Raw genomic sequence first — 144,179 nt, 5'->3', positions numbered from 1 at the left:
ATCCCATATGCTTTAACTTCAAGTGTCCTGATCCAAGATATGCTGGAATCTGCAGGTTTTCCTTTTAGAACTATGCTATTAAGTTTGACGTACTTGATTCCTTCTGGCAAAATTCAGCATCTCACCTGCCACTTTTTCTGAAACCTGTTACAAATCAACTGATTTACCACAATTAAATCACAGATTGTGTCAGACAAGTCTTCTGTTCACAAAGCACCATTAGGCATAAAAGTCCTGTTTTACCAAGTTTAGAAAGGTCAGCAAAAAAAAGCCACAAGCCTGTTTAACACTCTTCCTTTATTGTAATGACACTTGATGTATGTTTGACATTGGATTTTTGCAGCATTTTATTTTTTTTTACAAAAATTCACAAATTACTTTTTCCTGAAACTTTTTATCAAAGACAACATTTTTACTTTTCTTAAAAATCTAGAATCTCAAGTTTATTTGCACTTTACCACCCCCCATAATGCAGACATGTACACAGTTGCCCACCCTCCCCATTTAGAAGCTGCAGTGAACCAGTTGTCAAAGATACAATTTATCATACTGAAGAAAATTTCTTATGGAGCTGGTAAATAGCTGGAAAAAGCACCTCTTTTAGAAGCCATGGCTTAATGTACCCAATAGACCAGTACAATTAACCGAGAGGCTCAGTCTGCATTTAATCAATTTACCTCACTGAAGCTTATGCTGTGACCTGGGTCTTAAGGCAGACACAGCTCTTCAGAAGCACCATTGTCTTTTGTTCATGGAACAGGGTTTGAAAGACAAGGACAGATCAGGAAATATATTGTAGCCATTTAGTCACTACAGTATTAAACTTCTAGCAGAGACTGTGGCTTAAAACATGGGACAAAGTCAAAAGGGGAACTACACAGTCAACGTTGGGGACAAATGATCATTCCAACTGGATGATTTCTGAGCAAGATGGTTCTCTGCTGCCAGGTTAAGTTCAGAGTTGAAATCCATTCATTATGCCAAAAAGGAAGGTAGGTCAGTAACCCAAAAGGAAACAGCATTGAACCATCCACCCTCAAACTGGTTGAAAGCCCAGACTGAAAAAGGACTTCATAAATTCCAAAAATACAAGCCAGAAGTCTCCATCTGAACTCTGGACAGAGGGGGAAAAAAACCATACTTGAGGCACATTTGGAAATGGCAGCCCCGTGAAACAAGGATATATAATAGGGTGACTGAGAAACTTAAAATGCTACACAAATTGAGATGCAAGAGGAAATGCCCCTTTGCCACAAATTCTCATTGAGGTCCAGTCAGGCATGTAGTAAATCAGATGTTCTCTAGAACTCTCCATGTCCCTATATTAACACTGATCCTTCACAATGGATGGAGGTGGAGGAAACAGACTATGGTAAGCCCTGAAGGTTGCTGAGCAGATGGATCTTGTAATTCGGTCTGGAAACTAAGCTATGCCCCAGGGTAACAAGACATTTAGCCCTGGTTTGTACTTGTACTGGTCTACCAATGGGGAAAAACATTGTTGTACAGCACAACAGAATGGTCAACTCTCCTCTGATCCTGGAATCTAAACATTGGCAAGTCTAAGCTTGCCACTTCCACTCCTAAAGAATTTTGCCTTACAAAATTGGATTCCCCATAACCAGCAGACCTGTTGACCAGGAGCATAGGAGGGTCAAGAACAGAATGTTACTCATGCCAAAAGCAATGAATGGCCCATGGAGGTTAGAAACCCCCTTACTTTCAAAACAGCATAATTTCCATACTGTACTGCAAGAGTTATTTACAGTGCATAGCAACAAAAGGGTCATCTCTAAAAGATCCCCTCTTGTCTAACTTGGTCTAAATCGGGGGGGGGGGAGAGAAGAGAGGAGAAGAGAAAGTAAAGGGATGGGGGGGGGGGGGGTGGAAGTAGGGTATTGGAGGTATTAGCATCAACATACATTTATTCTGCATCTTTCCAGCATTAAGACCAGGTTACACAAGATAGGCACAAGAATTTATTCCCCTGAAGCAATAAAACTCATCTGGTACACATTTCTAAACATTGGAGGTCAAGCAATTAATGAATTGAACCAGTACTTTGACCATTTTTGTTGCAAGTAACAGCCTTAATTTCAAACTCAAATTTATACAAATGTCCTAACACCTCTGCCCCACCCAGAGGCCAGATTTTAGTATTTAATGTCACTAGAATTGTGTCTATAGCAGTCATCCTACCCCAAAACATCCAAGAGTGGAGACAATGGTAACTGTAGAGGGTAATGGTAAGTGCATGTCCTTGCCCAGTTACACAGCAGAACTGCATTTAATGTCTGAGTAACCCCAACTCCTGACCCACTCACCTTCTCCAAATGCAGCCTATTACAGGGAGCAGTTTCAAAACTACCATCATACAAACATGTACCAGCAGAGTTGAATATTTTTCAAGGATATGACTAGAGGAACAATGTGTTTTGGCATTCCTTGGAAGGAAAGACTTGGATCTGCCAACTCCCTCCCACAAGGATTTGTGCTCAAATGTAGATGGAAATTTGATATGAAATTGGGGGTGAGAAAGGAACAGAATATATAATCAATTTTTTTTGGAATTAAGGGGTTATTTCAGTGCAATGCCCACAGCTGGTAAGATCAACTTGAAGTCACCAATATGGAGAGATTTTCCACTAGTCCACAGTTAACAGAACAAGGGTTTACATACAGTTTACCATAATCATTTCCCAAAAGACATTTCACTGGCTGTACAGCACTATGAGATGTCCCAAGGTTAAGAAAGGCAATACATAAACCCAAGATGCTGCATGGTCAACTATGCTAGTAAACTGAAAATAGAAGTTGCATCCATTAGGATAGATGATGCCAATTGGTTTCAGGAAGTAGCCAGTTCACACCATCAGCAAGGGTGGGTAGGGAGTGATGTGGCAAATTTCCCTTCAGTGTCCAAGAACTGTCCACAGAAAAGATCATTTCATCTGTAATAGTGCTTCGCATTTACTCTATATTCCTTTCTCCCCCACCTTGGATTGAGCACCTACTCAAACAATGGGAATTTGACACATGAGGAATTGCTGAAGGCAATGCCACCATTTTGAACGTTGAAAATCCTCTTCAAACAGTTTGCCTTTCCCCTGCCCAGAGGTGCCTAAACCCAGCAAATGCAGTTATAACCCTAAAATGCTTTATTACATTCGTGAGCCTTATGAAGCAGACTGAAATAACAGCATGTCAATTTAAAACAACCAAAAAGGCAGTGCTCATCCCCTGTAGAATCTTCCACTGGCTTTGAAAAGAGGAGATGGTCAGGAAAGAGCCACCGATGAACGAAAAACAAATAGCAGCCAGAAACTGGCTTTGGAAGTCTTAGCTTGCACTGGATTGACGATTCTTGTGAAAGAGGTAAACAGGACGCTGGAACCCTGCCAAGATAAAAATCAGTTTTGTTGGCTTTTGGACAAAGATCAATAAAAACAATCTGAATCAGAAAACCATCTATACAGAGATAACACCTAAAATACTGGTTTCTCAGTACAATACAAAAACCATAAGTGATTGGTGTAGATTTGTCAATGCCTGGAACCATATGGGAAGTATAACAATGAAAAGCAAAATAATCTTTGCTCCCAATCTATTGGGAAATACACCCTTATTTCTTAAAAAAAACATCTTCAGTAACCTCTGCAACTTCCCACATACAACTTCAGATTACACCATGAATACACTTGGAGAAAAAGTTGGTTGTAAAGTGCTTTGGAAGTCAGCTACTGGTGAAAGACAGATCCAACAAGACCCACATCCAATAATTCAATGTCTGTACCCTCAGTTTCTAGTTTATAAAAACTGAAATCTATTGATTTTAGAACACGGGCAGTTGTTTTGAAATGAAAGTTCATGTTCAAATCACCCCACAGCAAGATATGATGATCAGAAATATGGAATTAAAACTTAACAGAAGGGCAACTGACTCCAAAATGCCATTTGTGTAAAGCACCCTGCATGCTGTCATGCAGAACTGGACTGGGTCATTCAATAAATGATATAAATCTGAATCTGGTTTATGTTGCTAATTTAACACCCATATTTTGGCATCTTCCAAGTTGTTGAGGTACTCTGTAGGACACCAAAGTGTAATATTGTGGAGGGATTTAAAAAAGGTAAATGTTCAGCTCCTTCATACACAGCCTTCAGTTTGCAATATGGCTTCCAGTTTCCAGGTCATTGCCAAGCAGAACATACCAAAATCCATATACTATTAACGCGTACCTTCGTAAGGCCTTGCACAGCCACACCATAGCCTAGTGGGGGAAAATCACAAGAGATTCAGATGAAGATCCTTTGCCCATTGGATTTCACTCTTGCAGGCACCAACTTTACCATCCAACCATCTAAAACAGTTCCTTTGATCACTTGAGGCAAATACTTAACCAATGAGGCTTGCACACAACTTCCAAGTCTCATTTCCTGGCATATCCAAAAATTCCATCCTCATTTATCTTTTGCACCCCACTAGGCATCATGTACTGTGAGGATACAAAACAAAAGCAACCCTTTACTTCACTGCTTTTAACCCTCCCCATATCCAAAATTTCACTGTAAAGTAATTGAATGCTAGAGAGGCCACAACTTGTGCATTTGCATTGTGCCCACTCCACCCCCTCAAACCTTACCAGCTGAGCAGGCAACAAAACAAAACTAACAGGATAGATGCTGTTTTTGCCTTCAAGCTCACCCCCTACCTTTAGATGTGCTTTGAGGCGTTCCCACCAGCTCGTAACTGGAAAATCCAACTTCTGGGGACAAAAGATAAGACGTAAACTGATCCGGTTTGAAGATGATCTTATAGTAGTTCCTGTAGATTGTCTCCTGTGGAAGAACAAGTTAAAATAATGTTAACCACCTGCAGCTGGAGCTCAGCATAGTACTACTAAAGACCAGCAGCAATGAAACATAGCAACACAACAAAAACAAGATTCAACTAGACAGATTCTGGACTGAGAAGATTTGGACCACCCAAACTCCCTGGCCACCCTGTAATATACATAAACCCACACAGATCTGTAGTTGTCTTAGGAGGCTAAGTATAACAAGGAAAAAAATCCATAAAGGGAACTGGATCAGACAACATCTCTGCATCCAAGCCCACTACATCTTGACCTCTAGATGGAGGTACCACAAATGGAAAACAGCCCTCAGAAGTAGAACTGGTGACTGCACAAATTGAAGTGCAATGTGTACACAAAAGTAGCTTACTTTTGTCAAAATCTGCACATTTCAGTTAATGTGTAGATTAAAACAACTTTAGCTAATTGTAATTAGGGCACTGACCTTCCCTCTGAAGATCACTACAAGGACAGTTTACTGCTCAATCAAGCATAAGGAAATTGAGTGCTGGTTATTTCAGTATTGCACATAACCAATCTTCTGGAGGAACTCAGCTGGTCAAACAACATCTGTGGGAGGAAAGGAATTGTTGACATTTTGGGTTCTGATGCAGCCAAAAGATCAACAATTCTTCTCCTCACAGATGCTGCTCAACCAGCTGAGTTTCTCCAGAAGATGGTTTATTTCAGCAGTTGGTTGTGTGCAATACAAATGAGTTGAATTTTCTCTAACTGTCTGTTACTCCAGATTCCAGCATCTGCAGACTCCCATGTCCCCACGACTGAAATGTTCAGTGACAAATCTCACATTGAAATCCAAGTGTAAGGCAATGCACCGATATGAAATAGCACAATTGTTTGGAATTCATCTAGGGGAAGCTTTCTGGATGAAATAAAAACCACCACATGTTTTGTTTACCATCTGGGAATTTAAGTAGTTTCCAACTTAAGAGTTTCAATGTGCTGGGTGGAGTCAGGCAAACAAGACGAATGTTTAAGTATTGCAAAATCATTTTAATTCTAATTAAATTTGTGGCTATTCTTTCACCTAAGGAATCCCAAAATTTCCATCATTAGCCAGCAAGACCAGGCATAGCTGCCAAGTCAAAAATGTGACAGTGATATACATCAGCTGAATTCCATTACCACCCATGGTCAGGATCAATTCAAGCTGGCCTCCTATGTACTTTCTCCCCTCCACATGACCCACCCCCCCACCAAAGTGTCAAATACTAGAAGACATTCATTTAAAGGAGAGGGGGCAAGTTTAAAGGAGATTTGCAGGATAAGTTTTTAAACTAATTGGTAGGTGCCTGGAATGGGCTGCCAGGGATAGTGAAAGCAGATATGATAGTGGCATTTAGATAGACACAAATATGCAGGGAGTGGAGGGATACAGATCACATGCAGGCAGAAGAGATTTAGTTTATCTGTCACTGTGTTTGGCACAGATTTTGTGGGCCAAAGGGCCTGTTACTGTGCTGTACTGTTTATTTTCTAAAGATGCTTCTAGAAACAGTAGCACCCATGTTTGCAGTTTAGCAAGAAATGTGCCACTATTAGCACAAACTGCTAGCTCCAGATTACACTGAAGTCTCATGGAAACCCCTGTGCTAGTTCCACAGGGCAAGGTAAAGGCCATGGACTCTGCAACACCAGACACTGTACAGTCCAACTTCTGTGGACAACCAGAGGGAGGGGGGGGGGGGGGGGGGGGGGGGGGGGGGGGGGGGGGAGATGAACTGGCATATTAGCACCATAAAGAATTATGGTTTTAATTTGCGATTCTACAATTTCTTGCTCCCTATATTTGCATCCAGATTGGGAGATGATTGCCACCTTTTGGTGATAAACTAATGCCCAGTACCAAATCTCTGAAGGAACTCTCCATTGCATAGTTCAGTGAAAGTAATGAAAAATAGATATTATTCAGAACTCTACTGGGCACAGATAGATATGCCACTGAACAAACAGTAGGCAAGTCCAGTTTTGTTTTTGCATCATTAGAGGAAAGTATCTAATGATAAAACTTTATTGTCCCTTTGCCTTGGATCAAAAAGTCCACTGCACCACCACCTGGAGTTGGTATCTCAACCTGAGAGGTCATTCGGAAAGAGAATCTAGCACCCCTGGTCAACACAACTCATTCACTAGAGGGTATATTTTAAGTTCCTGGATTTTGCATTCACTTCCAAAAGCAGACCAATCTGGTAAAATTTCTCATTCCAATCACCAAGACCTCAATTCTTCATCTCTTCCCCCTCCAGTCTTATCTATTCCATAGGCATAGGGGTTCAAATTTGCCACCACTCAAATACCTCAACTTGCAACAGCATTGAGCCTAATACTTTACCGTAAGTTTCCGTCGTTTCCCATAGGAAGACCAGGGCTGTGGTTCAAGGATGAAGATCCCACCTGGCCGCAGATGCCTGTAGATGCGTTTGAACATCCGTTTTAGCCCCTCGTCACCCCAGTTGAGATGAATCCATTTAGTCAGACTCAAGCACAGGATGACATCATACTCTGGTCTTTGCATCTCCAGCAACTCGTCCTTCTCCAACACATAGTTTCCCTATTGGAAGATAAAAAGCTTAGTGCAGTCTGCAACACAAAGTACAGCAGGTTAACAGCCAAGCAACCAACTACATGTTACAACAATCGGAAAGTTTAAGTGGTTCGTATGCAAAGTCTGGTGTAATAACAAGGAAATAAAGCGACCAGAAACAGAATCCATGACCACGAGCAGTCTGTGCAGCGCTAGTTTACTTTGACAATTGTAGGGATGTCTTCTCATTACCTTTGGGGAGGTGGTACAGGAGCCTGAAGACCCACACTTGATTCAAAAACAGCTCTGCTGTCAGATTTCTTAACAGTTGATGAACCCAACCCTTTTGCACTATTTATAATTTATAGTAATTTGTCTTTACACTGTACCACTGCTACGAAACAAATTTCACATCATACAAGTCAGTGATAAATCTGACTGACCTACTGCAGCCTAGAGTAGGGACAAGCACAAAGTTTACTTGTCTGACAATACCCATACAAGTAGTTATGAAGGGTAAATGATGACAATACAGCTCAATACAAAGAAGCTACTGCTTTAAGTTACTGCAAGTCCATTAAGTTGACTGAAGACTAGATAGATCCCATCAATTTGATTACACAAGCTGAACTAGCACCTGAACAATTCAAAACCAAGCCCCGGGAGAGAACATTAGCTATTGCTACATTGTCAACCAAAAACTCATCTGCCATCATGTTTGGCTGCTTTAAACAAACTTTTAAAACAAGTTTTAAAATGCAGCTTTGTTCAGAGAAGCAAAATCACTTCAACAGTTTACATACAACACTCACTGTCCAATTAAGTCAGATGTGGAATCCAAATCCAAGAGGCACACATGGCATTTGGGAACTATACTGCCTGTACAAAACAGATATCCATTCTCAAGAATAGCAGATGAAGATGGGATTTACTGGCTTCTGTAAAATTCAAAGTTAGAGGCAAGATTGAAAGCTTGGTATACAAATCAAGACCAGTTTAATCTGTTGGCAATCAAGCAGCTGACTACATAGATCAAACTGGGACACTAAGCCCAAATCAATGCCAAGGTCAATTTGTGGCAGGTTACTGAAAATGGGTCAGACAAGACAGAAGCCAGGATTTCTTCACCTAGTCAGCAGCCAGTACTGTTCCAAGATAGCACAGCAAGTAGAGCTCAAGCAACCCAGGTTCAATCCTGACCTCTGGTGCCATGTGAAATTTGCACGTTTGTCAGAAATGTGCATTAATTAGCTGCTGCAAATTTTCTCCTAATGTATATGTAGTGTAGGATCTGGGAGTTTGTTAGTGTAAACTAGTACTGACAGTGGGCCAAAGCATATTTCCCTGCAGTCCAACCATGACCATCACCAGCAGATAGATTTAATTCTTCTGCAATCCACCTTATCACCCCCTTCCCCCACCCACATTTAGAAACACTTCTAATTTATCTCAGATCACCCATTCTGCTAAAACCAGTAAAAAGCAGGTTCACAAGCCTGACAAGGCCACATTCAGCAATCTATAGAGCCTGTCACAATTTAGAAAGGCCACTTGTTCCCATGTACACTGAAGAGATAGGAGGACAGCTTTCAAACTTGGCCTCTATCCTCAATTTCCCAAGATTCATTCATTGGTTCATTTGGCACTGTTAATACTACATTCCCAGATGGAGATATTAAATCCTGAAGTCTCAAATCAAGAGCATTTTCCCTCTTGAGACTTTACAGTTCAGTACAATATTAAAAAAATCACCATTAAAAACTACACATTACAAGTGTTTGTTTTACCCAGATTTGCAGGAGAATCAAAACTGGGGTCTGAGCACATGTCCATCATTGACCACTTACAACCAGGCATCTCAATTCTACTGAAACCATGTCAAACTAACAGTGTGACACAAGAGAATCAGTGCCAAGCTCAAATTCATAGCATGGTAATTGAACTGCTTCATTTGGCTGGTGTGCTCTCTACAATTACAGCACCTTTACTTTGGATATCAACCATTGGGAATTTAGATCAATATTTGCAAGAGGCAGATCTTTTGCTTGGGAAATTCTAGCACAAATTTAATTGTTAGGGTGCTACTGTCAGCTTTCAAGTTGAAAATGTATGCCCACCTAGTCTAAAAAAATACTGACCATTTGACATGTAATAGGTCACAAGGGCTTTACATGCAAAGTTCATGGTCTGACAAAGGGCAAAAGACATGCTTTGTGTAATTAGATTGGATAGGACATCAGTTCAGTGGACCAAATGGACTTAATTTTCACAATTCTATTCTATTGTTTCTATTCTATTATTAGTTTCTATTTCACAAACTAATCTATGGCAAGAGTTATCAGAGTGCAGGATCTATTCACCCCAACATGAAACCTTTCACTATGTTTCTTCACAATACCCATGGCTCAGGGCAAGCTAGCCCACACTGACAGGAGGCCATTCAGCCCACAGGACCTAGCCAACTCCCAGGGTAGTGACCTCATTGCAGGGGCACAGAGAAGTGGGCTAAATTCTTCTCACAGGCCCAGAAACTCCTACTACTTTTTGCTGTTAAATGGGGGGTAATTTAGTGGCCAACTGGCAAGTCTTGGGATGACGGAGGAAACCGTACAGAGAGAATGCACATTTTTCTGTCAAAAACTGTCAGGATTGAACTAGTCCCAGAGCTGCAAGGCAGTGCTCGTTGCTGTGCCACCCTACAAATTTATTTCATTAAAAGTGCTGACCATCAGGATTTCATTGTATTGAAGTAACTATACAGAACTCAGCAGGAGCAAACTATACCAACTTCAATGCATTACACTTGACAAGTCACTTCCAATGTTTAATCTGAATGGAGTCATTGGTCTTGCAATAACTTTAAAGAAACCAAGTCCATGACCATTTTGAAAGCAAGTGCACATCATCCCAATTTCTTAACGTCCAGGCAGATAGGAATTCACGAATCAAAAAGCCTCCATATCCAGACAGATGAAACCAGCTTCTGAAAATTTAACAGGCTAATTGGGTCTCCTCTGGCCAATGATTTTTTAAGCTTATAATAGGCTGAAGTCCAAGATTATTCACAGCATCAAACAAAATTTAACACCAATCTACAGATTAGGACAGGTGACAAAAACAGTTAAAGTGCAGAGAACCAAGGCTCAACTACAAACAGAACTATGGTTTATATTCATCCAGGGCCTCAAGACAATTTTTGCCTCAGTGCCCAAAGGGGCATACTTGGCATAGAGGGCATGCAGCAAAGGTTCACAGGACAGATTGCTGGGTTGGCAGCATTGTGAACTCATTGGGCTGATATGCACTGCACAGATCAAGAGGAATTCTGAGTAAAATTCAGACAGCTAAACAGAAATGCTCCCCCAGGTTGGAGAGGAAGATGGGGGGGGAGGGAAGGAAAACAGGGCAAGAGACATTTAGGACAGATTAAATTTCATTCAGGGTACGAACCTGTGGGATTCCCTGCCAGACAAAAGATGCAAAGGTACTTAACTACACCAGGATTTCTAGATGATAAAAGGTATGGCGTATGGGGAGGGAACTGGAATGTTACTCAAATACATGAACAGCCAAGGTTGTGTTGAACTGTGCAGAACCCCCCACTTTGTGTTGGGTACTACAGAGGTTCCTCAAGTCTACAAAGAATGTGTATCCTCCAAATGCGAGCTTCAACCCCAACAGTGAGGAAACACCAGAGGACTTGAGCCCACCGTGCTGGGGCAGAGCTCCAGCCCCACTTACCCTCCCCCGACAAGCAGGTGGGTTGCAGGGGCCAGGACTAGGTCCATCCACCTGCTACCAGCCCCGTGCCCAGATCCCTCCCCATTCCCCCCCCCCCCCCCAGTACTCAGGACCCTCCCCATCCATCCACACATCCCCCCAAGCCCCCCGTGCCCAGATCCCTCCCCATTTCCCCCCCCCCCCAGTACTCAGGACCCTCCCCATCCATCCACACATCCCCCCAAGCCCCCCGTGCCCAGATCCCTCCCCATTTCCCCCCCCCCGTACTCAGGACCCTCCCCATCCATCCACACATCCCCCCAAGCCCCCCGTGCCCAGATCCCTCCCCATGCCCATCCCCACCCTCCCCAGATCCCTCCCCATCCCCCCAGTACTCAGGACTCCCCCCGTGCCCAGACAACCCCTCTCCCCCATGCCCATCCCCCCCCCCCCAGTGCCCAGATCCCTCCCCATCCCCCCCCCCCCCCCCCTACCTGGACGAAGGTGACGTTGTTGGGGAAGTCGGGCACCCGCCGCTCCGGGTCCAGGGCGACGGGCGGCGCGGCGATCGGCCCCTTGCAGCGGGCCAGCGACACGGGGAAGCGGGCGTGGGGCGCCGACGGCCGCACGTCCTCGGACAGGAAGCGGCGGATGTTCTGGCGGGCCGAGTGGACCAGGCCGCCATCGATGTCGACGCCGACGATGCGCGACGGCTTCAGGTCCTTGGCGATGCTGAGCGTCAGGTGGCCGGCGTTGCAGCCCAGGTCGAGGATGTCCTTGCCCCTGAACCAGTCGGCCTTGAAGACGCCGAGGCGCGGGTCCCGGCAGCGGCCCGGGTTGCGGTAGCCGTAGTACTTGCTGTAGTTGCCGTACTGGAAGCGCCGCTGCTTGCCCGAGAAGCTGGGCGGACCCTTGGCCTCCCGGCTCAGGCTGGCGTGGCCCGCCTTACCCCTCGGCTTCTCCGGCGTCGATTTCTTGCCCTCGCCTCCTTCCTCCTCCGCCGTTCCCCCACCCCCCGCACCCTTGCCCGGCTCCGACTTGCTGCAAGTCCGCCTCCTCTTGCGGTGCCGGGTCCCCCCTCCTCCTCCGCCGCCTCCCTCCGCTCCCCGCAGCACCGGCGACACGATCTCGTCCCTGCAGTTGATGGCCGTGTTGAGCTCGTAGGGCTGCGGCTCGGCCGGTGCGGGCGGCAGCTCCTCCTCGGCGGCGGCGGCGGGCGGCTCGGCGGCCTCGGCCGCCGGGTGGTGGCAGTGGCGGTGCCTCCGCTTGCGGCCGAGCTTGAGCGGCGACGGCAGCACCTCGGAGTCGCGGTTGAGGCTGAGCGGGTCAGTGATGTCCCGGGGCACCAGGATCTCCACCGGGTCCCGGTTGCGGCAGGGTAAGGGCGACGACTTGGGCGTCTCGGCGTTCAGCGCCCGGTTCACCTCCTCGTCCAGCAGGCTGTTGAGGTTGAGCGGGTCGAAGATGTTGCCGCCCAGCAAGAAGTTGCTGGGCAGCACCGGGTCGCAGTCGGACGCCGCCCGGCGCCGACGCTTGAAGCCCGGGTGCTTGAAGCCCGAGTTGAGGCTGTTCCTCCGCTTGCAGCCCCGGTGCTGCTGCAGGGCTTGCAGCCCGTTGCGAGGGCGGCTGAGCTCGGCCTCGGGAGCCAAGGCGGTCTCCTCAGCCGCCCGGTCCTCCTCCTCCTCCTCTCCCTCCTCCTCCTCCACCACCTTGGACAGGTACTCGGGCTTCAGCAGGGCGCCGGTCTCGTCCTTCACCGACACCTCCAGCGGTTGCTTCTTCTTCATCATCATGGCACAAGCATGGGTCGGGAGGGATAGATTGCAACCGGCCCCGGCTCATGCACGCTGCTGCCGGCCTCCGGCGACACTCCGGTCCATGCACGGCCCGTCCTCTGGTCCTCCTGCGCCGCCGCCGCCGCCAACAACAACAACTACAACACCACCTCGGCTCCCTCCCGCTCCGCCTGCGTCCGACTAACGGAATCCCACGTCGCCCGTGACGTCGCCACGTCTCATCAGCATAAATGAATTATTCATATTCCGCCACCCAGCGAACAATCAATTCAACCCCTCTCTCGCTTCTCCTCCTCCTCGGGTTTTTTTTGTTTATCGACTCCCTCTCTTTTCCTCCACTTGACAGTTTTTTCCAGCACCGAAAGGAAAAAAAAAATCCAAAATGGCAACTTTAAAGGTTCAATTGTCAAGTTTGTGGAACTTATGCGGTGCCGAAATAAATCCTGCACCAGCAGCTCGTGTTCGGATAATGTAACACGATTGCTGCTTTAAAAAGATAAAAATCACTTTGAAAGCATTTTTCCCCCCCTTTTAAAACCCCACTCCTCAGCCCAACCCTGCGGCCACTAACGCACACTCGCTCTGTCTCCTCACACTGCGCTTGCGTCTCTTTTTATACCAGGCTTGGACCTCGTTTCCCTTGATCGACGTGGCCTTCTGCCAATGGGCGGCCGCTCAGCCCAGCCGACCGTTCCAGGTGGGACGCCGCCTCCCGAGTTCAACCAATGGGCGTCGGCGCCGTGGGCGGGGCCAGCTCCTCGGGAAGATAGGCGTCCAGAAAGAAAATATTTTTTTATATCTATTTACTTCTGCGGTTACGTTTTTCTTTCCGCTTCGAGAAAAATATTTTTTTCCAGGACGGGGAGGAGAGGGCGGAGCAATTGGAAGGACACCAGTTTAAAAAAAAACTGTTTCGCGATTGTCGCCGCGTTGCAAACAGGCAGGGGCACGGCCACCTATCTTCTTCCACGCGACGACAGTCGGACGAAAACAAACCGACTCAGAGCGGGAGCCCAGCGACTAAATGTCACCTTCGCCTCAGGGAATAATCCTCCGGAGCCCGTCGGCTGCGACTGACCTTCGGTTGGCGACATTTATCTTGTTTATTTACTTTCACCGTGTTGGTTTGCGCCAATTCGACTTCCGGCGCGGGAGCTGCCGCGCCCCCCACGTGACCCGAGGGTGGCAGGGTGCATGCCGGGAGTTGTAGTCTTTTCCCGCCTCCCTGACCTCCCCCCAACACATTCACCATGACACCTGCATTCCTCAGCCCTCCACCCCCCCTCCCCAGCCCCTCCACCCCCCCCACCCCCCCTCCCCAGCCCCTCCACCCCCCCCCTCCCCAGCCCCTCCACCCCCCCTCCCCCGCCCCTCCACCCCCCCCACCCCCCCTCCCCAGCCCCTCCACCCCCCCCACCCCCCCTCCCCAGCCCCTCCACCCCCCCCCTCCCCAGCCCCTCCACCCCCCCTCCCCAGCCCCTCCACCCCCCCCACCCCCCCTCCCCAGCCCCTCCACCCCCCCCACCCCCCCTCCCCAGCCCCTCCACCCCCCCCACCCCCCCTCCCCAGCCCCTCCACCCCCCCTCCCCAGCCCCTCCACCCCCCCTCCCCAGCCCCTCCACCCCCCCCCTCCCCAGCCCCTCCACCCCCCCTCCCCAGCCCCTCCACCCCCCCCCTCCCCAGCCCCTCCACCCCCCCTCCACCCCCCCTCCCCAGCCCCTCCACCCCCCCTCCCCAGCCCCTCCACCCCCCCCTCCCCAGCCCCTCCACCCCCCCTCCCCAGCCCCTCCACCCCCCCCTCCCCAGCCCCTCCACCCCCCCCCTCCCCAGCCCCTCCACCCCCCCTCCCCAGCCCTCCACCCCCCCCCCTCCCCAGCCCCTCCACCCCCCCCTCCCCAGCCCCTCCACCCCCCCTCCCCAGCCCTCCACCCCCCCCCTCCCCAGCCCTCCACCCAGACCCAACAGTGGCCATTCCCCCCCAACACATTCACCATGACACCTGCATTCCTCAGCCCTTCCAGACCCCCCGCCCCAGCCCTCCACCCCCCCTCCCCAGCCCCTCCACCCCCCCCTCCCCAGCCCCTCCACCCCCCCCTCCCCAGCCCCTCCACCCCCCCCCCCCTCCCCAGCCCTCCACCCCCCCCTCCCCAGCCCTCCACCCAGACCCAACAGTGGCCATTCCCCCCCCCAACACATTCACCATGACACCTGCATTCCTCAGCCCTTCCACACCCCCCCTCCCCAGCCCTCCACCCAGACCCAACAGTGGCCATTCCCCCCCCAACACATTCACCATGACACCTGCATTCCTCAGCCCTTCCACCCCCCCCCAGCCCTCCACCCCCCCTCCCCAGCCCTCCACCCAGACCTAACAGTGGCCATTCCCCCCCAACACATTCACCATGACACCTGCATTCCTCAGCCCTTCCACCCCCAGCCCTCCACCCAGACCCAACAGTGGCCATTCCCCCCCCCACACACACACACACAACACATGGGGCCAAAGCAAACTCATCACCCTCCTGGCAAGTCAGTTGCTGGATATAATCCAGCTCAGTCTTGACAGGAAGCAACTGGTTCTGAAGTAATTGAAGCAGAGCAGCTGGTTGGAGATTAGTGTTGTCAGGGCTGGGGGTTTTGCCTCAGGAAACGAAAGGCAGCAGCTAATAATTTCTGCATTAACATTTTCCAATTCTCCCTGAAAGTATTTCAATGGTATTATTCATCAAGAGACTCCAAGCATACCACTTACCACTATTCAGCTGCATACATGACGTAAGGATACAAGCCCAATAATATTTCTCCCATGTTAAACAAAGGAATTCTGGAGATAAATCAGCAGGTCGGGTGGCATCTCCAGAGAGAGGGTTAACATTTCAGGCCAATGATTCTTCCTTTACATCCTGACGGACTGATGCGTCCAGGTCACAAGGTCATAAGACAAGGGAGCAGAAGTAGGCCGTTTGGCCCATTGAGTCTGCTCCAAGGAAAAGGGGAAAAAAAAAGAAATTAGAAATGTGGGGGAGTGAAAATAAACTATTCTAATCCCAATTTCTGGCCTTATCCCCATATCCCTTGATACCCCGACTATTTAGATATCTATTTATCTCTTCCTTAAATGCCTCCAATGATCTGGCCTCCACTGCTATACCTGGCAAGGAATTCCACAAATTAACCACCCTCTGGCTAAAGAAATTTCTCCTCATCTCTGTTTTGAAATTGTACCCTCTAATTCTAAGATTGTGCCCTCTGGTCCTGGACTCACCCACCAAGGGAAACAGCCTAGCCACATCTACTCTGTCCAGTCCTTTCAACATTTTAAATGTCTCTATGAGGTCCCCTCTCATTCTTCTGTACTCCAGTGAGTACAGTCCAAGAGCCGACAAACGCTCATCATACGTAAGGGGAAGGGTCTCGACCTGAAACGTCGACTGTCCATTTCCCTCCACAGTTGCTGCCTGACCCGCTGAGTTCCTCCAGTGCCTTGTGTGTCACTCCAGATTCCAGCATCTGCGGTCTCCTGTATCTCCAGCCTGAAATGTTGACTCCGTTTCTCTCTCCACGGAGTCATAGAGTAATACTGCATGGAATCAGATCCTTCGGCCCAGCTCGTCCTTGCCAGCCATGGTGCTAGTCCCAAGCTAGTCCCATTTGCCGTGTTTGGCCCATATCCCTCTAAACCCCTCCAATCCATGCACTTATCCAAATGTCTTTTAAATGTTGTTAGTCTACCTGCCTCAACCACTTCCTCGGGTAGATCATTTCACATACGGACACTCTCCAGGTGAAGAAGTTGCCCCTCAAGTCCCTTTTAAATCTTTCACCTCTCATCTTAATCCCATGCCCTCTCGTTTTTAGTTCCCCTTCCCTTGAGCCCTATTTCTCTCTCCACAGATGCTGCCTGACCTGCTCTCTGCCATTTTCTATTTTTAGTTCACATTTCCAGATTCTGCAGGATTTTTTAAAATATTTCTTTTGGTGACTTTTAATTGTAAGGAAATCTCCATTTAGAGTTGTGGTCTGCATTGTAGTACTTCAAGGTAGAAAATTCAGTTTCCACTCTGAAGAATCACCAGTGGAAGTTATCACTTCAATGTTGTACAGTAAGGTGTGCTATCTTTAAGGTGAGGCCTCTCCAAGATCCAGCTTGCTTATTGAAGAGCATGTAAGAGATAATAGTACTGGCCTGAAGACGACCAAGAGATCTCTTTCCTGGTACCCTGGCCAATATTCATCCCTCAACTGACAAATTAGCTGCTATATTACAACAGAAACAAACACATAGGTTAGGCCACCCTTGGAGTACTGTGTGCAGTTCTACTTCCTCAGGAGGCTAAAGAAATTTGATTTGCCCCCTTTGACTCTCACCAACTTTTACTGATGCACCATAGAAAGCATCCTATCAGGACGTATCACGGCTTGGTATGGCAACTGCTCTGCCAAGACCGCAAGAAGTTGCAGAGAGTTGTGGACACAGCCCAGTGCATCACGGACACCAGCCTCCCCTCCTTGGACTTGTCTTTACCACTCGTTGTCTTGGTGTAGCAGCCAGCGTAATCAAAGACCCCACCCACCCAGGACATTCTCTCTTTTCTACTCTTCCATCAGGTAGGAGATACAGGAGCCTGAGGGCACGTACCACCAGACAAGGACAGCTTCTACCCCACAGTGATAAGACTATTGAACGGTTCCCTTATACAATGAGATGGACTATGACCTATGACCTCATGACCTCACGATCTACCTTGTGACCTTGCACCTTATTGCACTAAACTTTCTCTGTAGCTGTGACACTTCACTCTGTGCTGTTATTGTTTTTACCCTGTACTACTTCAATGCACGCTGTACTAACTCAATGTAACTGCACTGTGTAATGAATTGACCTATACGATCGGTTTGTAAGACAAGTTTTTCACTGTACCTCGGTACAAGTGACAATAATAAACCAATACCAATACCACTATAGGAAGAACATGATTAAGTTAGAGAGGGTGCATAAAAGATTCACAAGGATATTACCTGGACATCCTTTCCTGGATGTTACCTGGGTCCAATGCATTGATGCAGTCACGAAGAAGGCACGCCAGCAGCTCTACTTCTTTGGGAGTTTGAGGAAATTTGGAATATCACCAAACACTCTTACAAATTTCTACAGGTGTACGGTGGAGAGCATTCTGACTGGTTGCATCACCGTCTGGTACAGAGGCTCCAAAGCGCAGGATCGCAAGAGGCTGCAGAGGATTGTAGACTCAGCCAGCTCCATCACGGGCACAACCCTCCCCACCATCGAGGACGTCTTCAAGAGGCGGTGCCTCAAGCAGGCGGCATCCATCACTAAGGTCTCTCACCATCCAGGACATGCCCTCTTCTTGTTACTACCATCGGGGATGAGGTACAGGAGCCTGAAGACCCACACTCAATGATTCAGAAACTGCTTCTTCCCCTCCACCATCAGATTTCTGAATGGTCCATGAACCCATGAACACTCCCTTTTTCCTTTTTGTACTATTTATTTACCTTTGTCATTAGTAGTGATTTTATATCTTTGCACCATACTGCTGCTGCAAAACAACACATTTCACTTCATTCCTGTCAGTGATAATAAATCTGATTCTGATTCTGATTGGAGGGTCTGAGTTACCAGGAGAGATTGGATAGGCTGGCTCTGTTTTCCCTGGAGCAAAGGAGGCTGAAGGGGTGACCTTATAGAGGTTTATAAAATTATGAGAGGCATCGATAGAGTGGGCAGCCAGTGTCTGTTTCCCATGGTATAGGCATCTAAAACTATAGATCATCGGTTTCAGTTGAGAAGGAGAATTTTTAAAGGGGATCTTAAAATTACCACTAATGGTAAAAAATTAAATATATAAATAGTACAAAAAGAAGGAAAAAGGTACTGTTCATGGAATCAGGAATCTGATGGTGGAGGAGAAGAAGCTGTTCCTGAATCATTGAGTGTGGGTCTTCAGGCTCCTGTATCTCCTCCCCGATGGTAGTATCGAGGAAAGGGCCTGTCCCGGGTGGTGAGAGGGGTAAATTTTTCATACAAAGAGTGGTTGGTATCTGGAACGAGCTGCCAGAGGAGGCGGTGGAGGCAGGAACAGTAACAACATTTAAGAGGCATCTGGACAGGCAATTGAATGAGCCGGGCACAGAGGGATGTGGAATTAATGCAGGCAAGCTGGATTAGTATAGATTGGCGTGATAGAACATAGAACAGTACAGCACAGAAACAGGCCCTTTGGCCCACAATGTTGTGCCAAACTAATTAAACACTTAACTAAAGGCACGGTAGTGTAGCGGTTAGTGTGACGCTACTACAGCGTTAGCAACCTGGGTTCCATTCCGGCCGCTCTCTGTAAGGAGTTCGTACGTTCTCCCCGTTTGTCTGCGTGGGTTTCCTCCGGGTGCTCTGGTTTCCTTCCACATTCCAAAGACGTACGGGTTAGGAAGTTGTGGGCATGCTATGTTGGCGCCGGAAGAGTGGTGACACTTGCGGGCTCTCCCCTAGCACATTCTCAGTAAAGCAAAAAAATGCATTTCACTGTGTGTTTTGATGTACATGTGACTGATAAATATAAATAAAAGATAAACTAATCCCTTCTGCCTGCACAAGGTCCATATCCCTCCATTCTCTGCATATTCATGTGCCTATCTAAGAGCCTCTGAAAACAGCTCTGTTATATTTGCCTCAACCACCACCCCTGGCAGCGCATTCCTGCACCCAACACTCTCTGTGTAAAAAAAACTTGCCCTGTGCATCTCCTTTGAACCTACCCCCTCTCACCTTAAAAGCATGCCCTCGAGTATTGGAGTATTAGCCCTCTAGTATGATGGTCAGTATAGATGCAATGGACCAAAGAACCTATTTCTATGCTGTACAACTCTGTGACTCTATAACAGTGGATGCATATACTCCAGTGACAACAATAAAGTAACTAATTGACCATAAAGTGTTTTGAAATGTCCTGAAGTCATGAAACGTGTTGTAGAAATGTGAAGGTTTCTTTATCTGATTGAACACACCATCGTTTTCACCTGAGTGGATCTTAAAGAATACCATTGATGTAGCACTTAACATCCCACAGTTCTTTACATTTACACATCAAACAAAATGGCACCAGTGTTGAAAGAGGTGAGATTTAGGATAAAGGAAGAAAGAGAGATAGATAAGCGGAGAGATTTAGGAGGGCAGCAGGTAGTTCCGGAGACCCTTGTTTGATCCGGGACATGCCCTCTTCTCGTTACCACCATCGGGGAGGAGGTACAGGAGCCTGAAGACCCACACTCAATGATTCAGGAACAGCTTCTTCCCCTCTGCCATCAGATTTCTGAATGGTCCATGAACCCATGGACACTGCCTCGTTATTCCTTTTCTTTGCACTATTTATTTATTTCGTAATATAGTGATTTTGTGCCTTTGCACTGTACTGCTGCCGCAAAACAACAAGTAAGACAGAGATAATGAAGCTGATTCTGATCTTGATCCTGACTTCTGGTGCCATCGGGGTGGAGGTTGCGGTGTTCTCCGCATAACCCTATGGGTTTCCTCCCACATCCCAAAGACGTGCTAATTGGCTACTGTAAGTTACTCTTCGAAGAGATGTCAGCCAGCGGAGGCCAGAACTGAAGGATCCATCAGCAATGACTGGGGAAGACCACCAAGAACCTGTGTTTCCACGGGAATTTTAACATGAAGTGTACCCGCCAGGTTGAATCCAGTGGACCATGAAGCTGGGGAAGGGCTGGTAACGGCCGGGTTAAAGGTGCTGTCCTTTGCTCAGTACCTTTGTACATAGCAGCATTGCCTCTTACGTGTTCCTCTGGGGTGATACACCCTTCTGTTGTCTGAGGGGCTTCCCTGTGGACTCAGCCCCTCCGTGTGCAGTAGCGGAAGGAGCCCTGACTGTGGTCCTTCCTCACAGAGCCTTTGCATTGGCTGCACCCAGCTTCAGTGCGTCCCTCAGCACGGACTCCTGCAGCCTGGAATGTGCCAGTGAGCAGCATTCCCTCTTGGATATCTCACTGTGCTGGAAGACCAATAACTTTCAGGCAGACCAGTCTTTCACTGAGTTGACCTTCCAGCAGCATTGGGATGGGAAAGGCTTTGTGGAATTAGAATTGGATAGGAAAGGCTCAGAGGGACATTGGTATTGGTTTATTATTGTCACTTGTACCAAGGTACAGTGAAAAACTTGTCTTGCATACTGTTCATACAGGTCAATTCATTACACAGTGCAGTTACACTGAGTTAGTACAGAGTGCATTGAGGTAGTACAGGTAAAAACAATAACAGTACAGACTAAAGTGTCACAGCTACAGAGAAAGTGCAGTGCAATAAGGTGCAAGGTCACAACAAGGTAGATCGTGAGGTCAGAGTCCATCTCATCGTATAAGGGAACCATTCAATAGTCTCACCTCAGTGGGACAGAAGCTGTCCTTAAGCCTGGTGGTACGTGCCCTCAGTCTCCTGTATCTTCAACCCGATGGAAGAGGAGAGAAGAGAGAATGACCCGGGTGGGTGGGGTCTTTGATTATTGGCCAAACGCTGGCAAATGGGACTAGCTTAGATGGGAATTTTGGTTGGCATGGACCAGTTGGGCCGAAGGGCCTGTTTCCCTGATGGATGGAGTGGGATCTGGGGGTAATTAACGGGCATGAGAGGGAGAATAAGTCAAAGGGGTACAGGAAATAAAGGGAGGGGGAATGGGATTTCTCTGTTGGCATGGACCCAATGGGTTGAATGGTCTCCTTCTCTCATGGAGAGCCATACACTGATACACCACAGAAACAGTAATTCAGTGCACCGGGTCCACACCGACCATCAACCACTCATTACACCGATCCCACTTCATTCTCCCCACCTTCCCATCAACTCCCCCAAGATTCTACCCCTCACCCACCCATCACAACCCTGGTACTGAACTGCCCCTCAGCGTATCTCAATCTTCCACCCACTGGTCTTGTCAAAGTCAAAGTTTATTGTTATATGCACAAGAACATGTATGCACAGGTGCAATGAAAAACTTATAGCAACATCACTGGCACAGAGCATCCCCAATCACATTGTCCATCCCCAAAGATACCAGGCTTCCCAATCCTTCCTACTCCTAACGTTGTTCCTGATCCTGACTCTACCGATCCTGGCCTCCAGGAGCCCCCACTGTCTCTGGCGTGACTAATGTCAACCTTGCCTGGCTCCAATGCTACCATCAACAACACAGCACCACCCTCCTCCTCCCCATCCCTACCCCGAGGCCTGACCAGGCCAAAGTCCTGACCCTGACCTCAAGACCTAGAATGCACGCAGTCTTTTTCCCAGGGAAAGGGAACCAACAACTAGACGGCATAGGGTTAAAGGTGAGAGGGGAAAGATCTAAAATGGACCCTTCTTCACCCAGAGGGTGGTCCATATATGGAACGAGCTGCCAGAGGAAGTGGTCGAGGCAGGTACATTAACAACATTTAAAAGACACCTGGACTGGAACATGGACAGGAAAGATTTAGAGGGATATGGGCCAAAATGAGGTAAATGGGACCAGCTTAGGTAGGCACCTTGGTTGGCAGGGACGAGTTGGGGCGAAGGGCCTTCTTCCGTGCTGTATGACTGACTCTATGATTCAAGAGAAATCATCAAGGTAGCATATTTCAAGTATAAAAAAGGCAATGCCCAATAACTTGTGTCAAAGGCCAGAAGGTTCCACTCTTTTTACACTATTCTAACACAAGTAAACTGGGATTGCTGAGCACTTTAAGATCTTATACTGCACAAGGAAGCTGGTTATTTAAGCGCGAACGTGCTTCCTCTTTGAAAGTGCTCTTTAACAGTTATAATTCTTTGCTCCTTCCCCATACGATGCAAAGTCTGTCTTTTCAAATACGTTCAAAGTCGAGTTTATTGTCATCTGCACAAGTCCATGTGTGCACAGGTGCAATGAAAAACTTACTTGCAGCAGCATCACAGGCACAGAGCATCAGAGACACAACATTCGCAAGAAAAACATCAATTAAACGAAATTATACAAAATTATACAAGGAAGAGCCCAATTAGAACAAAAAAAAACAAAGTCTATTGTTATGCAAAGTGGTCAAAGTGTTACTATACTGAGGTAGTGATTAGGGTTGTGCAGGTCGGTTCAAGAAGTGAATGGTTGAAGGGAAGTAGCTGTTCCTGAACCTGGTGGTGTGGGGACTTCAAGCTTTTGTACCTCCTGCCCGATGGGAGCTGCGAGAAGATGGCACGGCACAAGCCAGGAGTGTAATGGAATATCCTCCACTTGCAGCTCCAACAGCTCTCAAGACACCATTGAGGACAAAGCAGCCCGCTTGATTGACACTGCCTCAACCACACTAAACACTCACTCTGTCCACCTCTGACGCACTGTGGCTGTAGTGTTTACCATCTGCAAGGTGCACTGCAATTACTCATCCAGCCTACCCCAACAGCAGCTTGCAAACACACAACCTCTGCCAAAAGGAAGAAGGCAAGCTGAAGGTGCGGGGAAACACCAGCATCCGCAGCTTCCCCTCCACCCTGACTTGGAAATTTATCATCATCACTGGGTGGAAATATTGGTATTGGTTTATTATTGTCACTTGTACCGAGGTCCAGTGAAAAACTTGTCTTGCATACCGATCGTACAGATCAATTCATTTCACAGTGCAGTTACATTGAGTTAGTACAGAGTGCATTGAGGTAGTACAGGTAAAAACAATAACAGTACAGAGTAAAGTGTCACAGCTACAGAGAAAGTGCAGTGCAATAAGGTGCAAGGTCACAACAAGGTAGATTGTGAGGTCAGAGAGTCCATCTCATTGTATAAGGGAACCGTTCAATAGTCTTATCACAGTGGGGTAGAAGCTGTCCTTGAGTCTGGTGATACTTGCCTTCAGGCTCCTGTATCTTCTACCTGATGGAAGAGAGAATGTCCCGGGTGGGTGGGGTCTTCGATTATGCTGGCTGCTTCACCAAGGCAGCAAGAGGTAAAGACAGAGTCCAAGGAGGGGAGGATGGTGTCCGTGATGCGCTGGGTTGTGTCCACAACTCCCTGCAGTTTCTTGCGGTCCTGGGCAGAGCAGTTGCTGTACCAAGCTGTGATGCATCCAGATAGGATGCTTTCTGTGGTGCATCAATAAAAGTTGGTGAGTGTCAAAGGGGACAAACTGAATTTCTTTAGCCTCCTGAGGAAGTAGAGGCGCTGGTAGGCTTTCTTGGCTGTGGCATCTACGTGATTTGACCAGGACAGGCTGTTCGTGATGTTCACTCCCTCCCCAACTAGACAGTGAGAATCTTTTTCCCAGGGTAGAAGTGTCAGGTACTAGAGGACGTGCATTTAAGGTGAGAGGGGGAAAGTTTAAAGGAGATGTGCGGGGCAAGTTTTTTTACACAGAGAGTGGTGGGTGCGCGGCATGGGCTGCCAGAGGTGGTGATGGAGGAGATCCGAGAGTGCCATTTAAGAGGCTGTTAGATAGACACATGAATATGCAAGGAATGGAGGGAGATGGATCATGTGCAGGCAGAAGGGATTTAGTTTAATTTGGCATCGTGTTCGACACAGACACTGTGGGCCGAAGGGCCTGTTCCTGTGCTGGTCTGTTCTATGTTCTAACTGTGCTGTGGGAGAACCTTCACCAGCAGTTCAAGAAAGTGGCTTATCACCAATTTCTCGAGGGCACAAAGGGAAGGGAAATAATGATGGTCTTGCTGGCAACAACCAGATGATACCAAAAATGAATACTAAAAAAAGCTTTAGCAAATTCTATTTTTAAAGTTAGTGAATCTGCTTCCTCTGTCCCTTTCAGCCAGATTGTAACAACTTGCTGTACAAACATTTTCCAACATATTATGCTAATTTTTTCATACTTTATTTCACATTTTCTTGTGATGTAGCCATACAGTCCAAAGTCAAAGTCGAGTTTATTGTCATATTGTACATGTGTGCACAGGTGCAATGAAAAACTTACTTAAATTTTCTTAAAATTTTATTTACAGCGTGGTAACAGGCCCTTCCGGCCCGACGAGTCCGCGCCGCCCATTTTGAACCCCCAAATTAACCTACCCGTACGTCTTTAGAATGTGGGAAGAAACCGGAGCACCCGGAGGAAACCCACACAGACACAGGAGAACGTACAAGCTCCTTACAGACAGCGACGGGAATCGAACCCCTTACTTGCAGCAGCATCACAGGCACATAGCATCATATAAGCAGCATTCACAAGAAAAACATAAATTATACACAATTTTTACAAGGAAGAACACAATTAAAACAAAAAAAGTCCATCTTAGTGCAAAGTGGTCATTGTAATGCTAAACTGTAGTGATTAGGGTTGTGCTGGTTGGTTCAAGAACTGAATGGTTGAAGGGAAGTTGCTGTTCCTGATCCTGGTGGTGTGGGGTCTTCAGGCTTCTGTACCTCTTGCCCAATGGGAGCTGTGAGAAGATGGCACGGCCCGGATGGTGGGGATCTTTGATGATGGATGTTGCCTTCTGGAGGCAGCGCCTCCTGTAGATACTCCTGATGGTGGGGAGGGATGTGTCTTTGAAGTATTGGGCTGAGTCCACTACTCTCTGGACCCATCGAGTCTATGCCAACTGTCCTTCAAATTGGCCTGGGATTTCATCAGGTTCTGCAAATTTTTGAGGAAAGGTCACATGGTCACAGAGTTTGGGGAGGGGGGTTAGAGTGTCTGATGATGCAGGAAGTAAGTCATTGGGCAGAATTGGCTGGACGGAGATAATGATCTTATCCTACCTGTTGCTCACCTGTCTCTGTCCTCCCCTGATTCTGGCTTCTCATGGATAGTTTATTTTCACTGGTCCACCATTGGTTGTGTTCCTTCAGCTACCTGGGACCTAACCTGTCGAGCTTCCTCTTTAAACCTCTTACCATCTTCCCTTCTCTCCTCTCCTCTAGTAGGACAATCCTCATTAACTTTCAGTTTGGTCACTTCTTTTAAATTCCGACACAGGCTAGTTTCAAATTGTGTCAGTCAAATCTCCTGTGAAACACCATGGTTCAGAATAAGAATCAGATTTGTTATCGCTGACTTATATGACGTGAAACTTGTTGTTTTACGGTGGGAGTACAGTGCAAGACATAAAATTGCTATGAATGACAAAATAAATAAACAGTGCAAAAGAAAAGGAATAACGAGGGAGTGTTCATGGGTTCATGGACCGTTCAGAAATCTGATGGCGGAGGGGAAGAAGCTGTTCCTGAATCGTTGAGTGGGGGTCTTCAGGCTCCTGTACCTCCTCCCCGATGGTAGTAACGAGAAGAAGGCATGTCCCGGGTGGTGAGGGTCCTTAGTGATGGATGCCGCCTTCTTGAAGATGTCCTCGATGGTGGGGAGGGTTGTGCCCATGATGGAGCTGGCTGAGTCTACAACCCTCTGCAGTCTCTTGCGACCCTGTGGTTTGTAGCAGATGCTATACAAATTCAGTTTGCTTTATGTTCGTCAACCTCTCTGACTTTCCATCCCCCCCCCATTTCACTCTCCTTTGCATTTGTCACCCATCTGTTTTCCTCTATGGGGAAAGAGATAGTGTGTTAAAGTTTGGTTTGTTTTACAGCACTCCTGTGTTATGCTATGATAAGGGTGCTATATAATTAGAACTAGTTGTCAGGGAAACAGACAGGCGTTATGCCTAACCTTGGGTTTAAAGCAAACAATTAAAAGGTATCAGCCAAGTTTTTTTTGGTCTAAATCACAAGCCAGTACCCAACCCATCTAGAAGTTAAAGACAAGATCAGGCCTGACTGTGATGCACCAATAGTGCAATATCTCTGTCTAAACTCCAAAGTGAATGATCTCCAGTTTAGTGAGAACTTCCAATTCATCATTAGTTCCTTAATAAGAACAAAAATCAGCACAGATAAACAAATGGCACTGATTGAAGAGCTAAGCCATTAGATGAGATTGAGATGATGTTACTAGTAGAGATCAGAGAGCCGGTAGGTGACTTCAAAGTAAGCTGGAATGGCTGTGGTGCATACACCCTGATGATCGCACAGACATCAGCTCCAGATGTCCCAATGTGCTTCACACTGAATGAGTTACGTGTTGAACTAATCAAATGCAGCAGCCATTGTGAGCACAGCAAGGTTCCCCAAACCTCAGATGCATACCATGCTGCATTTAATCTGTTTTTGGCTGAGCGCGGAATTTGGAGAGCAGAACCCTCTGCTTCTTTTCAAAGTCACCGTCCCAGCTGGCAAATAGGCCCCGGGACCAATAGCGCCGTCTCCTATGGTATGGCGCTGGAGTGAAAATTAAACCTGTGACTGCGAGGCAAGGTCATTGTCAACACAGTGACCAAAGTTATTGCCTTGCCGTTGATTCACTTAGTCCCCCCCTCACTTCCCCCTCCCACAGCCCCCCTCACTTTCCCTCCCTCACACCCCCCTCACTTACCCCCTTCACATTCCCCTCAATTTACCTCTCACACCCCTTCCCCTTTCCCCCATTCTCCCATTTACTCCCCCCCTTCATTTACCCTCTCACTTTCCCCCCTCATTTCAACTCCCTCAACACTCCCCTCACTTAACCCTCCTCACTTCCCCCCACAACACCCCCTTAACACCATCTCTCCACACCCCCTCACAACCCCCTCTCGCTTCCCCCCTCACAACACTCCTTCACTTCCCCCCTCACTTTTCCCCTTCACCTTCTCCCACTCACCCCCCCCCCACTTTCCCAAAGTTATTGCCTATCCATGTAAAGGCTGCTGAAATGGGGGTAAATGTGTCAGAGAGCAAAAACAGGACCTTTGCGCCAACTCGTCCACACTGACCAAGGTGTCTACCCAAGCAAGTCCCATTTGCCTGTGTTTGGCCCATATCCCCCTAAACCTTTCCTATCCATGTACCCGTCAAAATGTACCTGGCTCATCCACTTCCTCTAGCCGCTCATTCCATATACACACCACCCTCTTGTGTGAAAAAGTTGCCCCTTGGGTCCCCCTTAAATCTTTCCCCTCTCAGTTTAAGCCTATAACCTCTAGTTTTCTGGACTTCAGGAAGGGGAAGGTGAGTGAACATAGGCCAATTTGGTGGAATGACAGTGGAGAGGGTCGGCAACTTTAAATTCTGGGGCGTTAACATCTCGGACGACCTGTCCTGGGCCCAGCACCAAGATGCAATCACAAGGAAGGCGCGCCAGCATCTTTACTTTCTTATAAGGTTAAGGAGTTGTGGCTTGTCACCGAACACACTAACAAACTTCTGCAGATGTACTGTTGAAAGTATCCTGACTGGTTGCGTCACGGTCTGGGACGGCAATCTGAGTGCACAGGAACATAAGAAGCTGCAGAGAGTAGTGGACTCAGCCAAATACATCACGGGTAAATCCCTCCCCACCATCGGGAGTATCTACAGGAGGTGCTGCCTCAAGAAGGCAACATCCAAAGATCCCCACCATCTGGGCCGTGCCATCTTCTCGCAGCTCCCATCGGGCAGGAGGTACAGAAGCCTGAAGTCCCCACACCACCAGGTTCAGGAACAGTGACCTCCCTTCAACCATTCGGTTTTTGAACCAACCGGCACAACCCTAATCACTACCTCAGTACAGCAACACTGGGACCACTTTGCACTGCAATGGACTTTGTTTTTTTTTGTTCTAATTGAGTTCTCTCTTGTATAATTTATGTTTAATTTATGTTTTCCTTGTGAATGTTGTGTCTCTGATGCTATGTGCCTTTGATGCTGCTGAAAGTAAGCTTTTCATTGCACCTGTGCACACATGGACTTGTGCAGATGATAATAAACTTGACTTTGACTTTTAGATTCCTCTACCCTGGGAAAAAGCTGTGACCATTCACCTTCTCTTATCCCCTCATGATTTTATATATCTTCTTCACTCTAGGGGTAACACCAAGGGGTTTTTTGACTGGTGTTGCCTCCACCCCTTTTGTTCTTTCCAGGGAAATTTTCCGATCCCTTGGATCCAGCTTGACCATCTTCTTGCCTTGAGACATATTGCAGAAGGGGTGAAGGATACAATTTTCTGTTTTTGTAACAATGTTTGGGCTTCCAAAGATCTTCAGCAAGCCTTCCCAAGTCTGTGATCTAGAAGTACAGAGATAAAACGTGACTGGGTACAACATCATCTACAGGTGTTAGATAATGCACCATCTCAACTTACGCAACATAAGAAATAGGGGCAGGAGTAGGCCATTCGGTCCCTCATCCCTGATCTGTCATTCAAAGGATCACGGTTGATCTTCAACTTCAGTGCCATTTTCCTGCACTATCCCAATATTGCTTGATTTTTTTAAATACTCAAATTGCAACCTATCAATCTTTGCTTTGAATGCAATCAATGAATGAGCCTTTGAAACTTTCTGGGTAAATTGGTATGTTGGTTTATTATTGCCACATGTACTGAGGTACAATGAAAAACTTTGTTTTGCATGCCATCCATACAGATCATTTCATTACAACAGTGTATTGAGGTAGTACAAGGGAAAACAATAACAGAATGCAGAATAAAGTGTTACAGTTACAGAGAAAGTGCAGTGCAGGCAGACAATCAGGTGCAAGGCCATAACAAGGTAGATTGTGAGGTCAAGAGTCCATCTTATTGTACTAGGGGACCATTCAATCATTTTATAACATCAGGATAGAAGCTGTCCTTGAGCTTGGTGGTACGTGCTTTCAGGCTTTTGTACCTTCTGCCTGATGGGAGGGGGGAGAAGAGAGAATGCCCGGGGTGGGTGGGGTCTTTGATTATCTTGGCTGCTTTACCAAGGCAGCGAGAAGTGTGGACAAGAGTCCGTTGAGGGGAGGCTGCTTTCCGTGATGTCCTGAGCTGTGTCCACAACCCTCTGCAGTTTCTTGTGGTCTTGCCGTACCAAGCTGTGATGCATCCAGATAGGATGCTTTTTATGGTGCATTGATAAAAATTGGTGAGGGTCAAAGGGAACATGCTGAATTTCTTTAGCCTACTAGAATTTTGAAGATTCACCACTCTCTGAATGAAGAAATTTCAGTCTTAAATAGCCTACTTCTTAACTTGACTTGGAAATTCATTGGCTATTCCTCACCCAATAGCTCTTTGCAACCACTCACAAAGATAAGTCGCCCCATCTCCTTATGACTTCAGTAGCTAAAATATTAATGATGGTCCTGACATGTCCCCAGAAAGGAAGAAGTAAGCAGTAATTTTAAGATGGTTGAGGGTACCATTATTGTAACGTACCCACTGAAAGGTGTGGCCTTGGGCTACTTGAACCAAATAAATTAACATCCATGTTAAAAGAAGGACAGAACAATGTGAAGTAAAGGTGTTACGCATTAGTCACCATTAGTAACTGAAGTGGACGCAGCCTAGTCTATCACGGGCACAGCCCTCGCCACCACTGACAGCATCTATGGGAGGTGCTGCCTCAAGAAGGTGGCATCTGTCATCAAGGATCCCCGCCATCTGGGTTATGCCCTCTTCTCGCAGCTACCATCGGGCAGGAGGTACAGAAGCCTGAAGTCCCACACCACCAGGTTCAGGAACAGCTAATTTTCAACAACCATTCGGTTCTTGAACCGACCTGCACAACCCTAACCCTACCTCAGCAACGGGACACTACGGACCACCTCTTGCGCTGCCGTGGACTTTCTGATTGTGTTTTTGTTTGCGCTGACGTATTGTTTTGCATGGTCATTTTCTTCACTGTCTTGTATACTTTATGTATAATTTATGTTTTGTGTGTTGTCTGAATCTACACGCCTGTGATGCTGCTGCAAGCAAGTTTTTCATTGTCACTGTAACTCACTGTACTTGTGCACATGACAATGAACTTGACTTGACTTGAAAACCATTGAAACCTGGAGTATTTTTTAAATAGTGGGAGACTGAAAAATCTTGGTGTTCAGAGGGATTTGAGTGTCCTTGCATGCGAACTCCTAAAAGTTCACATGGAGGCACAGTGAAGCAACAAGAAAGGCAACCGTTGTGTTGGAATTAGAATTAGTTTATTATTGTCACTTGTACTGAGCTACGGTGAAAAACGTGTCTTGCATACTGTTCATACAGATAAATTCATTACACAGTGCATTGAGGTAGTACAAGGTAAAACAATAATAGAATGCAGAATAAAGTGTAGTAATTCATAGAGACATATAATTTAGATTTAAAAGAGTAGAACAATTAAAATAGAAGTAATGTTGGACTGTATTGAAGTGGGTTTTGAGTACAAGAGTATAGACACCTTACTGGAATTATATACCACTTTGGTGTGCCAGCAACTGTCTTATTGTGTACATGTCTAGTCTTCCCACATTAGTCCCCAATTTTTATTCTCCCCACATTCCTCTCAGATTCTGCCCCTCACCCACACACTAGGGAGACAACTTACAGCGGCCAATTAACCCACTGACCCCGCACATCTTTGGGATGTGGGAGGAAACTGGAGCACACGCGTTCGCAGGGAGAACGTGCAAACTCCACACAGACACAGGCAGCGCTGGAGATCGGGATCGGATCTGGGGCTGTGAGGCAGCGGTTCTAATGCTGAGCCACTGTGGCACCCTGTCTTTGGAACTCTCTTCATCAAAGGGTGGTGGAAGCAGAGTCTTTGGCTATTTTTAAGGCAGAGATAGATCGAGAATTGATAAGCAAGGGGCAAAAGGTTAAGACAGGTGGAGGGGAATTTGCAGTTGAGATTGCAATCAGATCAGCCAAGATTCCGTTAAATGGTGCAGCAGTTGCTCCTGTTCTCAATTCATATGTCCATATGCATATATAATTTTCATTTCCAGAGTGCCTTACAAATTCTAGATTGAACTAACTTCATTTTTACAGCCAATTATTACTTTGCAGTTCCAATTCAAATTTGGAACCTCCTGGGGTGGGGGAAGGTTATTTATAGCAAGATCCTACGTGATAGTGACCAGATGACCTGTTGACTGTGTTGTTATTTCCACAGCAGCTTCAATAGGAAGGTGTTAACATTGCAGGTCTGTTTCAGTGGGAAGGGGGAGAGGGTTGCTGATAACAGGCACAAGAGATTTCGAATTTGGCAGTTCTCCCCCCCCCCCTCAAATGCCAAGGGGCTTGCCGTAGGGAATGGCGCGCGTGCGCAGTGGTGCAGCGGCGGGGAGGAGCGGAGGAAGGGGGCGGGGTCCGGCTGGCCGGCTGGCTCGCTGATTGGATGAGGCGGTGGGCGGGAAAGGCGCGGGAGGCGGGCCGCCGAGGCGCGTGCGCAGTGGTGCAGCGGCGGGGAGGAGGGGAGGAAGGGGGCGGGGTCCGGCTGGCCGGCTGGCTCGCTGATTGGATGAGGCGGTGGGCGGGAAAGGCGCGGGAGGCGGGCCGCCGAGGCGCGCGCCGAGAGAGGGAGGGAGGGCGAGCGGCGTCCGCGCTGGAAGACCGGCCCGAAACCGGCGAGATCAGCGTCGAAACAACGCCCAAAATCAGCCCGAATCCCCCCCCCCTTTAAAAAATATCCCCTCTAAAACAGACGAGCTAAACAAAATCGGCGACAAATAACCCAGTGTGCGTCAAAACCCCAACGAACAGCCTGGTAACCCACTCCATATTTTGTATTTTATGTAAAACCTGGGAGGAAAAAAAAGTGGGGATAATTTGTCAAAAGGTGCCACAAAGTGTGGGAAAACCATGGATGAAATGGTCAAAATATTGAAGAGGCAGCAGGGTAAATGTTAAATACTTCAACATCAGCTGAAAATCAAATGGATTTTCCTGATATAAAAAATATGATGTTTTAAAAAAACTGGACTCAAATGCCCGGACAGTGGGGATATCAGCCAAAACTTGGGGTAAAAGGCTGAGCAATGGTCAGAAATTGGGATCGTTTGATGATAGATGGTTTAATACCAGAGCTAATTGCCCTAAAAGTAAGGAGTTTGTCACTGCAATAATCAGAAAAAAACCTAAAAATAGGTAAAAGTTGTGGGTAAATACCTTGGGAAGGTGGTTAACGTCTAAACCACAGATCTGCTGAAATAGGGTGATAGATAAGTTATTTAAAATTGGGATGGTAACTATAAACGTCAAATTCATTGGAAATAATTGCATCAATAATGAGCTCAAAATCAGCAGGACTGATAGCTTAAAATAGATTGATCGATAATTGTAAAATTGTGGGTGCATTCCCCATAAAAGGAATAAACCTTTTCAGGCAGCAATTGTAAAGGAATGGGATGAGTACATCAAGATTAGATGGATAAAAAAAATGATATATGAAGGATAAGTAAGATCAGATCAGATTTCTTTATTAGTCACATGTACATGGAAACATGGTGAAATGCATCTTTTGCGTAGAGTGTTCTGGGGGCAGCCCGCAAGTATCGCCACGCTTCTGGCACCAACGTAGCATGCCCACAATTTCCTAACCCGTACATCTTTGAAATGTGGGAGGAAACCGGAGCACCCGGAGGAAACCCACGCAGACATGGGGAGCACGTACAAACTCCTTACAGACAGCGGCGGGAATTGAACCCAGGTCGCTTGTGCTGTAATAGCGTGACGCTAACCGCTACACTACCATGCCTGCCCTAAAATGCCAATACCCTAAATAGTTAGGAAATCTTTCTCCAAAACAGTAGATATTTACTTTAAAAAGCATACTAAGTACAAGAAGAATGGATAAAGAGTTCAGAAACTAGGTAAATATTGGCACACTAATCATTGGTATCTCAAACAATAGCAGTGTAAGACCATCAAAGATAATAGGATAAATACATCAAAACTATGAAATAAATAGGAATAACCTTCTAATTTAAACAGTTGAAAATTATTTCCAGAATTAGGTTTAAGAGACATTAGACAGGCACTTAAATAGGCAAGGCATAGAAGGATACGGACCTAACATGAGCAAATGGGATTAGTGTAGATGGACAAAAAGGCCAGCATGGATATGGTTGGCCAAAGGGCCTGTTTTTGTGCTGTACAGCTCTGTAACTAACTGGGATAAATCAAAATATCTGAAAATTGGATGAATGCTTCAAGGGTTAAATACACCATAATCAGTGTGAAGTACCTCTAAGACAAATGGATTGTTAGAAAACTGAAATTCTTCAAATATAGACAAATACCCTTCAAAACCTAGTGTGCATCAAACCCCCAATGAACAGCCTGGTAACCCACTCCATATTTTTGTATATTATATAAAACCTAAGAGAAAATGTGTTCAAATTGGTTAATGCTCCCAGGATAGGTATGGGTCAAAGCATGGGGATAAAATGTCAAAAAGTGTGGGAAAACCTTGGATAAAATGGTCAAAATATTGAAGAGGTAGCCTGGTAAATGTTAAATACAACATTAGCTGAAAATCAAATTGATAAAGAGTTTTCCAGATAAAATATGGTGCGTTCAAAAATGAGGTGCAACTGTGCAAAAACTGGACTGTGGGAATATTGTCCAAAACATGGGATAAAAGGCTCAGCAATGATCAGAAATTGGAAGAAATTGATGGATCATTTAATAATGGTAATTGCCTCAAAAGTGAAGGAGTTTGCAATAATCAGAATAAAGATCTAAAAATTGTAGGTAAATACTTTGGGAAGGGGTTTAACATCTAGACCACAGATCTGCTGAAGTAGTCAGGGTGATAGATAAATTATTTAAAATTTGGATGGAAACTATAAACGACAAATTCATTGGAGCTAATTGGATCAATAATGAGCTCAAAATCAGCAGGACTGATATCTTAAGCTAGTTCGATTGATAATTGTAAAACTGGGTAAATGGTCCATAAAAGGAATAAACTTTCCAGGCAGCAATAGTTGTAAAGGAATGGGTTGAGTACATCAACATTAGATGGATAAAAAATGATAAATGAAGGATAAATGAACCCCAAATAGTTGGGAAATTTTTCTCCAAAACAGTAGATATTTACTTTAAAAAGCGTACTAAGTACAAGAAGAATGGATAAAGAGTTCAAAAACAAGGAGATAAATTTTGTACACTCATGTGCATTAGTATCTCAAATAACAATAGTTGTGTGTCCCTTAAAGATAATAGGATAAATACATCAAAAGTATGAAATAAATAGGAATAACCTTCTAATTCAAACAGTTGAAAATTATTTCAAGAACTGAGTTTAAGAGACGTTAGACAGGCACTTAAATAGGCAAGGCATAGAAGGATGTGGACCTAGCGTGGGCAAATGGGATGAGTGTAGATGGGCAAAAAGATTGGCATAGACTTGGTGGGCTGATAGGCCTGTTTCTGTACCATATACAACTCTATATAACTGGGGTAAATCAAAATCTCTGAAGATTGGATGAATGCTTCAAGGGTTAAATACACCATAATCAGTGAGGAGTATCTCCAAATAAAATGGGTGCTTAACCACAAAACTGAGATTATGTTACAATATGTCCTCAAAGTAGAAATATGGATCAACAAGACAAGAATACTTTAGAAACTATGTCAGAAGAATAAATAAGTCAACAATGTTGGAAAAATGGTTTAAAAGATCACTCCAACACAATAGGATAATTACCTCAATTTTAAAACATAAGATAAGATAACTTTATTAGTCACGTGTACATCGAAACACACAGTGAAATGCATCTTTTGCATAGAGTGTTCTGGGGGCAGCCCGCAGGTCTTGCCACGCTTCCGGTGCCAACATAGCATGGCCACAACTTCCTAACCTGTATGTCTTTGGAATGTGGGAGGAAACCCACGCAAACACGGGGAGAATGCACAAACTCCTTACAGACAGCGGCCGGAATTGCACCTGGGTCGCTGGCACTGTAATAGCGTTACACTAACCACTACACTACCGTGAACACCCTGGAAAGTACCTTAAAGGAGTGATTAATTCTTAAGATTGGGGAATAAATACAAAAAAAGATGAATCATTCTTGAATATAGTGGAATAAGTGCCTCCAGTATTTTCAATATACCTTGGGACCGTTGTGATGAAAGACTCAAAAACTGAATAGTGGCCTAGGAATCCATTAGCACCCATTGTTCTTGGCTGTTTTGGCAATGAACTTGCCATGTGAAAATTCAGAAGCCCATGTTGTTAGGTTTACACATTTTTGTAAACTTGCTGTTACTGCATGCACAAAGGAAAATAGCAGGTAAGTCCACAAGTGGGTCCAAGTTTGTGGCTTGTCAGAGCCAGCAGTAGGGGAGCAGGGGATTGCGGGTAGGAAATGATTGAGTTAAGCAGTTAATTTGAAGGGTACCTCCTGATGCACTGCAGAGAAAACAATACTGTTTAAGCTTAGCTGTTTTGAGAATTACTATCAACAGACAGGCCTTAGAATCTCAAAAGCATGGAGAAATGACATAATTTAATGTTCATCTGAGCCTAATTTGTATCAATCTAGGTAAATATGATTTGCAACCAGAAGAGACTGATTAAATTTCCAGAGTGTCACAGTTTGACCTAGAAATTATTTTAATCACTTGAGAAAGAAATCAATTTTTATATGTGTAAGTACGTGATGGAAAAAATTGCTATCATTTGAAATTTGTGGCCAATATACCTTAAAAATACTGGGTTGATCTATCTGTTATGTATAACTTGATATTTATTTCAGTTGTCTGCAACAGAATTAAAATCAGGCATTGCGTATAACAGGCATCCTATCCAATACTGTCCATTTAGTATCACTGCCAGAGCTACACTTCTACCATTGATTGCATGATGACAAATTTCATTAGTACAATAGCTGGTGAAATGCATACCTGTGGGATGACACACAATGTAGATAATGGCTAGTAGCTTGTAGTGTTCGTTCATTGTAGAAAATGCCATGACGCTAGCAATATAACAGTTAGTGTAATGAAATCCTGGAGTGTGATAATCATTTTTGTTTTATAAAGTTAACAAGAGTTCAGGGCCAGCATGTTCCCGTAAGGGTGAAAGGCAAAGATGACAAGATTAAAGAACCTTGGATGACAAAGGTTATTGAAGGTTTGAACAAGAAAAAAAAACATATGTCAGTTATAGGCAACTACAATTACGTGAATCCTTTGAGGTATATAGAGACTAATTAAGAAAGAAATTAGGCAAAGAGAGGGAGGTAAGATTAAGGAGAACCCCGTTATTCTATAAGTATTAGGAGCAAGAGGGTAACTAGGGAAACAATTAGGAACCAAAGGGGAAGCCAGTGGATATGGGTGAGGTCCTAAATGAATACTTTTAATCTGTATTCGTCAAGGAGAAAGATGTGGAGGATAGTGAGTTCAGGGAGGAAAATTTTGATACACTGGAGGGTGTCAGTGCTAAGAAGGTGGAGGTGTTAGATGTCTTGAAACACTTAAGGGTGGATGAATCCCCAGGGCTGGATGAGATCTATACCAGAATTCTATGGGAAATGAGAGGAGATTGCTGGCGACCCTGATGGAGGTACCAGAAGACTGTAAGATAGCTGTTTGTTCCTTCATTTAAGAAGGCAGCTAGGATAAGCCAGGTAACTGCAGGCTGTTGAACCTTATTTCAGTGGTAGGAAAACTATTGGAGAAAATTCTAAGGTACAGGATTTATGTTCATTTGGAAAGGCAGGAGCTGATCGGGGATAGCATGGGTTTGCAGGGGAAATCCTGTCTCACTAATTTGATTGAGCTTTTTGAGGTTTCAAAAGAAACTGATGAAGGCAGAGCAGTAGGTGTTGTCTATATGGACTTCAGTCAGGCACTTGACAAGATCCTGCTTGGTGGCCTGGTTGAGAAGGTTAAGGCACATGGGATCGAAGGTGAGTTGGCTAATTGGATTCAAAATTATCTTGGTGATAGGAGGCAGAGGATAGTATGATTGGAAGTCTGTGACTAATGATATATCACAGGGATTGGTTTTGGGACCTTTGCCATTTGTGATATGTATCAATGACTTAGATGTGAATGTAGGACGTATGTTTAGTAAGTATGCGGATGACACAAAATTGGTGATGCTTTGGCTAGTGAAGAAGATTGTCTGAGGCTACAGCAGGATATAGATCAGATGGAAAGTTGAGTGGAGCACTGCTAGATGGAATTTAATCCTGACAAATGCAAGGTAATGCATTTTGGAAGGGCAAATAGGGATATGACATATACACCAAATAGTAGGGCACTGAGGAATGTTGATGTGCAGAGAGACATAAGGGTCCAAGTTCATAGTTCCCTGAATGTGGCACACAGATCGATAGGATAGTGAAGAAGGCATGTGGAATGCTTGCCTGCATAGGTCAGCACATAGAATATTAATTGGGACATTATGTTACAACTTTACAGAACACTGGTTAGGTCTCACTTAGTGCTGTACTTGTTGCCACATTATAGGAAGGATGTGATTGCACTGGTGAGGGTGCAGAGGAGATTCACCAGGATCTTGTCTGGTTTGGAGGACTTTATTGGATAGGCTGGGTTTGTTTTCCCTGGAGCAAAGGAGGCTGAGGGGTAATAGAAATATTTAAGATTATGACGGGGAATAGACAGGGTAAATAGGCAAAATCATTTTCACATGTTAGGGGTATCAAAAACACGTGGGCCTAGAATTAAAGTAAGAGGAAGGAGTTCAAAGGGGATCTGGGGGATACATTTTTTGCACAGAAGGAGATTGATATCTTGAACGTGCTGCCAGAGGAGGTGATGGAATCAGATACATTTACCACATTTATGCTGCATTTAGACAGGCACTTAAATAAGCAAGGCATAGAAAGGTACAGTTCTAATGCAGGCAAATGGGATTAATGTGATGGGCAAAAAGCTTGGCATACATGTAATGGTCTGAAAACCTGAGCACCAGGTTCCTGTGCTGTACGACTATGACTATCAAATGCTTTTAATTCCCTAACATTTATACTTTGTGAAAAATATCACTTTTTCAACATATTAGCACCTGTCATGAAACATGGCTGTACCATAATGCTTGGTTGATAAATACTTCAGATGTGCATTGTTATAATCCTGTGTAGATTTGTCTGATTGATATTGAGTGGTCATAGGGTAGGTATTGTGATGAATAAGTCATTAGTTTATCTGTTAAATATATCAATTATGGCATTATTAAGTATAGTAGAATAAATAGCACAAATAGTATTATAGCTGTTAATGTTATGGTTAGTAGTTGTATGAATTACAAAACCATAAAAATTCCTGCTATCCATGTACCTGATCCCAAAAACTACCATTCATTTTTGTCTTTTTTTGTTATCTCTCCTTGATTATGGCATTATTTAATAACAGGTAATAAATAGTAGTTCAAGTAAGTACAACATTTAAATTATTTTAAACTTTAGGGGTAGTCAGAGAAGCAAACTTAGTGTCATATGTGTCTCAATTATAGTCATTGTTGTTTGTAAATACTACTGTTGTAGTATATGCAGTAAAACTCTGATAATCCAGCACCCTTGTGACTCTGGTGGTGCTGGACCAGTAGATTTTATGGATCATTGGATATCACACCTATTAATACCCCAACATATTTTTACTTGACTTTTTTCAGATGTTAAATTGTAGAGTAATAAATTTTCCAGTGAACCAGGTGAGTTTAAATGGAGCTTGGGAAACAGAGCCTTGGTGAGTTTGTAGTGGAGTGTGGAAAATGGGGCCCTGGTGAGTCCAAAGGTAGCTTGTGAAGTGAAGCTCCAGTGATTTTAAAGGGAGTGCAGAAAACAGGGCCCTGTTGAACCAGATACCAATTTTAAAATCATTTGATAATGAATTATTGGAGTTATACTGTAGTTCTAATGATATTAATTTCCCTGAAAGTCCAAATCTTTCAATTCTCTCCCTGCTCTGGTGGCTGCTGTGGATAATGCAGGTGAGAGGGCAAATATTTAATGTTGTTTTAATATATAAACCACAAAGAACTTGTAACAAATTCTCCTGATTTCCTTTTGCCAACATTGTGAAGAAATACTTGGTCTAAGGCCTAAGCTTACATTTGACTTTGCAGTAGTCACTTTCATAATGCCTGAAAGTCTGGAACTGTGATGTATGGTTCTCATCCTTCTCACTGGCTCGGTGACAGTTGAGTGATATAAGGCTGCTGCTTTCACTTCATTGATCCCATCTTTGGCCACCCTACTTCTGCTGTGCAATTCTAACCTCTGGAATTCTGTCCTTTAAGATACTCCTCTAAACCGACACCTTTGACCAACCTTGTGGACGTCTGTCCAAATGGCTGCTTTTGTGGCGATTTCTGTGCTGGATTACATTTCAGAGAAACATCCTAGGATGGTTTACTACATCAGAGGCAGAACAAAATATATGTTTGTTGTTGATTATCCATCTCAGCTGTTTTGAAAAAGAGGGTGATGGGTTTTAACAATTGACTTCAGGGTCTGTAACCTTTGGGAAAAGGAAATTAACCAGGATTCCAGTCTTAATCCCTTTCCAGCAAACCTGTTGAAGGCATGTAGTTACGGATGTTAGAATACAAGTGGATTAGATCTGCTATGAATCCCACAATGACCAAATACCCTTACAGACACTCATACATGTGATTCAGGTGTTAAATGAGTTCAAGAGTGCTTGTCAACATTTTAGGGAGAGACTGGACTGAGAAAATTGAAAACCTATTATTTCACAGCGATGCTGATTACCTCAGTGTCACCAAATTTGCTATTTAGGAGATTATCTGAACGGTCTAATTATATGTATTAAGGAACACAGAAATTTATATTAATAATTGTGAAATTGTTGCAGTCATATGTTTCTGTGTGATTTCAGTTCCTTAACCTCTGGCCATGTCAGTATTAATAATGGAAAAGTGCCAAAGAAACATGTTGCCATTAGTAATAGGAAATTTCTTATTTGTAAACCTTAGTCTCTCACCAAAGCCTAAGCTGGGACTGGACCATTTTTACCCAGAATCTGGCAGTAATGGTAGCCTGCAGTCTGAATACATCTAGTGTGTCAGTGGTGTATCAGCAGTCTTTCCTTTGTCCTATTGGCTAGAGTGGTTTACAGCTGCTGTGCTTTTCAAGGGTAAATTGAGGTGGAATGCCAGTATTGGAACCTTGGAGGAATCTCCAGGGCAGGTGCAAATTCAGATATGCCTCATTCACCGAGCCTAGGAATATTGGGACCATGGAATCTAACTTCAAATGGAACATCGTGTTAATGTGCCTGATGACTTCCTGGACCCAGCACCCAATTATGTCCTTATTCATGTAGCACACATTTTGACCTGCACCAGCTGTAGAATAGTCTCAGTAGCACATCATGCTTTGTTGTTTTTTACACTTTAAATGTTCAAATCCCTTGATGTGCAGTTTCTTGTCAAATCGAATTTATCGTCGGGCACAAGTACGGTGAGGTACAGGTTCAATGAAAAACTTGCTTGCAGAAGCATCATAGGCACATAGGTACAGACAGCACACAGAATATAAATTATACATGACAATGAAGAGAGAGAAAAAAAAGACTGTGCAAAGACAAGACCTTAGTGCAAAAAAAAAGACACAATCAAAGACAAGTCCGTGGTAGTGCAAGAGGTGGCCCATAGTGTTCCTTTGCTGAAGTAGGATTAGGGTTGTGCAGGCCAGTTCAAGAACCTGATCACAGGAAGAATTTTCAATTGGCAGATGCCCAAGTTTCAGGGAAGTGCACATGACTCTTATCTGAGGGAGGTATTCTCAGTAGCTGGCACTGTCTGAGGGGATGGATCCATGGGACTAAAGACTACTCTCTACTTCCTTCACTATTCACATTGATACACTGTCTAAACACAGAAGCCAAGTACAGATAGAACAGGATCCAGGGTCTTAGTGGAAAACGCCATATGTCTCCTGAAGATAAGATTTTGCCACGTGAGAATCCTGGGATGCCTTGCAGTATAGGCCAAACAATTAGAATTCCATACTGCACAACCTTGCCAAACAAAGGCAGCATTTGGTACCAGGAGAAAAAGGTCAAAGAGTCCCAGAGTATGAGGGCCACGAGGCAGAGAGCACCAGGAGCAGGAGGGGTATCACAGGGACATTTGTAGCCTTATCGTCAGCTGAACAGAGGAAGTTGGTATTGCCACTTGGGAGATAGAGAATTCCATAATAAAGACACAAATTTTATAAGTGACCTGCAAAATAGAAATTGCCAATGTAAACCAAGTAACCCTCTCCATTACAATCCTTAACACCAACATAGTACAGCAATAATCAGCTGAGATGGAACATAGAACACCCCCAGATCCTGCTTGTAGGCCCATTTGTATTGAACATTGCACATGAATGAATAAACCCTTAGTCCAGATACTTTAATGGCTCGCTATTATATTTCTGTATTTCCTTATGAGTGACAATTCAATTAACTAACTCAGACCCCCTCAAAAAATATGTTTCCTGAGAGGATTTCTACTTTGCAAATGTACACAGTGGTGTGAAGATCACCTTGACGTTGTGAGATGGTGAATCTTTTTCAGAGTCTTACTGCTGGAGGAGAACACTATAGCCAGCTCCTGCCAAGTTCTTCTTATGCTAGGCCTAGCAGGTCTTCTGGTCCCTGGCTTACAGGACCTTTTTCTGGCATGTATCTTGTTGACCAGGACTTGCGTGTCTTTTGAGTTTGAAGTCAAAGTGTTTGTTGCTGTGAAGTGGCTGTCATTAGGAGTGTGTCTTTAAGGGCCAATACCTTACTCTGAATGCTGTACCACAGTATCAGGATGTGTGAAATTGGGTGAGGGCCCATAGGGAATCAGATCCTACTTTATTGTTTGTTGGTGTAAGCACTAAATGATTGTTGTTAGCACTAAATGCAATCATGTTTAAGTTTACTTAAGATAAATGCAATCCAAATTTTAGACAGCATCTGTGGGAGAAAAGAAATTGTCAACATCGACAATTTCTATCCTGCCACAGATACTGCTCGACCGGCTGAGTTCCTTCAGCAGATGGTTTGTTGCCCCAGATTCCAGCATCTGCAGTCTCTTGTGTCTCCAAATTTTAGACACGTATGCCCAGATATTCATCTTCAGCCAGTGGTACTGAATGTCTTTTGTGTCTACGGGCTGTAAGTGCTTCAGAAAATTTATTCCAATCCAACTCATTAGCGTATTTATATTAGCGTAAATAGCTTCATCAGCCAGGTATGAAATTCTAGAAAATTGTTTTACAATGTTGAAGGCATATAAATGCAAGTTGTTGTTATGAAATCACTGAACAAGAAAATGAAAGACTAATTTATACAGTAAAGTTGAAAAAAGAAAACAGACAATATAGGTACAAAAAGTTAGATCAAGAGCTCTGCATCATCATTTTAATAATATGAACATTTAAGTATCAAATTAGTTTTAAATTGTGTAAAATACATTATTTTTGACTTTTATTTCTCTTTACCCCCAGGGACAGTGATGAGAGAAGACTGATTTTACTATATATGAACTGCGAGCTTCACATGAACCACATTAAGTTGTTCAGAGAACTGACTTACAGAGAAAGGACCATGAAAGATTTTGAAGGTGCAATTTTGCTCAGAACTTAAGATTTTGTATATTAATATTTTGTGTGTGATGTATTGAATGAAGCTCATGGTTTAATAAAGAAACAAGAATCGGGTGGTGCCACAGTAGAGTAATTCAGATTCATTTTCTCACACCACTAAATTCCTTATTAAAAGAATGCTACTGTAGGAGAATCTGAGTGATGATCACTTGTAGAAAGAGAGAATAGTTGTTCTTTACTGAATAACATCTCCATGACGTAGACAGTCAGCCAGGAATGGAGACCAGTGCAGATCTGGACCTGAGCTACCCATACTACCATCTTGGATGCATAAGTGGGGTGGAATCAGCAAGTGAGGGAAGAATGGGTTTAATTAAAATTAGACACACTTGTAGTGTCTGTCCATAATAAAAAAAAGAATTAAAATACCCATTTTTAAAGCCATACATGATGACTAGAGAATTCAAAAGAAACTGTGCACCTTTAATTAACAGTATCAATAGTTACCATAACAGTAAAAAGTAAAGTAGACATCTCCAATCCCAGGACTAAACAACACCCCCTTCATTACTGTTAGGTCGCAGTGACATTGAATCAGTTGTATATATAGCTTTAGCTTGCGTCTTTTGTACCTGATATATTCAGGTTCCTTTTGAACTAGGGGCTAATCCATTATCATCACTTGAGGTCTTTATGGCTATTTCTTAAATTGATTAGAAGTTGATTGTTTCCCTTGAGAAAGGGCCCAGTCTCCTTTATGCGAAAAAGGAGGGAGCTAAGCTGTCCATAATGACCAGATTAATAATAGGGAAGATCTCTTGAAATGAACAAAGCTGATGTGTTGCTCATTGATGGGGGAGAGGAGAAGGTGGAGAAAGCATGAGATCCAGTACTGGCTGATGACAAATCTATTTCAGTTGAACTCTTTCAGGGAAGCCGTTTTGGCTTTAGACCATTGATCATTTTTCTGTTGATGCCTCGAGATTGCATCAGGTATTGGAAACGAAGTACAGCCTAGCAGATGTTGAGCAATCTGTCATGGACAAGCACAAAGTGGACATAATTTTGTTTTACCTCTTCAGAATATCTAGGTCAATATGGATCATGATGGATTCTCTGCCCACTTAGTGCAAGGTGTGCTTGTGGATTCTTCAGAAGACTGGTGAAGACTGCAAGATAATGAAGTATTGTGCTTCCTCTGATGGACTTCATTTTTCTTGCGGATCAAAGTTACTTTGTTTTCAATGTTTTTCCTTCCTAGTTTTCTTACCCTGTGTTACCTCTTGGACCTGTCTTGCACCTGTCACTGCCAATGTTTGAGAGTCTACCTCCCTAATGACTTGAATCGATTAGGATGTTTTCTGTTACAAGGTACCCCTAAAGAAAGTTAGTTGTGCAGAGGGCTCACAAAGCAGTAAATACATTTGGTTTTCTAGGAAAATTAAACCAAGTGACCACAGGTTTAACAAAAGGCATGCTTGAACATTGTTACAGGGTATGTCAGACATTAATTTGATCAGCCTTCAAGGATTGGACCACAGCTGATACTGATTAGCAACTCTTTGTGGAATCTTAGGCATAGGTTTGGAATTGTTGAAGGCCAACCCTAATATCTTGCGTTACATCAATCGAAATGGAGTTGGAAACCAATTGAAATTGGCTAGGGCATAAATTCAAAACCTGACCTGAATCCAACCTGGCCATAGCCAATCCAAACCCAGACATAGCCACAGTACTTACAACTTTTCCCATTCTCGACCCTATTATTCCCAACTCAACTCAGGAGCAATTGCAAAAAAAAAGCAGTAAAATATTTGAATCAGAATCAGATTTATTAAAACTGACATATGGCGTGAAATTTGTTGTTTTGCTGTGCTGCACATACACTAAGGGTTGATCAAGAAAAGAGGACACATGTAATCCTAAAAGCAAATCATCCTGGCCTGGATAAAGTTCCAACCTGGGCCAGCATGGCATGGTCTTACCTGACCTGAAACAATGTTTTATCAGATTATACCCCTGATTTGAACCCAAGGTATATAGCTGGCCTCCCATAAGGCTCAGGTCAGGTAGCTAGAAAGTTGACAGCCTGCCTGCTGAGTTAGTCTGTGGGTAGGTGAGGTTTGAGGAGACTTTATGGGAACTAATAACATGGCAATTGTGGTAATGTGTGTCCAGAAATTGGATTTCATCCTTTTTTGGTACATAAACATATGCTCCCTATACCAAATTGGAACCCCTCCAAAAGAAAATAATGAAATTGGTCCAACAAATTAAAAGCAATACAATGGTGGTTTGCACCCAGAGTCATGCACTAAATTGGTAGTTGTGCAGTTCATAAAGGGAGCTTCATGAGAAGCTCACGATGTGTTTGTAAGTCTGTATGTTGGTTTTATATGCAAACACCTCCTGTGCAATTCCCATTCGCCCTTCTGTTATGCCATGAGTGGCCCTCAGCAACTGCAAGGTGCAGAAGGATCAAAGGACAGCTCTGATGTGAATTGTATAAAAAAACAAAAATCCTACATTCAGGTGGAACAATCAGTAAAGAAAAGTTTCCATTCTAAGCATTGGAAACTGAGGTTGACAGACGCTGTGTGTAAGACGTTGATGACAGCGTGGAGACCCTTTAGTTAATGTCTCACTATTGATAACAGTGTAACATAACTCCAGTCTTTTTGAGTGTACAAGAGCGGTAGCTTTCACTAAAAGGGTGGAAATGTGTGATGTGTGGCTTGTGAGTCATTAGATACCTGATTGACACCGGGAAAACATCAGCACCGTGAATGTGAATTGCACTCCCAGCACACGTGCCAGTTTCCCAATGGGTGCACCTTCACCCAAAAGTGATCGCTAGGATGATCTAACAGTATCATCCACAACAGGCACAAGTGGATCCAATTTCTCAGCAGTGGGTTTTTTATAAGACAGAAAATTGTGGAATGCTTAACATCTATTCTTAGACATGATCATTTTTGGAATCTAATGTATCGTTTACAATAATGTCTAAAGCCTGGTACCAGGTATAACTTAGAAGGGAATGTGTGTTTCTTTTCAGCTGCACTTGTCGCTGTATGTAGTAACTGTAAGTGTATTCATAAAGATATCCTCTGGTATGAGTTTCTAACAAAATCATAGAAGACATTAAAAGAGAAGCCCAAACATTTCTGATTGCTTTCATGTATGATACTGTATAGAAGATCAATAGTGCATAATTTAAGAAAGTAAAATGTGCAGAAGTGTTAAAGTTTGCTTTGTTATGTTTAGTTTTTATGTTGTAATAACTAGTCATTTGGTTTTATCTTACAAAAACTGATCTTCTGATATGGGATTTCTGTCCTTACCTTATAATAAAGTAATACATTACTCAAAAAATAATTTTTAATTAATCTATTTATTATGCTTGCTTTTGTCTAGAGCTGAGGAAACTGTGCTGTACTGATAATCCTGATGAAATTGAGATGACTGCAACAAGTAATGGTAGGTTATATTCAGATACCTCATTATGTCCATGGAGGCGCCAAGCACTCATATTTTTTTGACAAAACTGTTTTATTTGAATATTTCCATATTCTGACAACTTTTGCTGAATGGATCTTTGTCATGTGACATCATTCAAAATTACACTGCAGGTAGATTGTTGCATTTGTAGTAAATTCTTTTCACTGACATTTAATCCCAATGGATTGATCCTTCATTTAAAATAACGGACTAAGGACTTTCAAACAACATTTTATACACTACAGAATTCTGAGGGCTTTGTTTTACGTGGCCTTGTTCTAAATGTATTTTCTGCTCCCACAACTCTTTGTGATGAAATGTTTTCCTCAGGGTGATAAGGCAGTTGGTTGCCATGCCTTTGTCAGCACGGCAGAAGTTTGAATTTCTGGGCTTGGTGTGGGGGGGTGGGTGGAGTGGGTGCAGGATCCAATGGATCCAGACTATGATTCCATTGTCCACGTTAGAAGTAGTTACTGGCAACATGGCAAAAGTCAGATGCATTCCTTTTGGGGAATAGCTGCCTCAAGAAACTGCAGAGTTGTGGACGCAGCTCAGGACATCATAGGTATCAGCCTCCCCTCCATGAACTCTGTCTACACTTCTCTCTGTCTCAGAAAAGCAGCTAACATAATCAATGACCACACCCACCCTGGACATTATCCCTTCTCCCCCCCTCCCATGGGCAGAAGATACAAAAGCCTGAAAACTAGTACCACCAGGTTCAAGGACTGCTTCTGTTCCGCTGTTATAAGACTATTGAGTGGTCCCCTAGTACAATAAAATGAACTCTTGACCTCACAATCTACCTCGTCGTGGCCCTTGCATCTTATTGTCTGTCTGCACTGCATTTTCTCTGTAACTGTAACACCTTATACTGCATTCTGTTATTGTTTTCCCTTGTACTACCTCAATGCACTGATCTGATGAAATGATCTGTATGGATGGCATGCAAAACAAAGTTTTTCACTGTACCTTGATACATGTGACAATAATAAGCCAATTTACCAATTTATTGTTCATACCCTTAGATGAATGTTCAGAAAATGGGCAAAACAAAGCTCACCTGAGAAGTACTTACTGCTCAGATGGCTTAGTGGGTAAAGATACTGTTTTGTGTTGCAGGCCAGAAGGTCCATGTTAAATTCCTGCTCTGTATTTGTTGATCTCAACCAGTGTGCCACTTTGTGCCATTATAAATTGAATATTCCTCATTCCTGATCACTATCAAGTAACTCTGGCTAGGAGTTGAGGACTCTGTTGGATTTGACCAGGATGTCATTGTGCTGAAAAGGCCCAGTAACACTCAGCATTAAATCCCACATCTATGTGCCTCTGGAACTTTACTCCATTAGGGACAAAAACATATCTTTGGTTGCTAGTGCTAAATGCATGTGAATATTCTTTTTAGTCCTAATGAAGGGTCTTGACCTGAAATATCGACTGTCCATTTCCTTCCATAGATGTTGCCTGAGTTCCTGCAGCACCTTATGTGTTGTTCCAGATTCCAGCATCTGCAGTTTCCTTATGTCTGAATATATTGGTTGTTGGATATACTCATCATCTCACATTTGATTCCCTTTAATTCAGTGGTGTTGAATATATGGAGCTGAGTACAATCAATGTACACTTAGCTCTAGTGACCTAAGATAAGGTCTCCCCCACAGACTGTTCAGAAAGTGACCTAGGGAAGAATAAAATTACTCCAAACAACACTCAGTACAGCAAAACTTCAGCATGAGCTGTCTCCAAGAATGTATTGTTTAGATCTTTTAATAATTCCTAAATAAATTCCAAGTATTCCAAAGTGTTTATGTAACTATGTAACATGAACTTTTAAATAAAATCTAATTCCTTATATATAATCTGCATTCACACTTGTTTCAAACTCCTGGATATTATCAATAAAGAAGAAAAGTTGCTATTTTTCAAAGATGTGGAGGATTGTGTGAAAAAATTATGCTGATTAAACCATGATCTTTGCTTGAAATTGAGTAAACAAATTTACAGACCAAATCTCTTTATTTGTACCCTTTTAGAAATACGTCAATTACAAACAATGGTAACTTATTTTTAAATCCTTTATATTTCCACCTCCTTGTTTGGCATCTCGTTAACAGTGTGCACTATTTATCTAATTAGCAGAATGTTAAATTTACCATGGAGGGGAGCCGAGTGGTCCTCAATCCTGTCCTGCCATTAGTAAGATTACAGTCATTCCTCAACCTCGACATCGGTTTCCCATCTGATTTCTATATCAGTTGATTTCTTTAGGACCTATAAATCTATTCGTCTCAGTCTTAAATATAATAAACAACTATCTGTCCAGAGAATTCCAAAGATCCATAACTCTTTGAATAAATAAATTTCTTGTAATTTCAATTCAAACTATCTAATATTCTGAGTCCATGACCCCTAGATCTGGACGATCTGGCGTGTGTACTTGCATGCAAAGGGAGATTGTGGGAGGTCGCATGTTAGTGTTGGCAGATGGTAATAACTGTCACACTGAAATATTCCAATGATAGAATCTTTTCCAAGTTAGCAAATAAAGATCTGCCGCTTGACTAAGGTGCGAAAGTTGGATTGGAAACATGTCTGAGCATAAGTTGCCACTTGAAATGGAGGTAAAGTCAAGAGAGAATAATGTGAAAAAAATACAAAATGAATGGTAATATCATAAGAACATACAATAGCATGAATAACGCGTTTATTGAGTATTTTTCCCCATGACACATGATTCATGATTGTGTACATTTCCTAACACAACTGTGTTGTATTGGATGGAAGGTGTTCCTGTGCCTTTAACTTTGTTGCAGCTGTGATGATTTGAATTAAAAAATTGCAGAAGGATGTCCTGGATCTTTGAGCACGCTTGTTTAGTTTATCCTCTTCTAGTTTTCTGTTGTCTTCAGCTACTGACTTTGTCTTGGATTTGAACATTAGTATCCACCCTGTACCTTTCCTAAATATCTATTCTATGCTATTTGAAGCATGAGACTAATTGTTCCTCTCAAAATGATTCTCTGGCTAAAAGCAGCTAACTTGGCACGATCAGGAATCAGACCTTGACCTTTTTGGCCTGTAATTTCAGTTGACTTGAAGTATAGCTTCAGAGCTTCACTTGTTCACCCAGCTATTTAAATAGTGACTTTATGTTTCAAGAAAAAAACAAATGCTATAGAATTAATCAATGCTTTTCAAAAGAGTTCTTGTTGGATGTATGCTTACAAAATTAAAATGAGTTACCATGTTAGTGTAAATTTATCTCCTCCTACCTTATTTATAAAATCAGATTTAAGTAAATTGTAACCATCTCACTGTATGCAGAGGAGCCAGTAGTTCATTATGGGTTACATAAAAAACAGGACTCTGGGAGAACTCAGCAGGTTAAGCAGAATCTTTGGAGGCAAAAGGTGTGTCGCCGTTTTGGGTTGAGACACTGCATCAGGATCTTGACCTGAAACATTGACATTCACCTTTTGCCTCCACAGATACTGCTTGACCTGTTGAGTTCTCCCAGACCGTCCTTAGTTCCAGATTCCAGCATCTACAGTCTCTTTTGCATTCATTATGGGTTGTGTGAGATGCAGAATGGACAGAATTGCATCACCCATGCGATAATGATCTTTTGAGACACAAAGAATAATATTAATTGAACTGAATAACAAGGATTAAAAAACAGAAAATGCTGGAAACACTTGACAGGCCAGGCAGCAGCTGAGAAAAGAGAAACAGTTAAAGTTTAAGGTCTGGTACTCTTGTCTGCTGAGTGTTTCCAGCATGTGGAACTGTGCCATCATTTATCAAGGTCCCAGATGGTATAATATCCTGACAATTCTCCCAACATTTTTTAAACCCGTTTCTGCAGGAAAAAACTGCCCCACTGATCAAGAGTCCTGGACCTGAAACATTAACTGTTTCTCTTTCCACAGATGTTGCCTGACCTGCTGAGTGTTTCCAGCAATTTTTGTTTTTATTTCAGATTTCCGGCATCTGCAGATTTTTGACTTTCAATTACTGAAAAGCTATATCTCATGCATCCCAGGCAATGTCAAGTGTTTTTAGTGCTACTCATGTCCAATTTAACCCCACTCTTGTTAACAATTTCCTTTTTTCGTTCCAGCCTTACAATTTTCCTCCCTGTGACTTGGGGAAATGCTTACACTTATTTGAACTTAGTGAGGATCCAGAGTGCACCTTTGTCTTGTCAAACAGTGTAGATTATTTTTTTAAGAATGACTGTTGGGAAACTGAAAGTAGCAAATCACAAAACTTTTTTTAATATTCAGGTATCGAGAAGGGCATAAAGAGGGGTGGAAACTTTATGTCTCCCACTGGGAAGGACGTCCTAAAACTGAAAAAGAAGAAAGAGGTGCTGTGTGGGAATTCTTCCACTATGATTAAGGGCCAGAATGGAGAAAGCATGGAAGACGTGTGTTTAGATGTGGAAAGGAAAGGCCAGAAGAACTTTGCACAAGAAAAAAAGAAATCTGTGCTAGAACAGAAACAGGTCAAGACACGTTTCGATGAAGGCTGTGTTGACAAACCAGGAAAAATCAATAATGCGAACACTGAAGAGAAGGCTAAACACAAGACCAAGTGTGTTGGACGCACAGCTAAAACAAATAAGGTGTGGTTCTGAAATATGCTATCTCATATCTGGATTGAGTAAAAAATATTATAATGAGTACTGATACTATTACACTCGCTGGATTATGTTTAAACTTAAACAATGACAATGGAATGGTTAGATAAAGGAAATTTTGAAACCAATGGCCAAAGTAAGAGGTATCAAGCCTATGAACAGATACTAAGCGAGGGAAAGTGAAAAAAACTTGAAGTGAAAAAAACTGCAGTATTCAATCATTTAATAATTTTGGTTTCTTGTGCTTCCTTCTTTAATAGGTGTTGGAACCCGTTTGAACTAAACAGGAATTTCATACGGGAATTTGTTACTTATTGCATGAAATAATTTCAAGAAATAGGTTTAGTGTCCTAGAGAAACATGGCTAATCACAGACCACTGCTATCTATAGGTTCCTCTTCAGGTTGCACGAAATCCTGACTTGGTAATATATTGCCGTTCTTTCACCACTATTGGGTCTAAATGCTGGAACTCCCTCCCTAATAGCACCTTCACCAGAAAGCTCACTATCACCTTCTCAAAGTTAATTAGGGGCGGTAATAACAGATCTTGAAAAATTAATCTTAAAAACTGCTAATCCTTGTTGGCATATTTCTTGAAATTTCATTACTTGACCTACTGCCCATGCTTCTGTTCCACCCAATTTTCAGGTCTCCTAAGCCAATTGGAAAGCAAACAGAATGTTTGATATCCAAAACAGAAAAAACATAAAATACTGGAAATACCCAACAGGTCCGACCTGAAACATTGACTCTGTTTCTCTTCCCACAGGTGCTGTCTGACCTACCAGGTATTTCAAGCATTTTCTGCTTTTGATTTAGATCTCCAGCATCTGCAGTTTTTTTTTGATTTTCACTTCGATGACTGATACTCAGTTAGATTATTCCTGACCCATTTTCCTCACCTCTGACAATTTTTTTCATGCACTTAATTCATCTCTTGGGTTAATCATTGTAGAGGTCGATAGACTAGTCTTTTTAATTCCTGAAAAATATAAGGCAGTCTTGGAAGATTTGCAACCTCTGTTTAATTTCACTTATTTAAGAAGCAGAGACTTGTTTTCAAAAAGAGTAGCTGGAGGTTGGTGTAAAGATAGGCCAAGTCTGATGTAAGAATGGTAAGTTTTATGTTATAAGAAGAAAGTTTAAAGTGGAGAAATTTGTCCTTGGCCATAGTTGCTAAATATGTATGCAAGTATTGGTAACTGTTTGTCCTCAACATCACAGATTCCGCTCCATGCAGACATGGAACCAAATGTCCTGAAATGAATACAGCACCCAGATGATACTCTTAAATGTGCTTAATACTGATAATAAAGGAAGGATTTCTCCACCTCACGGCTTGGGTGGATGGTATAAAAATAGAGGTGGGAAGGAGGGAAAGATATTCAGACAGTGAGGAATAGGTTCAGTGGTAGGCAGCTTCACACAGCTCTTGAAGTTGCATTAAAGGTGCAAACAGTTAATACATTTTATGGAATCCCTTTAGTTTCTGTTTAAAATAAGCATAATGAAAGTTCTGTTATCCTGTATGCGTCAGACTTGACAATGCCGCATAAGCAGTTATGCCCATTAACCCAATGTTGACTGGAGATCTCCCTATTTATGTTGTTAACTGACCTATTGTCTTGCCAATCTATTGCCACTGTCAATACAATACATTTCATCATACACCAGTAAATTATGCTCAGTCAGTTAAACAATGGGGAAGTTATGATCAACTCCTGGGCCTCTAGTGCTGTTCCACTATTGACGGGAACTCATTTAGTGCTGTCCCAATGTTCGATTGAGTGCTCCCTCAATGCTGTTTCTCTGTTGGCCTGGGAGCTCCCTCAGTCTTGTCCTTGTGTTGCTACAGAGGCTTTCTTCGCACTGTCCTGATGTGGGACCAGGATCTCCCTCAGCCCTTCCCAGAGCTGTTGGCCCAGGAGCTCTGTTGTTGGCTTGTGAACTTCCTCGGCACCATTCCAATGTCAGCCCATGGCTCTCTCAGTGCTGCCCCTGTGCTGGCCTGGGTGCTTCCTCAGCATTGTCCCGATGTCCACCCAGGAGCTCCCTTATCACTGTCTCGAAGGCGACGTGGGGGCTCCCTCTGTGCTATCCCACTGGAGCTCTTGGTGCTATTCAACTGTTGATTCGGGTGCTCCCTCAGCACGGTCCCAGTGCTGGTCCCGAAGTGTTGATCCCTGGATAGTGCTGCTTGGTAAATAGGCTTTTACTATAATTAACCTCTTTAAAGTAGACCAAAGAATTTCATATTTTTGTATCAAACATCTTTTTTGTAGTTGTATGATTTATTGCATGACAGTTGTAAGATAATTATCTAATCCTGCAGAAAATTTTGTTGGAGTATTTTCTAAAGTGCTGCATTTGATTGTCTTTTCAGGAGACTCCATCACTCAGTGACAGTCAGTATGAAAAGCTCTTCCAGTCTGTCATAGACAAGACTCTCGAGGAATGCATAGGTATTGTACCAAATGGCATAGTAGTTAAGTTGGCTAGCATCCAGAGGGCTGATTGATCATTCTTTGATCTAGAGATAAGAGTCATAATCTTTCCTTGCCAACTGGGGAATTTAAGTTCAAATAATTATGTAATAGTGATAAATGAATCTACAAAATTTTCAAAAAAATCCATTTAGTTCACTAATGTTCTGGTCTGGTCTATATGTGACTGTTTGCTCACCTCCTATACTTGTGTCTTAATGTGTGCTCTTAAATATGCTTATTTAATTATGGGAGTGATTTGGGATTGGTAGACTTTGCATTTTATTCTAACGCTGCTCTGCAGCAGATTTTCCCAACTTGTACTAGACGTATCCTTGGGGATATACCAGACATCTTTGAAAATGATTGAGAGAAATTGTACAGTGGCAGATATATAAAGTTAATACTGTGGAAATGTGATTGTGGAAGGTGACGGGTGCCTTTTCACTCCATTTTGGATATTTACTGCCATCAGAAGGTGAAATTCCTGTTTGGATGATGAAAGAAAAAATAATGTCTGTTATCTGAATAATTAGTAATTCACTGTCAAAATTGCATTTTCAAAAATTACACATGTCAGTGCTCCATTTAATTTTGGGAGAAAAGCAGACAGTCATGTTTTTTGTTAGGAGAGGAACTTTAAGATCTAAATCCAACGGAAAGACCCAATGACTGCAGAATAAAAAGTGAGAGAAATGGATAGTTGTCTAATAGACCATTTTGTGTTCTGGATTGTGTTCTTAATTTGTTACTGTAATTACAGAATTAACATCGGAGTAGAGAGGAAATGACTACCTACAGCCATAGATTTTTCTCCATATTACACAGTGTTCACCATCTGTCAAGAACACGCTCTGGTTATATTCTGAAACTGTACTTTGCAAAGCAAGTGCATTAGCTGCAGAAACACAAAGCAGACCTCACTATTTTGGAAAAGTTAGGACATTTAGGATTCAAAGTGAATAGACATTTTTGTGGCTAAGGCAGCTCGAAGCAGGGAAAATAAGGGGTAACATTTTGGAGATGAGGTGAAGCCATTGAACAATATTTTATGTATATTTTCTTATGACGGAGAAGGAGGTAGTGCAGCCCATCAAGACTATGACTGCTCCTAGAGCAGTTCCATCAATTCTAATGGCCCATCCATTTCCCTGTCATTCGCCACTCAACTCCACCCTGATTCTCCTGCAACCCACCTATACCAGGGACCACCTACAATGACCAGTTAACCTACCAGCATGTCTTAGGGATGTGGGAGTAAACAGGAGCAGCAAAAGGAAACCCACACAGCCACAGGGCGTGCATGCAAACTCCACACAAACAGCACTGGCGGTCGGGATTGAACCTGGGTCACTGGAGCTGTGAGGCAACAGCTGTACCTGCTGCACCACTGTACACGGTGGTCTTTAAAGTGAAGCTGCTTTTTATTGGGAGAAAAGTGTCAACACCATTACATTCAACAGACAGCACTGGAGGTCAGAATCAAACCCATCAGTTTTAGCAGATTGAAGTTAAAATACATCCTGAAGCCTTATAGAAAAATAGATTATTTTTCACCCGTCAAACTCCCTGTCTGCAATAAATATCAACCACAAAGAATTTAAGTTAATTTTGCTCCAAGAAAAATTTCAAAATACTGATATGAACTACTGAACGATCCCATTATTTCTGGGTTGTCTTGGTTGACGAACTAGCATTGGTGAAGAAGGTTGTGTAAAAGCATGGATGGAAATGGGACAAAAAACAAAAGCTGATCGCTATTACATGAGAAAAACAAAGATTTTGTCAGAGAAATAATTCAGATAAAGCTCATACTAGTCTGATATTATCATTACTGATTTTTATTTAGCTTGTCATTATCAAGATTGAAAGGCGATACGTCTTTTCTGTTCTTTCTAATAAACAAAAATACCCAATTTTTCTGAATGTTTCTTAAAAACTGAGAAAACAGCCCTAAGCTGAACAAAAAATAAAAATGGAAAAATGGTACCCTAATTATGATTAATACATATAACATTTTCATTGAATTATTTGGACTAAAAGAAGCACCAAAGTTCAGTAGCTACATTCTGGGATCCCAAGGGAGGAAATTGCTAAAACCCTAGAAATTATATTTTAAAGAACTGTTCAGTGGTGATGTGTGTGGAGAACTGGAGAATGGCCAATGTAATACCAATCTTTAGAACGGGAGACAGAGCCATTTTGCGTAATTATAGGTCGCTGTTAGTTTAACATCTGTGTCACCTCAGGCTCAGTTGGTAGCATTCTTGGCTTTCTCAGGAGGTTTTAGGTTCATGTTACACTGTAAGGACAAGCACATAATCCAGGCTAACAGTTTAATGCAGTACAGAAGGGGTAAAAGGTGCCTCTTTCAGATCAAGCCGAAACCTTGCCTACCCTCTCAGATGGACATAAAGGATCTGCTATCCTGACCAGTATTTATCTATTAAACTAACACTATTAAAATAAAATTCCAGATAATCTGGTTACTTATGTTTTTGCTGTGTATGGCACCTTGTCGTCTGCCAGCAGGCAACCTTTCTTCCCATGTAACAACATTGTTTATGATTCAAGTTGGCTGTGAAGTGATTTGAGATACTAAAAGAGAATGGAAGAAGCTATATAAGTTGAAGTTACTTCTTCAAGGAAAATCTTAGTACCCAGTTAAGGATCAAGTAATTAGTTATCTACATAAAGTAAAACAGCCAACAGATGCTTTAATAGGGATAATGGGGCCACAAATCTCATCAAGTGTCAGATATTCCACCGTTGGAACGTTTTCTAATTTATTCATTTTTCAGGTACAGATGTCGCATTTATTGCCCATACTTAATTCCTCTTGTAAAGTTGGTGATGAGGTGAACTGGACTGGTGCAGTCCTCCCAGTGAAGGTACTGCCACAAAGCTGTTCAGTAGGGAGTACCAGGATTTGGACACAGTGATAATGAAGGAACTACAATATATTTTGAAATCAGGATAGTGTGTGACTCCTGTTGAGGGGACCCTGGAAGTGGTTGTGTTTCAATGTGCCTTCAGCCCTTGGCCTTGGTGATTGATATCATAGGTTTGCGAAGTTCTGCTGGGGTAGAGTATTCGAGTAACCAGTGAATCAAGTTCACCACCATCTTCTCAAGGGCAGTTAGGAATGCACAAGCAAATGCTGGCTCAGCCTGCAAAGCCTATACGTCTTGAACGAATAACAAAAATTGTAGATAGGACAAACTGCAGCCACAGTGTGCTGGTGATGTAGGGAATTAATATTTAAGGTGGTACATGGGGTGTCAATCAGTTAGGCTGCTTTGTTTTGGATGATGCTAAGCTTCTTGAGAGTTGTTGGGGCTGCACTTATCCAGGAAGGTAGAGAGTGTTCTATCATGGTCCTGACTCGTAGATGATGAACAGGCTTTGGGATGTCAGGAGGTCAGTCACCCAGCATAGGATACCCAGGTTCTGTCCCGCTCTTGTAACCACAGAACTGATGTGGTTGGTTCATGAGCTTCCAGTTAATAGGGACCTCCCAGGATGTTGATGATGGAGAAACGTAATATCCTTGACTTTCAAAGTCATTGAAAGTCAAGGAGGTGAGGCTGTCTCTTGCTGGACATGGTTGTTGCCTGGCACTTTTCTGGCATTAATGTTTGTGCCACTTATTATTCTATGCCCAAACGTTTCCTTGGTCTTGCTGCATGCAAGCATGGAATACTTCATTTGCAGAGGACTTGCCAATGGAATTGAACATAGAACAATTATTAGCAACCATCCCAACTTCTGACCCTGCGATAGAAGGACCATCATCGATGAAACAACTGGGGGATGGGCCGAGAACAGTGCCCTAAGGAACTCCTGCAGTGATATCCTGGGGCTGAAATGACTGACTTTCAATAACCACAGCCACCTTTGGTATGAGGTACAACTCCAACTCGATGTTCATTAATCTCATGTTACCAGTGCTCCTTGATGTCACACTTGGTCACATGTTGCCTTGATGCCAAGGGCAGTCATTGTCACCTCACCTCTGGAATTCAGGTCTTTGTGAAAAAAGTTGTGATTACTATGTCCCCTTGGAGATTCTCCCACTGGCTTTCACTTGTCGGAGAACCTTGAACGAGAGCACATAGTTTTGAGATAAGGGACCAATCATGTAAATCTAAGGTACGTAGAAATTTATTTTTGCAAGAAGTGGTGAATCTCTGGAATGCTCTGCCGCAGAGCGTTGTGGAGGCCTGATCATTACGAGTGGAGGTAGATAAATATTTGAAAGATCAGGGAATTGAGGGCTATGAGGATCTGGCACAGAAGACTAGGGTAGATCAGCCGTGATCATATTGAATGGAGGGGGAGACTTGAGGGGCCAGGTAGCCTACTCCCACTCCTTTTATTTGTGTTCTTGTGTGATGGATTAGTCCTGATGAAATCCAAACTGAGCTTCGGTGGGCATGTTTGCCTCTGAGACAAGAGAGTAGTGGGAAAATCTAGAGGGAAGTTCCTGTGCTGGCCCATCAAGAAGAGATATGAAACAGAAGCCCTGGTGTCCCCTTAAGTGGACATAAGAGATCCCATAAAAGACAAGCATTCTGTTTTCTCTCAATGGTTTGGCTAATATTTATCAACCAGCACCACAAAACGAACTGACTATCAGGTTAATGTCACTTTGCTGCTTGTGGGATATCCTGTGCACAGATTAACTACTGTGTTTCTTACAAAACAACAATACCTATATTTTAAAAATAGTTTCTTATGATATGATTAACACTTACAAAACCAGCATTTATTGTTTATCCCTGATTCCCTTGAGAAGGTGGTGATGGGGCATCTTCTTAAACCATTGCAGTCCTTCTGGCAAAGGTATTCCTACAGTTCCAGGATTTAGACCCAGTGACGATGAAGGAACAGCAATAGTCAGAGTGGTATGTGACATGGAAGAGAACCTGTGGGTGGGATTGTTGCCATGTGCCTACTGCCCACAATCTTTTTGACAGTAGAGGCTGTGGGTTAGGGAGAAAGTAGAGAATAGGATCTAAGGTCGGGTTTCTCTGAATGGTTGGAAGTGTCCCACAGGGTGCAATTCTGAAGCCAATTTTGATTAATAATTTAGATGCAGACCTAGGGAACATGATTTTGAAATGTGCCGTTAATGCCAAAATAGGAAGTGACCCAGAAAAGCTGTGAAAAGATGAGGGAATGGGCTAAATATTTGTAAATGTAATTCAGCATCAGTTAGTGGTTAACAATACAGCGAAACTATAGTATGGCAGTAAGCTCAGTGCTTTAGATGATTAGAGAAATTTTGAGGATTAATGACAATGTTAGATAGTTAAGACTATATATAAAAAACACAAATGGAATTTTAAGCTTTGCCTTTAAGGTGTAAAAGACAAGTGGTGATATTGAGTCTATACAAAATTTTAATATGGCTTTGATTGTAATGGTAGGTTTTTAAGAAGGATATTTATAGAGTGCAAAACAGAATTACTAAAATGGTGCATGGTATGACAAAACACAGAACTTTACATTTCAGAATAACTGGTCTTTTTTATTAAAGAAACCAGATTACAAAGAAATATGATGAAATTGTTTTAAAAATGGACAGGTAAATAAATGCCCACTAGTTGACAAACTACTTGACAAGTTGAGAACAAAGCACTAGATACAAGAATAGATGTGAAACAGATAACTAGAGAAGTTTACACAATGTTATGAGGCTGTGGAACTACTTCCAGAGTTAATGTTAATGGCAGAAAACAACACTAGCATTCAAAATTAGATCGGAGAAGTGAATGGAGAAAAGGGGGACCAATGGATTCAGGAATAGAGTGGGTAAATGTTATAAGAATTTTTGTGTACATGAAGAATGAACACTGACATTGACTGGTTGGGTGAGTGGCCTATTTAAGTGTGTAATTTCCATGTATAGATTTAAGTAATAGTAGTGGGGAATTTGAACCTTCGGTCTTCTGTAGCAAACTTCAGAATATGATATCTAAGCTGGGCAGGATGTGACAATTGATGTTTCCCAGGGATCTATTCTGGTGCTTCAGTTTTTCACAATATATGTTGATAACTTGGATGAGTGAAAATATTTTAGTCTGCAGATGGCACTGTTAGATATAGGAAAATATTGTAGAGTGGAGCAGGATGTTACGACAGACATAGAGTGATTGGACAAGAGCTTGACAGAAAGGATTTAGTTGTCGGAAAGTTTGAGGTCATATAGTTTGGATCTGTGAAAGACAAATTGTAATATTTCCTCAAAGCTGAGAGACTATGGGCTGATCAAGTATACAATTCAGCAAAGCCAGTGAACAGCTGCAAAAATAAATTATACAGGCACATAGCTTAATCATTAGAAGTTAGAAATTCAAACATAAAGGAATTATTCTTCATTTGTACAGGGCCTTGGTCAAATCTCATCTGGAATATTTACAGTTTTGATCTTAGGAAAGTACAGGCTATACTGCAGATTCACTAGAATTAAAAAAAGTTTACTGGGTTGCATCATGAGAAGAAAATGTAGTAAAAACAATAAAAGCTTGAATTTATACAGCTAGTCCAGAAAATGAAACTGCTTAAAAGCAAACAACACAAAGAAAACAATTTATTAAAACTTGACCCTTAGTGCAGAAAGAGATACCAAGAGACATGAAAAAAGATTTGGTCAAAGAGGTAAGTATTACGATGCATCTTAAAGGTGGAGAATGGAGTATAGAATTTGAAGGTGGGAATTCCAAAACTTAGGGCTAAGGTAATGAAGGCTTGGTGAAGGATTAAATTCAGGAATGTGCTAAGACACGGGGTGGAAGAAGAGTTCTAGAAGGCTTGGAAGTGGGGATGGAACAAGGTAATGGAAAACTTGGAATGAAAACTGAGGATTTTAAAATTGAAACAAAGTGGACTGCGCAAGAGAGAAAGTAGTGTGACAGGGCTGAGTGTGTTCAGTGTATGCTTTGAACCTTACATTGTGTGTTCAAGTTATAACACAGCTGGGTAGCACACAGGTAAGAAATAGAAATATGCTGAGGATAGATCCAGAGGGAATTTCAGAGCTAATGTAGTTTAACGAACTCAGGAGTAATGGGTGAGAGTGGAGCAAGTTCAGAGCATGAGAAAAGAGGAGCAGCAGTAGGCCATCCAGTCCCTCAAACCTGCCCTGCCACTCAACACAATCATGACTGATCTGCCCCAGGCCTCACTCATCTCCTCTTCTGTGCCGTAGCCCTCAATTCCCTGATCTTTCAAAAATTTATCTCTTTAACTGCCTCCAATAATCTATCCTCCATAATCCTCCGGGGTAGAGAATCCCAGACAATCACCCTCTGCAAGAGTTAACATCCATGAATCAGTTTTGGATGAGCACAGATTTAGGGTGAAAGGTCTTCCTGGTGTGAAGTTGTTGCTTTGCAGCAGTGATACATGCAAAGGCATAAAATTACTATAAAGGCATAAAAAACTATTACAAGTTAGTGTTCATGGGTTCATGGAGCGTTCAGAAATTTCACATCACATGAGTCAGTGATAATAAATGTGATTCTGATTCTGAAGTTTTATTTAGAAAAGTCAGCATTTCCTGTGCGCAGTAAGGGAGTATGCCACTAGAGGATGCTCTTATACTCAAAATAAACAAGCTCAAGCAAACTTGATGATTAGCAGATGGGCCCAGAAATCCTACAGGGGATCAGGTCAGCAGCACAATGGGAGCTCCAGGCACCAACACAGTTAATTTACAATATGTAGGTTTAATGGAGTTTTCCCTCATTAAACATATCCTGATATGTTTCTGGTTGTACAGGAGTAGGAGTGATGCCAGAGCTAGTCTTCCTCTGGCCCGCCACATCTAGATTCATTCTGTAATTGATCCACTGAACCCTTTTAAAACAGCATAAAAAGTTAAATTTTTTGAGATTATTCAGGACCCCATAGTTGCCCCATTATAGGAAGGATGTTGGGACTTTGGAGAGTGTGCAGAAGAGGTTTACCAGGATGCTGCATGGATTAGAGGGCATTGCTATGAGTATAGACAAACCTGGGTTGTTTTCTCTGGAGTGGTGGAGGCTGAGAGGAGACCTGATAGGAGTTTAAATAATTAAATAAAATTTATAGATAGAGTAGACAGCTGGTATCTTTTTTCCAGGGTTGAAATCTCTGGTACTAGAGGGCATGCATTTAAGGTGAGAGGAGGAAAGTTCAAAGGAGATGTGTGGGGCACATTTTTTTACGCAGAAAGTGGTGGGTGCCTGGAATGCGCTGCCCATGGTGGTGGTGGAGGCAGATACGATAGAGGCATTTAAGAGGCTCTTAGATAGGCACATGAATATACAGAGAATGAAGGGATATGGACCTTGTGTAGGCAGAAGGGATTAGTTTAGTCAGGCTTTTAACTATTAGGTTAATTAGTTCAGCACAACATTGTTCCTGTTCCTGTGCTGTACTGTTCTATGTTCTATGACCTTACAAGGTAAGCCATTTTGATTCAGCTACAAGGCGGATGTGGTTCAACGCGGTGTCTCACTTTCCCTTTTTCCCACACCATTTCTACCAAGCTACCGTCTGATGCAGATGGTCTTCTCTGGGTGGGCAAGAGAGAATGATATGAAGTGTTTGTACCACGAATAAAACTTGCCTTCAGTGGCCAGGTGAGTTTCATTTTTAATTTTTTGGGGCTTCCTGTTAGGGCTAGAAGGGGCAGTCGTGTTCCTCCAGGATCTACATGGAATCGTGGGCCTTTTCTACCCTGGGCTTCCCTATCCCAAATCTATTCGCTTCCGGGTGCTCCACCAACCCACTCACCCACCCCTTGACTCATTTTTATCTGAAATCAAAATGTTTTCCCTCAACTCACTGCTACATTGTCAACTGACCAGGTGGTAGCCTTTATTCACTTCAGGAACTGTTGTGAGGGTAGAAGAGCATCAAAGTTAAATGAGGATTCTGGGCTAAAATGTAGGACATGAGCTGCAGAGTGGCATAGAATTATGCCTCATCTATTACACAGTGATCCCATGACCTGATTTAAAATCAGGCTTTGTTGTTGAAGTTCAGACGTGATTATTGAACACTTGACAGGGAACAACAGCGCGACCTGCACCTGTAGAGTCACTTAGAGTCATCAAGAGGTCAAACACCTCAGCAAAAGAAAGATGAGGAGAACATTGGCAAGGAGAGTTACATTTGAATGAAAAATTGAATGAGATTATTTATGATTAAGTTACCATCCACTTAATTTAATTTTGTTTGTTCCTGTTTTGAAATTAGACCTCTGAGAATAATGAAACACTTTTATTTGTTTAATTTTGTAACAGCTAGTAGTAAGAAGCATGAGCTGCAAAGCTTTCAGGAGGAAAGTGAACTGCTGCTTGCCAGGTTAGTGTCCAGATACCTGTGTAAGGAATGATCAATTATAATTGCAACACCATTCCAAGTATTAACACTGATGTTAATAGATTTGGGGTTCTCAATCTCAAAAAAATTTGGGGTTAGAAGTTTGTTGTGCATGTTCAATGCAGATGCACAAATACATGAATGCCAAATTTAACTTCTGAAATTTGGTTCCATCAAGAACTTTTGCCAGATTAATAATTATGAACTTCAAAGTAGTAAAATGCTATTGATGGATTGTTTTCATCTGTGCTCACATGAAGTGTTTATTTCCACATAGTGAGAACACTGAACCCTCCATAAACAACGGTAGTGAGGATTTAGAGATGCAGGGAATTCGGAAAATAAAGACCAAAGCAAAGGACAAGAAAGTAAACAGATTGTCTCGGAAAAATAAAATGATCGCCAATATAAGTAAGAAATAAGTAAAATCTGTACAGATTAAGCAAACAGTACACAGTATAGAGATGCTATAGTACATGGGATGTACAAGGTTATTTGATTAATAACCAAACAAATGGTTTGTTACATTGGAGTTTTCAAGAATTGGTTAGCTATGTGTTTGAGCATGGTTCTCCACGCCATGAGTTTTCCAGTAGATTACGAAAGAAAACATTTGTGTCAGAAAAGATCATTGTGGTTGTGCTGGCCTTTTGGTTAAAGAAATTCAAGAATGTCTGCAGATTCTTGGATCTTGTTCAAAAACCAATCAACTCCTTGATTAGTAGCTACCCTCATCTTAGCTATAACCTGTGGGAAAATATTTCTGCCTATAGATTGGTCAGTGCCCATAAATGTATATTCTTCAGTCAGTTCATGACAGTTTTGTTTGAGGGTCTGACAGTGGGACGTTCTACAGCACACAATGCCCATTTAGGTATAAATGGACAACCTTGAGCAATGAAAGGGAATGGGAGAGAGTGTGCAGGTTATTCCAGTGAGTCTAGGCCCACATCACGTTGCCCTTATTAACAAGGTTGGCATTTATTGCCTGTTCCTTTGAGAAGGTAACTTTTTTATTCCTGCTTAAAAACGGTTCAGTGGTCAATTACAGAATGATTGTAGATGTGGAAGGCTAGTGGAAGAGTGGCCCTAGCACCATTCCCATTCCTACACAATGAGAACCATGTCAGAATCTTTTTAATTAGGGAAAACACCATTAAATTCTTAATTATATTGATAGGTCAGTGCCTGGAGTTCCCAGTGGACTACTGACCTACTGCCCCATAGGCTTCTAGAACCTTTCACCATTGTAAGACAACTCAATAGACCACTTTAGAAGAGCAGTTTGGAGTCAGCTACGTGAGCTCCAGCTAGGCTCACATCAAGACCCAGCAAGCTAAAAGGGGCAAGCTAAAGGGTTTTTTTTTCTGAGACTTTAGAATGTTTCAAAGTAGACCAATTATTTGGAATACTGATGCAGCTCGTGAGACATGTGGCTCACAGGAAAATAAAAACATACATATCATAAATTGGAGTATTATTGAGCAAGGTATACCTTTAGTTTCAACTGACTATTGCAAAAAAAAACTTTTTTCAGCACTAGATATTGTAGTTTCAAACACAGGAGAGTTACTTGTCTGTAATATTTGTGCAAGGGATTTCCAGGCAGTAACATTCTTTGATAACTCTTTTGCTTTTAGATGAGGCAAGTGAAGCTAATAAGGAAGGAAGAAAGCATAAACGAAAAGGCCAGCCAAAGAAAATTGTTCCCGACTACACCAGATTTATTGATGATGATGAGGAAACCGCATTAGGTGAGTCTGGTATTTTTACACTTAAGCAACATAAATATGTGGACGTTTGGCATTCTTGGATGCTTGTGTGTGTGAAGCACTGTGCATATGCTTGGTGAGGACAGGGTCAGGTTTGGCTGTGTGCATGCAGAGTCAAATAATATTCTGTTTTCTTAGTGGAATATGGTTTAAGGATGTAAACAACTGATTTCCTTGCAAGCTTCTGGCAAGCTAGGGTATTCAACCTCTTGATCCTGTTGTGCTATTCATTTAGATCATGACAGATGATCATCTTGATTCTTTACCTGGCTTGATTCCAGTGCCTTAATACCCTAGCCTAAGAACAAAAAGTCCATCAAACTCAGCTTTGAAGTTTTCAATTGACTGAGCCAACTCTGTGAGGGAGAATGAGTTTCAGATTTCCTCGACGACTTACAGTTCCATGAGTGCCAGGTATCATCTCCTACACACTTAAGTGGTCACAGATGACGTGTGAACCTTGGATGCGAATTTCAGCACACTATTTAACTATGGCAACATTATAGCTGAATCCATTTCTATCTCACTGAAAATATACATTTTCAGCAGAATACTAGATATTAATCAGAAACAGCAATTCTGTAGGAGTTTTACTTCTTTAACTCAAGGACATAAGGAACTGGCAGCACCCCAGTTGTTGTCTTGACTGAGATACTCAGCATAATTGATAATCAAATCTGTGTCCTTATTTCTCTCTTATGTCATTCTTCCGGATGTGATTCATGAAAGTGATGAGGCGAGGGAATATAGAAGGACTTCTTGTGTTTATTGAAGGTTGAGATCAAGGTGGAGGATTGAGGCATGTAGGGATCAGATGGGAATGTAGAGTTAAAGTGGAGGATCAAACATAATCTTATTGAATGGCTGAGCAGGGGCAAGGGGCTGATTGCCCTTTTCTTTCTTTTTCTCATGTACAACCAGTTGTTCTATGTGCTTTCCACAAACAAATCAAATATTTTAAGCTTGTTGACCTGGCATCCAGTGTTGAAGCAGAAGTTGTGGAATAGCCATGACTATTGCTATTCTGCATGGCACCTTACTTTCGCAGTACCTGCGCTGACATACTTAACATAGTCACTTTCACGATACTTCTTTTCCAAAGGTAGCTGATCACCAGTGATATTACCTGCAATTGCTTCAGAGTCTGGAGCACCATTGAGAATGTTTAGCTGTTTTGTTTAATCTGTCCTTTTCCATTAAGGCTACTGTTCAGCTTCTTTCTGAAAGTGCTGTAAATGGGGGAATACTGAGGGCAAATGCAGCTAATTGTTCGGAGGAATGTTTCTTCTTGAGGAGCATGCAAGTCACTAATCACTACCTGCCATTTAGGGAAAGACTAGGTTATCAAGGAAAGAAGAAATCAATAGCAATGATAGGCCTCTGTTTTCTTTTGAATAATTGAAAGAAAATATTATTTGGCTGTGATTTAATGCCGTTTAATTTGAGCTATTGTAGACCTTGCTTTTTTCATCTTCTCAATGAGATATTTTCTCTATCAAATGAGATTTAAACTAATTTAAAAGGTCCTGTTGCATTACTTTGTAGAAGGTGGATCCCTTTGTACAGAGGGATCTTGGGGTCCAAGTCCACTGCTCTCTGAAGGTGGCAATGCAAGTAGACAAAGTGGTAAACGAGGCATAGGGCATGCTTGCCTTAAATGCTAGAGGCATAGAGTATAACAGTCAGGAAGTCATGATGCAGTTGTATAAAACTTTGGTTAGGTCACACTTGGAGTATTGCGTGTAGTTCTGGTCGCTCCATTACAGGAAGGATGTGGAGGCTAAGGAGAGGATGCAGAAGAGGTTTACCAGGATTTTGCCTGGATTAGAGGGTATTAGCTATGAGGAGAGGTTGGACAACCTTGGATTGTTTTCTCTGGAACTTTGGAGGCTGAGGGGAAACCTGAAAGAAGTTTATAAAATTATGAGAGACATAGACAGTGTAGACATCCAGGTTCTTTTTCCCAGGTTCGAAATGTCTAATACTAGAGGGCATAGCTTTGTGGGAGGGGAAAAGTATAAAAGGGATGTGCGGTGCAAGTTTTTTACACAGAATGCCTGGAACGGACTGCCAGGGGTGGTAGTGGAAGCAGTGCTGTTCAAGAGGCTTTTAGATAGGCACATGAATATGCAGGGAATGGAGGGATATGGATCATGTACAGGCAGAAAGGATTAGTTTAATTTGGCATCATGTTCAGCACAGACGTTGTGGGCTGAATGGCCTGTTCCTGTGCTGTACTTTTCTATGTTCTAAGAGCAAGGGAGTTATCCCTAGCGTCCTAGATATTTATCCCTCACTCAGCATTACAAAAGAAACAGGTTATCACATTGCTCTTTGTAAAAGCTTGCTGTGCACAAATTTATTGCTGCAATTCAGAGGTATTTCATTGGCTTAAAGCTCTTGGAACGTCATAAGAAAGTGAAAGGAACCATAGGGATGCATGTTTTTTTCTTTTATACTTTGAATATGTGACAAATTAAGACATTTGACATAAGGACACATACATCTAAAACTTTTATAGTCAGTCAGAAATAATGTTTATTCATATTGTCTTCTCCATATTTTGTTAGTTTTTAAATTTCTCCAGATTTGGGACTACGACGCATCACTCCCAATTCAGGACAGGTGAAATATTCTCATTTCTCATTATGTCCTTTAAGAAATGGCTGAGGAAGTTATGCTTGTCCTGTTTGGAGAAAGATCACTTCAGCAAGGTTGACTGAGATAAACTGTTTGCAATTTCCAAGGATTCACATACCAGGGCATAGAAGTTGAAAAACAATAAACTAAGAACAAGAAAGGATAGTGTACAAAACTTCCTCTGCACAAAGGGTAGGCTCATAAGTAGCATATTCATAGTATAATATGGTGTGTGGTGCAATTATTCACTTAATTATAGGGAAACTAACTAAAGGAGGGTTTAGTTTGAAAGGGTAAGTGGGAAGATTTTATTGAAAATATGAAATCATTCAACTAAATATTTCTGGGTCATCAGGACATCAAATCTGTTTTAGGAGATTAAATGCCCTGGCCTCTTCTTTCATTCTCATTTCTGAGACATGAAGGTGGTTGGTTAAATGTGTAGGGCAACAGGGTCAAAGATTCATACTTGATATTGAAATATCTCCATGGTTCTGTCCTCAGAGTTCAGCAGCCGGCCCAGCCCCTCCTTCGTCGCCACATCCAGGTCAGACACCTCCAGAGGGAGCGGGTCCATGGAGCCTTCTCGTGGGGATAATAGCCACGATATGCCAGCTGGCAACTCCGATCCATGGGCCACACCAGCGGCCATGAGAGAATACCTGCCAAAGGAGGAGGAGGAGAGTGTCCAGGATAGTCCAGCACAAAATGCTTCCAGGAGTCTTTCAAGGGGTACTAGGGAGGTTGGCCAGTATAGAAATTCTGTGTTTGGGTGCCATCAGCTAGAGGGAGAGGTTGGGGATGTTCTTGCTTCCAAATTCTTGGAGCTGCAGCAGGAAGGTTTTCACATCCTGCACAGGGATTTAATGCAGCTGCAAGAAACCCTGGGAGAAGGGATCAATAGCTTTTCCCGCAAACTTGCCAAGAGGCTGGTCAGAATGTCCAATCAAATGTCAGTTTTAGTAGAACTCCTACGTAGCATTAATACTGCCCTGGTACCTGGTCCCTCTGTGCAGATTTCAGTCGCATGTCAAACCAATAGTAAGGAGGTTCAAGACCCTTCTGGGACAATGTCTACCCATACTACCACAGAGCAGGTTGGGCCAGAGCCCATAAGCAGCATGCTGCCCAGTCCTCCTTTTCTGTCTGCCACACTCAGGAAACGTCGGTCGTCTACGACAACAAGGAGTGAAGACAAACCTTCAAAAGTAGTTAGAGTGGGTGTTTAAGAGTGGACTGTTGACTGGTGTGCAGCTTGTCTGAAACGTTGAAATTGTTGCTCGTCAATGAAATTTGTATAATAACTGGTTATTTTAGCAGTTGTATTTGCTCACTTGAAATTTTATAACTTAGGAAAGGGGAAGGTATTTTATTTGGTGAGGTAGTTTGGCCATGTTGGCTGTCTCATGTTGATGTTTTGTTCTGCGTTGAAAACAGTGAATGTGCAAGGGTGCCTTTGGGTGCCAGTTTGTTGAGGTCTCCCAGTTATTTGTTAGTTCACAGAAGTGTAGATCAGAAAGAAATATCTCTGGACAAATGAGGTAAAAATGCACAGTTTGTCTACTTCCATTTAAAACTGTTAGGTTTCTGTTTCCCATTAGAAGCCATTTAAATTTCCTTTTTCACAGGGGATGGGTGGCAGTGGTGTGGAAACTGTAAACTTGGAAAGCCCTTAAAAGGGAACCACAGAGCTATAGTATAATGCTCTTATGCACCATCTTACCGAGTGGCTTAAAAAACAAGGAAGGATGAGTTTACTAGCAATAACATAGAAGCTTAGTAACTTTCTGAACATGGTCAGTCTGCCAGAAGGAATTATTTGGTGGAATTTAATAATCACCCAAACTGCACTTGTACAGTCCTAAAGGCTGATTCGTAGCAGAAGCCCCAAGGTAAGCTGTCTGCTTCTTCTGAGCAGTTGATAGGGGTATGGAGCTGGTGCAAGGAGAATGAGGGAAAGCGAAGAATAAATGGGGTGTAAAATGAGCAAATAAATACCAGTTTTTGTGTTTCCACATGTGAAACAATAAATAGTCCTGCCTATGCAATCCATTAGTTTTGTGTTATTTTTCTTGTTACACTACCCACATACAATGCATATTTACAGTGAACAACCAATTAAGCATTCTGATAGAAAATCCCATTTGCCTTGATTTATCAAGGACCTGGCTTAGTGTCTTGCAAACTTGAGACCGCATTGAGCCTTCAGATAAGCACAAGTAGTAGTTTCCCTGGCACATTAATATGTGGACACAGTAAGGCATCATGTAAATCTGTGTGATTCACGATGGAGGTATTTAGTAAAAGAGAAGAACCTCTGACTTGGGACAATTACTGTCGTTCACCTGAGAATTGCAAAGCACAATTTGAATGGTCAATGGCATGTTGGGGGAGGGTGGACCGTGCCTTAAAGGCAAAGAAGTAATAAAATGATGAAATAAGCATTTCTTAAAAGGAAAAAAACAAATGACAAATACACCATTGTTTCACAACTAAAGAAATTCCTTTCTTGAGTTACCTGGAACAATAGCTTTGAACTTAAGGTCAGTACATAACCCTGGAGCAAGGCCTTAATTTTGGACTAAGCAAAATAATTTTGTATTCCTGTATTCTTTGCTAATTCTTACAAATGGGCCATTGGAGTAAGCAACTGGTATTTGTTGATGTTTGTTGCTCATGCACCCTCACCAACCACTGCTCCCCCTGAGGAAGAAGGTTTAATCACAAGAGTTGTATGCTTTGATTAGGCATATTAATGTCAGATATCTACTTGCCTACCAACATCAAAGATTGAAAACTCATGTGGCAAACAGATGAGAAGTGTTGAGGCTTCTTCATAGTACTTGCACAGCCACAGATGCTGCTCATTCCAGACTAAAGACTTTGTAGAACAGTGCATGATTCAACATGTGTGCAGATGACAGAAATGAAGACCCTGGGGAAGCTAGTGATAAACAAAACCATTGTGCTTGGTGGTCCTGTGTTGTCAGAAGAACAGGTATAGCATGTTGTCTGCATTGCCAGGACAGCTGTTGCTCGCTTTATGTAGTTTAACATTGCAAACTGCCCTATGATGTCACCTACAAAACTCTAAAAGGAGCGGCTTCACAAAGGGAAGGAAGCATTCACTGCTCCTGGTGAAGCTGAAATGCTAGTGAAAGAAAGACATGTTTGTTTATCTAATGTTATATAGCCTCTCAGAAATTCCTTACACTGCTTCAAGTCACTGATTTATTTATGAATTGTGGGGGCTCTTAAGAAGTCAAAAGTAGCAGCAAATTTGCACACATGACAAATAATCACTTCATCCAGTAGCTGTGATTGTGTTGGCTGAGGGAGGAATTTTAGTTAGGATACCAAATAATCTTCCTGCTTTTCTTCAAGTAGGTTCCATTTCTTTCTGTATTTGAATCACAGGAAAATTCAGCTTGTAGAAGAAAATTAAAACCCAGCTAATCTTGATATTAATGTACAGTACTGAACGCTGTAGCACTCTTGATATCACCCGGGCATGCAGTTTTACATATAGTACTTAAAAGCAACAGAGTTCAGATTCAGAAGTAACTATCCCTTGGCTGAGACAAGCTGACACAGTGCTGAGGCTGAACTTACTGGTTTTCTAGCATAGTTTTTGTCGTGGTTGAACTTTGCTTCATTGGTGCTGGCAGAGGTAAGATTAGACTCATCTTCGTTGTAGGTGCTGCTGGACTTGCCTTTATAGTTGTGACTGATGCTAAAGTGATATCAGCTACTACGAGGTTAAACTGGACATTGTGGCCACTAGCAAGCTTAACTGGTCTTCACATCTACTGATGAAGGGAGGGACTAGCCTTCAGTTATTGGTGAGGCTAAAAAGGGGTGATTAGTTATTGGCAAGGCTTGGCTTTTGGACTACTATTATTATTTGGACTATTGGCACTATTATTGCCAGGCCTAGATTACCCTTGAATGTTATCAGTGAGGCTGGTTTTATTTGCATGATTACTGATGAGTCTGTGCTAGTGTTCACTATTGCTGGTGAGACTGAACTAAGCTTCACTGTTATTGGTAAGGCTGGAGAAACCTTCACTGTTACTGACAAGACTGGACTATCTTTCATTTTTATTGATGAAGCTGGACCAGCTTTTACTCCTGCTGCTGATGAGCTTGAACTGACAAATACCTGGACATTTCACATCTTTAAATGGCTTCATCACAGTCTATTTAAATTCATTTTTTATTCTTTTACAAAAGCAATACAACAGCTAATATGTAGAGCATAAAGGCCCACAAACTGCAGTGAGAGTTATAACCAATTACGACTGTTATGGGATCTTTTACACATGCCTGAATGGACAAAAGGGGCACTGTTTAATACCTCATTCAAAGTTGCACTCTTATGGTAAGAGTGTTAGCAAGGATTACATGCTTAGGTCCCAGAGTGGAATTTAAACCCAAAATCTTCTGACTCAATTATGAAGTGTTACTCATTGAGCCCATTTAGACAAAATATTTCTTAGTTGGAGTAGAACAAATCAAAAATGCAAATGTGCAACATTAAGTCAACATCCTAAGTTAAATGCAGCAGACTCAACAGTTGAATGAACTGGTTTTCTTATTAAATATTCGGGATTGTTGGAGAAAAAGATATAATTCTGGAGACCTCCGACTTACACATATTGGCCTTCATTTCTCTTATAGCCAGGAGGGCTGTATTGCTTAAATGGAAGGAAACTATTCCTCCTACTCATGCTCAATGGTTACGGGATGTTACGTCATATCTAGATTTAGAGAAGATCCATTGCTCTATTTCTGGATCTATTCTGAACTTTCAAATATTATGGGGACCTTTTTTGAACTACTTTCAAAACCACTGATTTGGTGCTAAATGTACAGATATTGGCTAATACTACTACGTCTTTAGGATGTTACTTAAACAGCTTTGGTTTTGGTAGTCGGGTTAGATTTTTTTTATAATAAAATTATTCCAACTTATCAATATCAATTGACTTTTTTTGTTTATCAATATGAAGCATTGTGATTTCTTGTGTGATTCAATACAATCTATTTTGTAACATTTTCTTTTCCTTTGTTTCATGCATTTTGTACTTCTTATTTGAAATTAATAAAAATATTGACAAAGAAAATCCTGAATAAATTCTTGAGGGTATTTTTTCTTATTTTTTAAGAACCATTCTTTTAGCATCTGGGCATTTTTATTTCCCTTCCCTAACTGAGTGGCTTGCTCGGGCATTTCAGAGGACATTTAAGAGTTAATCATGTAGGGTGGGTCCAGATTCACGTAAAGACCAGATTGGTTAAGAGTGGCAGATTTCCTCCCCTGAAGGACATTAGTGAATAAGGTGTTATTTTTACAACAGTCCGGTAGCTTTTGTGGTTATCATTTTCCAAGACGTGTTGTTTTTATTTCAAATTCCAGCCTATGCCGCTTTGCCATTTTGAATTGTGCTGTTGTTTATAATTTCATGACTGAACCTCAGACTAATTGCATTATGGTTTCAAACTGCTAATTATGAGTGAAGTCGGTTTACCTTCAGCTTTAAGTAAGAGTGGAGGCCCAGCAGACAATATTGTTCCATGCAAAATACAAGCATCAATCTCATACAGAAGCATGGCCATTTGCTGGTTGTAGCCTGCTGCTGCTTCAGCAGAAAACTGGTGCTAAATAAAATGGTTAAACAAGAAGGAAAATTTAACTGTATTTTGATCTCTTCCAACAAAAACAAGTTCCAGATCATTCCTGGCTCTTGACCACTGTACTTCATACTGGAACTCCTTGTAGCGCTGTCAAGGTATTGATTCGTACGTGCAGCTCGCTGGGGTAAAATACAGGCTTTTCAATACTGAGCAATCATGAAGGAGACCACACGAAGGTATTTCTGCCATGCTTTTGAGTTGCTGCACTGAAATATTGCTTTGGCATCAGGAAGGAAATGGCCAGGCAATTATACATTCAGAGATCATTTCCTTTTCTGGAGAGAAAGTGCAAATAGTATAATTTAAAAATCACAAAACTGAAATGTATTTAAGGAGCAAATTTTATTTAGAACTGAAGGCAAATTAAAGCAGTTTATTAATTAATTGCATCCTTCCCTTCATGAAGTATTGTGTGAGTGTTAAGATTGCCCTAATTGTGTCTGAAAGCTAATGCTGGGTTAATACAGACTGTCTGCTCCATCATGGTGCAGTGCAACATAAGCAAGTCACAGGAAACGAAGAAGTGAAGAGAGAAGACTCCCAACATTGCATCAGGGAAAATCTGTGTGCATTGCTAAAACACATTCTTGTTACAACACGACATAATTAGCATCCATCCTTTTGCTTTAATATGAAATTCATTAGGTTCACGGGACACTTATTTTTTTCGTTGCTCCACCATTGGCCAATTGCTATCAGCAGCACAGACCCTAAGCCCTGGAATTTTCTCCCTAAACACCTCTACTCTCCTTCAAAATGCTCCTTAACCATGCAATGATCAATTACAAAGATTTAGCCACTTACCTGATGTCTCTTTACATCGCTCAGTATTAAATTTTGTTCAATTATCACATGCATAAAGTGCATTGGAACATTTTATTTTATTAAAGGACCAATTTAAACTCAAATTGTTGTTCTGTAGGGGTTGTCCCTGCTTTATTTTTCCCGCTGCATCTTCCCTCTGAAAGAGTTGGCAGAGGAGTGAATTTTTTAGGCCTTTGCAAAAGTTGTGGGTTGAATTGCCCTCTGATTTCCTTGCCCTTTTACCTCTGCAGAACTTTGCTTCTCTATGATTACTCAACGACTGGGTTGCTGACCTTTCTGTGGAGATAGTGATAATCCTCTGGCTTACCGCAATATCCCGTGTTAATGGTGTCCATGCTTAAATAATAGCATTGGCTGTTTCTAATTTAGTTGCTGCTGCCATAAAAATACATAGGATATATATAAAAAAAACTATTTATGAAATGCAAACTTGAGATTGCTTCATGTGGACTTTTTTCACTCCTGGGTAACCGGTTGTTTACTGAAGGTGCCTCCGCTGATTCAGTGTGCTATGTTTCCTTCTAGATAATTATGTTGCTTGGGTTCAATGCAGCAGGAAGGTATGTGGGAAGTGGAGAAGGTTGAAAGACAATGTGGATCCAGCGACCCTGCCACAGGACTGGATTTGCAGTCAGAATCCAGGTACTGAGTAATCTTTCCATAATAAACACGATGATGTTATTATCCTTGTAAGCTGGTCTTTCACAGGAGGGACTGTCAAATTGTAAATCATTGCTGAAAGTATACTTAACTGTTGTCGTTGGAAGTAAAGTGTATGCTGAAAGCTTTGGGATGTTTTCTTGTGTTAAAGGCTGTTGTTACTGAAGTTAGTAAACATCAGAGGCTGGCTCCAGATAAAATGAAAAAGTAAATTGTTGAAATTTTTTTTTAAGATTCTGGAAATTATCCCTCCAGGGTAGGAAATTGGAGTACAATCCAATGGACATGACAGGACAAATAACCGGAAAAAGATCATTTAGCCTGTTGTGGTTCTGTCAGCTGTCTGAGAAAAGCCCTCCAGTGAGTCTCACTTTCTGCAGTTATTTCCCCATCCTTTTCACTTCCATTTTTACATTGGCTTCTAGCACCATTTTAGGGAGTGCTCTCCAGATCATTGCAACTAACTGGGTAAAGAAGACGCAAGGGAATGCAGATACAAGGGAGGCTGCAGGTGCTGGAAATCTGGAGCAGTACACCAAGCTGCAGGTCAGGCAGCATCTATGGAGGGAAATGAACTGTCGATGTTTCGGATCAGGACCCTTCATCAGGACTGGCTAAAAAGAGGGCAGAAGCCAGAATAAAAGGGTTGGGGGGAGGGGAAGGAGCACAACCTGGCTGGTGATAGATGAGTCTAGGTGAAGGTGGGTAGGTGGGGGGGGGGGGGGGGGAAGAGGGAATAATGTGAGAAGCTGGGAGGTGATAGGCAGAAGAGGCAAAGGGTTGAACAAGATGGAATCTGAGAGGAGAGAACGGTGGACCATGGAATAAAGGGAAGGAGGTGGGGAACTAGAGGGAGAATGCATATGCTGGAAATCTGGAGCAACATACAAAGCGCTGGACAAACTCAGCAGGTCAGGCAGCATCTGTGGAGGGAAATGGGCAGTCGACATTTTGGGTCGAGACCCTTCTTAACTGAGTAAATAATCTCATTTCCTCTCTGGCTTTCTTGCAAGTATTCTAAGTTGTTTCTTTTGCTTACGACAAGAACTCGGTGTTTGGAAAGTTCTAGAAATCTAGGAATTAATAATCTAGGAAGAAATTAATAGTTGAAATATATATTAGTAAAGGAATGCCAAGCTGGATTAGTTAATGGAAAATTAGTTAATGATTTGAAATTTTTTGGCTGAGAGGGGAGATGTGAGTGTAGCAGGAAGTGCTGCTGTGTCGGGTGCTTTGGTTTCCTTCCACATCCCAAAGGCATGCTTGGATCCTAAACTCTCCTAAACATCCTGCCCATGTCCGCTTTACTGATGCCTTTCAGTATTTGGTAGGTTTCACTGAGATCCCCCCTCATCCTTCTGAACTCCATTGAGTACAGGCCCAGAGCCATCAAACGCTCCTCATATAATAAACCTTTCATTCCCGGGATCATTGTTGTGAACCTTCACTGGACCCTTTCCAGGGCTAGCACATTCTTCCTTGGATAAGAGGGCCCAAAATTGCTCACAATATTCCCAATGCATTCTGACCAATGCCTCATAAAGCCTCAGCAGTACATCCTCGCATAGACTTGATGGCCAAATGGCCTCCTATGTCATAAAAAACATAAATGCAATTCCTGCGAGTAAGAAACAACTTCTTCAAGGCTTTGACATATTTTCTCAAGTTGATGCCAGCACTTGTTCCAGTTCTCTAGCTGAACCTTGGATGAATGATTAACAATGGGCAAAGTGCCTGATGCAGGCATTTGACCCGAAACATCAGCAGTTCTTTTCCCCCCACGATGCTGCTCAACCTGCTGAGTTCCTCCAGCAATACGTACTGGCTTCTGCCCTCTTCCTTTCCAGTCCTCATAAGGGGTCTCGGCCCGAAACATCAACTGTTTATTTCCCTTCATGGATGCTGCCTGACCTGCTGAGTTCCTCCAGCACTTTTTTGTGTATTGTTCCAGATGCACCCAGCACCTGCAGAATTTCTTCTGTCTCTGAGTTCCTCCAGCAGATTCCAGTTTCTGCAGTCTCTTCTGTCCCACTCTTCTCCATCTTATGAAGTTCCCAATATATGTGATTCTCCAAAGGTCCACAAATAACTGGGGGTGAAGGGTTCAGCACAGAAAAGTGCAAAGATAAAATAGTTTTGATTATGAGTAGGTTTTAAACTGTGGGTCAATGGGTAAACCCTTGTCTCTTCATTAGTGGATTGTGAGTTCAACCCCAGCTCCAGGCATGTAAGAGTGCTGATGCTCTTGTGCATTATTTAGGGAGTGTTATAGTGTGAGACCTCCTGTTCTTCAGAGGAAACATTAAACTGAGGTGCTGTCAGCCTTCAGATGGGTATAAAAGCACTATTTTGAAGAGCAAAGTTCTTCTTGGTTAATATTTATTCTACAATGAACATGACATGTAACTGTGGAATCCTGCTGTGCATAAACTGTTTGCCACATTTCCTATCTCAGAGCAGAGACTACACTTGAAGTGTATTTCATTGGCTGTGATTTGCGATGTCTTAAGGTTTGGAAGGCTCTCTAAATTCAAGTCTCTCCTCAGCAGCTACAGGAAAGAGAAACTGACCTCCTGATTGCGTGGGCACTCTAGTTATAGAGCTTATAATAACTTTGACTTGTGTGTTGCAGACCCCCTGTACAATATGTGTGACCTGCCTGAAGAAGTCTGGGATGGAAGAGAAAACGACATTGTTTATGCTGAGCTGGTTCCTGGTTCCATAGTGTGGGCCAAGCAGTCTGGATATCCATGGTGGGTTCATGAGTACAGTGTACACTGCCTTTTCCTGATTTTTAAAAAAATGTCCATTCTTTCTTCTCCTCCCCTAAATATTAAGATCATAAGGATAAATATATGTCAGTATTTGGTTGTGGTATACACAATATAGTAGCAACATTTTACTCTGTTTACAAAATTCAGCTCTATTTAGATGACTGAAACAGAATATCAGAAGTTGAGTACAATGTGCAGTTACTACTACATTGATATGATGATATGATAAGATATCTTTATTAGTCACATGTACGTGAAAACACAGTGAAATGCATCTTTTTGCGTTGAGTGTTCTGGGGCCAGCCTGCAAGTGTCGCCACGCTTCCGGCACCAACATAGCATGCCCACAACTTCCTAACCCGTACGTCTTTGGAATGTGGGAGGAGACCGGAGCACCCGGAGGAAACCCAGGCAGACACGGGGAGAATGTACAAACTCCTTACAGACAGTGGCCGGAATTGAACCCAGGTCGTTGGTGCTGTAAAGCGTTACGCTAACTGCTACACTACTGTGCCTACCTTTACCGAGGGCAAACACCTACTACTCAGAATCAAAGAACCTCCCAAAATTTGCCAGCAGGGAGTGGGTGGCTTGCTTTATTGTGTGAATGAATGAATTTTCCTCAGACCCTGCTGAATTTGGTGGCAATATCTGATCAATGTTTATTTTGCCTCTGTTTCCCAGCCACTGTCAGCAGATTGAATCAACAGTGGTTAACTTATCAGGCCATGCCTTCCTGATGTTGTGTGCAAAGTAGCTGAGGTCTTTGCTGACATAAAACTCTTACTGTGGTTCCAGCTAATCCATTGCACTTGAAATGCTTTGACATTTACAAAAGATGTGATAAGAACCTATAAATTAGTTTTATATTCAAATCAACAAATTGGGCTTTTTCTTACCACATCTGCTTACTTGCCTGAGAATAGAGGCATAAGGTCCACTCTGTAGGTTCTGCAAGTGCTGGCATGGATTTTGTCCAAAGTTCTGTTGGAAGATTTGCACCTGAAATGTTAATTTTCGTTCTCGTTCAAATGCTGTTTGACCTGCTGCAAATTTCAAGCAATTTCTATTTCCTTTAAATATTTAATTCCTGTCTCTTTTCAGTGAACCTTAATGTGTTATTATTACTGTCCACTGGAGTAGTTTAACTAAATGATACCTTTATAAAAGCACCATCGACAGTGGAATTCCTCCTCCAGAAGGCACAGAATTGTTAGACCAGTGTTATTCAATAGAAATTGCTGACTTGCCACGTGTGGCAACATTGACACTGATAAACTTCTTTAACCCTTTAAAGACTGAGTTTAACTGTTCTGTTATTGCATTTAGGTGGCCAGCGATGGTGGAACACGATCCTCAGACTGGGAAATACTTTATGTTCACAAGTGACTTAGATCAGTTTCCGGTTAGTATACTTTATTGTCTGGTAAAGCACTGTGCCACAGCCACCAAACATTACAGGTTCAGTTCTCAGTCTTTGGTGAGTATTTGGCTGTTGTACTTTTTGTATGCTTCCGTTTCCTTGAATAGATCACAATAAAATAATTGGAATAATTAAAATTAGGTATGGGCAGGAAGTCAGAAATGGAGCAACACACAAAAAGCTGAAGGAACTCAGTGGGTCAGGCAGCATCTGTGGAGGGAAATGGACAGTTGACGTATCGGGAGGATTGCAGAGATCATAGGGGGTGTTTGAGATAGAGGCACTGAGCAAAGTGAAGGTTTAGGATTTTGAAACAAGGCTGTGCTGCACCAGAATTTATTGTGAGTTGATAATCACAGTGGTGACAAGTGAACAGGAGGGTAGGAGATTATCTCCTACCTGTGAATTTTAAAACGGAGCCAAGCTGTTCTGGGAGCTGGTAGGGCTTGGTAAGCACAGTGGTGATAAAACAGTGATTATCCCCTTGATGTAAATTTTTTTTGACAATTCATCTGTGAAGCTCTGTGGAAAATAGTAGTTTTAAAGGCACTATTTAAATGGACTTTGTTGCCCCGTATCCTACATCAGCAAACACATACTTCACTGCTGTTGTTACGGGACGGTGGTTGGAGCTTGCAACAGTCTTCTCTCAAGCCTCATCAATACACATCATTTAAGGTTCCCCTCTTTGATTGGAATCATCTAAGTCATCAATGACTGGGATAGAGCTCCCTTTTGGTATACAGCTCAGAGGGACACACTTGGAATTGTATCTAACTGTGGAAAAGTATAATTGTTGAACAATGTGAAGTTAATATTGATTATGGTACCAGTAAAAACCTGCTGTTGCTTTTCTAGTCAAAGTACCATGTTACATTTTTCGACAATATGGTAAGCCATGCATGGATTGCTGTATCACTGATAAAGAATTTCCAAGAACTTCCACAGGAGAAAAACACATCAGTGAGTAAAATTAATTAGCAGAATTTTATTACACGTGATGTTCTTTTGCTCTCAAGGTATTTTAAATTAAGTAAGTATTGTCTCCATATGAAACACGGGATTCAGTTTTAACATCAAATGCTCCAAATGTTTTGAACAGTTTCCACCCAGTGCAGACAAGTTAAAGTTTACTGGACTTATCTGCTTTCAATATGGCTTCCTGGTATTGTGGTTTAGCAAGTTGCCCCTTTGCCTCTGAAGGCTGTGCTACAAGTTCTGGAGAACTGAACGTAAAAAATATAGGTTGACATTTCAGCTCTGCACAGTTGGAGGTATTGTCTTTTGGATGAGGTATTAAACTGAGGCCCTGTCTGTTTCCATAGAGCCAGTGGGTTCTCCCTGGTGCATTAGCTAACATCAGTGTCTCAACCATTAACTTGGCACAAGGCTTCGTGCAGAGCTTGAACCCCATCCTTTGCCGTTTGTTGCCGTAACATTGCTCCTTGTGGGAGCTTACTGTGCACAAATTGGTAGTCGTACTTTCTAAATGTCAAAGTAACTGCACTTCAAAAGTGCTAAATTGGTTGCCTGAATTTGTGAGAGTATTTCATATAAAGATTGCAAAAACTTGGCATGCTGGCACCGGATTGAACATGGCTGAGAAGCATCAAGGGAACTGATGGAATGGGACTGGTGGAGTAGTGGTGTATAAAATGATGAGGGGCATAAGGTGAATGCATGCAGTCTTTTTCCCAAGGAAAGGGAATCAAAAACTAGAGGGCATAGGTTTAGGGTGAGAGGGGAAAGATTTAAAAGGGACCTAAGGGGCAACTTTTTCACACAGAGGGTGATATGTATATGGAACGAGTTGCCAGAGAAAGTGGTTGAGGGAGATACAATAACAAGATTTAAAATGCATTTGGACAGGTACATGGATAGGGAAGGTTTAGAGGGATGTGGACTAAGTGCAGGCAAATGGGATGAGCTTAGATGGGCATCTTGATCAGCATGGACCAGTTGGGCTGAAGGACGTGTTTCCGTGCTGTATAACTCTATGACTGTGAGTGTTCTTCCTGAGAGGGATCAGCAGGTATATGTGTTCCATGTAGCAGCCGTCTCACTGCATCCCCTTCTCAATGAGTCATAGAGTCATATACCACAGAAACAGGCTCTTTGGCCCACTGAGTCTGTACCTACCATCAAGCACCCATTTACACTAATTGTCACTGCAGGGCAGCACTCACCAGTCTTGTTATCTGTCGGAGGGCAGATTGTTGAACTGCTCTGGCACCCTTCAAGTTCCTTTCCATACTGTGATCCACTGCCAGGCTAGAAACAGTGCAATCAAACTGACCGTGAATAACAGCACTCTGTGAGTCTGAGATCGCATCGCAGCACCGGAGGCAGCAAAGGAAGTTGTAGTATTGGCCATCAGATACAGTATCATGGTTGCATGATGTGACAATTGAGTTTTTCACCACTTCCAAAACTGGAAAGTATGGGGTTCAAACTCTGTACAAAGCCTTGTATCAAATTGCTGCTGGACACTTCCATGCTGAATGCAGACATTACATGGAATGCAGACTTTCTGTATCTACTGAATGTACTGAATGTTTACCCATGGGTATCATAAGCCTTCCTCTGTAGGTTGCCCCACAGAAGTTCTCACTTGGCCCTCTCCAGTATTGACCATGGGCCAGATTGTACATGACCCAGTTCTTGCTGTGCTTTCCGTACCCCCGCCACCCCAGGGAATTGCTGTAACTGCAGTAATCTCTGGTGGTCCTACAGATCAAATTGAAGTTTATGACTGCATCTGTCCCACGAAGTGGACAGGTCTGTGAGTGATGACTAGGCTTCAGGCAGCAGAACCTAAGGCTCAATCCAGCTGGCCCTTTGAGGGCTATTTTCAACTGTTTTTAAATGCCTCTGGAAGCACAATGCATTTAAAAACAGTTGAAATAGATTGTTATCTTAATGTTCAAAAATATTGTTAAAATTTAAAAAGATGTATTTAAAACTGATGTAAATGAATTAAAATGATAATATTAATTAAAATAAAGAAGCCAAACGATTTGCTTTCACATATCATGAATAACAAGCAGTCTGCTTGAGGAACTCAGCGGGTCGAGCAGGATATGTGGGGGGAGAGGAAGTGACAACATTTCGGGTCGAAACTCTGCATCAGGACCCTGCAGGTTCCAGCATCTGCAGTCTCTTGTGTCTCAACCTTCACTTATATCTTCCATTCTGGTTAATGATCCATTGAATGGAGACATGTTTGGCACTCGATCTGCCTCCATATCCCCTGGCAAGCTTGCCCCCTTCTGTGGCTGCAGGCCAATTGTGGCCAGTGTTTTCCTTGTGCAGATCCAGCCTCTCTTTTATTCTTCTTAATTACAGGAAGTATCATCACCTGAGCTGCTGGTTGTGAGGATGAAATCGAGTGATAGCGTCTCTTCATCATTATGGTTCAGAACTGACTGGTCAGGTTGAGGTACTTCTGTTCCTGAAATGAAAAAAAGGGACAAAGTTGGGATTGTAATGCTGGAGATGGGGATGAAAGTAAGGAGGGCTTGTCAGGCCACCTGCAAAATGCCTTGAGACTTTGAAGGAGAAATGGAATCTGAGAAGGAGAATTAGGAATGAGGATATCATTGATAGTTTCAGATCCACTGCAGCCCCTTCCACTCCCCACTGTCTGCCTCTGGCAACAATCTCAGTAAAAGCCAGCACCTTCTCCTTCATAGGAGTACATGTAAATGTACTTGTTCCCTCCTGTCTAGGTCCTGCTGCCTCAAATTGTGTGCCACTTTGTCCTGCAAACGATGGGGAAATGCATAATTGAATGTATTGTAATCCAGTCACCACTGAAAAATTGGCAGTGTTTGCAAATTGTGAAATGTGAGCATGAGGTTTGTGCACCACTAAGTGTTTGAGAGTGAAGTGGGCTGTATGGGTGTTAGGTATGAGTCCTAATTGATATTAAATGTTGGGCATTATGAATTGAATTGTTTTTGAGTAGTATTTCAAATAGCAGGATATAGCACTTGGAGATGGATTCATTGACCGTGACAACTCATGTGAAGTTACTAAACTTCTTGGGGTACAACATCCAGGTCCATAGCTCTTGGCATTGACCTCTATGGCTATCTGCTTTCACTACCTTCAGATTTTGTGTCAGGAGAACTTCTTGGGACCTCAATTCTCCTGCATTGCACTTTTTCCACCAAGACTTCAGTGCAGCATCTAAAAACCTTGGGACTCCACTCTCTCTATCCATGTGTTGTGCTACTCTTTGGTGTTCCCAAGTCAGACTCACCACTGCTAATAGTGGCTCCAGCCATTCCAGGAATTGCAGGTGATTTTTAACCTGAGCTAGCAACTCATGATGTTGACCTCTGTGCCAGTGTGTCCAACCAATAACCAGCATAATTAGAATGGCTGGACAGTGTCATCACAAAAGTGAAAGGGCGGCATGAAGTTAACGGTACATTGTGATCTCTATGCCTGCTTTCAGAAGGTATCAAATTTAGCTTCCTTTTGATTTTGAAATGCTTTAAGACATTTAATTGATTGGATAATATGATACATTTACACACACATCATTTGTTAAAGGCTATTATGGGAAGAATCCAGCCTGATATTATGCTCAGCCCTTGTTATCTGCTGACTTGCTGTCCGTGGATCCACATACATGTGAGGTCGACCTTCGGCCCCATCTTGAACTTTTACTAACAAATATGTCTACATACATGTACACATTGAGGAACCAGTCATTGTCTGTATAGCTACGATGATTAGTTTCCAGACTGTGTGTGATGGAGAGGTCTTTGTTTACACAGCAGCACCTTGTGATTTCAAAATCTATCTCTGATTGTAAGTTTCAAAAGAAATAGTTTGTGGGCTAATATTATTTCCTTTTCAGCATTTAAACATATTAATATTATTAATTATTTTAGAATATTGTCGGGCATATTTATATTTACTTGGAGGAATGGATTGGGTACGAGGAGAGGGCCCTCAATGGCAGTGTTTTTTGTTATCTGTGGAAAGTCCATGTCCCTATCCCCCATGGATAACAAGGACTTAGCATACTTTTATCTGTCTTACATCTAGAAACATGACTTCACAAAGAGAATAAATGCTGGAAAGAAGATGGCTAAAGAAGCTCAGAAAGTGAAAATACAGGTACAAGTCTCTGATACTTGAGATTTATAGTCGGCTTGGCTGTCATCACCTGTATCTTATATTTAAGGGATTGATCATAGAACATATAGAACACAGGACATACAGCACAGGACAGGCCCTTTGGCCCACAATCTTTGCGCTGAACACGATGCCAAATTAAACCAAATCTCTTCTGCCTGTACATGATGCATATCCCTCCATATTCATATGTCTGTCTAAAAGCCTCTGAAATGCCGTTATTGTATCTGCTTCCACCACCACCCCTGGCAACCCATTCCAGGCATCTACCACACTCTCTGTAAAAAAAAAAACCCTGCCCTGCATGTCTCCTTTAAATTTTCCCCTCTCACCTTAAATTTATGTCCTCTAATATTTGACATTTCTACCCTGGGAAAAAGATTCTTGACTGTCTACCCTATCTATGAGTCTCATAATTTTATAAATTTCTATCAGGTCTCCCCTCAGCCTCCAACGCTTCAGAGAAAACAGTTCAAGTTTGTCCAGCCTCTTCTTATATCCTCAAATCCAGGTGGCATCCTGGTGAATCTCTTCTGCACCCTCTCCAAAGTCTCCACATCCTTCCTGTAATAAGGCAACCAGAATTGCACACAATAGTGATCAGATTTGAACTTCACCGAGCAAGCCATTACAAAAAGAGCTTATCTAAATTAAACCGAACGTCTTCCTTGACCTGGCCACAGTAGCATCAAGCCTTTTGATTCTTTCAATGTGCTTATTGAAATAAGGGATATTAGAAGAAGTAAAGGAGACAGCTATTTCAGGCATCCAGTTACAGAATAAAACACACCAAGGATAGTTACAAAACAGGTTAGGTATCGAGCTAAACTATCTCTGCAATGTGGTGACACTCACGTCTCAGCACCAACCTCAGTGCTGCACCTATACTAAACTCGTGAGCCACTTTCTATTCTGTATAGAATCACTGGTTCACATACAAATAGGAGGAAGCCATTTGGCCCTTCAGGTCTTTCCAACAACCTTAGTACATTACTGAACTGTACTTCAGCTTCATTTACCTGCTATTGAAAGGTACAGAGAGTTGGGGAATGGATACGAGGAAAAGGAGAGAATACTACAACGAGAGCACAATCTAAAGGCCTGGATAGAGTGGACATGGAGAGGATGTTTCCAGTAGTGGTAGAGTCTAGGACCAGAGGGCACAGCCTCAGAGTAGAAGGACATCCCTTCAGAACAGAGATGAGGAGGAATTTCTTTAGCCAGAGGGTGGTGAGTCTGTGGAATTCATTGCCACAGACGCCTGTGGAGGCCAAGTCATTGGTATTATTTAAGAGCAAGGTGATAGGTTCTTGATTAGTAAGGGCATCAAAGGTTACTGGGAAAAGGAAGGAGAATGGGGTTACGAGGGAAAAATAAATCAGCCATGATCGAATGGCAGAGCAGACTCAGTGGGCTGAATGACCTAATTCTGCTCCTGTGTCTTATGGTCTACTACAAGAGATTTAGTACAATTGCATAGTATAAGTGATTGATGTTTTATCTCCATCCCCTTTCGTTCAATATTAGTAATGAAATTCCAGGGTGATGTAAGGGCAAGATCCCATATCTTTCTCAGTTGTTTCACACTATGACGCAAAGTCAAATTCTACCCTTTGAGAGGGAGTGTGAAAGAGCAACTGAAGATACAGGTGAAGTGAACTCAAAAGAGAGGGAAGAACAAAGATCAGCAGGGAACAGAACCAAGGAGAGTGAGGGAAAACAGAAGGCAGATATACCAAGGAATTCCAAAAGAACAATGCAAGGAGAGATACAAATAATGGAAAGTGTAGTGCCGATGGTTAAAGAGAAACTGATAATTCCCCTGTTCATAAAGAATGCAGAGTTGCAGATAGTCAGAATGTGAGAGGCAGAAGTAATGATGTAGGATTGGAAATATAGAGAGAGAATGGGAAACATATCTCCCCTACATTGCTTCATAATCAGTGAGAGACAGAGACTATGAAACTACAGATGCTGAAAGAGATGGAGAAAGAGGCTTAAAGAGAGATAAATATGGAATGGAGAAATATGTGTAATTATGATGACAGCATTCTGTGGTTTGGGAGTGGATTAGCAAAGTGGGAATATGTGTGGTATAACAATGCTGGTGTGGTAATGTGAATGCATACAGTGTATTAGTGAATGATGTAGCAATATGTTCACAGTGCAAATATGTACCTGCAGTACGGGAATTAATTTCTGGTGAAAGTATGATTGGAAAGTATATTCAGTGTATAGTCAGAATATAAATGTATCAAGTATGCACATATGAAGGGATGCCCAACACTAAAGCACTTCTGTTTTCCATCATTATCTAATTTGGCAGGACCGACTTTCTCTGTTTGGATTTGCTGTCAGATACAAGGGAAATGGAGGAGTTGAACTTTCTGAAGATAATTCCAGTCAAGGATCACTAGGTAACTGTATGTTGTGTTCTATTTGACAAATTCACAGCTTCTCCAACATATTGAAACAAATAGAAGGTATTATTTGGCACATATTCTCTACAAAGTGCCCTTATTCAAAGGTGTGACATTTTAAATTAAATAAGGCACTAAGTTTGTAACAGAGACAAACAGGACCAATGATGAAGACAATGGGGCAGTCTGTAAGGACCCACATTTGGGCAAGAAAGTGGTGATGCAAGGGCAACATGGACCCAAACTAGGTGGCTGACAGCTAGCTGAAGAGTGAGTGGGCCTTGTCTAAATAATCTTGGTGAGGTGCCTTGGTATGGACAGAACAAATGATGAATTGTTGACATTTTGCGTCGAAACCCTGCATCAGGAACCTTTCAGGGTTTCGACACAGAATGTCAACGATTCCTTTCCTCCCACAGATGCTGCTCGATCCACTGAGTTCCTCCAGCAGATTGCTTGTTGCTCCATATTCCAGCATCTGCATTCTCTTGTGTCTCCATTGGTATGGACAGAAATATGACCTACAAATAAAGTCAAGAACTTAAAAAGAAAATTGCTAAAGCTGTCCTTTTTGGTCTCGGCGGATTTTTAAGCCATAGTCACAGCAGTGAAGCTGATGAAAGTGGTCTGGAGCTAGCCAACTTCTCATTTAGTTGCACAATGACCTAACATAAAGGGTCTGTTCAATTTGCCCACACCCCGAGGAATTGCTCCATCCAAATGTGGGTCAGACATTTTCGCATATCCAGTAAGTTGGACCATGGAATTTTTTTGGAATATAAACTGATCATAATAGGATAAAACTTCTTCCGATAGCAAATCATCGCCAATAATGCCTCCATTCACTATTTATAGCAACATGTTTAAAATGTGACAGGAATATGATCAGAAGAATTTTTACCCCAAATGTCACCAGCTTTTCCGTGAAATATGGAATATAAGCCTGTTTGCAGAACACTTTATTTAGCTATTTATAGGATAGATAATTCATCTACTGATTCATTGAGTTGGGAAAAGGATCACAGATAATTGCATACAAGGAGAACTGACGCTCAAGTATGACCAATCTTTCCTTATAACTAACACAAGACACTGGGAATCAAAGTCTAGACTGTCTGTCTTTCCGTGATTTGGTGATCAAAATTGGGCGCAAGACTCTGATTGGCTTATTCTGTAGTCTGAACATGATTATACTTTCTCTAAATTTACATGTCATAAGTCACCACCACTGAAACCATTATTTTTTTCCATAGAAGCTCCTTGTAATGTCAAGGAAACAAAACGATCCAAATCCAGGAAAGTCGAAGATGATTGGAATGAGGTAGGTTTCAGCAAAATGTCCAGACAAAGAATGTCGCTGGTCTATGCTAAGATACCTCTATGAAGACAGCTGTTTGAATATTGTAGCTAGATCCCAGCATCTCTGGGCCAGAATATTCATAATGCAGGATTTCGGCCTGAAATGTCAACAGTTCCTTTCCCTCTACAGATGCTGCTCAACCCGCTGAGTTCCTCCAGCAGACTGTTTCTTGCTCCAGCATATTTATCTTTGGCTATGCTTAATGAATCTTTGCTGGAAAACATGTGTTTGTGAGTGTGTGTGATATGTGGCTGAATGCAACAACAATTTGCTTTGATGTAGCACCTTTAACACGGTAGATCAACCCAAGCAGCATCAGCAGAAACAACTTGTTACGAAGCAACATAAAGATACATCAGAAGTTAAAACAGAAAATGCTGGAAACACTCATCAGCTCAGGCAGAATCTGTGGAATGAGAAACCGAGTTCATAGCTCAGGTCGAAAATTCTTTGTAAGAAATCATAAGGACAAGTAATCAAAACTTATTTGAAGGAGTGGTGAAAGATTATGGAGAGACTTGCAGATCCCAGGGCTGAGGGAACTGCCAGCTCTACTGCCAGCAGTGGAACAGAGGTAATAAGTCTTGCACTAGAAGTCAGAATTGGCAGAGCGCAGGGACCTTTGAGAGCTGGGGAAGGTTCCAAAGAAAGGGAGAAGTGAGGCCATGGAAGGTTTATAGACAAAGGTGAGAACTTAAACCGCCAGACTCAGAGTGGGTGCAGATCAACAAACACAGGAAGAGTAACTGAACAAAACTTGGTGTAAATTAATATATAGTATAAGACAGAAGAGTTTTGGATGAGTTTGAATCTTTGAAGGGGAGTGATGAAAAGTCATCCAGGTTTATTCATCATGTCTGAAAGTTGTAAAAGTTTCAACAGTCCCTGTGTTTAGCCACTGGGGGAGGAGGCACTCTGGCTGGACATAGAGATGGACCAGATGTTGGAGGAACGAACTGCATGCCACTGAAGCTCATGGTCAAAGCCTCTGGCAGTCCTGCCACAATGGGTGTTAAGATGGCTCAGGGATGTGGGACAATTCTGAATGAGCTACCCTCTTGTTTGGTTCTACTTGTTCATCAGACCCAGGCCTTGAAAGCTTCCTCGGGTGCCAGTCACACAACTTGAACATTCCCTCGGAAATGCCTTCGATGCCATTTCAAATTGCATGGGGGCATTTTCTGAGCATGTTGTTCTCCACTTCTTCACCCTCATCTAACATCTGAACACACTGTGGCGGTCTGTTCTACTGGTGATAAAGGGTGTCCCCAGTGGAGGTTTCTCTGTGTGGGAGTCCTTCCCCTTTACACTGGAGACCTGGAGCAGAGAGTCCTGCACAGAACGGTGCCTTGCAGAAGGTTTTTAAGCTGATTCCCAGATTCCCAGGTTTTTTGCTATTTCCGCTGTCTTAAAGAGGTGTCTGTGCTCCATATATATGTGGAATGCAAGGGGTTGCAGCCCCACTTTGATTATTTTAAAGGGCTGGTCCTCAAGTTGTGGCAGTACTTCAACCAGATCTTTGGGCACCCAGTCATAGGGTGAGTGCTTTGGTCCAGGGGGCTATTCCTGGAGCTATAGCGGGCCTTTGAATGGTCCATTTGTGCTGACTACCTGCCCCTCTTCTAAGGGTTCACCTGTGCTTTAAGTTCCCAAAGAGGGAACATGTGGTATCCACAGGCTCAATGGTGGGCTTCTAGGAAAAGTGGGCTGGAATGAATCCAGTACAACAAGGGTGGTATTTTAATTTAACTGTTGTAAATAAAGTTCTTTTAAAACAGACAGCAAAATGCACAAAATGGGGACCTGAGGATGACCAAAAAATAAGGAATTTTAATGTTGTTTTTACCTTGTTGAGAAGTCAGATTGTGTGATGACAGATGGAACAGGAGATAAGATGGGAGATAACAGGAGACATTCTCTGCCCTATGAGTACTTTGGTACCCTGGGTTTCTGAGTGATCCTATATCATTTAAATACTTATTTCCCCTATGCAGTTTTAAAGACTTGCTGCTTATGGTTCCACAAAGTAAGTTCTGGCGCAGGCCTCTCTTGTCACTTCATTCCTTCCTATTTGTGACTAATATTGTTGTATTCTCTCCATAAGACATAATTAAGAAAAAACTAGCTATAACATGGAACGTCATGTATTAATGCACATTTCAACTCCTTTTTAATTTACAAAATATAATTTATATTTATAGGATAGTGCAAACAGGGTGCCTATTGCGGCTGGAACTCATCAGCAGAAAGGCAGAAAGGAAAAAGGGAAGTACTGAGTTTTATACATGTTGAAAAATCTAGCTGATGTGCCAAGGGCACCAGTGTGCGGTGCAACCAAGGGTCAAAAAGAGTTAAAAAAATGCAAGATAAAACTGAAAATACTGATTAAGGGGAATTTAAGAGCGGTCTGGAAATATCCCAATATTGGCACATCTTTAGTTTGAAGACCTCTCCAACACTCTCCGCTATTTACGCTGTTAAATCCAGCTCTATCATTGTAGCTAGATTCAAATGACTGATTTAGTAGCATAAACACAAGGCATAAAGCTGTGTAGGTGCTGCAGTTCTGTGATCCAGTGAGTGAGTCTGGCAAGAATCAGAGAGAAAGGGAAATAGTGGAGAAACCATTCTCATGGGGGTTATTAGTGTCTGTTACTTCACTCCAGTATCTTGAGCGTGCAATCTTGGCATACACTTCAGTGTATTATAAAGATACCACTGCACTGTCAGAGTTGTCTTCTTTCAGATGAGACATTAAGCTCATGCATTTTCCCCTCAGGTCAATGTAAAAGATCCCATGACATTAATCAGTGCAGGAATTTTCCCTCTGGTGTCCTTGCAAATATTTATCTCAACCAACGTCACTGCAGTAGATTATCTGGTGATTATTACATTGCTGTTTGTGGGATCCTACTGTGTATATTTCTTACGTTACAACAATGGCTCTGCTTCAGAAGTATTTAATTGAATCAAGTTTCCACAGTGGTACATTTTAAAGTCAGTTTTCTTCCTTTCCCTCTTTATTTGCTTGCTTCAGTTCTATTGCCTAGCAGTCAGCTGGAAGCAACTTTTCTGGTCATACTTTTCCTAACACAGATACCCATGGAAAGACCAAAATGCTGATGTACAAGAAAACGAAATTCCTCAAGCACACAAGGGAACCTTTTCCCTGCTGTATGATTCTATGACTCTGTGAACTGGTCACGTGGATAAGAGCAGAGACCTGAAATGATAGTCGGTGGTCATAGAGAGATGCAGCACGAAAACAGGTCCTTCGGCCCACCGAGTCCATTGTGATCATCAAGTACCCATTTGCACTAATCCTACATTAGTCCCCTTTTCTTATTCTCCCCACATTCTCATCAACTCCCCCCAGATTCTACCATTCACCTACACATGAGGGGCAATTTTGCAGTGGCTAATTAAGCTATCATCCTGCTCATCTTCGGGATGTGGGAGGAAACCGGACCACCTGGAGGAAACCCACACAGCCACAGGGAGAACATGAAAATTCCACACAGACAGCGCTGGAGGTCAGGACTGAACCTGGGTCTCTGGCACTGTGAGGCAGTGTCTCTACCCACTGCACCACTGTACTGCCCCATGTGTTGGTGGTACTGGGACGCATCTGCCACCACTTGTACATCTTGTGATATCTGATGCCATTGTAATCACCAGGAACTGGGTAGGACATTTGATAAATGCCAGTGGCCATTTTGCATCACCATCAAGTTGAATTTCACCCTACACCATGTTAAGATGGGAGGGGAGTATCCTTCCTCAATACGTGTAAAAGTGCCTGGCAAAAGTAGTAACCTGGGGTCCATGTTCTGGAACGTGGTGACTTGTTGCAAGCTTCTCTTTACAGATCTACTCATTACTTCTATTATAATCATTCTACCTCAATGTACTGATGTAATGAAATGATCTGTATGGATGGCATGCAAAACAAAGTTTTTCACTGTGCCTCGTATATCTGACAATAATAAACTAATTTACCAATTTGACTGATTATAAAAACAGTAACCACTCAAACTAATGATAACTCTGTTTTAAAATATAGACGTGGACCGAATTGATGGCGACTCAAAGCGGCGAAGGAAGCAAGAATCTCCAGTACGGATGGTGAAGAAGGAACTTCTCACTCGGCCCAAGCGATTTAGAGACCCCACTTTGAAAAGAAACAGCACCAGGAAAGGTCAGATAAACAGGGGTTGAATTTTGCGGAGCTGCAGCCCGAGTAAAGCATTGAGTGTGGTGCAAATATAAATCGACTGAATATCTTTGGTATTTCTGCAGGGAATCCGCCAGAAACCTCACTGTGTTCCTGACACTTTAATTTTTGATCTCTTTATTTTTTTGAGTGAGTTTTTCCAATTTTTATTACTGTTTGTCGAAATCATTTATTTCATAGTATAGTCGTAACACTTTAATTTTTGATCTCTTATTTTTTGGAGTGATTTTATCCAATTTTTATTATTGTTTGTCAAAATCATTTATTTCATAGTATAGTAGAAGCCATTCGGCCCATCAAATGCATGCTGGCTTCTTGTAGAGTAATCCTGCTAGTTCTAATCCCCTACTCTTTTCCCATAACCCTGTAATTTATTCTTTCTCAATTTGATTCTCTTTTGAAGACACTGATTTATTCAGTTTCCATTATCCAAGCAGGCGGTGAATTCCAGATCCTGACTCTTTCAGAGTATAAAAGCTATTGTCCAGCAGCCAGGGGAAATCCACAGGGTCACAGGGAGAACATGCTAACTCAACTAAAGAGCACTGGATGACATGATTGAACAGGGTAGCTGGAATCATGAGGCATCAGCTTTATTAGCTGCACCACTGTGTCGTCCAACCTTCTTACTTTTGTACCCTTTGCCTTTATTTCTGAATCTCAGGATCCCATCTGCTTTATTAACTACACTCTCAATATGTTTTGCCACTTTCCTCGGTCTTGTTGCATTAGGCTGCTTCATTTCTTGAATGAGGTAAACCTCAAATGGAGATTTTCCCTTCCCCTTCCAGTGAAGATGTGCTCCAGTGCATAAAAGGTTCCATCCCTAATGTTGGTGAGACTAGCATTTTTCATGTGAACAACATCTTCTTTTGTTTCTGCATGTGTTTTGAAGCCATGCCATTTAATCTACACTGTTTCTCCTCATTCCTTCTGCCAAAGTCTATCATTTTGCACTTCTATGTATTGAACTTTCATCTCCACACTTTGCCCGTTCAGCCAACCAATCTATGTCTTCTTACAATCTATTATTATCCTCCTCACTGTTTCCAGGCTTTGTGTATTCAACAAATTAACAAATTTTGAAATTTACCCTGCGTACAACTTGGCCATTGGCATTATATCATATACAGTACCCTCTGAAAATTCATGCAGACAATATCTACTGCAGGCCTTTCATCAGCTTTTGCTATGACTTCACCAAAAAATTCATTCAAGGTATTCAATGAATACCTTCTAGGCATTCAAAGTATTCAATTCTAGTTGCCAGGACTAGGATACCTGAGTTAAAAGGAGAGGTTAGCCAGGCTAGGTCTTTATTCCTTGGAATGTAGGAGAATGAGGGGTGACCTTATTATAAATGTTTAAAATTATGAGAGGCATAGATAAGGTGGACAGTAACGGTCTTTTCCTCAGCTTAGGGGTATCCAAAACTAGGGGCATAAATTTAGGGTGAGAGGGGAAAGATTTAAAAGGGACCTGAGGGGCCAGAGGAAATGGTTGAGGCAGGTACAGTAGTATCATTTAAGAAGCATTTGGATAGCTACTTGGAGGGGTGGGGCTTAGAGGGATATGGGCTGAATGCAGGAAGTTGGGACTAGCTAGGAGGGCACTGTGGTTGGCATGGACTGGCTGGGCCGAAGGGCCTATATCCATACTGTATTGCTCTGTGACTCAAATTGGCATTAGCAAATTGTTCTGGCTTTCCTTTATCAGGTCAATGTTATCCAAGTATCTATTAATGTTTTCTCTGATTATTATTTGTAAAAACTTCCTCACAACCAAGATTAAACTGACTGACCTGTAGTTGCCAGGTATGTCCTTATACCCCTTTTGGAACAAGGGTAGTATATGTTGGTTATTGAAGAAAAATCCAAGAGATGGATGAACAGTAAAGCTCTATTCAACTGAAATGGATAATAATAACAAATGCAGACTTACTCAGGCTTCAGCTTGATTAATGCCTCAACAAAATCTTCACTTTCTTTCACTTAATAACAAAAACCTTTTGTCTTTTGCCCCTTTTCCGCCCACACGTTGACTCTTCAGCTCTGCTCCACCACTGCCATACTGTCACATTTCACAATGCCACAGACAATTGAGATCCTTCAGCAGTCCATGTGTATTTGATATCTACATGTGACATCCTGAAAGCAAAACAAATGAAAATGTAAATTTAGTGGCAGAGTTAATTTGCTAAAAAGAATAATTTTACAAATTGGAGTGCTTTTTAGTTAAAACTGAAAAGATTCAAACCCTAATTTTAACACATTCAACAGAAACCATAAACAGAAAGTAATGCTGTCATTTGACAATAATTTCAAATTGTTATTATTTTAATTAGGTTTCAAAGTGGTCTACTTCATCTTTGGTTTACTCTTGACCTAGTTATGTTTAGATATGAATTTTCTTTTCTGCGTCTTACTTAGCAGGTGGATGGAAATCCATTATCACTTCCATTGTGATAACACTATAATGCTGAAAAGGTGGACTGAAAAGGAGTAGATACTTAAAAGATATAACAAAATGTATTTGAATAGTGATGTTCATGTAGTTTGTACCCAAAGATTCAAAGAGCAGGGAATTTGCTAAGAAACTCTTATCAGATAGGTCTTGTGGTAGTGACACCCTCTCCATTGTATGCAACGACTTCCCAGAACTTAACTCTCAGCAAGTGAACATACAGTCAGCACAATCACATTACACACATGTTGATAGAATTCTTTTCTTTCTGTGATGTGATCTCAGCCTCCTTGGATCCCTCGGTGAAGGGACCCTGCTCGGAAGCAGCCCGAGTTTCTTGGTATTTCCCACAGGGAGGCAGTTGCACATCATGAGGAACCATTCCTGATGCCAGAACTCCCCACTATGAGGAACCCAGTTATATCAAACTCTTGCTGTGACGTGGCCAAGTCCTTGTAAGGTGGTCTTGTTGATCATTCTGTCACTTCATATGGGTGAGAAGAGAGCAGTGGACTAGAAATCTTGTCGTGTAGCTCATCATATCTATTTTCTATATATTACTTTTTCAATCAAAAACTATTTGTGCAGTTGGTAACTGTGTGCATTGTTATTCAGTGGATTTTGTCTACATGGACTTAACTAAAGCTTTCGACAAGGTTCCTTGTAGAAGGCTGATCCAGAAGATTAAGGCACATAGATCCATGGAGTCTTGGTAGATTGGATTCAAAATTGGCTTGCCTATAGAAGACAGAGGGTAGTGGTGGAGGGGTGTTATTTTGACTGGAGTTCTGTGACCAGTAGTGTTCCTTAAGGATCAGTGTTGGGACCTCTGTCATTTATGATAAATGTAAATGATTTGGATGAAAATGTAAGTGAGCTGATTAGTAAGTTTGCAGACAACATGAAAATTGGCAGAGCTGTGGACGTGCAGGAATGTATCAAGGGATACAGCAGGGTTTAGAGACACAGGAGACTGCAGATGCTGGAATCTGGAGCAACAAACAATCTGCTGGAGGAACTCAGCGGGTTAAGCAGCATCTGTGGGTCAATGTTTTGGGTCGAAACCCTGTATCAGGACTGAGACTGGATCAGCAGGATATAGACCAGTGTGGTCAGAGAAATGACAGATGGAATTTAATCCAGATAAGTGTGAGGTGTTGCACTTTGGGAGGTCAAATGTAAGAGGAAATTATACAGTAAATAGCAGGACCATCAGGAACATTGAGGGATCTTGGGAGTCCAAGTCCATGGCTCCCTGAAAATGGCAGTGCAAGTAGATAGGGTGGTAAAGAAGGCATATTGCATACTGGCCTTCATCGTTCGGGGTGTTGAGTACAAAAATAGGGAAGTCACGTTGTAGCTGTATAAAACCTCGGTTAGGCCACATTTGGAGTATCGCGTGCAGTTCTGGTCACCACATTACAGGAAGGATGTGGAGGCTTTGGAGAGGGTGCCAAAGAGGTTCACCAGAAAGTTGCCTGGATTGGAGAGTATTAACTAGAAGAAGAGATTTGATAAACTTGGGTTGTTTTCTCTGGAGCGTCGGAGGCTGAAGGGAGATCTGATAGAAGTGTATATAATTATGAGAGGCATAGATAGGGTAGATGGTCAGTCTTTTTCCCAGGGTGAAAATCTCAAATACTAGAGGGCATTGCTTTAAGGGGTGAGAGGGAAAGTTTAAAGGAGATTTACGATAAGTTGGTTTACACAGAGAGTGGTAGATGCCTGGAGTCTGCTGCCAAAGGAGGTGGTGGAAGCAAATACGATAGTAACGTTTAAGAGGCATTTGGACAGGCACGTGAACAGGAAGGAAATAGAAGGAAGCGGGCCTTGTGCAGACAGATGGGATTAGTTAAATTGGCATAGTTGGCATAGACATGGTGGGCCGAAGGGCCTATTCCTTTGCAGCACTGTTTTATGTTTAGTCAGAGGTCGAGCCTCCAAATTAATGAAAAGGTGATGTGTCCTTCCATCTGCACCACTTAGGCAAAGACAACAAGGTATAGAAGAAGCCACCTACACAGGATGAGGGACATTAAAGGTGCTGTACTTGACCCGCATAGAAGAGGCCATTCTGTGTCTTGTGGGCAAAGGGGCCACCAACCCCAAACTATTATTGAGGCACGTATGATATGCAGTCTTCCAGATATACTCTCTAGCAACGTTTCATTGTGATCACAACATCCCTCTTGATTTGAGGATCATTAGACATTCTCATTTACCATCTGTGTAGTTGCATCACCATTAAGGTGTTTGGTAGCAGATTAAAAGCATATGTACTTTTTGTTGTTGCAAGGTCTAGACATAGGCCACATGTTCCCTTCTCTCTGAACAGGAGAAGATGGGTGGGAAGAGCCGGAGAGAACATAGGAGGGAACAGAGGAAGAAGGAAAGGAGGAGAGGGATGATATTAGTGACAAGCATAGAGCGTTAGTTAACCTCCACAACACCACCTCAGAGATTAGGACAGTGAAGGATGAACAGAGCAGATCAGAGGTATGTGTTTCACATAGGGGTACACCAGATATTAGCTTCCTGCACTCTGGCACAAATCGTAGGAATCTGGTGCAGGAGAGAATCTGGGGGGATGGTTCATGTATCCATACTGCCTCAGGAGGCTGAACGAGGGCCACTAATTGGATGCTTTCATGACAAATTTGATGCAGATTCACAGTAAGATGGTCAGCGAGCTGTCAGGTCTGTCTCATCAATTGTAGCAGGTGACTCAGTGCACAGAGAAGCCTTTTTCCAAGCTCTTGGAGGAGATTATGCAGACAACATGACCTCCAGTGTGGATGTCGTATACATTTATTTACAGGGTATCAGCGAATATCCTCTGACAGAGCCTGCTGGTTCAGTTAACAGTTCCTATGGAGGCACAGACAGAGGCTACATGAAGTCTGCTGTTGTTCTGCAGTCTCACCCATGATCTTGCTAGAGGTCTCGTCTCCGCCACATAGAAGCATCTTTGAAGCTATAAAGGAATAACAACATATCACCAGGGAGCAGCTTGATGTCCTCTTTCAGTAGAGAAATGCCACTTGTGAACAGATTGTTGTTCTCCTTGAGCAGGAAGATGCCATTCTTGAGCAGATTGCTCTTCTTAATTGGCACAAGGTTACTACCTGTGAGCAGGCTCACAGTTCTACAGGATCAAAGAGGCACTACACCCGAGCAACTTGCCATTCTCCACGAACAAAGAGGTGTCACATGAGAACAGACTTCTCACATGAAACAGTAGATGCCATGGATGAACAGACTGCTCTCCTACAGGAGCAGAGAGGAACTGGTGGTTGTTCTATAGGAGTAGAGACATACCCATCGTTCCCCCACCACTCACAATTCTCTTCATGGTGAGTAGCATACTACTCAGATTGACACTAAGAAAATGAGTAAAGATTTCAGGGCCTAGATAGTGACCAGTGGTCTGTCAGCCAGTTCAGCTGCAGGTCTGAAGGTTACAACAATGTTGGAATGGTCTGTGAGCCAGCAGAATGTTGTACCATTGTCTCTGAGAGGACGCCTGATGTGCAGGTTCAGGCCATTGACATTCCTTCTTACAAGAGCAAGTCACTGGACATCACATCCTCTCAAGCAGCGTGCTCAACTACAATCCAGGGCCAGGTGTCCCATTCTGCTTCTTCAGTTGACCATAGGCAGCAGTATGAAGCCAGCCCAGCTTGGACAGGAGCTTCCTTAGGTCATCAAGGATATCTGTATGCACTCAAAAGGAAAGGGAACAGCCTGACTGCAGCCATATGGGAGTCTGTGACATTGTGATACGTATAAGGAAATGAAATAGGAAAGACCAATGTGTGCAATTTGTTAAACAAATGTTATGATTTTTAATACTTACTTTATGTTATTTATGTTATTAGTGACTCTGAACGTATTCATGGTGTTGAAATGTACTCTCATTTAAGGCAAATAATATCTTTCATTTTGCAGAAATACTTAACACCATTGTGGCAGCTGCTGGCTTTGCTACAGACTCTGCCAAGCCTCAGCTAGAAAGGCTGTTAATGGAATGCTGTCAGCTCTGTCACCACTGAGGCACCAATTAAATTAGTAACTCAGTAGGTAAATGCTGAAAAAAAGATGTTCCATGTTAGTTTAAGCATACTCTGTGAACTTTTGAAAATTTAGCAGTCTACAGTTAGTTCTGAAGCTGCCAGTCAGTTCACCTGATGTCTGATTGTCCTAAATAGACACAAATGAAGTACTCCTAGTTGTACTGTGAGCGGTCAACAAAGGTCATAGGTTGCACCCAAGAGATCCAATTTATGCTGGCAAGGGCGGAGGTTTGCAGTGTGATATTATTAAATGCTCAGTCACTGCCAGGAAGACGTCAGTTGTGCCAAGGTGAAAGACAGATAGAAATGCTTGCATCAATTTCTCAGTGGGCACAATTTCACCTGGAAATGATTGCTAGTGTGATCTTCCTCAGGTTAATGTGTGATTTGGCATATGAAATACAATTTCATGGCCTTCAGTAGAAGAGTAAAAATCATGGAAAGGATGTAGGGGATTCAACTTTCTTACCATAATAACCTTCTTCAGTTTGGATGTTGAATCTTGTGGTCATCCACAAAAGTAACCCTCACACTGCCTATTGCTCAGGCATGGGGGAGAGCCTTGCCTTCTAAGAAGAGGTTGTTTAGATTGGTTTAAACTGGCTGAAATTTAGAAGAATATGAGGTTATTTTAATGCGACATTCAATGACCTATTGATAGAATGGATATTGAAAGTTCTTTCCTCGGACAGTACAGGACAGTCTAGAAATCAGGGTTATAGTTCTGTTGGTCCTTTAGGACAAAGCTGAGGAGAAATTTCTTTACTCAGATTTATAAATCCTTGAAGTATGCTATGCAATGTTTAGTCATTGAGTATGTTAATAGCTGAGATTGGCATATGTTTGGAGACAAAAGAAATCAAGGAAATGGGCTTGGTGGGAAAATGGACGAGGCACAGTACCACCAAGATCTAATTGAATGGCATATCTGACATGAGAGGCTGTGTGGGTTATTCCTGCTTCTATTTCATATGTTATGTTTCAGGTACTCTAGTCTGCTCCATGTGGCATAGGGCACGATGTCTAAACAGCAACAGGCCAATTAGCAGCAGGTTCGCTGTCTGTTTTCATCCAGTAACCTTTCAAATGTAATGGAAAGCATTATTCCATCTCACCACCTGAATCAGCATACTTCCAGCTCACCCACCATCCACCCCCAGCTGAACTAACTCCATTGGTGGTACGAACATGGATATTAAGCTTTTGCAGTATCACACAAGCCATGGAGGTGGTTGTGGAAGCCAAGGAATTAAGAGAAATGAAGTGATGTATTGGAACATATCCACATTACAACAGAGGAGGTGCTGGCAGTCTTCAGCCATTTTAAGGTGGATAAATCCCCAGGGCCTGATCAAGTATATCATAGGACATTGGGGGAAACTAGGGAAGAAATTGCAGTGGCCCTGGCAGAGATATTTCAGAATCAGATTTATTATCACTGTCTTATATGATGTGAAATTTGTTGCTTTGTGGCAGCAGTACAGTGCAAAGACCATAAAAAACTATAAATTACAAAATAAATAACTGGTGCAAAAAAAAAGGAACAATGAGATAGTGTTCATGGGTTCATGTACGTTCAAAAATCTGATGACGGAGGGGAAGAAGCTGTTCCTGAATCACTGAGTGTGGGTCTTCAGGCTCCTGTACCTCCTCCCTGATGGTAGTAATGAGAAGAGGGCATGTCCCGGACAGTGAGGGTCCTTAACCTCTTGAAGTTGTCCTCGATGCTGAGGAGGGTTGTGCCCATGATGGAACTGGCTGAGTCTACAACCCCCTGCAGCCTCTTGCGATCCTGTGCATTGGAGCCTCCATACCAGGCTGTGATGCAACCAGTCAGAATACTCTCCATTGTACATCTATAGAAATTTGCAAAAGTCTTTGGTGACGCACTAAATCTCCTCAAACTCCTAATGAAGTAGAGCCACTGGTGTGCCTTCTTTGTGATTGCATCAATGTGTTGGGCCCAGGACAGATCCTCGGAGATGTTGACACCCAGGAACTTAAAGCTGCTCACCCTTTCCACTGCTGACCCCTCGATGAGGACTGGTGCGTATTTTCCTGACTTCCCCTTGCTGAAGTCCACAGTCAGTTCCTTGGTCTTGCTGACACTGAGTGCGAGGTTGTAGTTGCGACACCATTCAACCAGCTAATCTATCTCACTCCTGTACGTCTCCTCGTCACCATCTGAGATTTTACCAACAACAGTGGTGTCGTCTGCGAATTTATAAATGGCGTTTGAGCTGTGCTTAGCCACACAGTCATGAGTATAGAGAGAGTAGAGCAGTGGGCTAAGCACACATCCTTGAGGTGCTTCTGTGTTGATTGTCAGCGAGGAGGAGATGTTATCACTGAACAGTACTGACTGTGGTCTCCCGATGAGGAAGTCGAGGATCCAGTTGCATTTGCATCATCTTCAGCCATGGGTGGGGTACCGGAAGACTTCAGATTAACAATCCTTCAGATTGTTAATGTTGTGCCTTTACTTAAGAAGGGCTGCGAGTACAAGCCAGGAAGCTGTAGGCCAGTGAGCCTAACGTCAGTGGTGGGAAAGTTATTGGAGGGGATTCTGAGGGACAGGATCTACCAGCATTTGGAAAGGAAAGTACTGATTAGGGATAGTCAGCAAGGCTTAGTGTGTGGGAAATCATGCCTCACAAATTTGATTGCGTTTTGGGGAGGGTGATAGGTGTTGTCTACATGGACTTCAGCAAGGCCTTTGACAAGGTCCTGCATGCTAGGCTAGTCTGGAAGGTTAGATCACATGAGATTCAGAATGAGCTAGCCAATTGGATACAAAATTGGCTTGGTGGAAGGAGACAGAGGATGGTATTGGAGGGTTGTTTTTCAGATTGGAGGCCTCTAACCAGTGGTGTGTCACAGGGATTGGTGCTGGGTCCACTGTCGTTTGTCATCTGTACTAACGATTTGGATGACAATGTTGTTAACATGATTAGTGGTTTTGGAGATGGCACCAAAAGAGGTGGTGTAGTGAACAGTGAAGAAGGTCATCTAAGATTACAACAGGATCTAGATGAACTGGGTCAAGGAATGGAAGATGGAATTTAACTTGGACAAGTGCAAGGTGTTGTATTTGGTAAGTTAAACCAGGGCAGGACTTGCACAATATTTGGTAGGGCCCTGGAGAGTGTTGAAAAACAGAGAAACCTAGGGGTACAGGTACGTGGTTCCCTGAAAGTGACAACACAGGTAGGGCAGTGAAGAAGGTGTTTGGCACACTTGTCTTCATCAGTCAGGGGTTTGAGTACAGGAGTCGGGATGACATGTTGCAACAGTACAAGTTGTTAGTGAGACCATACTTGGAGTATTGTGCGCAGTCCTAGTTGCCCAGCTCTAGAAAGGATCTCATTAAGCTGGAAAGGGAACAGAAAAGATTCACAAGGGTGTTACTGGGATTGGAGGGCTTGAGTTATGTGAAGAGTCTGGATAGGCTGGGACTTTTTTAGGGGAGTCTAAAACCAGAGGACATAGATTTAAGGTGAGAGGGCAAAGACTTAACAGGGACCTGAGCGGAAACTTTTACACAAAGAGGGTGGTCGGTATATGGAACGAGTTACCAGAGGAAGCTGTAGTGGCGTGTACAATTGGACATTTGGACAGGTGCATGGATAGAAAATGTTTAGGGGGATATGGGTCAAACACAGACAAAAGAGACGTGCTTGGATGGACATCTTGGTCCACATGGACAAGTTGGGCAGAAGGGCCTGTTTCTGTGCTGTATATCTTATGACTCCATGACATTGAATGCATTACACTCCTATGTTTGCTCCTTTAACAGTAGCGCTAATCTGTTCACTTTCAATGTGTTAAATTTCTCTGTTAAAATGTAAACCAAGGGAATTGGATCTGAGCACATGAATCATTGGTACAATATCACAGCTTAATATCCCATCTGTAGTCTGGGAATAACCTTTAACCACTTTTAGCTGACTCAGTGATTGTGTAATTTTGCAAACGCATACTCAACCCCCGCAGTTACTGAATGATTTCTAGGGCATGATACCACAAGCCTCAGAAAGCTCTCGTGACTCACTCAAATGTGTCAACTCTGAATATGAAGTTATTTGATCAATGAGCCTATTAGAGGTAATATAGTTCCTGTCCTTATCCATTGCACTGGTACAATTAAATACAAGAAACAATTGATTCTGGGCCTAGATATCATATTGCAGAGTGCAGTGTCTTAAGTGTGCTATATCATTGGCTGAGCACACCACCATCAATTTAACATCCCAGGCCTTTTCTCTCACTAATTTCAGCTTTTTATCATTAAACTACGATTGGAAGTAGATAGCATTTTAGTGATTTTTCTTCCCCTAGCTATCCCAGTGATTCAGAAGACCATTGTAGCTCCCAGCTAAGATCACCTTCTGCCAACGCTGAGGCTGGATTTTCTGCCTTGCCATTGCACATGTTTGGGTGGGAGAGGTACAGGAATTGGAGGAGAAAGTTCACTCCCTTGAGCCATTCCTTAGATTATGGCTGATGTATATCTCAACTCCATTTGTCTGTCTGTGCTCCTTAAGCTTATTACCAAAATCTAGGAAAAACCTCTCTCATCTTTGAAATTTTGCTTTGGCTCCCATTCTCAGCAGGTTCTCTGAGAGAGTTCCAGATTTCTATTACTTTTCATTTGGCAAAGTGCTTCTAGAAATCAACATTATCTTACATTTGATAGATAATCTTTGAAACAATAAGCAAGAAACAGTAAGGGGACGGACCATACTAGCTTTAACAGTGAGTAATGAGCCTCACAGTTCATATTTACAAGTCAATAATTAAACGTGTTCAATGTTATGTTAGAAATGGATGAGTGAAACACAGCTACTAACATTTTGGAAGAGCTCATCAGGTCAGTCAGTATCTGTGCAAAGAGAAGTAGTCAACGTTTTGAGTTTGCAACCATTCATCAGAACTGGGAAAGAGAATTTTAAGTTAGTTTTCAGTAGGAGAGGAGGAGGGGGATGTTTTTATTTCAGATTTCCAGCAACTGCAGTTTTTTTTTGATTTCCACCAATATTTTGGATTAGGCTGATTTCAATGGGAAGGAGCAGATATTGTTCACAATGAACTGGGCAGATACGTCAATGTATAACTAAACAGTAGATGCAGTGAGTGGTGTTCAGAAAATAATATCAAACAAATTGGTTTTACCCCAGATGCGCAGATATTCAACTTAGCCATAAAAAAGGACAGCAGTGGGTGACAAAAGGGGCAAACAACAACAGACCTTCCTGGACCTGCCCAGTGCTAGAACCACTACCAGAAGTCCCCACCTGCCACATCCACCTGGTCTGGATGAAGAGAACTGATCTCACTGGTCCTATGCACCCTCGAGATCTAAATAGCAACTAGGCTTCAAGTGGCACATACTGCTGAGGTCCCAGCCCCGGAACACCATGAGAGAAGGCAAAGCTGGTGATTCTGCTGGTGATAATCAGGGATATCTCAAAAATGATGTAAATAATTTTAAAAAGGTAAGAACCATTGAAAAATAAATAAAAGCACATGAAAAGACAGTAGTAATTAAAAGCATTGATGTCACAGAAACTGCATTACCTTCCCCATTCCACATACAAAGGATTCATGTTGAGATATTTGGGATCTCTGACCCTACACCAATTTGACCTGACATAAGATTGTAGAGGTGATTAGACAGCAGGACTGGGTGGACTCCATGTAGACTCCAACAAAAGAGTGTATTGCTTCTTTTACTTTCAGTGGGTCACTTAAATCCAGATTAATTTCTCTCTGAATGGCTGAACTCCAGAGATGTCCAATCAGGAAGGTTTGTCCCAAAGTATACAAAAATGGAAAGCATATCACAGAAAATTCTGACCTGAACCATAAACACTGTTTCTCTCTCCAAAGATGCTGACCTGTTGATTATTTCCAGCACTTTCTGATACTATTTCAGGAGTTTGATTCCTGTTGGATTAGGAATTAAAACTAAAGTTAGAACATTTGGGGAGTCGGGAAGTGGGATTTCACCCAGCATACCTACCCTCTGTCCTGCTTTTGTATTCACAATGTGCATGCATTGCTCCATTTAAGTTGCTGGTCAATAGTATTCCCCAAGGTGTCGATAGTGAGAGAACGTGGAGAGCTTTGTGGAGTTTTGTCACGAGATTTGCCTTTATCTGCCAAGTCATGTAGAGTTCGGGATAAATGAAGTCTTTATAAATGATGCATTTCTGCTGTGCTACAACAATTTGGTATTGGTATTGGTTTATTATTGTCACTTGTACTGAGGTACAGTGAACAACTTGTCTTGCATACCGTTTGTACAGATCAATTCGTTACACAGTGCAGATATGTTGAGTTAGTACAGAGTGCATTGAGGTAGTACAGGTAAAAACAATAACAGAATATGGAGTAAAGTGTCACAGCTACAGGGAAGTGCAGTGCAGGTAGACAGTAAGGTGCAAGGTCATAACAAGGTAGATTGTGAGTCAAGAATCCATCTCATCGTATAAGGGAACCGTTCAATAGTCTTATCACAGTGGGATAGAAGCTGTCCTTCAGCCTGGTGGTACATGCCCTCAGGCTCCTGTATCTTCTGCCTGATGGGAGAGGGGAGAAGAGAGAATGAACTGGGTGGGGTCTTTGATTATGCTGACTGCTTCACCAAGGCAGTGGAGAGGTATAGACAGAGTCCATGGAGGGGAAGCTGGTTTCCGTGACACACTGGGCTGTGTCCACAACTCTCTGCACTTTCTTGCGGTCCTGGGCAGAGCAATTGCCATACCAAGCCATGATGCATCCAGATAGGATGCTTTCTATGGTGCATCGATATAAATTGGTGAGTGTCAAAGGGGACATGCCAAATTTCTTTAGCCTCCTGAGGAAGTAGAGGCGCTGGTGAGCTTCCTTGGCCATGGCGTCCCCTTGGTTGGACCAGGATAGGCTATTGGTGATGTTCACTCCCAGGAACTTGAAGCTCTCAACCCGCTCGACCTCAGCACCGTTGATGTAGACAGGTGCATGTACACTGCCCCCTTTCCTGAGGTCAATGACCAGCTCTTTTGTTTCGTTGACATTGAGGGAAAGGTTGTCGTCGTGACACCATGTCACTAAGCTCTCTATCTCCTTCCTGTACTCCGACTCATCGTTATTTGAGATATGGCCTACTGCGGTGGTATCATCTGCAAACTTGTAGATAGAGTTAGAGCAGAATCTAGCCACACAGTCATGAGTATATAGGGAGTAGAGTAGAGGGCTGAGGACGCAGCCTTGTGGGGCACCAGTGTTGAGAATAATCGTGCCAGAGATGCTGCTGCCTTTCCTCACTGATTGCAGTCTGTTGGACAGAAACTCAAGGATCCAGTTACAGGGGGAGGTATTGAGTCCCAGGTCTCAGAATTTGGTGATGAATTTGCTTGGAATTATAGTATTGAAGGCGGAGCTGTAGCCAATAAACAATAGTCTAACATAGGTATCTTTAATGTCCATATGCTCCAGAGCTGAGTGTAGGGCCAGGGAGATGGCATCCACTGTAGACCTGTTATGGCAGTAGGCAAATTGCAGTGGGTCGAGGTTGTCTGGGAGGCTGCAGTTGATGCGTGCCATGACCAGCCTCTCAAAGCACTTCATGATGGTGGATGTCAGAGCCACTGGTCGATAGTCATTAAGGCATGTTACCTTGTTTTTCTTCAGTAGCGGGATGATAGTGGTCTTCCTAAAGTAGGTGGGAACCTGAGATTGAAGCAGGGAGAGGTTAAATATGTCTGCATATTTTTATGTCTATATAAATTTGCATTTATATAGCACCGTTAATATAGTAAAATATTCCAAGATGCCTTCACAGCAACAATTATTGTACATAATTTTTGACAGTAAGCCACTTGTGCAATCAGTTACCAGATATTTTCACAGAGATGTGTTTTAAGAAGCAGTACAGGAAGAAGAGAATGCTAGGGAGGTGCAGAGATTTAGGTGAAGAATTCGTTTTGTGTTCATTTATGGGACTTTCTGAGGAATCAAGAATTAGAGGGCATAGGTTTAAGATGAGACGATAGAGATTTAATAGGAACCTGAGGGGCAACTTTTTCACCCAGGGTTGATCTGTATATGGAACGAGCTGCCAGAGGAAGTGGATGAGGCAGGTACATTAACAACATTTAAAGGCACTCGGATAGGGTACGTGGATAGGAAGGGTTTAAAGGGATATGGGCCAAACACAGGCTGAGATAGGAACCTTGGTCGGCATGGACGGGTTGGGCTGAATGTCATGATTCCGTGCTGAATGACTCTATGTCTCTATGACTTAGGCATTCGCTGGAAGGGCAAGTACTTATCGTTTATTCCTAATTACACTTGGGAAGGTAGTGGTAATCCGCCTCCATAAACCACTGTTGTCTGTTTGTTAGGTGTTCCTACAATTTAGGTATGGAGTTCCAAGAAATAGACTCAGTGATAATGAAGTGACAAGTTAAGGCAGTGTTTAAATTGGAGACCATACAAGTGGTAGTGTTCCCTTGAGTTTGCTGCCCTTTTTAGTGGTTGCGGTTGTGGTGTATGGGAGGTGCTGCAGTGCATTTTCTAGGTGGTATCCACTGAATTCTTACTGCGCCGCTGATAGAGGGTGTAACTGTTTAGTGTGGTGAATGATAAATCAGTCAATCAGGTTTCTTTATCCTACATATGTTTGAACTTCTTGGGTGTTGCTGAAACTGCAGTTACTCAGACAAGTGAAGAACATTCCATCACAGTCCTGAATTGTCTTTCTAGATAATAGAAAAGCTTTGGGGAGTTAGGAAGCGAGATTTTGCCCAGCATGCCCACCCTCTGCCCTGCTCTTGTATTCACAGTGTGCATGTGTTGCTCCTGTTAAGTTGCTTTCAATAGTATTCCCCAGGATGTCAATAGTGGGAGAATATGCCAATGGAAGTAACTTTGAATGTCAAGGTTAGGTGATTAGATTTTCATTGAAGGTGGTCAATGTGTGTGGCATGAATGGTACTTCACATTACTACCATCAGCGAGGAGGTACAGGAGCCTGAAGACCCACACTCGACATTTCAGAAACAGCTTCTTCCCCTCCACCATCAGATTTCTGAACGGTTCATGAACCCATGAACACTACCTCATTATTCCTCTTTTGCACTATTTATTTATTTTTGTAACATAGTAATTTTTATGTCTTTATGTCTTGCACTGTACTGCTGCTACAAAGCAACAAATTTCATGACATATGTCAGTGATAATAAACCTGATTCTGATTCTGATACTTGCCCACATAGTAGCCTATGCCTGAATGTTGCTGAAGTCTAGCTACATCCATGCATGCATAGACTGCTTCATTTTTTGAGGTGTTATGATTAATTTGAATGTTGTGCAATAATCACCTAATATACCCACTTCTGACATGATGGGAGGAAGATAATTAATGAAGCAGTTTAAATGGCTGGATCTAGGGCACTGCCTTTGTGAACAAGTCCAAGCTGAGATGATCAATCTCTGACCATCATCATCTTCCTTTCTTCAAGATATCGCTACAGCTAATGAAGAGTTTTCCCCTGGATTTTCATTGACTGCAGTTTAACCAGATCTCCTTGGTGCCACAGTTGATCATTTGCTACTTATGTCAAAAGAGTCACTTTCACCTCATCTCTAAAATTGAGTTCTTACGTCCATGTTTAGATCGAGGCTGTAGTGAAATCTGGAGCCAGGTGGCCCTGCCTAAACCTAAACTGAGCATGGAGAGAACATTATTTGTAAGTCTGCCTTAGGCAGTCCCTCAAGGTCAAGGATAATTTGTCTCCATTCCAATTCTGTGGCTAGTAAGTCTTATATTGGGTCCACAGACACCGCCACAGGTAGTTGCATGGGTGTTGTGTGCTCTCTTGGCTGTTTGCACTTGGCCTCATGTTTTCCCTTTCAAGAGACACAAGGTGCCTCCTCAGATATTCCCAGTGAGTAGGTGCTATTTGCTAGCTCTGGCCACGGCCCCTTTTTACTATTTAACTAATGATTGGGAATTATTAGCTGGAATAGATTTGTCCTGCTTTTTATGGGCATGATGTCTTAGGCAATTATCTACATTGTTAAATGGCAGTTTCATTACTGTAATGGAGCAGCTTCCCTACTGATTCAGCCAGTTTTGGAGTTCATGTCTTCAGAATTAAGTCTGGTCTTGTAACCTTTGCTGTATCCATGCTCTCAGCCCTTCCTTGATAACACAGAGTGATTTGAATTGGGTGAATGTTGATATCTGGGATGGAAGGAATCTCAGCAGGAAACCTAGATTGTTTATCCACTCAGCACTCCTGGCTGAACATGTCTTTAGTCTTGTCTTTGACACTCATGTGTTGGGTTCTTTCATCATTGGAGGTGGGGACATTCTTGAAACCACCCTTTTCCACTTTGCTCTTTAATTATTCAGAGGAGCAAGAATGAGCTAAAGGTTGCAGCCACCTATGGAAGGGCAATGAAGCCCAAGGATGTGGCAAAAGGCCAAGATTGCAGGAGTGCAGAGAACGGGGATGGTTATAGGGATGGAGGAGCTTCCAGAGACAGGAAGGGGGTGGGGGAAGGCCTTGGTGGGATTTGTAAACAAGGATAAAAAATTTCATTCATATTGAACTTGTGCAAAACTCTGCAGCTCATGTCCTTGCTTGCTCCAAGTCCTGGTCACTAGTTACCCCTGTGGTCACTCAATGTACACAATGAACTCAGAGGGTGTTGAGTAACTGCATGCTGGTATGGGTTAGTACACAAACAGCAGAACTGCGTGAACCTAGCAGCAAGATATGCATTTGCGCCTATTATTCCTCCATGCGAAGCTAGCTAAGCTGTATGGCAGGAGATGGAGTGAAATGCTGGGTGGAAACCAAGTGCTTAAACCAGAGGAACAAGGAGAAAATTGAGTGTTATGCTTGAAAATCCATTACAGAATGCCTCAATACAGAACTAATAGCAGGTTGCTAGCTACCACTTTGGAAGATTTTGAAAAACAGAACAAGTTATTTTAAAACATATACAAATTATTGGAAGAATTCACCAATCCTGCCCTCCTGGATTTACTCAGAGGGAGTGTGAAGCAGGAATAGGGCTTATACAAAGTATTGGCTATTCTCCAATTAAAAAATCTTTTCAAGGATGATTCCAGTGAACTTATCCTTTCCTACTTACTATTTTCATTGTTTTCTGGACTTAATACTAATGTGTTGCTTCTTTATTTTACAGACCTTGAGGAGATTGCAGACTCAACTGGAATGAAGGAGCCAGAGATGGATCTTCTGAAAGCAAAGCCAAAAGTGGACAAAGCCTTGAGCCATGATCATGGCAAGAGCAGCTCTTGCCAAAATCGAGACCTCTACACCATGGAGCTGAGTATTGGCACTGATCTGAATGAAGAGGAACATTCGGTTGGTCAGAAAAATCTTCTCAAAGATTCCTTCATAACTCTTGGTGAAGACCAGAAAGATGACAATTTTACTGAGTTGTTTCAGGAAGCCGCAGAGAAAAAACAACAAACTGATTTGTTCTCAGACGATGACATGGAGATTTTAACAGCTAAGAAGTCAGAAGAAGAAGAAGAAGAAGAGTTTGCTGAGTTCATGTTTGAGGAATGAATGAGATTTATCAGCTGTTGGGTGTTTTATAATATTTCACCATATTGCAATTTAACTCTCAATTTAATTCATAATTGTAGATGTTGTAGTTATCACACAAGTGCCATATATAGCAGCTGTTTGTTAGAATGGTAATGCATTTGTCGTAGGGCTGACACATGCTTAGATTGGAATCCATGGGTTTATTATGGGACTGTCACATATTCAGACAGTTATCTGGAGGTTTGTTGTTGGATTACTACATGTTCAGACTGTGAGCCATAGATTTATTGCAGGACTTATACGTGTTTGGATTGTAATCCATAGGTTTACTGTAAGGCTACCACATGTTCAGACAGTTAGCCAGAGGTTTGCTGTAGGAATACCACATGTCTAGATTATGACCTACATGTTTATTGTGGGGCTACCATTTTCAGATTGTGATCCAGAGATTTATTGTAAGAATGCCACATGCTTGGATTGTTACTAAAGGTCATTATAGGACAAGCACCTGTTCTGGTTGTGAACCATTGGTTAGCATGTGTTCAGACAGTTCTCCAGAGGTGTACTGCAGGGCTACCACAAGTCTGTAGTTAAGGTTACTGGACTGTATCCAAATGTAGTGCATTGTAGGTTCTGTCCCATTAGAATCAGAGTTTAGTGACATTTTGGTGATAATTTTGACTTCACATGGTAGTTTAATCAGATCAGCCACTCTTTAAATGTCTCTCCTGATTTATATATTAGGATATGTATATATTGGGTGGTTTAGCAAATATTGTTATATTACATTGTTTCCTGAAGGGTAAATTATCTTCTTTTGTGATAATGCAGATCTGTGGCTTCCCTCACTTCTTCCTATTTAATCTTTCTGTTTCAGTTACTGAGCAGTTTCCCACTACAATAGTTTTATCACTTTATGTGAATAACTATGATTGCTGCATCTTGTCACTGTCTTGTCCGCAGTGTGGTCCAGCATTAGTTTATTCTGCCCAGTTATAAGTTATATGTTTAACATTTTTCAGAGGCCTGCTATTTTATTCAGACTCAGTTAAAAAGTTTTAAAATTATGAATCTACATCATTAATTCCTGTTGTTCTTAATTTATCCCATAACATGTTGCATGCACAGTGTGATGTGCAGGCCAGGCAGGACATGACAGTAGCAAATATGATTTCATAATTTATCTTTTAGGTATTTCTACATCTTCAACATACTGTCGTCCAAACCACTGTCTGCGATATTATTGCTAACTTCAAAATCTCAGCTTTCGGATGAAGGAAACCCACTTTAGTCTTCTCACAGAATCATGACATTGGCAATACTCAGGAACAGGCAGTCTGGCCAATCAAGTCTATGACAGCCCTGAAGAACAGTCAGTTCATCCCACTCCTCTTTCTGCTTATCCCTGAATTTTTTTTTACTCTTTGAAGTATTTATCCAGTTCCCCTTTGAAAACTGCTATTGAATCCACATGTTCCACAAGAAGATAGCACATTCCAGATCTTAACCATGTGCTGCATAAAAGTCGTTTTCTTGTCACAAGAAAAAAAATGAACTGCTGGAGGAACTCAGTGAGCAAAACAGCATTTGTGGGAGGAAAGGAATGGTCAACGTTTCAGGTCAAGACCCTGCACCAGTCCTGATATATGGACTCGACCCAAAATGTTAACTGTTCCTTTCCTCCCACAGATGCTGCTTGACCCGCTGAGTTCCTCCAGTAGTTCGTTTTTTGCTCCAGATTCCAGTGTCTCCTTTCTTGCCACTTCTGGTTCTTTCACGTTAAATCTGTATCTCCTTGGTTTTCAACCATTCAGCCATTGGAAACACTTTCCCCTTAATTATTTAATCCCTTCTTGAATTTAAGCAACATCCTTCTGATAAATACAAAATATTCTGGAAACACTCAGCAGGTCAGGCAGGATCTGTGGAGAGAGAAACATTTCAAATCGAAACAGGGAAAGAGAGAAAGCAAGATAGTTTCTAAAACCTGAAACATTGTTCTTCTATCCACAGATGCTGCCTTACCTGCTGCGTGTTTCCAGGATTTTCTGTTTTTATTTCAGACTTCTGGTATCTGCACTTTGTTATTCTCATCCCGATGATGTGTTCATTGTAAGTGAAGGATGGGGCTGGGCAACTACCTGGGCTCGTTCACAAAGTATAACCCCTTGTGGATTTAACAGGAGGTTTTGGATCATTAGATCAGAGTCCGTGTCTGAATGAAACAGGAGACAAAAGAAGGATTTTTTTAAACTGTTGAGAATTTTAAATTATATAAAGATATCTTCTAAGAAAGCTTTTTTTAAAGTTTGCTTCTGCTGCGTCGTCTTTTGAAATGTAGTGCAGGAAGGAACCGCCAAGGTTAATGGACTGGCTGAGTTCATGTTCAAAAGAAGCTGAAGAATGCTCGACCATCAACAGATCTTTCATTGTCCTTAAAAACGGAGCTGTTAATGGACTGTGATACTTCTTCACAGCCTAACATTCATTTGGTGGTTACCAAAGACCAATTCTGAATTGTTTGCAGATTAAAGGTGAACGGCTTTCAACTAACATGGAGGCTCAGTATTTGCCAGAGTAGCAATTTTACATGCTGATCATTGGGAACATGAGCAAAGGTGAAAGGGCCATCTTAAAAGGTAAACCTTCCCTTTTAGTGGGATGGACCTCTGCAGGCTACCCACAGTCACTGTTGTTGGCTTGAGTGCCTGACAATCTTTTGTCAGTTTCTTCTCCCACCAGGGCGATAGCCAGCTTCACTGCCAAGAACTCACCCAATTAGCTTGAATGTCTGTCAGTAGATGCTGCCAGACTGCGGTACATTTTAATGTCGCTATGGCAACTGTATGCCGTTGCAATGATAGCAGACTTTCAGACTCTACTGGCTGGCTGCTTCTCCTTTTCTATTTTAAAATTCTTCAGGTCTTCATGACAGGTCTGGCCAAAATAATGAATACATATTCAGATATGTGTGTCTAGAAATCAATTGCATAACATTTCCTAATGGCCTTGACCTTATGAGGTCCCAATGGGCCAGACCTTCTGATGAAGGACCCTGACCTGACCTGCACCTCCACCTCCTTCCCCAATCCTTGGTAACCAAATCAAATCCTTCCACCATACCCTGACAGGACCATCTCCCCTTCTCTTCCTCCTCCCTGTTTCCCCCCCCCACCCTCCCCATCTGTGGAACAATGTTACAGTAATGAAGGTCCATGGCTTATATTGCTGTTTCTCAAGGACTTTGCGTTAATGTCCAACCAGGTACCACGTTGGAAATTGTCGGGATGGTGCTTCCTTCTTACATTTTACCAATTGTAAAGAGTTATGCCAATTCTTGAAAGAAGTCATCAGAAAGAAGCAGTTTTTTTTAACATGATCAGTGATCTGAATATGAGGGTGTTCTGAATTTTGTTGATGGAGAAAACATTACAGAAATAGACCCAACAGATCTCTGTCACAGTTGATGCTCCGCACAAGCTTCTTCCCACAATTTGACTGCCAACTCCATCAACACATCAGAAAACAAACTGCTTTCAGAACTCAGCAGGTCAGGCAGCATTTGAAGAGGGAAATGGACTACTGAAGTTTCGGATCAAGACTGTCCATTTCCCTCCATAGATGCTGCCTGACCCGCTGAATTCCTCTTGCAGTTTTGCTTTTTGCTCCTGGTTGCAGCATCTGCAGCCTCTTGTGTCTCCATCAACACATCCTTTTGTTTTTGTATCTACTGAATTTCCCTTTAAATATATCAGTCCAATTTGCTTCAACTACCTCCTGTGGTAGCAAATTTCACATTCTCACTATCTCCCTGGTAAAGAATTTTCTCTTGAATCTGTTATTGGATTTACTGCTACTATATATGGCACTTCATTCTGGTCTCACCCACAAATGGAAACATCTTTTCTCTGCCTACCTTATCAAGCCCTTTCATGGCCGCTGTCAAGCCTCAATCAAACTATTCTTTTCAAGAGAAATTAATCTTGCCTCTTTACTGTCACTTAACAATTTTGGTATTGTTCAATGCCTCTGTGACAATTTTTAATATAAAATCCAGCTTAAGGTAGTCCATGCAGACAATTCTGCAAACACTCAGCAGGTCAGGCAGCATCTATGGAGAGAGAAATGGAGTTAACGTTTCAAGTCAAAACTGGGAAAGAGAGAAAGTAAAATAGTTTCTAAGACCTGAAGCATTAACTGTGTCCCTCGCTCCACAGATGGTGCCTGATCTGCTGAGTGTTTCTAGCATTTTCCCACATTATGGTAGTGTGGGACTGCATTGAATAGAAACAAACTTTTTATTTCTAGCCTTTAGCTGTAAACAGGTTAATAGTTTTAATGGTTATTATTCTCTGGAGCACTTGTTTTTGAGTGGTGAGCACACAACACAAAACCACTACCATTACCGTGTTACGAGGAGTGCTCCTATTTAGTGTCAACTTTTTTCATGCATTTAATGCTTTTTAAGTGTTTGTAAACTTTCAGTCCTTGAAATGTATTGGAATCCATGTGTTTAGTTCTTAAAAACAGAAAAACAAGATTCCATTAAAATGTTAGTATGTTACCTGACAATTATATAGAAAGCTAAATTCAGGTCTTTCTGTACTTATTAGAGAGTTAAATATACGTTCATATATCTGCCAGAGAGGGAAAATAGATTTGTATTCCAATTGGTGGTGAATTTAAAAAGAATATTTATATTAAAGGAACATTGACTTTCGTAGACAAGATATTGAAAGTTGTCCTGTGTAATTCTGAATGCTTCATTCCCAGTATTCTGGATTCAAATTATGTTTCCAAGATTATAGAAAATGGATGCTTTAAGAGATGGAAGCTATCACACTCATTGCAGTCCAGAATCATGATTAAGGCATGATGTTGAGGCAAAATGGAGGGAGCCTTATTTGTATCAAACCTATGCTGCCCCTCATAGCCTTAAGTACTTTTTACTTCAGACCACAAGGTATTCTGTTTTCCAGCTATAAATTCAGTCACTAGCTGGAAGAAATTACTGTGAACACACATAAGCAGGGTATCTTGTGTATTAATACCCAGTGGTGCATTATTTCAAATGATCTGCCAAAAGAGATTACAACTCATGGACCATGCCATGCCTTGGAACAATTAAGCAGGAAGCAGAATGCTTAGATGGTGAGTACTAAGTCTTGATCAGTGTAATGCATTGAAAAAATGTGACACCTTCCCCTTGGTGGTTGTGGGAATTCAGAATGAATGGCCTCGATACTAACAGAGGGCAGAGGAGAGATTGATAGAGGGAGAAGAATTTGGTCAGCCAATCTTATTGATAGAAATCCTTACTTAAGGCAGTCAATGTACCTTGGCTTAGATTTGCTACCAGACTGCTCACAGTACAGGCCTCTCCTGCTCTTAAGTTTAAGTTGTGCCACTTATGGGGCCATAAGACTATGACTTTTGAATGTTAACTAGAACTCAGCCTCCTAGTTGTGGGCGCTTCATCAGTTATTTTTGTGACCTTAGATGGATGGCAATGGGGTTAAATTGCCCACATCAAATATTCCATTTTGACCTGGCTCAGCTCCTGACACACTCTTTCCTGTACTCCCTAGGGACATGGGAATAAAATTGTGATCAAAGCAGAGTCATGTTGAATTCCTATCGGTTATTCTTAGTGGCCTGGGCTGTGTTATCTACCTATTTTTTGATTGAAGAGAAATGATGGTGTGTATTATAAAAAGGGCGCAGAATAGAAATTGAAGGGGAACAGCTCCAAAAAGCTGGCAGGATGTATGTAGGGTTGATGACAAAACGTTTAGATTTTCCATTTGCTGCTCTGGCATAGATGATGCTGTGGATTTTCCCGCTGTTACGAAAACTGACCACTTATCATCGTGAGGCAGCTATCAAATAATAAATTTAGTGTTGGTGAGTTTGTCAGATCAGCATGGTGTAAGTCAGAGAATATTATATTGAAACCAAAAAACTCTCGCTGATGCTAAAAATCTAAAATTAAAAAATAGAAAATGCTGGAAACACTCAGCAGGTCAGGCAGCTTCTGTGGAAAGAGAAACAGAATTAATGTTTCAGGTCAAAGACCTTTGTCAAACTTCATAACCAACCTGAAAAGTTAACTCTATTTCTCTTTCCATAGATCCTTTCCTGATGAGTGTTTCAAGTATTTTCTGTTTTTATATCACATTCATATGAGAGCAAGGAGAGGCTGGATAGGCTGGGACTTTTTCCCCTGGTGTAGGAGGCTGAGGGGTGACCTTATAGAGGTTTATAAAAGCACGAGGGGTGTAGATAAAGTGGATGGTCACGGGTTTTTCCCCAGAGTTTTGAGTCTAAAACTAGAGGACGTAGATTGAAGATGAGAAGGGAAAGCTTTAAAAGGGGACCCCGAGGGGCACCTTTTTCATGCAGAAGGTGCTGGGTATATGGAACAAGCTGCCATGGGAAGTGGGTACAATAACAATGCTTAAAAGACATTTTGAAAGACAGTCCTGATGAAGGGTCTCTACTCGAAATGTTTATTTCTCTCCATAGATGCTGCCTGACCTGCTGAGTTCCTCCAATATTTTGTATGTATTGCTCCAGATTCCAGCATCTGCAGAATCTCTTGTGTCTTAAAAGACATTTTGACAGGTACATGGATAGGAAAGGTTTAGAGGGATATGGACCAAATGGGACTAGCTTGGATAGACATCCTGGTCGACATGGAGTCGGGCTGAAGGCTCTGCTTCCATGCTGTATAACTCTATAACTCTATTAAAACTATCCAGTGCTGTGGTTAGACAGAAATCAAAGAGGCAGAAGATCATCTGCGCTGAGCACACAGGGTGGTAATGCATGCACTCGAAGTTAGCTTAGATTTAATGTTGGTGGCAGTCTGGGCTCATGCCTGATCCAATCCAATCCAATCCAACCTGTGGCTGTTCTGAACCCAACCCCTCCAAGTCTGGGAACTTGTATTTACTGCAAAACAAAACTGGGCAACAACTGTGGGGGGAAATGGACAGTCGACGTTCTGGGTCAAGATCCAAAGCGTTGACTATCCGTTTCCCAAAACAAATGCTGTTCGATCCGTTGAGTTCCTCCAGCGGTTTGATTTTTGTTCCAGATTGCAGCATCTGCAGCTCTTGTGTCTCTGCTTGTGTTTATTGCCATGTCTGATCCAACTCGGCTCAACCATCACTGTGACCGTAGCAGTCAGTCATGTGATTCACAAATGGTGATGCTGGGTACATCACACTGATGGAGGTGGGAGGTTGGGGGGTGGGGGGGAGGGGAAGTTGTGGGGAGTGGGCTGGCAGGGCACGGTCCAACCCAGAACAGAATGTTTTGTTGGAGTATACACCTGATAAAACTCGAGCCTGACATGTGTCAAAGTCAAGTTTATTGTCATATGCACAAGTACATATATGCACAGGTGCAATGAAAACTTACTTGGAGCAGCATCACAGGCACGTAGCATTAGAAATACAACGCTCACAAGAAAAACAAACATAAATTATGCACAATTTTTGCTAGAAAGAACACAATTAGAACAAAAATAAAGTCCACTATAGTGCAAAGTGACCAAAGTGGTCATAGTGTTGCTAAACCATAGTGATTAGAGTTGTGCTGGTTGGTTCAACAAGCAAATGGTTGAAGGGAAGTAGCTGTTCTTGAACCTGGTGGTGTGGGACTTCAGGCTTCTGTATCTCCTGCCCTATGGTAGCTGTGAGAAGATGGCATGGCCCGGATGGTGGGGAGTTTTGATGATTGATGTTGCCTTCTTGAGGCAGCGCCTCCTGTAGATACTACTGATGGTGGGGAGGGATGTGCCGGTGATGTATTGGGCAGAGTCCACTACTCTATGCAGCATTTTACATTCCTGTGCACTCGAATTGTCGTAGCAGACCACCATGCAACCAGTCAGGACACTGACATGTGCTTAGGAGTTGAGGCATAACCAGTGATTTATAAAGGTTTAGCACAACTTCCTTACTTTTAAACTATATGGTCCTTTTGCTTAAAAAAAAATACAGATCCTGTGCATATTTCTTTGAATTGCCTTCTCAGTTTGTGTGCACTTTTGGGTACCAGGGCACAAGGGAGCCATTAGAACCTGCAAAAGTGTTGCAAAGGGGCTCTGCGGCTGATCTCCAGTTTCAAGAGGCTAAAATACAAACAAAGAATGTTGGAAAAAATACAACAGATGGGTCAATTTACAAGGAGATGACAGACAACTTAATCCTTCAGTTGTCAACTCAACCAGTAGTGGAACACAGGAGTCTGGAGATAGGGTCTGAAAATGGGCGTGAGGAAGAAAATATATACAGACTGAAGTACAGTGAGGGAACCATCTCAGTTATGTAAAAGTCTCCATAATGTATAAGTTGCTCCCATCTTATGTATCTTCTGTATTCTGTTCTTAACATTTCGGCACAGACTAGAAGGGCCGAATGGCCTGTCTTCTGTGCTGTAGTGTTCTATGGTTCTAATGACCGTAATTTTAGAAAAGCATCTTTAATCTATTTAAAATATACTTAGTATTTTCCCCCCCGAAAAATTTTAGGTCAAAAGCAAAAAACAATTCAACTTTCTTTATTCCATGGTTGTACTGTGCTATAATTTACAATAACTGGATAGGCTGGGACTTTTTTCCCTGGAGCGTCGGAGGCTGAGGGGTGACCTTATAAAGGTTTATGAAATCATGAGGGGCAGAAATAAGGTGAATGGTCACAGAGTTGGAAATGGTTTATTATTATTGTCACTTGTACTGACGTACAGTGAAAAACTTGTCTTGCAAACCGTTCATACAGATCAATTCATTACACAGTGCACTGAGGTAGTACAAAGGTTAAACAATACAGAATGCAGAATAATGTGTAACAGCTACAGAGAAAGTGCAGTGCAAGTAGACATTGCAAGCTGCTCTCTGCGGATCCATATTATTTATATTATAATCGTTCTACGCTTGTAAATCTAAATTCTACAGCTCCACCTTCAATACTATAATTCAAAGCAAACTCATCACCAAACTTCGAGACCTGGGACTCATCACCTCCCTTTGCAACCAGATTCTTGACTTCCTGACCAACAGACTGCAATCAGTAAGGATAGGCAGCAGTATTGTCAACACTGATGCCCCACAATGCTGTGTCCTCAGCCGCTTGCTCTGCTCTCTATACATTCATGACTGCTTGGCCAGATTCTGCTCTAACTCCATCTACAAGTTTGCAAATAATATCACCGTAATGGGCCGTGTCTCAAATAACGATGAGTCAGAGTTCAGGAAGGAGGTAGAGAGCTTAGTGACATTGTGTCTTTTTCCCAAGGATTGGGAATCTAAAACTAGAGGGGATAGGGTTAAGGTGAAAGGGGAAAGCTTTAAAAGGGATTTGAGGGGGAACTTTTTAACACAGAGGGTGGTATGTGGAACGAGCTGCCAGAGGAAGTGATAGAGGGGGATACAATTACAACATTTAAAGGGCATTTAGACAGATTTAGAGGGATATGGGCCAAACAGGGGGAAATGGGACCAGCTCAAGTAGATACCTTAGTCAGTATGGACGAGTTGGGCCGAAAGGCCTGTTTCCATGCTGTATAACTCTATGTCTCTATAACTTCAAGTTTACAATTAGAATGAATGCAAAGGACATTGTGTAAGCAGAAGGCATTAGTTTAGGGGTCTAATTACTAGTTTAATTAGTTCAGCACAACTTCGTGGGCTGAAGGGCCTGTTCCTGTGCTGTACTGTTCTATATTCTATCTAAAACAGACATTGAGATTTAGTGTTTTGAAAAATAAATATCAACTTTGACCAAACCTAACAGTAGACAAGCGCCACTGTATAAATTGTGTAAGTCTATGTCATTTGCCTTTGACCCACCACCTCCACCAAACTTAGTTCAATTTTAACCCTTTCCAAAAAATACTTGGAAAGTATTTTTTTTGCAGTATTTTACAGTAAATGGATAGGAAAGGTTACGAGGGATATGGGCCAAATTCGGGCAAGTGGGACTAGCTTAGATGGGCATCTTGGTTGGCATGGATGAGTTGAGCCTGTTTCTGTGCTGTATTACTCTATGACTCTAAATAATGGACAAAAATGTTTCATTAAGATACAGGTTAGCCACAATCTAATTGATTGACAGAACAGCCTGAAGTAACAGCCTCATACTTCTGTGACATTAGAGACAAAGGGTGTGTAAATAGCTAATAAAGGTGAGTTGGGAGAGGAGTGAAACTGGATGAGCAGGTAAAAAAAGTTGAAGCAGATTTGAGAATGATACTATCTAAAATAACTTCTACATTCTGAATTAAACTCTTCCTTCTTGGCATCATTCTGAGCTCTGATTTCACTCTCTTTGCAAAGTGAGCAACGAAAATTGTAAATAGTAGCGCAGAGTTTGCACTTTTACAGCTTCATTCACCCCTTCAGGACATCTGAAAGCATTTCACAGCCACTGCATCGACTCTACAGGGTGTGTAAATAAAGGGTCTAATTTTTGAGCACAGCAAGATCCCACCAGCAGATTGTTATATCAGTGCCAGATGTAACACACAAAATGCTGGAGGAACTCAGAGGGTCAGACAGCATCTGTAGAGGCAAATGGACAGTTGACGTTTCGGGTCGAGACCCTTCTTCAGGACTGGAAAGACCGAGGGGAGATAGCCGGTGTAAAAGGGTGGGGGGAGGGAGTGGAGTGAGAGCAGGCGGGTGTTGTTTGGCAAGTGATCAGGACAGAGCAGGAACTCTTCAGTGAGCACCATATGATCTTCCACTTCCATTGTAAGAGGCAAAAAAAAGCCCAGGTTCTTGGTTTAAAGTCTCAAGCAAACAGATGCACCTCCAACAATGTTGGCCTCCAAACCATGTTGCAGTGTTGGCCTGCGTTATGCCCTCAAAGTATTTTGAAAAGTTGTCAGGATGACAATATCACCAAAGCTTGAATGAAAACAACACCTAATAAGAGTTATGATGAAGGGTCTACCTTCGATGTTTCTCTTTCCATCGATGCTGCCTGACCATGGTAGGAAAGAAACTGTTCCTGAACCTGGTGGTGTGGTACCTCCTGCCCGCTGGTAGCTGTGAGAAGAGGGCATGGCCCAGATGGTGGGGATCCTTGATGCAAGGACTTAGAGCAAGGGTTCTTGCAAGGACAGACATGCTGATGATAATATATTTGTTCTATTTATGGTTTCTGAACCAATTATTCTTCCTTGTGTTTGATAGTAATGCTTGTTCAGTGCTGCAATATATGATTTGTGGGTGTATGTCCCCAAGCTAAGACTGAAATAGGTAGCATGTTATATGTGACTAGTAAATTATAGAATATTACACCACAGAAGCAGGCCATACTGTTCATCATGTCTTTTTAGTTCTTTGAAAGAGCATCCAATTAGCCTCACCATTATTCTCTCCCCACAGCTCTGTTCAAATATTTATCAAATTCCCTGTAGAAAGCTACTGTTGAATCTCCATCATTGCCCTGTCAGATAGCACATTCAAGATCACGACTTTTTTTCTTATCATCTCCTCTCTGGTTCTTTTGCCGATTACCTTTAACCTGTGTCCCCGAGTTGCTGAATGTTCTGCCAGTGGAAACTTAAGTATCAAAGCTAAACCCTACATTAGATCTCCTCTTAACCTCTCCACCATCTGAGTCATGCCCTCTTCTCCCTGCTACCTTCGGGCAGGAGATGTATAAGCCTGGTTCAGGAACAGCTACAACCATCAGGTTCTTGAACTGACCTGCACAACCCTTACCCTACCTCAGTAACAGAACACTGTGGATCACCTCTTGCATTGTCTCTGCGTTTTTTTGCACTGATGTCTTATTTTGCACAGTCTTTTTCTTCAATTGTATACCTTATGTATAATTTATATATAATCTATGTTCTGTGTGTTGTCTGAATCTACATGCCTGTGATGCTGCTGCAAGGAGGTTTAGAATCAGAATCAGGTTTATTATCACTGACATATGTCATGAAATTTTTTGTTTTGTATCAGTGGTACAGTGCAAGACCTAATAACGTAAAAATTACTATAAGTTACAAAAATAAATAAATAGTGCAAAAGAGGAATAACGAGGTAGTGTTCGTAGGTTCATGGACCGTTCAGAAATCTGATGGTGGAAGGGAAGAAGCTGCTCCTGAAACATTGAGTGTGGGTCTCCAGGCTCCTGTACCTACTCCCTGATGGTAGTAATGAGAAGAGGACATGTCCCAGGGGGTGAGGGTCCTTAATGATGGATGCCGCCTTCTTGAGGCATTGCCTCTAGACGACATCCTCGACAGTGGGGAGGGTTGTGTCCGTGATGGAGCCGGCTGAGTCTACAACCTCATTGTACCTGTACCTCACTGTACTTGTGCATATTGTCAATTAACTCGACTTGACATGAGCTTTTCCAATCTCTCAGCATAACTGAAACCCAGCCACACCGGTATCTCAAAGACGAAACTCTGACATGCTTCTTAAAGTATCCAAAAAAACCCACAATACTTCAGCTGAGACAGAACCAGTGATTGTTTAAAGAATTTGCATGTGGCAACTTGGAATACATATATCAGACTGCAGCTTTTCCAGCGTACAGGAGTGAGATAGGATACCCGGTTGAGTGGAGCCGCAACAACGACCTCTCGCTCAACGTCAGTAAAACTAAAGAGCTGATTGTTGACTTCAGGAGGGGGAAGAAAGGCGAACATGTGCCTGTCTACATTGGGGGATCAGCAGTGGAGAAGGTCAGCAGTTTAATTCCTGAGCGTTAACATATCGGATGACCTGTCCTGGGCTCAGCACATAGATGCAATCACAAGGAAGGTGTTCCAGTGTCTTTACTTTCTTAGGAGGTTAAGGAGTTTTGGCTTGTCACCAAACACTCTAACAAACTTCTACAGATGTATTGTTGAAAGTATCCTGACTGGTTGCATCACGGTCTGGTTCAGCAATTCGAATGCGCAGGAATGTAAGAAGCTGCAGAAGATAGCGGACTCAGCCCAATACATCACGGGCACATCCCTCCCCACCATCGGGAGTATCTACAGGAGGCGCTGCCTCAAGAAGGCAACTTCCATCATCAAAGACCCCCACCATCCGGGCCATACCATCTTCTCACAGTTACCATTGGGCAGGAGGTACAGAAGCCTGAAGTCTCACACCACCAGGTTCAAGAACAGCTACTTCCCTTCAACCATTCGCTTCTTGAACCAACCAGCACAACTCTAATCACCATGGTTTAGCAACACTGTTGTCACTTTGCACTAAAATGGACTTTTTTTTGTTTTTAATTGTGTTCTTTCTTGGAAAAATTGTGTATAATTTATGTTTAATTGATGTTTTTCTTATTAATGCTGCTTGTATGATGCTATGCACCTATGGTGCTGCTGCAAGTAAGTTTTTCATTGCACCTGTGCATACATGTGCTTGTGCATATGACAATATCGACTTTGACTTTGACTTCAGCTGGGACCAGTGGGTCGTATCTAGCCAGGATAGTAAGACCACCCCTGATCTGATTCCCCTGATTTGTGCACAGTTGAAGATTGCAGACAGGTGAACACTTGGTGTAGAATAAACACAGAAAGTGTTGGATAAACTCAGCAGGTCAGGTAGCATCTGTGGAGAGGGAAACAGTGAACATTTCAGGTCTGGAACCCTTCATTAGATCTACCTGATAAAGGATCTTTGACCTGAAACATTACCTGTTTCTCTTTGCACAGGTGATTCCTGACCTGCTGAGATTTTCCAGCATTTTCTTGTTTTATTTCAGATTTCCAGCATCTGCAGTATTTTTTGATTTTCATTAACAGTTGGCCTCAGAACCATTGGGTTAAAGAGGACAGTAATCAGACAAGGTGTCCAACCCAGATTCTAATTACCATGCTATTGGAAAGGGCATGCTTATGAATCTAAACTGAGGACTTTACTCTGTTGATGAAATGGCCTGCCATTTTTCCAATGAATAATTCTCACCCAGGCAAGGTCTGTGGTGAAGTTGGTTAATCTTAGTTGAGGATGTTAGTATTGGCTTGGCAATAATTTTGCAATCACTGACAGGGTGTAACAAGAGTGCAATACTTGCAACTCCCTTCTCTGTTCATTAGACTGGCTTCCTATATGCATGTGCATTTGTGTGAGCATGTTCTTAATTCTAAATCGAGAAAACATGTTGGGTTTGCTATGATTGTGATTCACACGCACACATTCTCCAAGTAATCTTACAGGAACATTGCAAATGGAACACACTTTTTCTGGGATCCCCTCATTATGTATCCTCTGGTCTATAATCCACAATTTACTTTTGAAGTGTAGCTATTGTCTTTACAGCTGCACATGTAGTCAATTCCTAGAACATGGATGTTTCATAAGCAGCATTTGAATGAATAATGCAGTAATTTGGCAGGCACGGTAGTGTAGCAGTTCGCGTAACGCTATTATAGTGCCAGTGACCCAGGTTCAAATCCAGCCGCTGTCTGTAAGGAGTTTGTACGTTCTCCCTGGGTCTGCGTGGGTTTCCTCCAGGTGCTCTGGTTTCCTCCCACATTCCAGAGACGTACGGGTTAGGAAGTTGTGGGCATGCTATGTTGGCGCCGGAAGCGTGGCGACACTTGCGGGCTGCCCCCAGAACACTCTACGCAAAAAGATGTATTTCACTGTGTGTTTCGATGTACATGTGACTAATAAAGCTATCTTATCTTACAGTGGTAATAACAATAAGAACCCTCTTGAAACTGACAACAAATTCAGATATGAAGATCCGAAAGACGCTGTTGGTGATTCAGCACTGAGTTCTTCATCACAATCAAGGGAAAACATAGAATTGTTGTGTAAGAAAGCTGGTCAAATTCTAAAATACCCTGGACATCTTATGCTTCATGATATAAGATCCAGGTGAGTTTTTAATTATGTGCGACACCATAATTTTTGCTTAGTAAACAATTTGGCCAAGAAAAATACTAATTTTATGTATGTGGATTGCTATTGGAATAAATATTTAAGAGTATTAATTGGTAATTGGGTTATTTTTGTCACATGTATCGAGATACAGTGAAAAGCTTTTGTTTGCTAGTCATCCAAGGATTTAACAAAAGAAACAGTTAATGGAGCTTATTTATGACATTTCAGTTTCCAAGTTAATTAGATGTTTACGTTTCAATCCTTATTTTGCATCCTGCATAATGTTTAAAAAATGTTAATTAAAATTGTGTGTTTTGCTTATGCTTGCAGCTTCGAACAATTTTTCAATGTGGTTGGCTCGTCTGCTAGTGTGATGACATCACAGCTACTGGACACCAGGGAATGGACAGTCGATGTTTCGGGTTGAGACCCTTCATCTGGACTGAATTGGAATTGATTTATTATTGTCACATGTACTGAGGTACAGTGAAAAACTAGTTTTGCATACCATCCATACAGATCATTTCTTTACAACAGTACATTGAGGTAGTACAAGGGAAAACAATAACAGAATGCAGAATAAAGTGTTACAGAGAAAGTGCAGTGCAGGCAGACAATAAGGTGCAAGGTCATAACGAGGTAGGTTGTTAGGTCTAGGGTTCACCTTTTTGTGCTAGGGGACCATTCAATACTGTTATAACAGCAGGATAGAAGATGACCTTGAGCCTGGTGGTACCTTCTTTCAGGCTTCTGCCTGATGGGAAGGGGGAGAAGACAGAATGTCTGAGGTGGGTCCTTGATTATGTTGTCTGTTTTACTGAGGGAGAAGTGTAGACAGAATCCACAGAGGGGAGGCTGGTTTCCGTGATGTGCTGAGCTGTGTCCACAACTCTCTGCAGTTTCTTGCGGTCTCGGGCAGAGCAGTTGCTGTACCAAGCTGTGATGCATCTGGATAGGATGCTTTCTATGGTGCATCAATAAAAATTAGTGAGGGTCAAAGAGGACATGCGAAATTTCTTTAGCCTCCTGAGGAAGTCGAGGCGCTGGTGAGTATAGGGGGAGATGGCCAGTATAAAGAAGTGGAGGGGGAGGGGTGGAGCAAGAGCTGGCAGGTGATAGGTGGATCCAAGTGAGGAGGGGTGATAGGCAGGTGGAGGAGGGGAGAGTGGGAATAGCGACAGAGGCTGGGAGGTATAGGTGGAGGTGACAAAAGGCTGCAGATGGTGGGATTTGATGGGAGAGGAAGGTGGAATCAAATAGGGGTGGGGTGGGCAGATGGGAACAGTAGGGGGAGGAATCTGAAGCTCAGTGGATCAGGCAGCATCTGTGGAGGGAAATGGACAAGAGTCCGCCGATGCTGGAATCTGGAGAGACTGCTGATGTTGGAATCTGGTCCACGGTCCACAGCAGGCACTGTAGTGTAGCAGTTAGCATAACGCTGCTACAGCGCCAGCGACCCGGGTTCAATTCTGGCTGCTGTTTGTAAGGAGTTTGTACATTCTCCCCGTGACTGCGTGGGTTTCCTCTGGGTAAGCCCGTTCCGGGCACCCACCACTCTCTGTGTTTAAAAAGCAACTTGCCCCACACATCTCCTTTAAACTTTCCCCCTCTCACCTTAAAGCTATGCCCTCTAGTATTCGACATTTACCATAGAACCATACAGCACAAAACAGGCCCTTCGGCCCACCATGTTGTGCTATCCTAGGAAAAACATTCTGTCTGTCTACCCTATCTATGCCTCTCATAATTTTATGAGCTTCCATCAGGGCTCCCCTCAGCCTCTGATGCTCCAGAGAAAACAACCCAAGTTTGTCCAACCTCTCCTTATAGTTCAGACCCTTGAAAGCAGGCAGCATCTAGCAGTTAGTGTAACGCTATTACAGCACCAGCGACCCAGGTTCAATTCCCGCCGCTGTCTGTAAGGAGTTTGTATGTTCTCCCCGTGTCTGCGTGGGTTTCCTCCGGGTGCTCCGGTTTCCTCCCACATTCCAAAGACGTACAGGTTAGGAAGTTGTGGGCATGCTATGTTGGCACCGGAAGCGTGGCGACACTGGCGGGCTGCCCCCAGAAGACTCTACGCAAAAGATGGATTTCACTGTGTGTTTTGACATACATGTGACTAATGTAGAAATCTTAATCTTAAGATGAAGGGTCTCAACTTGAAATGCCTACAGTCCATTTTGACGGCCCAACCCGCTGAGTTCCTCCTGCTCCTTCTGCCTTGCTCCAGGTTCCAGATTCCAGCTTCTGCCCCCACTCCTACCCCTACCCCCACTCCCCCCACCTCCACTCCCACCCCCCCACCCCTACCCCCAACCCCACTCCCACCCCCCCACACCCCTACCCCCACCCCCACTCCCACCCCTACCTCCACTCCCACCCCCACACCCCTACCCCCACCCCCACTCCCACCCCTACCCCCACCCAGCCCCCCACCCCAACCCACCCAGCCCCCCACCCACACACCACTACCCCTACCCCCACTCACCCCCACCCCTTTGACCTGTGTTATCTCTGTTGCAATGCATCTGTTCTTCAATGTCTCTGGTGCGCTCCCTGGCGCCGACCATGGACCTTTAAAGGATTTTGCCTGCCCTACCTTGCCCCTGTCCCTTTAAGGGATCCTGGCTGAGCCTGTCCCTTTAAAAGTCTGGCAGGGCTGAGGCGCGCCTGTCCCTTTAAGGGCTCTGTAGCTTTTGCAGCGATCCCGGCTTTCCAGGGCTGGAATTTAGCGGAAATCCGACACTCGGCGCCGGATACAGTCCTTTGCTCCTTGCAAGAACACCAGACTTCAAGCTATTTATACGTAGATATATATATTTGATAAAAAGGAATTTTTTTAAAATCTTGCCGAGACAGGATCGAGTCTCTGTTGCAAAATCCAGGAGCAGGGGAGCGAGTCCAGCCCGTCCTGCAGATGAATCAGGTTGGTGCAAACGAAACCTTAGCCCAGACATTTCCTGCTCTGTGTGTTTGTGCATTTTTCTCATTGCTCTTCCAACTGCAAGCTGCTTCCCTCCTTGTCCACCCACCCCCTTCCCTGCAAAGACCTCCAGGAAGAGGTGGTGGGTGGGGGGTGTTTGTGAAAGAAGATCTTCCCAACCCCACCAACATTCATCCAGACATTTTGTCAAGACCTACATTGCAAGGCAATTGAAGTAAGTACCAATGCAGGCCAGACCCATCAAGGCACCTTGTCTCAAAACACTTGTACTTCTTTTCTTCACCTTCCCAGTTTTTGTCTTAAAGACAAAAGAGTCACAATATCTAAAACAAAATGCAACATTTTCCCCCCATCTCCATGTAATGTCAAAGCTTTGCCTGTTGCCTAACTTAATCGAGATTTTTACTCATTCCACAGAAGTTAAGGCCTAAATATTTTCTTCTCTCTCAAGTTTCTGCCACCCCCTGCTTTCACGTTCCAGACAGCATGTTAAAGTTTGATTGCTGATTTTTATTTTTTTTTCGTGTGTTTGTGTATCTTTCTCCATGTGAGATGCTGACAATACCTTGTTACAATTGATGTGCTCTTGTTGTGGTTCAGTACTAGTTGACTTCTTCCCTCTTCAGTGGGAAGGTTTAACAGAAGCAGTTGGAAAGTGTTGCAATTTACGTATTGTCTTTCTTTTGTGTGCCTTGCTTGTACATTGTGCTGTGAATTCATTGTTTCACAGACTTTTTTTTAATTTGCTTTACTTTTTATTCCTTCTCCTGGTAACCATTTCCCTGAAATGAGGGTGAGAGGGGATTTCGCGAATGTTGATATTCCCTTGGTCTGCACCCTCTCCCTTTTACGCTGGGTGAAGTTTCAATTAAAAATGATTTCTTTCCAGTCTAGAAGAGGCTGAAATTTTAATCGCAGCGTGGAAATGATACGAATTAAATTATTTTGGGGGAAGGACTCATCAGATGACGTTGTTTGGTTATAACTACATCCTCTCTGTACCAAAAAAAAGCAGTGATTCATGTGTTTGCACAGTTTTATGGAATAACAGGAATCTTATGGAATCAGCACACAGCTGCAAGTGTACTTTGTGTGCTTGACCTCGTGGCTCCTGTTATAGAGGTGTTTGTCTTCGCTCTCTAGTGTGAGGGTGGGAGTGAGCAACAACTTTATTTTGTACTACGGTTGCTGGAAGGTCAGGAAGCCACGCTGTTACTGATTTTTTCCCCCCTCACTCCCCATAGTTGTATCGTAGCTGGAGTATTTGACAGAGTGGAAAAGAGGCAATTTACCCCATTGTGCCGTAACTGGCACTCCGTGAGGGGTGGGGGTTTAATAGAAGGAAATTAAATTAAATCTAATAGTTGATTAGATTTAAATTGGTTTATTATTGTCACATGTACCAAGGTACAGTGGGAAATTTTGTTTTGCATGCCGTTCATACAGATCATTTCATTATAGCGGTGCATTGAGGTAGCACAAGGGAAAACGAGGTCTCAGCCTGAACTGTTGACTGTCTATTTCCCTCCGTAGATGCTATTTGACCCGCTGAGTTGGAACATAGAAAACCTACAGCACAATTCAGGCCCTTTGGCCCACAAAGCTGTGCTGAACATGTCCCTACCTTAGAAATTACTAGGCTTACCCATAGCCCTCTTATTTTTCTAAGCTCCATGTACCTATCCAAAAGTCTCTTAAAAGACCCTATTGTATCTGTCTCCAGCAGCCCATTCCACGCACTCACCAGTCTCTGAGTAAAAAACTTACCCCTGACATCTCTTTTGTACCTACTCCCCAGCACCTTAAACCTGTGTCCTCTTGTGGCAACCATTTCAGCCCTGGGGAAAAAGCCTCTGACTATCCACACGATCAATGCCTCTCATCATCTTTTACACCTCTATCAGGTCACCTTCCATCAGCTTCTTTGTTTGTTGTTACAGAATGCAGAATAAAGTGTTACAGTTATAGAGAGAGCACAGTGCAGGCAGACAATAAGGTGCAAGGGCCACCATGAGGTAGATTGTGAGGTCAAGAGCCCATCTTATCGTAACTGGGGGATAGAAGCTCTTCTTGAGCCTGGTGGTTTCAACCTTTTGTATCTTCTAACCGGTGGGAGGGGGGAAGAAGAGAGAATGTCCAGGGTGGGTGGGGTCTTTTGTTGACTGCTTTACTGAGGTAGCGAGAAGTGTAGACAGAGTCCACGGAGGGGAGGCTGGTTTCTGTGATCTGCTGAGCTGTGTCTGCGACTCTCTGCGGTTTCTTGTGGTCTCGGGCAGAACAGTTGATCTTTAAAAAGTTATACCAGCTGAATTAACTTTATAAAATCGTAAGAGTAATGCAGGAAACCACTCGTTCCATCTTCCATCTGAATAAACTTCCCAATTAATCCCTCATGGAATATTTTCCTCTTCTTTTAATTCAACCTGTCCCCATACAAATTAAACTGTCACACTCAGAATATATTAGCACATGTTTTAAAACCAGTTGGTATGATTGCATTACATAAAGCCCAGTGACCTAATCCTTTCCCCGGCACTATATTTAGACCTGTAAATAAAGATAGTTACTCGACATATTAGAGAGGTTTTCTCCTTCACTTCTGAGTGTGTGGATTGCCTGCCTATCGGGGGCTAAACTGATTTTTTTACTTCTCCTGATCTTCACTGGACAATGTACTCATTTAAAATCTTACAGAGGGTGCCAAGGAGATTTACCAGGGCTGAGGGACCAGTAGAGGCTGTGGTTTACCTGGGAGCAGAGGAGAATAAAGGGAAGATTTTTAATAGAGGTCCTTAAAATCACAATGAGCGTTGATGAGGGTAAATTGAGAGTGTTTTTAGACTTGGGAGAGTCGGCGAGTGAAAAATCCAGAGTAATTGATTCTGGAATTTAGATGGAGAATTTCTTTTCCAGAGCAACTTATGATCAGCAGTCCACAGTTTGAAAGAGGTGGGGGGGGGGGGGGTGTGGAAAGCAGATTTGGGCTTTTTCCAAAGGGGGATTTGTCTGGATTTATGGGAAGTGTTTACAAGGTTATAAGAGTGGGCCTAACTGAATTGCCCTGAAGGTGTGGTGTGCCAAATGATGATCTCAAGCTGTATGATTCTTTGCATTATGGTTGCGTGACACATCTTGGAAAGACTACAAGTAGGATATATTGGTGTTGGTTTATTATTGTCACATGTACTGAGATACAGTGAAAAGCTTAGTTTTGCAAGCCATCAATACAGATAATTTAAAACACATAAGTACTTTGAGGTAGTACAAGGGAAAAGCAGTAACAGAATATAGTGTTAGTTACAGAGAAAGTGCGGTGCAGGGCGGACAATAAGGTGCAATGGCCACGACAAGGTAAATCGTGAGGTCAAGAGGTCCATCGAACAGTCTTAAAACAGCGGGATAGAGGCTGGATGCTTTTCCAAGGTAGCGAGAAGTGTAGACACAGTCCATGGAGGAGAGGCTGGATTTTGTGATCACAACTCTCTGCAATTTCTTGCGGTCTTGGGCAGAGCAGTTGCCATACTGAGCTGTGATGTATCTGGATAGGATGCTTTCACTGGTGCATCTATAAAAATGGCCACTTGATATAAGATTAAAAAGACTTTGTTCCTGTCTTTCTGTAGTAACTGTCACGCTTTATTAATAGTTTCTGTGAAGGGTTGTTTGAGAACATCATTCTTCTGATGATCCTGAAATGTTAACTCTGCTTCTGTCTTCACAGTCGCTGCCTGACTCGCTGTGTTTCCGGGGTTTTCGGGTATTTCTATCATCTACATTTATTCTGTTACCCAGCCAAGAACTGGATGTGTGAAATAAAAACAGCAAACGCTGGAAACACCCAGCGGATCGGGCAGCGTCCATGGAGAGAGTAAAAACAGAGTCGATGTTTCTGATCAGGGAGCTGGGAAATCTCAAAAGCTGTAGAGAAGGGAAAGGAAGATGGGGGAACCTCTGTAAAGGGATGGAGACCAAGAGAGGAACACAAGATGCTGGAGGAACTCAGCGGGTCAGCATCTGTGGAGAGGAATGGACAATCGACGTTTTGAGTCAAGACACTTCATCTGGTTTTGAGGGATATGAGCCAAACGTAAGACAAAGGAACTAGCTTAGATGGGCATCTTGGTTGGCATGGACAAGTTGGGCCGAAGGGCCTGTTTCCTTGATGTTTTCCTCTAGGACTCTATAACTAGGTGTTCTGCCAATTTGCACTGGATCCCATGGATTCTACCCTTTTTGGATCAGTCTCCCACGTGGGACCTTGTCGAATGTCTGACTGAAGTCCATGCCCAGATGAAAGGTCTCGACCCGAAACGTCAACTATCCATTTCCCTCCATGGATGCTGCCTAATCCGCTGAGTTCCTCCAGCAGATCCACGTTCCAGCATCTGCAGTCTCTTGTGTCTCCGGGTGATCAAGAGAGACTGAATGGCATGTGATGGGTGTTGGCTGAGAGAGGGTGATGAAGGTCCATCCTGAAACTGGGAGAGATGAACGAAATCAGAACCACCAGAAGAGGAGAGATGGGTGAGGTGGTAAAATGCTGGAAATGTTCGCTGCAAGGTGGGAATAGCTAATGATCTGAAACTGCAGAGTCGTTAAGATTGTAGTTTACCAAGTTGCATGATGAGGTGCTGTTGTTCAAGCTTGCTTTGGGCTTTGATATAAGAGGTCAAAAGCTGGGTGAGAGTGTGTTGGCAAATTAAGGTGACTGGAAACTCTGGATTGCCCTTGTGGAAAGAATGGCGGTGTCCTGCAAAGGAATCAATCTACTGAATACTGAAAGGCCTGGACAGAGTGGACGTGGAGAGGATGTTTCCATCAGTGGGAGAGTCCAGGATCTGAGGGCACAGCTTCAGAATAAAGGGACGTCCCTTTAGAACTGAGGTGAGGAGGAATTTCTTCGGCCAGAGGGCAGCGAATCAGTGGAATTTGTTGCCACAGAGGACGGTGGAGGCCCTGTCATTAGGTGTATTTAAGGTAGAGATTGATGGGGGGGTTAAGGGTTATGGGAGAAGGCAGGAAAATGGGATTGAGAAACAAAATCAGCCAAGAATGAATGGTGGAGCAACTTGATGGGCTGAGTGACCTAATTCTGCTCCTTTATCTTATGGCTTTATGACTTGCATTGGGTTTTCCTGACACGGAGGAGGCCACATTGTGAGAACTAAATGCAGTTTGCTAAATTGGAAATGGTGCAGATGACTTGCTGCTTCACCTAGTGTGCCTGGGTGCCCCACAGGAAGGTAAAAGGACCGGTGTTGCATCTCCTGCGGTTGTAGGGGAAGGTAGAATGAGGAGAGTGGAGGGGTGCAAAATAGGTTTACCAGGATGTGTAGCTATGACACTTTACTCCGTATTCTGTTATTGGTTTTACCCTGTACTACCTCCATGCACTGTGTAATGAATTGATCTGTACAGACGGTATGCAAGACAAGTTTTTCACTGTACCTCTGTACAAGTGACAATAATAAACCAATACCAATACTAGGAACACCAGGCAGGTAGGCTGGGTCAGTGACACCAGACATTGACATTAAGAACACGTTATGACTTGCAAACACCTTTCTTGTGTCAGGGAGTGGTAAAGAAGGTGCCTGGCATGCTTCATTGGTCAATGAACTGAATACAAGAGTCAGGAAGTCACGTTGCTGCTGTATAAAACTTCGGTTAGGCCGCACTTAGAGTATTGTGTGCGGTTCTGGTTGCCCCATTACAGGAAGGATTTGGAGAGGGTGCAGAAGAGGTTCACCAGGAGGCTGCCTGGATTAGAGGGCATGAGCTATAAGGAGAAGTTGGACAAACTTGGGTTGTTTTCTCTGGAGCGTCGGAGGCCGAGGGGAGACCTGCTAGAAGTTTGAGAGGCACAGATAGGGTAGACGATCAAAATCTGTCTCCGAGGGTAGAAATGTCAAATACTAGATGAAGGAAAGTTTAAAGGAGATGTGCAGGGCAGGTTTGATTTTACAGAGTGGTGGGTGCCTGGAACAGGCTGCCAGCGGTGGTGGTGGAAGCAGATACGATAGAGGTGTTCGAGAGGCTTTTAGATGGACACATGAATATGCAGGGAATAGAGGGATATGGATTACATGCAGGCAGAAGAGATTAAGTTTAATATGGCATAGTGTTTGCCGCAGACACTGTGGGCCAAAGGGCCTGTGCTGTATACTGTTCTATGACGATGGTGGGGATGGAAGAGGGGACGAGAGAATCCCAGGGTACAGAGCTGGAAGGTGAAGGGAGGGGATAATGTGCCCAAAGAAGGGTGAAATTACATCAGATCATCAGCTGAATTTAGAGGCTAGTGGGCTGGAAGAGGAGGAGAAGAGGATGCCTACCCTGTTCTGGATGGGAGGAAAGGGGATGAGAACAAAAGTGTGAAAGTTGGTGCAGTTGAGATCCCCATCAAGCCTTGATGGAGGGGAAGTCACAGCTGAGGAAAAGGACCCATCAAAGTATTGATATAGAAGATGCCATCATCAAAATGGGTGTTCCGAAGCCTGAGAGACTGGTAGGAGGAAGGAAGTGTTGTCAAGGTAGCTGTGGGAGGCTTCTGTGTGGAGTTTGCACGTTCTCCACATCGGTTTCCCCCGGGGTGCTCCGGTTTCCTCCCACATCCCAACGACGCACGGGGTCGGTGGGATAATTCACCGCTGCATGTTGCCTCTAGTCTGTGGGTGAAGGGTAGAATCCAGGGGTGGGGGGGGGGGGTGATGTTGGTGGGAATGTGGGTGAGAATGAAATAGGATTGGTGTAAATGGGTGGTCGATGGTCAGCATGGACTTGGTGGGCCGAATGGCTTGTTTCCGTACTGCATCTCTCCATGACTCTGTGATCCTAAAAGCTAGCAAAATTAGCCATGAATCCACTGCTAATTCTGCTCCAGTCAGCCAAAGGAGACAAGCGATGCTTTTGCTGAGTGCGATTTAGCTTCACCTTGTGTTACAGCTGGAACGGCACAAAATGGCTTTCTCCACTCTGTTTGTTCTGCCTGTAAAATGGCAGAGCATTGCTCAGGTGATGGAAGAACAAACTGCTGGAGGAACTCAGTGGGTCGGGTAGTGTCTGGGGAGGGGGAAGGATCGCACACACACACGCTGCCATTGACCCACTGAGTTCCTCCAGTTTAATTTTTGCTCAAGATTCCAGCATCTGCAGTCTCTTGGTCTCCATTGTCCACGTGACCTCTTGTTTTGCATCCATTTCTGCTTGTGGGCAGACTGGTCTGGTGAGGATTGCCACTCCACTGCGCCACAGGGAGCAGTGGGTTTGTCTCTGCATGAGTTATTGTCTCGGGTGGATGTCCTTGCTTGCAAGGAGAAGTGTGCTGTTTGACTTCCCTCCCTCACCAGTGACCTTCCTTGTTCATTCACCTCAGCACCCAAGTCGGCTAAGGAATGGCAAATGGAGTTTAATTCAGATGAGTGCGAGGTGTTGCACTTTGGAAAGTCGAATCTAGGTAGGACTTTTAGTGAACAGTAGGGCCCTGGGGAATGTTGTACAACAGAAGTACCTTGGAGTACAAGTACGTGGTTCCCTGGAAGTGGTGTCGCAGGTAGACAAGGAGGTGAAGAAGGCTTTTGGCACGCTGGCCTTCATCAGTCAGGGCACTGAGTATAGAAGTTGGGAGGTCGTGGTGTGGTTGTACAGGACACTGGTGAGGCCACACTTGGAGTATTGTGTTCAGTTTTGGTCGCCCTGCTGTAGGAAAGATGTTATTAAACTGGAAAGAGTGCAGAGGAGATTTACAAGGATGTTGCCAGAACTTGAGTGATTGAGTTATAGGGAGAGGTAGGACAGGCCAGGACTTTATTCTTTGGAGTGTAGGAGACTGAGAGGTGATGTTATAGAGGTGTGTAAAATCATAAGGGGTATAGATAAGGTGAATGCAACATAGTCTTTTTCCCAGGGTTGGGGGATCAAGAACTAGAGGGCATAGGATTACACACAGGTTGGTCTGTATGTGGAATGAGTTGCCAGAAGAAGTGGTTGAGGCAAGTACAACAACAACTTTCAAAAGACAGTTGGACAGGTACATGGATAGGAAAGGTTTAGAGGGATATGGGCCAAACGTAGGCAAATGGGACTAGCTTGGATGGACATCTTGGTCAGCGTGGATCAGCATGGACATCTTGGTCAGCATGGAAGAGCATGTTCCGTGCTGTATGACTCTGACTATGGCACCCATCACCCATTGAGACTTTGGCAGAGTTATATTGGTGTCCAGTCCAAGTTTCTGATGGTAGATTATTGAGAAACAGTTATAGTCCAATGGAAGGGGAAAGAAGGGCTTGAAACAAGGCCCCACGTGTCCCTCAACGGGTGCACCCATGGCCTTGAGGAGGCTACTACTTGGGGTGGATGAAGATCTCAAATTTTGAAATCCATTTGCCCCTCTCCAACACGCCTTGAGTTAGACCACTGTCGAGGTGGCTCGTTACCTGTCAAGTAGGGTGTGCGGAGGAGCAAACAAGAAATCGAGAGTTATGAATGCAGCCCAGTCCATTACGGAAACCAGCCTCTCACAGTCTACCCTTTCCCGCTGCCTCGGGAAAGCAGCCAACATAAACATGGACCCCTCCCACCCTTGGCATTCTCTCTTCTCCCCACTCCCATCAGGCAGAAGATACAAAAGCCTGAAAGCACGTACCACCAGGCTGAAGGACAGCTTCTATCACACTGTTATAAGACTATTGACCGACCTTCTTGTACGATAAGATGAACTCTTGACCTCACAATCTACATCGTCGTGGTCTTGCACTTTATTGTCTGCCTGCACTGCACTTTCTCTGTAACTGTAAAACTTTATTCTGCATTCTGTTATTGTTTTCCCTTGTACTACCTCAATGCACTGACGTGATGAAATGATCTGTATGGATGGCATGCAAAACAAAGTTTTTCACCGTACCTCGGTACATGTGACAATAATAAACCAATTTACCAATTTTAAACTGTTGAGTTGGACACACTGTAGCAGTGTTTACCATATCATTGCAATGGATATGGACGTACTTTTTCACTTCAGGGACAATGAATGCCAGTAATTAAGGGCCATGGGCCACCATATTTTATTTTCTTGCGACAAAGGAAACCATTTGGCTCATTGAGTCTGTACTCAATCTCGGAGCAATCCTGTCAGTCTTATTCCCCCACTTACCTCCTTGTGACCTGTTCTTTCTCACATTCCCACAAACCCACCCCCCCCCCCCCCCCCCCCCCCCCCCCCCCCCCCCCCCCCCCCCCCCCACCAATTCTTCTGCCACCTACCTACTCAAGCAACTTACAGTGGTCAATTATCCCACCGGTCTTTTGGGATGTGGGAGGAAATCCGCGCCGGGAGAATGTGCAAGCTCCACATAGACAGCATCAGAAGTCAGAATCAAATCAGATTACTGTTAGGCAGGAGCTGGTAAATGGGATTATTATATAGATGGTCACTCAGTGGTTGGAATGGACACAGTGGGCCAAAGGGCCTGTTTCTGTGCTGTGTAACTCAGACTATGGACACGAGCAGGGTCTTCCATTTGACCCTGACTAAGGCTTCCCATTTTGAACTCCACCACATTACTGAACTTCAACTCTGCGGCAGCTCCAAGAGAAAAGGCCAGTGCTGGTAACACTCAGCAAGTTGGGCAGCATCTGCTTAGCGATGTGGTTGATGATGGCTATCTGGCTAATTAAGGATGGTCAGACTGAATGAAAAGATGTGAAATTGAGCTCTTGGGTGGCTAAATCATGGAAATTTACAACACGGGAGGTCAACGTTTAACCCACTCTCTCTTTATTGGCCAAAAATAATCAGTTTAATCCTACTTCCCACCAGCATTCATCCAGGCACTAGTTAAATGTGTAGAGGATTTCTGCCTATATTGCTCTTTCAGGCAGTGAGTTCCAGACCCCCACCTGGATGAGAATAAAACCAGAGGCCATAGGGTTAAGGTGAGGGATGAGGGGAAGAGGATCTGAGGAAATTTTCTTTTCACCCAAAGGGTGGTTGCAATTGGGAATTCACTGCCTGAGAAAGTGATGGAGACAGGTCTTCTCAAAACCACAAGCAAACAGCAGGTTTGAGAAAGTTAGCTTTACAGTAAAGACTGAGCTGGCCCAGGTATGGTGAAGTATCTGGAGACGCAAGAAACTGCAGATACTGGAATCTGGAGCAACAAACAACCTGCTGGGGGAACTCAGTGGGTCGAGCAGCATCCGTGGAGGGAAATGGACAGTTGATGTTTTGGGTTGACAGTCCATTTCCCTCCATGGATCAGTAGGCGGATAGTTGTCTAGTGGCCTACGTGAGACTGGAGCAGGTTTACAATTTGTCCTCCCAGCGAAGGAAGTTGGTGAGTTCCCACCACTGTAGAACCAATATTTTTTTGGGCTAACAGCAATGAAAAAGAGTTGCACTTTCTGATTTTTCTTTTTCCCTCCAGTTTCTTCCCCTGCCCCCTGATGCCGTCCCCAAATTACAGCGGAATAGCCCAAGCAGAATGCATTAGGGAAGGGTGTCCATAGCTTTCTTGGAGATGTGAAGGGTTATATCCGCAGCGGTGGGTTTTATGATCAGTACTTGTATTGATTTAAGTTGTTTTTTTTTTTACAAAGTCAAAGTTGAGTTTGTTGTTATATGCACAAGTATGTGTGCACTGAAAAACCTACCTGAAGCAACATTGCAGAAACCTAGCATCAGATAAGAAGCATTCACAAGACAAACCTAAATTGGATGTAAGTTACACACAATTTTTACAAGAGGGAACACAATGAGAACAAAATAAAAGTCCATTTTATTTCCAAAGTGGTCATAGTGTTGCTAAGCTGTAGTGATTTGGGAAAACATCCCAAGCTACTTCACAGTGTGCTATTTGGCCCTAATTTGACACTGGTGACTAAATTTCATGGTCAAAGAAGTAGGTTTTGGTTTGGGGAGAGACCAAGGCAGTGAGGTTTGGAGATGGAATTTGCCCAGCTTGAGGCCGAGATGGATAAATGTGCAATCTTCTAATTTCTTCGCCATTAGTGGGTTGGTGGGACCATGGTGCATGCTTCAGTCTCAAGAATTCCGGGAGTGGATGGTGACACTTGTCAGGAAATCATGCCAGCAGGCGCCCAGTGGTGTGAGAGTGTGGTGGCTTTGAACAAAGGGCAATAGTTTGCAGCGTTTCAGGTAAAGGGAGCGTGTTAATTGGAGAGTTCTGTCAGAGACAGCATGGGCTGACTTGCTGCCTCCCCCACTGCTGTGTGAATGATGGGAGGTTGGTGACTGAGTCACCTGGAGCGTTCCCTGCTTGAAATAGCACCCCTCCACCACCATACCCTACTTTTTTTTTCTTCACCGCCCACCAGTTCCACCATCCCATCACTGCTGCACCACAAAGAGAAAATCAGGTCTTGACCTTGAAGGGAACCCATGCACCAGTTGGTATAGTTGAACCATAGTCTGAGTCATCAATCAAAGCTGTTGCAAACCTGAAGTAAAACCACAGAAAAGCACAAAGCAAGACCTTGTTTATGTACCACTGCTCATCATCAAGGACATGGATGGATAGGGTTGTGAAGAAGGCATTTGGTACACTTGCCTTCATGGGCCGAGGCATTGAGTTAGGAGTAGGGATGTCATGTTGCATTTGTACAAAATGTTGGTTGGAACGCACTTGGAGTGTTGTGTACAGTTCTGGCCGCAACACTACAGGAAGGATGTGGTAGCAAAAGAGAGAGTGCAGAAGAGATTTATCTGGGTGTTGCCTGGAGTGGAGGGCTGTGGTTATAGGGAGAGATTGGATAGACTGGGATTATTCTCACTGGAATGTAGGAGGCTGAGGGGGTGTCCCTATAGAGGTTTATAAAGTAATGAGGGCCATAGAAAGGGTAAATAGAGACATTTTCTGAGGGTAGGGGAATCTAGAATGAGAGCGCACAGGTTTAGGGTGAGAGGGGAGAGATTTAAAGGAGATTTGAGGGCTAAGAAGAAATTTGAGGACACAGGTTTAAGCTGCTGGGGAGAAGGTACAGAGGAGATGTCGGGGTAAGTTTTTTTTTACTCAGTGGCGAGTATGTGGAATGGGCTGCCGGCAACTGTGGTGGAGGTGGATATGATAGGGTCGTTTAAGAGACTTTTGGATAGGTACATGGAGCTGAGAAAAATAGAGGGCGATGGGTAAGCCTAGTAATTTCTAAGGTTCGGCACAGCTTTGTGGGCCGAAGGGCCTGTAGATTTTCCATGTTTCTAAGTTTATCACACAGAGGGTGGTGGTGTCTGGAACGAGCTGCCAGAGGAGGTGGTGGAGGCAGATGCAATTAGTGTTTTAAAGGCATTTGGACAGGAACTTGAACAGGAAAGGAGTAGAGGGATATGGGCCTAATGTGGGCAAATGGGATAAGTGTGGATAGGCACCACGGTCGTCAGGGACAAAGTGGCCCAAGTGGGCCTGTTTCTGTGCTGTACAAATCTATAGTGAGAGTACAGCAATTCACCACACTGCTTGCTACGATTTGAGGAGGCAGGGAGGGAATTTTGTGTATAGAGTGATCAGTCTCTCCAACCACCCCCAAGTCTGCAGTGACCATTAAGCACCCTCATAGAGTTGTACAGCATAGAAACAGGCCCTTCAGCCCACTGCGTCTGTGCTGACCACCATGTCCGTCTATGCTAATCCCACTTGCCTGCATTAATTCCATATCCCTCTATGCCCTACTCATTCAAGTACCTGTCTAGTTGCCTTTAGACTTCCTTCCTCACTGTCCACGGTGCAGGTCCTCCCCGGGTTATGACAGGGTTCAGTCCCTGAGAACTGTCTGTAACCTGGACAGTCCGCAAGTCGGAACTGTGGCTGCAAACAGAGTTCCCACCCGGCAGGAGGTGCCTGCAGTGCTGCAGATCTATCCCCATCTATCCTGCCAGTCTCCCAGATGCTTGTTGGTACGTACAGGCTGTATATAAGTCAGACATTTGTAAGCTGGGGAGGACCTGTACCATCAATTTTGGTGTCATCTGCAAACTTGCTAACAGTGCCACCTATATTTTCATCCAATATATGTGACAAAGCACCTAACATTGATCTCTGTGGCACACCACTGGTCACCAGTCTAGTAAAACAACCCTCCCCTAGCACCCTCTGCCTCCTACTACTAAGCCAGATTTGTATTCAGTTGGCTGGCTCACCTGGATCCCATGCGATCTAACCTTCCCGACCAGCCTACCATGTGGGTTCTTGTCGAAAGCCTTGCTGAAGTCCATGTAGACAATATTCACTGCCCTGCCCTCGTGGTCACCTCTTCTTGTCTCATGAATTTGAGTTTTTTTTTATTTTCCACACACAAAGCCATGCTGATTATCCCTAATCAGTCCTTGCCTTTCCAAATGCAAATAAGTCCTGTCCCCTCTGAATCCCTTCCAGTAACTTTCCCACCACTGATGTAAGGCTCACCGGCCTGTTGTTCCCTAGCTAATCCCTTCTTAAATAAAGGCACAACATTAGCTATCCTGCTGTCTCCTGTTACCTCATCTGTGGCTAATGAAGATGCAAAAATCTCTGCCAAAGCCCCAGCAACCTCCTCTCTTGCTTCCTATAACATTCTAGGAAACGCGGAGTCATGTCTTGGTGATTTATCTACCTTTATGCATTTCAAGACCTCTGATATCTCCTCCTTTGTAATGTTGGTATGTTGGGGATATTTCTGTTCCTTTCCCTGAACTCTCTAGCTTCCATGTCCCTCTCTATGGTAAATTTACATGAGAGGTATTCATTTATACTAATCCCATTTTATTCCTCCCACACTTCCATTAGTGGGACAGACTCAGATGGGGAGACCTAACTACAAGATAAGGGGCCAGTCATTTAATACTGAGGTACCTACAAATTCCTCCTCTCAGAGGGATCTCTAGAATTCTCTGCCCCGGCAGGTGATGGAAGGTGAATCGTTGGAAGTATTTGAAGTGGTGGTGGATAAATATTTGATAGCTCGAGGAATGAAGAAATAGCACGGAATAGAGTTGAGGCCAGCATAGATCAGCCATGATCATATTAACTAGTGGGCCAGGCTTGAGGGGCCTGTTGTCCACTCCTGCTCCTTTTTTCTTGTGTTCCCATCAACTTCTATTGGTCAGCTAGAGATTGAATAGACAAGGCTTGCGTTCTCTCGAATTTTGAAGAATGAGAGGAGATTTCGGCGAAACTTACAAAATTCTTTCAGGCTTGGCAGGCTGATTGAAGGGAAGATGTTTGGCCTGGCTGCAGAGTCTGGAACTGGGGTCAATCTCGGCAGAAGGGAAAAAGGAGAGATTTCTTCACTTGGAGGGTGGTGAATCTTCGGAATTCAGCTCATTGGAGGCCCAGTCCTCGTTCATTCAAAGCAAAGATCGATAGACTTCTGGACGTTAAGTGAATCAAAGGATAAGAGGATAGTGCAGGAAAATGGAGTTGAGTTAGAAGATCAGCCATAATCTTGATAAGTGGCAGAACATGCTTGAAGGGTTGGATGTCCACTCCTTGGTATTTATTGGTATTGGTTTATTGTTGTCACTTGTACTGAGGTGCAGTGAAAAGCTTGTCTTACAAACTGATCATACAGGTCAATTCATTACACGGTGCAGTTACATTGAGTCAGTACAGAGTGCATTGAGGTAGTACAGGTAAAAACAATAACAGTACAGAGTAAAGTGTCACAGCTACAGAGAAAGTGCCGTGCAATAAGGTGCAAGGTCACAACAAGATAGATCGTGAGGTCAGAGTCCATCTCATCATATGAGGGAACCGTTCAAAAGTCTTATCACAGTGAGGTAGAAGCTGTCCTTGTCTGGTGGTACGTGCCCTCAGGCTTCTGTATCTTCTACCCGATGGAAGAGGCTGCTCCTAATTATGTGACTAAGAGTCTAATACCCTCTCCCTTGATATTCAGTGGTATTACTGTTGCTGGACATCACATCATCAACTTAAAAATGGACCCAGCTGTATTAACACCACAGTTACAAGAATCAGAATCGGGTTTATTATCACTGACTTGTATGTCGTGAAATTTGTTGTTTTGCAGCAGCAGTACAGTGAAAAGACATCAAATTACTATAAATTACAAAATAAATAGTGCAAAAGAAAAAGGAATATAACGAGGCAGTGTTCATGGGTTCCTGGACCATTCAGAAATATGATGGCGGAGGGGAAGAAGCTGTTCCTGAACTGTTGAGTGTGGGTCTTCAGGCTCCTGTACCACCTCCCTGATGGAAGTAACGAGAAGTACACGAGCAGAGACTGGAATCCTGGGACTAGTGACGTGTATCCTGACTTTCCCAAGCCATTCCACCATCTCCAGGAACAAGATGTAGGTGTGATGGAATACTGTAATCTTGCCTAAAGGGCAAACCATCCACCTCCCTTAAAACTCGCTTGCTCCACCATGGGTGCTCTGTGCCTACAGTGTACACCACCTATAAAACATACGAAAGCAACTTGCCTATGAACCCTCGGTAAGTTCTTTCCACACACTGAGCATCGTGCTGGCTCAGAGGTCAGCACCGCTGCCTCGACGTGGGTTCGATCCCGACCCCTGGCGCTGTGTGTGTGGAGTTTGCGTGTTCTCCCGGTGACCGGGTGGGTTTCCTCCCATATCCCAAAGTTATGCTGGTTGTTTAATTGACTGCTGTTTCACAAAAAGAACTAAAGGGAGTTAAAGAGCATGCCAGAGAAAGAATAAGTTGTAGGCGTGAGAGATGGGACTGACTGAGTTGCTCCACTAGGAGCTAACGTGGACCTGATGGGCTGAATGGCCTCCCATTTTGTAATAAGCAAATGATGCACTGACTTGGAACCGTAATGTTTGTCACTTATCACTGGATGTAAACTCTGAAGCTCCTTGCGCAGCCAGAAGCACATACCGCACACACACACCAATAGCTCACCACCACCTTCCCAATGGTAGGTAGAGATGGCCTTTCCAATGCTAACCAACCTCCATGTATAAAAATGGTTTTAAAGAGCACCTGGAGGGCAGTACGGTGAAACTCTGATAATCCGGTACTCTTCGGACTTTGGTGATTCCGGACTGTCAGATATTCT

At 43.0% G+C, this 144,179-nt stretch overlaps 3 protein-coding genes across 6 annotated transcripts in view; 2 read left to right on the top strand and 1 right to left on the bottom strand.

Annotated features, from left to right (window-relative positions):
- Nucleotides 1-278: 278 nt before the first annotated feature.
- On the bottom strand, nt 279-13,062 carry LOC127586580 (7SK snRNA methylphosphate capping enzyme-like). Of its 2 annotated transcripts, XM_052044642.1 has the most exons (5): nt 11,616-13,062; nt 7,210-7,428; nt 4,713-4,839; nt 4,240-4,271; nt 279-3,395 (listed from the first exon to the last, which is right to left on the bottom strand). In XM_052044642.1, exons 1-5 carry the CDS (start codon nt 12,912-12,914, stop codon nt 3,279-3,281), a joined length of 1,794 nt encoding a protein of 597 aa, XP_051900602.1. In that variant the 5' UTR covers nt 12,915-13,062; the 3' UTR covers nt 279-3,278. The 2 variants fall into 2 exon arrangements, with proteins under 2 accessions (XP_051900602.1, XP_051900603.1); XM_052044643.1 differs by lacking the exon at nt 4,240-4,271.
- Nucleotides 13,063-32,262: 19,200 nt separating this feature from the next.
- Nucleotides 32,263-110,360, top strand: LOC127586662 (zinc finger CW-type PWWP domain protein 1-like). Of its 2 annotated transcripts, XM_052044778.1 has the most exons (17): nt 32,263-32,430; nt 43,157-43,272; nt 46,673-46,735; nt 51,046-51,386; nt 53,787-53,865; nt 63,183-63,243; nt 63,539-63,672; nt 64,902-65,015; nt 74,721-74,837; nt 77,488-77,608; nt 78,959-79,034; nt 79,911-80,015; nt 84,114-84,185; nt 86,530-86,620; nt 87,877-87,944; nt 92,047-92,181; nt 109,959-110,360. In XM_052044778.1, the coding sequence occupies exons 2-16, from the start codon at nt 43,191-43,193 to the stop codon at nt 92,110-92,112; spliced, it is 1,590 nt and encodes a 529-aa protein (XP_051900738.1). In that variant the 5' UTR covers nt 32,263-32,430; nt 43,157-43,190; the 3' UTR covers nt 92,113-92,181; nt 109,959-110,360. The 2 variants fall into 2 exon arrangements, with proteins under 2 accessions (XP_051900738.1, XP_051900737.1); XM_052044777.1 differs by lacking the exons at nt 74,721-74,837; nt 77,488-77,608; nt 78,959-79,034; ... (4 more) ...; nt 92,047-92,181; nt 109,959-110,360 and adding an exon at nt 68,178-69,739.
- Nucleotides 110,361-127,926: 17,566 nt separating this feature from the next.
- LOC127586686 (phosphatidylinositol 4,5-bisphosphate 3-kinase catalytic subunit alpha isoform) overlaps nt 127,927-144,179 on the top strand; it is a 94,572-nt gene continuing 78,319 nt past the window's right edge. For both annotated transcript variants that reach the window (XM_052044815.1, XM_052044816.1), the window contains exon 1: nt 127,927-128,121. The gene's annotated coding sequence lies outside the window, so the exon portion shown is untranslated. The remainder of the gene's footprint in view (nt 128,122-144,179) is intronic.

Source organism: Pristis pectinata, chromosome 37 (genome assembly GCF_009764475.1).
Source record: "Pristis pectinata isolate sPriPec2 chromosome 37, sPriPec2.1.pri, whole genome shotgun sequence".
Lineage (NCBI taxonomy): Eukaryota > Metazoa > Chordata > Chondrichthyes > Rhinopristiformes > Pristidae > Pristis > Pristis pectinata.
The sequence above is the reverse complement of the archived record's forward strand: the minus strand, read 5'-3'. Positions and strand labels throughout refer to the sequence as shown.

Bases quoted from the DNA above. Each gene is read 5' to 3' on its own strand.
- LOC127586580 (XM_052044642.1), bottom strand. From the start codon at position 12,914: ATGATGATGAAGAAGAAGCAACCGCTGGAGGTGTCGGTGAAGGACGAG. The intron at 4,272-4,712 runs GTAGGGGGTGAG...TTCCCCCACTAG, and splicing joins GCCTCAAAGCACATCTAAAG to GCTATGGTGTGGCTGTGCAA. The intron at 3,396-4,239 runs GTACGCGTTAAT...TTATCTTGGCAG, and splicing joins CTGTGCAAGGCCTTACGAAG to GGTTCCAGCGTCCTGTTTAC.
- LOC127586662 (XM_052044777.1), top strand. From the start codon at position 43,191: ATGAACTGCGAGCTTCACATGAACCACATTAAGTTGTTCAGAGAACTG. The intron at 46,736-51,045 runs GTAGGTTATATT...TTTAATATTCAG, and splicing joins GATGACTGCAACAAGTAATG to GTATCGAGAAGGGCATAAAG. The intron at 63,673-64,901 runs GTAAGAAATAAG...TTTTGCTTTTAG, and splicing joins TAAAATGATCGCCAATATAA to ATGAGGCAAGTGAAGCTAAT.